General features: G+C 40.0%; 3 protein-coding genes across 7 annotated transcripts; 2 read left to right on the top strand and 1 right to left on the bottom strand.

Annotated features, from left to right (window-relative positions):
• Positions 1-1,017: 1,017 nt before the first annotated feature.
• Positions 1,018-93,674, top strand: myt1la (myelin transcription factor 1-like, a). Of its 5 annotated transcripts, none has more exons than XM_085248061.1 (24): positions 1,018-1,303; positions 23,074-23,171; positions 24,245-24,299; positions 25,055-25,088; positions 33,247-33,309; positions 49,199-49,692; positions 52,453-53,083; positions 54,551-54,972; positions 56,796-56,930; positions 60,741-60,831; positions 67,539-67,649; positions 68,529-68,752; positions 70,247-70,530; positions 72,562-72,786; positions 79,006-79,130; positions 82,123-82,191; positions 82,583-82,645; positions 82,764-82,847; positions 84,653-84,874; positions 85,104-85,195; positions 85,377-85,480; positions 86,421-86,564; positions 88,082-88,144; positions 90,011-93,674. In XM_085248061.1, the coding sequence occupies exons 3-24, from the start codon at positions 24,245-24,247 to the stop codon at positions 90,149-90,151; spliced, it is 3,876 nt and encodes a 1,291-aa protein (XP_085104187.1). In that variant the 5' UTR covers positions 1,018-1,303; positions 23,074-23,171; the 3' UTR covers positions 90,152-93,674. The 5 variants fall into 5 exon arrangements, with proteins under 5 accessions (XP_085104187.1, XP_085104185.1, XP_085104189.1 ...); XM_085248059.1 differs by having other exon boundaries at positions 72,538-72,786; positions 78,979-79,130; XM_085248063.1 differs by having other exon boundaries at positions 1,019-1,303; positions 68,595-68,752; positions 78,979-79,130.
• Positions 93,675-95,937: 2,263 nt separating this feature from the next.
• e2f6 (E2F transcription factor 6) lies at positions 95,938-101,471 on the top strand. Its single transcript, XM_085247756.1, has 9 exons — positions 95,938-96,198; positions 96,619-96,921; positions 97,512-97,546; positions 97,719-97,774; positions 98,041-98,227; positions 98,473-98,628; positions 99,351-99,465; positions 99,686-99,836; positions 100,905-101,471. The coding sequence occupies exons 1-9, from the start codon at positions 96,082-96,084 to the stop codon at positions 100,940-100,942; spliced, it is 1,158 nt and encodes a 385-aa protein (XP_085103882.1). The 5' UTR covers positions 95,938-96,081; the 3' UTR covers positions 100,943-101,471.
• Positions 101,472-102,088: 617 nt separating this feature from the next.
• LOC146558386 (uncharacterized) lies at positions 102,089-107,822 on the bottom strand. Its single transcript, XM_085247791.1, has 2 exons — positions 106,193-107,822; positions 102,089-103,845 (listed from the first exon to the last, which is right to left on the bottom strand). The coding sequence occupies exons 1-2, from the start codon at positions 107,514-107,516 to the stop codon at positions 102,452-102,454; spliced, it is 2,718 nt and encodes a 905-aa protein (XP_085103917.1). The 5' UTR covers positions 107,517-107,822; the 3' UTR covers positions 102,089-102,451.
• Positions 107,823-116,962: the final 9,140 nt, after the last annotated feature.

Raw genomic sequence — 116,962 nt, 5'->3', positions numbered from 1 at the left:
AGTAATAGTAATAAATCACACAGCAATAGTACATTCACGTTGTTGTAAAAAGCACGATAATATATTAAGTAATCCAAAGTATTCAGAATACGTTACTCTCATTGAGTAACGTAACGGAATACGTTACAGAATACATTTTGGGGCATGTATTCTGTATTTTGTAACGGAATACATTTTAAAAGTAACCTTCCCAACACTGGCCGTTAGTAACGCCGTTACTTGTATCGCCATTATTCCCATCACTGGCAACAACCACAGAGTCTTGCAAGGCAAGTAGAGGCAAAACAAAGAGCCTCCACCCCACAGCATCTACTTTAGATGAGTTATAGGTCATTTATTTTAGCAGCCATCCTCTAAAATGACACTTGTCAAGCATGCTTGTCTTTTTGCCTCTTTGATGCACCAGGGAAGCAGTTCCACTGGACAGTCTGAGCGCAAATCCTCTGGAAAAGCTGCAACACATCTGTGCCAAATAAAACCTGGAGAAGGAGAAAAGGACACTTTCACAATCTGACACCCCAAAAGTTGTGTTAATGAACATTTTACTCTCAAAATAAAACTGCAGTGTGAGTAGTGGCCTACTCCAGCTACTACTAATGAAGAGAGTCTAACCTCTTTGTTCACACAGAGCTGAACAAAGGGAATTACACACTGACACATTTCAACGCCTATGGAGAGACTTTTGTCTGTGTGTGTGTGTGTCTGCAGGGTGCAAAAACAACACACAAGCACACACACACGCTCTCAGAGTCTACAGGCTTGAAATTAATTCAGAAAAAAAGCGAGTGAGAAGGAGGGATGAGGAGGTGGCGCGGTGGTGGTGAATGCATCGCTATCCTTGGAGCCTGCACGCGCGCGTGCACACACCATCGGGAGCGTCGCTGGGCTTGCGTGCGCGTCCTCGAGAAATAAAGAAAAGAGGATCAGGAAGAAGGTGAGAGAGAGAGAGAGAGAGAGGGAGAGAGAGAGGTAAAGGCGCCGTCTTCTTCTTCTTCGCTCTCTGCTGCAGTGTCTGATTCTCCCTCCACCATCTTCATCAACATCATCATCCTCTTCTCCCTCCTCTCTGTCTGTCTGGCCCCCCCTTCTCCTCCTCGCCCTCCTCCTCTTCCACCCCCTCCTCCCCCTCCTGTGAAGGCATGGCCAGATATCACAGCGACAAAAGAGAGAGACAGTGGTAGAGAGACCTTTAGAGAGAAAGAGAGAGAGTGAGAGCGAGGGAAGAAGGCTGCAGACTTTCAGACCTGAGAGGAAGAGGAGAGGAGGAAGAAGAGATAGAGGAGTCTCCATCTTCGCCATTTCAGTATGTTTTCCTTCTCTGAGGTTTCTCTCATTCTCGCTCTTTCTGCGGCTCCGGTTACGTTGAGCACACTGCTGTAATTTTCCTATAGTGTCACGCTCGCGTTGTTTCACAGCTCAGTTGTGTTGACAGTCCTCTTATTATTCCCGTAAGAGCGCGAGGCTGTGGAGTGTGTCTGTGCCGCTTTCCGCGCGCCTTCGCGGGAACATTGTCTGACTGTGGCACCTCTGTAATCTCCCTGTAGTGAGTCAGTCATGCTTCTGTTGTTCCCATGATATTTTGCACATGTTTGTCATGTTGTGCGTTGTTTCTATGGTGCCGTGGCGCTTTGCCTCACTGTGCCTTTTGTCACGCGTTGTACTGACTTTAATATTCCTGTCCTGTGATATTCCCATCGCAGCGCCACAGTGAGCTGTTTGAGCTGCTCAGTCTGTGGTGACCTTATGCCACCTCTTTGATTATGTTTATGCTCATTATCGTGCTCGTTTATGATTTCACTTTTATTGCTTAGAGGTGTGAGTGAGCAGACCCGGGGCTCCGTAACATCCCTGTAATATTTATGTAATGTTCCTACTGGGTGCCATGAAGCCTGTATTGTTCTGTATGGTGAGTGTATAGGATACCTCTGTAGGATATGATAATCTGGGCTGAGACCACTGTATGTAATGCTGTTTATTCCTACTGGGTTACCAAGTAATTTTCCTGTAATGATTTATGCAGAGCTGAAGTGAAGTCTGCGTTGACCTTTTGGAACCTTTAACATCTCTATTTTCAATTTGACATGTTTGAACAATCTGCTTTTCCCTGCATGGGAAGAATCTCCATAAAATTAAGGTAAATTGCTTAAATCCTTAAGAGATTATTGACTTCTACAGTAAAAATAAAAAAGTAGTTACATTTTTAACACTTAAAGTAACTTAATGCTGCATTTTCATTGTTAACTTTTAACAGCAGGCAAGAATGCAAAAAACGTCATACAATAACATAAAATACATGCTAAAATTGACTAATTTAGATTATGCGACAGCTTCACATGAAACCTGGATTACTTTTAGACTTCATCATCCAACCCAACCATCAGTGGATTATATAGGAAAATCTGCCCTGGCTTATCTTCAGTCTGCTAGCTGTGCAGGCGCCTATGCTGAGCTTATTGTACATATTTATGTCGAACCCAGTGCGCAAATTAAAGTTGGTTAATTTTAAAAAAGGGTTAGTACAGCCGTGGGAAATTACATCACTGAAACTCTTGAATAAGAACCACCTGATTTCCCTGCAGGGGGAAATTTTGGGGGGATTGGAAGCTCTGAAGCAAAATCAGGGCATCTTTAACATTTATGACTCGTGTCTTTACTCAGATATTAACTCTTTTTTTCTTCACCTAAAGTTTCAGGAACTTTCCCAGAATTAAGGTTCCTTCAGTGCATTTCCACACAAGGGTCAAATCCACAGGAAGATAAAGCAAATTATAGCCTGCTGACACATCAAATCTGGACAGCAAACCCAGTTTTCATTGGTATAAAACCTCCTGTGCTTCCTGATTATCATCTGCTACAAACTACAAATAACAAAGAACCGGTGTGCAGCTGAAAGTTTTCCAAAAAAACTGGGTGAATAAAATTGCTGTTAAAGGCGCTAACACAATCAGTGCATTCCCGACAGGTACAGTACACGTTTATGTTTCCCCAAGGACCAATTACTGGGCCCCAAAGTAACCATGTGTTTCTTCTTAAGGTCCTCAAAATGCACATAGAAGTTCTCAAGCAATAATATTTGTGCAGCTGTTTGGTAAAAATAGAAAAAATAAATATTATGATATAAAATATTAACTTTATTGTTTCATTAAAATCAATATATATTACAAGCTTCCTTCTTTTTCGTCTTGCATATCAGCAGCAGAGGTTTGCACACAAGAAGGTCCTGGACTTTGAATCTTCTGGAGGTCTTTGTGATTCTAAATTGGCCAAAGATGTTTAAAAGATAAAGAGTTGTGAGGTGAGCAAGGCTAGAAAAGTGCCTCACAAATGTCATTTCCACATGTACGAATGAATAATAAAAAATAAACCTGTAAAAGCCCCTGAGCCCAATTTTTCCTTTTTTAAAGGGTCCGTTTCTGTGCCGTCACATTAACGTGCAGAGTTCTTACCAGAGGTTCAACACCGGCCTCTGTAGGGAACCAACCCTGAGGGTGCAAATAAATACCCCCAGTCCAGGGTACAAAGGCAGGTTGTTAATTAGGAAGTTCATAAGAAGGTTTTGTTGCCGTCATGAGCATCCGATCAGAATGCACTTAATTAATAAGCTATTAGATTATTATCCAGTGAACAAAGGTTTATTATCTGACTTAAAGTTAATTTCAGCCACGATGAGAAATGTGAGAAAGATGTACACTGACTGCTAAATTGGAACCGTCGATGGTGTGAAGGTGAAAAAAGTGAGTGCTGCCCTCAAATAAGGTGTGACAGGCGAATTCAATGAGGAAATGAGCAGGTGACAAAGGAACAGGAGAGCAAGTCAGTGATGAGGAAAGGAAGCGAAGTGAAGAAAGTAAAGAAACATTAAAGCCTTTACTCAATTAGATAAATATAATATTCTACAAAAACCATGCGCTAGCAAAATGGAATCTCATTTATTTATTTATGATTATGTTTGTTTGTTCTTCTTCTGTAGTTTTCTTTATTCTTATACAGATCTTATAGTTGGGGGTGAAAAGCTAAAGTAACTAGAAATCTTTCCTGCAGCAGCGCCTTAAAAAGCACTGCTCAGTGTTGTAACTACTGGGGAATCATTTTGGGGGTTAAATCATTCTCACTGGAAATGGATTTAGACCCTGGCTTCAGGTACACTTGACCCTTGAAACTGGAGAGGTGGGCCGCTGTCTGGACGTACAGTATAGTCAGAAATCAGGGACAACATTCAAGCTTTTCCATGAATGAGTTCCGATTTAATGCAGGATTTCTTTAAACTGTCTGAGGTGTTCACCAGTGAATATAAAAGAGAACTTTAGAGGTCAAAGGCAGGCCGTCTTAGCGTAGGATGAGTGTTTGCATAGATATCCTTTATATATAAAATATACTTTATTCCTTGTGTTTGTTTGGTTCCATTTAAAGCAGAAGTTCATAGTTTTGCAGGGATAGCAAAGTGTCGAGACTGTTGTCTCGATCAGGCGTGAGGACTTTTGTCCAGTTTCCAGCGGCTTTATTCCCTAAACGTGTATTAAAAAAGAGAGACTCTCAGATGCTTCTATACATGACGAAAGATTTTATGAATTTCATGTGAATGCGCTCTGCAAAGTAATGAAATATTCTAGCTCAGGTGTTGGTTAAAGTCTATATTGTACTTTTAAGTGAATCATTTGCTGCGTTAGCATCCGTTCCTGTAGAAGGTCCACTGCATCAAGTGGTTTTTCTCCACTAACCGACCTTAAGTTGATTTAGGTTATAAAACCCACCAACAGCAAGTCGGCACACTATTCAAGACAGTTTGTGATGGTACAACTGTTTATGTCTCATGTCAGGGAAACTCCACCTACTTATGAATTATGCGTCATTAGATTTTTGTGAAAAATGTCTTCGTTTTTAGATGATTTTGTAGCCTTTGAATTCTAATTTTTTTGAATTTGTGTTTGAAGCTTTAAGTGTTGTTGCAGATGCTGAAAGTCGATAGTTTTCTAAAACTTGTTGCTGTCCTACCTGCTAATTTAGAGCCTGAGGTTGTGTAGGGTGAAAGGCCCAAAACTTTATTTACTTTTTCATCCTAAGACAGTATGTCTATGTCTGTATTTAGACATTTATAGATGTCTGTATTTTCACCTTTTGTCATCATTACTGGGTGATCACAGTGTTCTTGGCTGAGCGAGCTTTGATCTTTGACCACGTCTCTGTTGTTTGTCGTATCGCTGTTGTCGGAGGGAATGAAGTGGACTTTAGTTCAGTGATGTCAAACTCGTGCTCCAACCCGGACAGATGGGAAATTTTCTGTGAAAAGGTTTAGGATCACGCTTGTCGTTGATCTCAGCATGTGGTTTTGCGTAAACGGTCTTCTTCTCTGCTGCGATGAAGAATGAGAAGAGACCTGACGAAATATAATCTTCCTGTCAGACCGGGTGTTGTGGCTCTGCATGAACCGTAGGAGATTTCTCTCCTGGCTGTTTTGCTGTGTAAACAAAGACACCAGGTGAACTCAGTTGAGAAGTAATGAAAGAAAAACTCCTTTATTTTCTGTCGGCTCTCTGCAGAGTCTGAGTCAGAGACAGGCCAGAGCCCGGCGATCGTTCATAACTGCAGAGGAAAATAAACCTGCCTCATCTCCGCAGCCCAGCACCACCTGTGTGTGACAGAGGATATTAAACACAGGTTCAGCTTACACTTGACCAGTCATAGCAGACTGCTGGTCACAGATAAATTCTCCATTCACACCTGTGGGTCTCTTCACATCACAGATAAAATAATTCCTGCTGCTGCTCTCCGTGCTCAACGAGCTGTTGTGTTTCAATTTGCAGCATTCGGGAAAGTTCAGCTCAGTTTCTTTACAGCCGGGATGAGGATGTCACTTTGAACATCAGGCTAAGCTTCTACTACGCAACTGACTTGCAAATCAGTGGTTGAATGCAGATTTACAGCAGTAAGGTGGGGAAGTTGGAGGAATTTTCGCAAACTACAATTTACAATGTAGTGGTTTACACATTCATCTAACACATGAGAGATCTCGGGTTCAAGTCTTGGAGGAGACAAAAATGCCTGGGAGGGTTGTTTCGGTAAAAATCTGCCAAATCAAATATGTGGGTCCATCTGCTGTGGGATCCCCTCGTGAATAAGGGAGCAGCCAAAAGAAGTTTTAAACGATAGTTTGCAACAACTTTTAAACGATAGTTTGCAACATGAGAAAGTTTGGAACATTTCACCTAACAAACCAAAGCTATACTGGTTACCCAGACACGAAAGAGCCCAGTCATTTAAGAAACAAAGCATAATACTGTCACAAACTAATTTTTGGTAGTTATGACAACCAAGGGGAAACTTCCTGTGTTGAAGTACCAAAAACTGCAATTCCTCTAATGGCCACTTGAGGCTTCCTCTAACAGTTTGTCAGTCTTCCTGACATCTAAATGTCCAACTTTAAAGCAGAAATAGACAAAAACAGCTTGGAGCTCCTCCTAGTTCCCCATTCTTAACAGCTGAAACACCTGAATTCATTCATGTGTGTTTAGGCTTAATTTAGGGGCGTGGATGCTGTAGCTCAGCGGTCCCCAACCCCCGGGCCTCGGACCGGTACCGGTCCGTGAGTCGTTTGGTACCGGGCCACGAGAGTTGAGGCTCAGGTGTGAAATGTATGGTTTTCAGGGTTTTTATCGGTTTTCAGCGTTATTTTGTTATCGTTTTTATCATTTACTCGGTTTCCCTGGGTCTTTTCACGTGTGTTATGAATAAATCTTCTTTTTTCGGTACCGGTACTAGTTTTATTTTGTTGTATTTATCCGCGACACCTTAAAGGCCGGTCCGTGAAAATATTGTCGGGCATAAACCGGTCCGCGGCGCAAAAAAGGTCGGGGACCGCTGCTGTAGCTTATTGGTGTATGGGCCTCACTTCCACTAATTTAAGTAAGTGAACTGCTGTGCAGGTAATTGTAGTTGTAGCTGTTGCAAGTGAAATCCTGGTATTTAATTAGTCTGTCACTTAGTAATAATTAGCAGGGATTGTTGCATCGCTATATCATTGAGCAGTTCTTAAATCCAACCATTATATAATAAAAACTATAACTAATACCAGAACTAAAAAACAAAACAAAAAAGAACTTAAATGAGCTGAAATTTGATTTAAAACTAAAACTGCAGAATTCTCGCAGTGAACGCTGTGGGTCAGCAGTCAGACCGTTCTCATTCTGGGGGTGTAAAATAATGCTGTTGTATAGCAGCTGGTATGCTGTTGGTTATGGTAGTAGTAAGATGGTGCAGTCAACCTGCAGTTTTTCAGTGTGAAGGATTACAGGGTGTGTTATAACCCAAACCATGATCTTTCGGCTTTGGCGCTGGTACAATTCCACCCAGAGACTTAAATTCCTATTGGGGTGGGGTCAGTGAAAGCATCCTAAGAGCTACCAACTGTGGCAACTCCTTTTGGTAAGGAGCAGCCGACAGTAACTTTCTAGTAGCGACTGTGCAGCATTCAGCTGTCGGAGACAGACATGAAGTCACATTGCCTTGTGAAAATGTGATAGATGGCAGCACCATTTGGATCTCTGGGGTTCAAAAAACTCTGCACCCACAGAGCTGATGAAGACTGGAGGAGAAGCTGAAATTAAATCTCAACAGGGCAAATGTTATAGCAAACGGTTCCCTGGTTATAAAGAACATCACATATCAGAATGTCGGTCGTCATGTCTGCAGACAGCTCAACAAATGAGGAAACACATGAGGTGGTCCAGGGGCAGCGCTCGATGTCATTTTAAGTGGGCCAAAATGGCTTTTCCTTCATAATGTAGGACATAGCAGCACAAAACATAACAAAATGAGCTATTTTCTTCAAATTTCACTTCTTGTCTTATAGCCATCATGAAAGACTACGCATTCTTAACACATACACATGCAGTGCCATTTCAGTAATGGTGTATGAACTGTAAACGAGTACAAAAATGACTTTAGCCAGCCTAAAACACCATCAACCCCAAAGATATGTTACAAGGAGCAACCAAATTGCTTTTATTGTTCTATCAGTGGCTCAAATAACAACACTGCCATCGCCATTTTACCTTTGCAGCCTTCATTCATGTGGTGGATCTCTAAGTTGGCATATCAACTTTGAGAAACACTGCCCTAAACACAACCAGCAAGAGAAAGTGGGAATATAAGAATCAGCTAGTGGTAAAAACCAAACATGAATAAATACAAACTAAAGCCTCCTGGCTGGTGAACCTAACACTTCGAGCTATCCAAAAACGGTTGTATCTCTCCATGGCCAATATTCCCAGTTGGTGCACCAACACCAGAAGACGCCTTGTGTCTAACAAAGGCAGAGGAAACATTACGTGATGCTCTGTGATTAGAACACACTGGGTCTGTGCTGGAATTATAACTGACATCGTTTGTGGTTTTCAGAAAATTCCAGCTCAGGAAGACGAGCACCATACGAGACATTGGCATGACACCGACATTTGCAGGTTTACGTAACATCTGAACATCTGACAGTCTTTCTCTGTGATGTCACACTGTCAAGTCAGACCGACACGACCTCATCTGAACTGCCCGCCTGCATGTCTGTCCGTCTGTCTGCCTGTCTGCCTGCGGTTTATTAAATCTAAGCTGCTGCCAAGACTGCCATCAATCTGATTACCTCACTCTGATCAATGGAGGTCACACACACACACTCACACACAGACACGATGCAGAAGGCTTCATCACAGTCTATTGTGGAGCCTCGAATGACTCATAGTGTAAAAATCACACGCACACACACTCTCTGGATAAGGACACACACATTTTCAGTGATTCAGTGTGGGTAGATTCTGTTCTCTATGAAGAGTGTGTGTGTAAAATCATTCATGTTAGCAGACCGACAGCTGGTTTCTGTGGAGTCCGACTTAGAGCGTTGATTACTGGAAAACTTAGTAATATTTTTTCCATCTTTTATGGCCTCTGACCCCTGAAACATCTGTAATCTTATCTCACAGCTGGAGTCTGTCTGGGTGAAAAACTCAAATATCTTAATTGTTAGGCTTCCTTCCTTCCTTTAAAAATGATTCAGAGAGTCACCTCAGATTTGGTTGGATGTTTTCTGTTCCTTCACACACACACACACACACACACACACACACACACACACACACACACACACACACACACACACACACACACACACACACACACACACACACAAATTCAAGCAGGAGTAATGATTGTGGATCTCTGTAGCCACTCACGACCTGCTTTGTCTGCTTGTTACAGATCATTAAAGCTTCACACATTGACCGCATCCACTCATCATCCTGTCAGTCACTCAGCCCCGCCCCGCTGCTCTTTGCCACAGAGGTGAATGATGGGAGGTGGAGGAGTCGTTAGCGGCCAAATCTGTGTCTACATGATGAAAAATGACAATGACGTGAGCTGTGAGCTGGTATCTAACACGTCGGTTTCTTGCTTTTAGAAGCAAAGTGTTGTTTTTGCTCCAGTAAACCTGCTGAAGGTTGGATAAGATTTCCTTACTTTTATTCATTTTTAATTTTTATTTACTTTAAACCTTTTGTCCTCTGTTTAGTTTTTGTGGATGGTTGTTTCATTTGAGTGCTTTCTGTTCCAACAAATGTTTAGTTTCACTTAGGTTTGTAATAGTTTTAGTCTTTATATAATTTGCATAGCGTTTGTCAGACAAGCCAGTTGTCAAATACCAGTCATGTAGACATCACAGCCTCAATAAACAGAAGCACCAAAACCTCCTCATGCTTGTTTCGTTGAAAGGCATCAGCCCAAACAGTTGTTTCTTCTTTATCTTTTTTAATTTATAAGAATACTATATTATTACACCTGAGTTTTATGCCAGTTAACAGAAACTTTTTTTCAAGGATCCACTGCCCCAACTTTGTCCAGCTCCTCCTAAGTAAAACAAACAAACAAACAAAGAAACACTATAATTTGACACTGAGTTACATTGTAATTAACTTTATGGAAATACCCGATCCAATACTTGTGTTTGATCAATAAGCCAAATTCCTCACTCTGTGGAAGAGACTGGGAATCTTTCACTGACGTTTAGGGCAATGTTATTTTACCACAAGTACAACAACCGTTTTCCAAGAACGTGGCACCAGTATGGGTCGCCTATTTAACCCGTTGGTTAAATAGGCGACCCATACCATATGAGGTAAGGCTAATGTGAATGCCTGGGTCCAAGTCTGCTTGGATACCATTTACTGAATGTCTTTCTTCCAGCTTTCCCTGTCTTGTCTCCGCTATCCTACCAAACAAAGACTAAAATGGTTGCAGTCATTGGAGCTCTTTAGTCCTGTTGACTTACTTAATCACAGTTTGTGTTTAAGCACAAAAAATTGCAGACATACAAAGAGAAGCTGTTGGTGTAGCACAGCTGAAACGCCTCCAAACTGCTGCCACTTTGCTGTTAGGCTCCTGGATGATTTCTCTCAGTAGAAATCGCTGCAGTGCTTTAAAGGTGCTGCAATAAAAACACAGAACAGCATGAAACTGAATTTGATACTTAGCTCATCAGTGCATTGCGACCTATAGTGTAGTTTTATTGAACTACAATAACAGTAGATGTCACAAATTCATTTCCACATATAAACAATTACAATAAACAATTTTTATTTTTAGAAGTTTGGTCAGTCAGTCACCGTACTCAGGCAATTAAGATGCAAGCAAGTTTGCATCATTGCTCTCCAGGCTCTTGTGGTCAGTGCCAGTCTTTGATACTTTTTGGATAAAGTAATTACACTACATTGCAGAGTGTAATGTAGTGTCATTATTTTATCCATATAGGGGACATTATTTAAGCTGGTTCAGCCTTCATAGATTTGCTTCTGTCGCTGCAAGCCTCTTTGCAGCCCACCTCAACTCCTCCGTTTCATGCTACATTTGACTTAATCAGTGTCATATCGATGGTCACTGATGACTGCTCTGTCTTATTTTTTGGTCTTGCTCATGCCTTCCTCACTTTTTCGTGTTTTCTTGTCTGAACACGTAAGTACTGGAAGTTTCAGAATAGAGCCAGACTTTCAAATCCACCTTACTGCAGACAGAACTCCCGTCTTGCATCTTTTGGAGAGCAGTTCTTGCCCTAACATCCAAATTTGTGTTCATCAAAATTGACTTGATGCATGCTCAATCATCCGGGTAAGGAAATCCCAAAAAGTTCATTCTGTTCATCTGGACGTAGGTGAAGAAGTCCCTTGGATGAGTGACGACTTGTTTCTCCCGCTGAAAACATTCCAGATGAACAGAATCAACTTTTTTGGGCATCAAAATGAACGTTTAGCTTTGCTTCCTGTTTAATGTTCTGGAGTGTTCATTGTAAGAAGCACAAGTTACTGTACATGTTCTCTACACACACACTTATCTTGTTATTAAGAGACAAAAAAAAGCACACTCAAAGTGTGTACTTTGTTACTGGAAAACACAGCATAGAGTAATGATTCAGACTGACACTGCTGGACTGGGTTTGGAAGTAGTTTTGTTTCAGTAAAGTTGGAAGTTTATTGTCAGGGATCAAAACTTTGTGCTGAGCCTTAGCAGGAAGTAAGAGCCTTCCTTAATTCTTCCATATCCCTAAGTAAGCTTTAGAAGACTAAACCTCAAGATAAAGTTATTTGAAAATGAAGATCCTGAATGTCCATTGAGCCAAATCCTTCACGTTCAGTACATTACCCTGTGGAGTTTTTTTCTGCATCCTTCAAGCCTCCTCCTCAACACGAACCTGAAAGAAATCGAACTCATGTTACTGGAAAAAAAAATCCAGATATCGAGAAGCACGACTTGTTGCTCACAGTCATCCTGTTAAGAATTCATAGCATGTTAAGATGCTGACTTACATAAGAGTGCTGCGAGTTTCTTTGTGAGATGAAAGCAGGATTATAATATAGTGATCTGATGACTCACTGACACCCATGAATTAATGTTGGCCTTTAGCCTTTTGGCATTTTACGACCTTCTGCTGTATCTCTTTTATCAGTTTTTCAGTTGTCTAACAGAAACAGACACATACCTGCATGTCAGTGATTGACAACCACTGCTGTATGGGATCATTTGAGGTCAAATTCAGCTTTTAAAACTGTGTCCGTGTGTGAATCTTCACAGTTATGAAGTGAATAATGTTTGACAGAAGCTGTTCCAAGGGCTGAGGAGGAGTTTTATCTCCTCTGAAGTGCTGACGTGACACCTCAGACCTGGTCATCTAACTGGAAGGAGGAGGAGGCCGGCAGGGTGTTTGTGTCCAGGTCTGAGGATATGAAACATGGCACTTCAGATTCCCACATTTACAGGAGGGCACATGGAGTGCAGCAGGGTTAATTATGGCCAGCACACCCTGCAGGAGAGTCAGGTCTTTGGCAAGCTCATGTGTGAAGTGGGCTCATGTATCCGTACATTTATGGAAAAAATTACGCCGAGGCAGAAAACTGCATTTATTTCCGAGCTGCAGTTACCAAGAGCAAGCGTAACAGGCTTTTGTTCATATTTTGCGAATTATAAAAGTGATTTTACTGAAAAAAAGTAGCTGGGAAATTATGAAAATAATAATGAGCTTCAGTCCTGTAAAAAGTCATTAAAATGACTCCACTGTGAACAGCAGCAGCGGAAAATGACTCTCACAGTATTTTTGCTTCTTTTAAACACAATTCTCCTGATTAGCCTCTCATACTTTTACTTAAATATCTCAACAGCTCAACCTCACCTTGCAGCAGAGTGATTTTACGCTGTGATATTTGCCTGTCACGCGGCACCGAACGCTTCTTGATCGACTCGAGAAGATCGTTTTTTGTTTTGTTGTATTTCGCCGTTCGAGCTTTTGGATTCTGCTGTGACTGAACCTGCAGTTCACAATGAGCTGCTGCTTCTCAGCCTCTCTCTGTGATTGGTCAGAGGTTAATTGACGCGGCTAATCACCCGATCAGTCCAGTCTCCATGGAAACCAGAATGGAATGAGGGAGGTGATGAACGAGGAGTCGAGGCCTTCACACCAGGCTTAAATGCTGCAGCTTTTTTTTTAAATAGTGTCTGTTTACACCACAAACTGTACTGCAGTACTGTTTGTGCACCAGTGTAACAGCGTGAGGATCCGCTCTGTCCTTTGTATCAGCTGTCAGTCCTAATAGCACGAAAATATTTATCTCCAGGCTGTGAGTGCAGAGGTTGAGTAAATGTGGTCATCTTTTGTAGACACACCTTTACTGTGTTAATATGAACTTTCAGAAAATACAATGGTTCAGGTGAATGAGCAGGTGGTTACGATGCAAACGAGAGCAGTGGATCTCCACTTGGCTTCTTGCTATCTTTCCTTTATTCCTCTCCACTGTCTGTGTCAAAATCAAGACAAAATTCCTCAAAATAAATCTTAAAATAATAGAAATAGCATGGAGTGAAATAGCTATACATAATGTAATCTGCTTATGCACAAGATGTTCTTTGACGCTAGCGTCCTAACGCATTACCTGCTGATAACCGTTGCATCAGGGTACAGATGGTAAAGGATAGCTTATGCATCCATGAGCCACAGAGACCAGCTTGGACAAATAGCACTATCTGATGCCACAGGAATAATACGGACTGCAAATATAGCCCATTCCAATGCCTGGACGCCCTTTAGATAAGCAGAAGTTTTGGCATCTGTGCCTTGATGAACTGGAAACTCAATGCCGGGACATGACGGCCTCTTTTAACAAGCTACAAAATCCTCATTAGGAGGTTTGAAGTGTGGCGGTGGAGTCAGTTGCAAGTTCTTCACCTTCAACACCTTGGTTCACGTCTCGTGGTTTTATTTTTCAGTCACTTCTTTTCTTTTGATTTCACTCGCTGATGTTTGAAGAAATTAAAAATAGGGCTGGTCTCACAAGTGAACTCGTTTTGGTGGATTTCCTGATTATCACAGGTTTAGACACAGAAATAAAAAAGATTGTTACAATGAGTTAAGAAACTAATGTGAACACTGGCTTTATGGTACTTTATTATTATTGTTGTTAGACAACTTCTGGGACTGACTCTGAGAGACACTGGCCATTATTTTTTATGCCTATGCATGGTTAATATGCTTTTAATTGCTGAGGACTGTCTTGCTGTGGACTACAACTGTATGGCTGCTCAATCAGGCTTTAAAATGTGAAAAAAATAGAACAGTTAATTAAGACGTTCTGCAGAAATTTCATGCCAATCCATCAAACAGCTCCACTGATATTTTGGCAAGACCTTAAGTGGTCAAGCAGCTGCCATCGGCTCTAGACTCGCACGGCTCACATAAATAATATTTTATAGGTCACCAATAAAAGCAGTTTACATCCAGAATAATAAAAACATTCTGCAATGATATGAAGACAAACACGAGGCAGCACTGCACCTCTCTCTCTCTGTTCATTTGTGCTGTTTGGTTTGTGCACTGCAGCATCACATCACACACCAGGTGTTTCTGTTTGTTGGGTTTGTTAAAGTTCTCTGCTGTAATAAAACACAGAGCTGCTGTCTGGCTCTGGCACAAACACACACCTCACCTGGCTGCCTGATCTGCGCGTGTGTGTGTGAGTGTGTGTAAGCTTGTTTGGACTCACAAACATTTGCCTGTGAGTGTTTGGATGTGTGCAGCAGATTCTCTGCTCCAGCCTGAAACTGGAGCAATTTTAGGGAGCGATGACAAATGATTTACAATCATTTTTAGGTATGAAAGTGGGTCCTCGGGTTGTTGAGTGATTTCCTGTCCGTCTGTCCATTCATCCATTTTCAGCTGCTTATCTGCAGTCGGGTCAAAGTGGCAGCAGACTAAGCAAATTAGTCCACACGTCCATCTTCCTGGCAATATCTTTGAGCTCCTCCTGGGTGATGTGGGCGGCATTTCCAGGCCAGATGAGATAAATCATCTCTCCAGCGTGTTCGGGGTCAGTTCTGGAGTCTCCTACCAGTTGGTTGGGTCTGGAAATTCTCCAATGGAAGCCACCTAGGAGGCATCCTGAAACACGTAAATTGGCTCCTTTCTGTAGCTCCTCGCTGTGTGAGTCCAGCCACCCCGTGGAGGAAAATAATTTCAGCTGCTTGTACTTTCTAATCTTTCTTTCAGTCACTACTCAGAGCTCATGACAGTAGCAAGGACTGAAACATAGATCGAAAAGTTAAGCCCCTCCTTTGACATTGAATTCCTTGTCTTCGGGTTGTTCTGTCGTTTTCTTTAATTGCTGGGAATTACTTTATGCACTCTAGGTTGAAGTAAGTGTCATTACAGCAGGACTTTTCCATTACTTGTATCAAAAATCCCTCAGCTTGGAGTAGAACCCTGGACTTCAAACATTTGGCTTCAAAGGTGGTCCCAACTTCAATTTTAAAGCACTTTTTTGTGGTACTGATTGATTTTCAGTCATACGCCAGGCATGTAAAACTCGTCAGTTTTCAGCCCACTCTTGTGTACTTGAAGGGTCTCTATGGCTTCATTACACATAGTACAGTTATTGTACAAAAACATCAGCTGATTCAGGTCTCATTCTCTCACAGTCTCACCAACAGCTCAATCCAGGCTCTGCACATGATCAGGGGTCTCTGGCTCCTCCCACCAGGGTGCTGAACAAATGCAGTTCATGTTATGGATACAGTAAGCCACATGTTTCCTGCAGTACACGGTTAGCATGCATACAACCCTCATGAATCTCTTTTGTGTGCATGCATGAATGCCACAACGTGACTGGTTCATGTGTTTCAAGGATCGGTTTTTGATTGGCTCGTTGGGGGGGCAGGCCATCTCTAAGTGCCATGCCTCTCCTTTCTAATGTCTATGACATTGCACCCCATGGTGTCTTGATATAGAAAGTAAATGATTTGATGGTGCTTGCTCCGCCTCCTCCATGATGTTCTTACATTGTACTGAACTTTGGCACAGTTTTGCTAAAAAAAACAAGCCCGTCACAGATATAGTTACTAAGTGCTGAGATGGCTTTGACCTACAGGGCAATCTGCAGCCACCATTTCTTTTTAATGTGGCACCTTTAGATTGTTTTCAGGCAAAAAAAATAGTGCAACAAAAATGAGAACACCGTAATGTACATTTCTGCTGTAACCCAAAAGTGCGTGAAACTCGAATGAATTTGTGTGCATTTGGAAGACTGTGTGTGTGTGTGAGGGTACACGCTTTATATTGAAGTGTGTTCCTCAGTATAGGGGAGCTCTGCATCATATTGTACCAGACAGGCAGAGTGCTGGACTGAATACTAAGCAGCAGGAAGCTCCTCTTCACACAGCGCCAATCCAGCCATATAGGACACAGTGACACATACACTCGCTGGCTGAGAGCTTCTATTTCTTTCCATTTTTCACTTTACTAATTCAGGTTGGTCTTTCATAGCAAAATTAATGGACATCTAAGAGGCGCACTGTATTATGACACGGTAATTACTACTCCATAGCTTAATATTTCTTATTATTAGACAACCAAACACATATGTTTGTATGCTCTTCTTGCAGGGGTTTCATAAACATTATGCATTTTATAGCTAATAACATTATTAAAACCACAAAATAGTGAAATTATGAAACTTGATGTTCCAAAACGGCTGCTATTTTAAAATAATATACATTTGCAAACCTACAGTGCATCCTATGAAAACAACACACCTTTCCTTCCAGCTGAGTCCTTTCAAATGCCGTGTGACTTTCAGAAGTTTCTAAGAAAATGCGGGAAGTTCCTCATTTTCTAATGTAATTTTCCAACTTAGTGTCATTTTAAATGTTCCTATTTATGTCATTGCTCTCAAAAAATAAATTTCTAATGGTTTCAAATATGCCCTTCTTTTTGAAAATGTTTTTCCTCACTCGCAAACGTCTATAACAGCCTTTCTTTCTCCATAATTCTACCGTCTTCACCAAAAATGATGCTATATGAAAATATCCTTTTTCATATAGCATAAGATTATTGGATAATATTGATATCAGAATTTCCCCATTTTCCCAGTAAGTCCTTTAATATTATTTCTTCTCTCCAAAAATCTGATAAAATATAATTTAAAAAAATCACAATTCAAATTAATTTTTAAAAATGCTGTTCACCAAAATCTGTCTTCTTTCCAAACACAGTCTGTTCTGACTCTACTCAAAATCCCCCCAATTTGTAGAGATGCTCTCACTTTTCAGAAATAAGAATAAGTTATAATAAGTTAACTTAAAACGTTCTTCTTTCCTCCCTTTTCTGAAATGTTTTTAAAATGATTTTTTCAGAATTAAAAATCGGTTTCCACAAAATCTCAATTCCTTGTTTTCAGAAGTTTTTTTCTTCTCCCTGTTATAAAGAAGTCCTTGTCCTCACTCAACAGAAATCTTCTCTTATTTCAATAAGTCCTCTTTCCAACAACATTTTCATTATCCTTGACTTATAATAATGCCCTTCCCCTTAAGAAACAGAAAAAGAAAACAAAAATAATAAAATGTTAAAATCAGTTTCCCAAAATTTGACATTTTGTCTCATTCTTTTCTTATTTACCAAAACATGTTCTTGATTAAAAATACAAAAATATTACAACTTTACATAGTTGTAATATTCATCATAGTTTAGCATGTCCTTAGTTTCTAAAATAGCTCATACTTTCCACTTAATGTCTTTCATTCATGTCAGTGCCAAAATGTCTTTAATTCCTCTCTTTACAGTATTTCTTTCACTCTTCTTATAACGACTTGCTGTTTAACAATTCCAGATGTCCTCCCTTTTCAATAATGTTTTCCTTTTCCGAAAAAAGTCTCTGACTTCCCCCTCCTCTTATTATTCTATTTCACATTACTGTTATTTTGTCCCAGTTTTCCTCACTTTCCAAAACTACTTGTTATTTCCCCCTTCATTCCGTCTACGAATATACCTCTCCACAAATCTCCTCGCTTTCCAGAAATGTCCTCGCAGTCCTGAAAGTCCCCGTGTCCAAAACCTGAGCGCGGTCCTCAGAAAGACAAAGAGAACCACAAAGAGGATGCAGCCTATAGAAATGCACATTCATAAAGGCGCAGTAGTGAGGTTAGCGCACCCTCTGCACGCGCTCAAACTCACATTACTGCGCGCACATTAAGCGTGCAGCCCACTCAGTCGTATAGTTTCCAGGGGAGGTGGAGGAATTTTTTTTCGGCTCAGCTCTTCACAGCAGAGGGAGGGAAGACTGTTTGATGTAGGGCGCGTTGGAGCGCCCTCAGTGAAGTGGCGGCCTTAGATGCACCCAGCCTCGGTATGCTGTGGAAACATAATGGGAGCTGGTTGAGAGTTCAGGCGAGGCTGTCCAGAATTTACATTTATATTAAGGCTGCAAACCCCCCTGAGCTGCACTGCAGCCGAGGAGAGACGCACTCGGAGCTGCTGTGTTCACGTCTTCATGATCAAACTGTTGTTTCACTCTTGTTTCGCTCCGTCTTATGTTGCTCTTTGCATTGAAATGCTCGCAGCAAGATGCTGTGGAGATTTTTGGGGGGCTCATTTCATCGCAAGATGTGGTTTTTGCGTTGCTTAAAATGTCAAAAAGATGCAGTGCGTTGGTTCGGTTGGGATTTTACTGATCTCAGCGCTGCATTAATGGTTTTTTAACATTGCATCATATTTCACAGAAGAAGCACATTATGAGAATCTTAAACATTGCCCTAAATCACTCCCAGTTTCATTTATCATACTGTGTGCTGTAGTCACACTATACTTTCTCTGGCATCTAAGTGGCCCTCAACAATTCCCACAGTGGACAAGTTAGTGTTGATGGCATGCACTCAGCTTTCTACTACCTATTTAAAAATGCAGTACATCATATAAGAGATTTCTTCCTTCGGCTTCTCCCTTTGAGGATCTCCAGAGCAGACCATCAGCCTTCATCTCACCCTGTCACACCAACCCCTGTATGTCCTCCTTCACTACATCCATGGGTCTTCTCTGTGGTGTTCCTCACAACAAAATAAGATCATTAAAAGGTTTATGGCAAAGAACCTGACCTAAAATGAATCTATTCTGATATTTAACTATATTTAACAATATTCCAGTGCAATCCTTGACCTGCTATGATGCAGGAAGATGAAACTAATGAGGAGAGGTAGTAGTTTTGTTACATAAAGGCTTAAGGGTTCAATTTAATGGATTCTGGCCAGATGAAATCTACTCGATTGGTAATAACAAGCATATTTTTCATAATAATTAATCATTTCAATTCAATTTTATTTATTCAGCACCAAATCACAACAACAGTCACCTCAAGGTGCTTTATAATCTAAGGTAGACCCTACAATAATACATACAGAGAAAAACCCAACAATCATATGACCCCCTATGAGCAAGCACTTTGGCGACAGTGAGGAGGAAAAACTCCCTTTTAAGAGGAAGAAACCTGGTAAAGAGATGTTAGAGATTAATAACAAGTATGATTCAGTGCAGAGAGGTCTATTAACACATGGTGACTGAAGAAGAAATACTAAATGCATCATGGGAATCCCATTATCCCATTATTCCCATTATTTCAATAAGACTATATAAGACTATATATCTATATATATATATATAAGACTATATATCCATATATATATGTATATTAGGGGTGCAACGATACACAAAATTCACGGTTCGGTTCGGTTCGATACTTTGGTGTCACGGTTCGATATTTTTTCGATACAAAAAAAATGTTCATGCCTTTTTAATTTGTCATTTATTAAAATTATAAATATATATTTTAACTCAAAAGTACAGTTTTTAAATTTAACCCTAACCCTTGTGCGCGTCATATTGCAGCCACAGAAATTCTTTTGTCCATGAAACCATAAAGCTGCACTTTCTTTTTGCCTTATAGTCTGATTTGTCATAACTTCTCCGTTTTGTGGTAAGCTTTTCTTTGGCTGTCACTTCTTCACCCTGACCTGTCTTATTTGGCTCAGAAGAAATGAAATATATATCCTCAACCTCTCACATGTTTAAGCTTGCTGCGGGAGATTTCACTTGTCATGTTTGCATAGTAAGCTAACGATTAATAAGACGATGTCAGAGGAATTGGTGCACAAATTTTCATCACTCACAGATCAGTGCTGTCGCTCTCTATACACAGTTAGTTCGCGCGATTGCAAAGTGAAAGCAAAAAAACAAGCGCAAATTCAAACGCGATTTCAATATGTCACATATTGACAGTGGCTCACCGATGCCAATGACATAATTACCCAGCTACATTTCTGAAAGAATGCAAAAGCATTGACATATATTTTTCTTCCTACGATAGCCCGACGGGCAGGGAAGAGATAGATTTTGGTAGCCCGACTGAAAAAAATCTCTAGCCCCGGGACGTCGGGCTAGCGATATTGCAAGCCCTGTATCTGATTGAGGAATCACTCATCTTTGGAAAAGAGAGTTTATTACAGAGAAATGTCTCTTTCCAAAATAAAAGCTATACTATCCGCTATTTAGCGTATATATATATATATATATATATATATATATATATATATATCCATCTATATCTATATATATATATATATATATATATATATATATTTATATATATATTTCAGTTACATTTTACTAAAAATGTTTTTGCTTCAAGAATATTTTTTTCGGTGTGAAACAGGAAGTGGAAACAAGGGAGGCAAGCAAAAGTACCACATGTTCAAAACCGAGGGAGACAAAGTATATAAACATCAGAAACATGAGAAGGAATAACAAATCAAAACAGTGACCAAATTTGGTTTTACTTTCAAACCCTAACAGAATATATTTACTGTGAAAGTGTAAAAATAAAAAAATAAATCTGTGGTTCAGTGTAGGACTGGTGTGATCGATCTAATTATTCTTGCCTCTTGCCTCCGAAACGTCGAGTTTTGAGCCCTGCAAAATCTCAGCTTCGTCTACATGTGCAAAACTCAACAGATGTCGACGCGGCCTGATGAGAAATGTGTTGATGGGAAGGAATTCAAGCCTCGAAAACACATAAATACCACGACTGTTTCAGGAACACAAATGTCTGCCTGCAGACACCGACGCCGACGTGTGCAAAGTCATTAGGAGAAGACCTTTCGTGCGCAGTTTCAAAGTGCTTTTCTTCTGCGTTAAAAACGGGGAGGCTCTGACCCTCTTTTAAAGGTGACCGATGTCGAGGCTAGAGCAGGGCGATATGGCCAAAAATATTTATCACGATATATATTTGAAAATTTGCGATAACGATATAACCGACGATATAATTGATGCGAGACAAAATACAACTCCACAACATTACTAGTGCAAAAAGACAACCTTTCATTTATTTTCACATAAACAAGAAGCTGGTTTTTATGTACATTAAAGCTTTATAAAAATTTAACAGTGCAAATGCAAATTCCTTGCTGAAAGTTTAACCAAAAGGCATTTCCAGTAGAAATGGGCTGACATATCCTGAGCATAACCATGTATAATATCCACTGAAGTTAAAAAGAGGTGCTTTGCAACATTAAACTGCAGTGTGCAGTATGCATTTTTCGGACCATAAGGTGCACGGGATTATAAGGCACATTAAGCGAAACAAAGCAGTCAGATAAATCAAACTTTATTAAACTCATTCTTCTTGCTTCCTCCACTTCTGTACCATTGATTCATTAATGTTGAATTCTCTGGCAGCTGCTCTATTCCCATGTTGTTGCAATATATTAATGACTAACCTCGCATTGTGGATGGATTATCTCAGTTGTTCTCCTGACTGAAGTTTGGTCCGTTTACAGCATCCTGCCATGCGATTGCATTTGTCTCTAACCATGAAGAACCTTCACGTTAACTTTTATAAGTGGAAAAGTGTTAGTGTTCGTCCTCCAGCTTCACTGTTTATGTTATGCTAACATAGCTGTGTCGCTAGCGATCACGTAGCACATCATTATATACCAGCTAGCCCAACTTCAGTAACCCTACAAACATCACTGCTGTTTAGTTTCCTGTCTTCATTTATGTTGGAAGTGATAGCGGAGCTGTACGTTTGATTTTTTTCAGAAATCTCTCAGTCAGAACATGCTATATCATGCTTAGGTAACTAGCGAAACTAGCGAGCTAACTTCCGCTAGCTTCCTGCTAACTTCTAACTCCGTTAAATGTAATAACTTTTGTTTTCATGGATGCCTGGAAGTTAAACTTTATAGTTACACCTGGTAAAGCAGCAATGCTGATCGTTTTATTAAAGATGAAAGAATTTAGACAGTTTTTAACTCTAAGTGATGCTGCAGTGTTGTTTGACCTGAAGAATACGGAGTTTAGGACCCAGATTACTCCCAGATTTAAGAGCATCTTAGTCCGACAAATATGACAATAACAACGGCCGCTTGCATGTTCTGCAAAAAAATGTGCTTTGTTGTGTATCAGACGGACAAACACCAAACCAGTTCCACATCACGGAAGTTGCACCATTTTTACAAACCAATTCTGGTTCATCTGTTTCACTCAACAATCGGCCATGTGCGTATGAAAACAAAGGCACCGCGCATGCGCGTTTTACTCCCATTCTATCGCGATATTTCATTTTCCTATCGTTGCCTAACATTATACCGGTATTACCGTGAACGGTATAATATGGCCCAGCCCTAGTCGAGGCGTGGAGGAGTTTTGGGTTTTTGTTACTTGCTGACTAAAATGCTGCTTGTGCTCAGATGCTCCTTAGGAGTCATAGTTTTTTATGCCTTTACATAGACTTGCACCTTTTTTCATCAAACGTGCAGGGAGATGCTCTTCTTTTATGCTGATAATTCAGACAGGTATGTCTTTGAAGCACGTTATCCTTCCAGGGGTAAGATTTCTGTGTAGATGGCCTTATTATCCATAATTTGCAGGTCATGCTACGGGTTTCTGAAATGTGTTTAGCAGTGACTTTCAAGGACCTCTCTCGAGAAACACCTAATTGACTGGATGAATTAAATCTCACATTTGAAAATATCAGTGAAATGTTTAGACGGTATTTGGTACCAGTCTCTCGAGTCGTGAAATGTCATTAGGCTTCATAATTATACATTTCACAGAGACAATGAAGTTCGCCACCTTTCCACACATAGTGTCTCGCTAAAGGAAACTACTTCAGAGCAAACAGCTGCAGACAACAAATGTCTGGCAGCAGAACTGAGAAAGTGTTTTTTGTTTTTTTGCAGATCATGACTCTGGAAGATGGTGTCTGAGATTTGAATTTGAAGTCTAAAGCTACAGGACCAACAGCAGATACAGAGGTGCCACACTGAGCTACAGCCAGGTATCGTCACAACTGACTGGTGTTTCTATTCTTTTTGGCTCAAAGTATGGCGGTAATTGCTTTTTTATAGTTGATTTGTTCTGATCCTGGGACTAAAACCTCAAAAATTTTAATTCCAGCAGCAATCTGATGATAATCTCTGCAATTAAACTCTTTTTGTGCACAAAATCCGGATAATTTCAAGAGAGTCAGATCGGATGGGCTTTCTCTCACCTAGTATTCAGCAGGAAACAGGGAGCTCCAGAGCTAGCAGGTTAAAGACTGACTGATTAGTGTGTCTACAGGGTGTGTATGGTTGTAATGGCTTCAGTAGTCCATATAAAGAGTTGTTCAGAGTGGTTTCCAAGTGGTGGTTTAAGTGGTTTTATATCAGCCACATGAGAACAAAGAACCTAAACCGAAATCTTAAGATAGAGTAATGCATTAAATACTTGCTGTAGTTGGTGATATCATTATTTGCAAACTTGTGCACTGGTGTGTTTGGGTTCTTCTGCAATCACAAGAAAAACTAAGCTGAACAACAGCTGAAACACAGGAAGGGGAGAAGAAATCAGGGCTGATTGAGTCTAAATGTTCAGCAGATGCTCACTCCGCTGCACTATTACATTTTCTTTCAGGAGGTTTGGTCTTTGTGGTAGTTAATATACCTTAATGTGTTTGCACAGACAGACCTATTAGGATTCTTGGGGTGCAGGCCAGGCTACAGTTTAGGCTGGGGTATAGAGTGAGCCCGTAGCCTTTATGGTGGGTTTAATGCAGAACTATAAATCACGCATTCAGCTGTTTTACTGCAGAACTGTCTATATAAATTAAATGTTACTTTGACATATCCACATTAGCTTTTTGTTTGCACTATTTAGTCTAAACAGTATCTGTCGGAGCTTTTGGAAACTTGGCTTTCCCGCTTGTAATTAATGACTTTGATGCTGATGTGAATGATGCAAATGGGAATTAAAGTCCTCATGTCTCCAAGGACAGCTTAAAGCAGAGGTGGCACAGTGCCTCACGGAAATATGAAAACAACTACTTCTGCCACTGCAGTTTCAGGAAGCTAACTCGTTTTCCCTCTGCAGATGGAGGTGAATGCAGTTGAAAAACGCCATCGAACGCGATCCAAAGGAGTCAGAGGTATGTGTCTGTCCATCTGCCTGTCAGGTTTTACAAATGTTTTTTTTTTTTTTTGCCAGAGTGGCTCAAGACCGCTGAATGAATCACCGTGTATTAGGAAAAAGCCAATTTAGACATCTAATATGTTAGCTGCTCCTGTCCCAAAACTTTTATTCACACAAATTTGAATGTAACAAATCTTTCAACATCTTTTCCTTGTGAAAAGTCTCCATGTCAAAGTGTCCCTGTGCAAGATATTGAACTCCAAATTGCCTGTGATGCATCCATTGCAGTGTGATTGTGTGCATGATAAAGGACATATAATAAAGAGATGTATGAATGAATGTGTGTGTGTGTGTAAGCGGGTCAATGTGGCTTGTACCTTAGAAAGATCTCTAAGGGCTCAGTTAAGGTAGAAAAGCACAATGATGCCTGAAAGCAGGACCCAACCTGTTAACCTGCACGCAGGATTAGGTTTATATATCATTTTTAGCGTGGGCTATTATTTCTCTTATAATCCTCGGTGACCTGTTGTATTATAAAAAGGAAAGTAAGTTTGTCTACAACAGTAAAATTAGAAGATACCTTTCTAGTGATGTCCAGTTAGTAAATGGGGAAATTTTAACATATTTTACAGGTTGTATTTCTGCCTCCACTTCATGCTAACTACAGTGGGATCATCTGAAGCACAATTACAGTGGATGTGTTTATTATTGTTAGCTCGTGACTGTTGAAAGCATTAACATTAATCTTTGTTGTTGTGTCCCTGTCTGCAGCCGCCGTGGAAGCAGTAACACAGGAGTTATTCAGGTAGGTAAACCTCTGCTGATCTCGTGCATCCATCACTGTACTGCTCTTTTTTTTCTTCTTTTTTTATTGCATTTTGGCTTTGTATTGAGGCAGCAGCTAGCATTCATCAAAGAAAATATTACTGAGAGACTTTTCCTGTATAATCAGTTATATGTCATTTCTATCCATCATCTTGCAGTTCTTATTCTCAGGCCCACCACGTCTGCTGCTGGGGTCCAGCCTGTGAAATACAGGAATCGGCCTGATGCAGTACATCAGATTTTTGAGCCTGAGCTGAGCTCGAAGGCGATAAATAAATACCGTCGGTCGCGTGTTAATTTGTCCAACGCTGTGTATTACACGAACAGCTAATTTAAATTAAATGCAGCCAGTAATTCATTAAATTTTGATGACTGACTAGAGAGAATCAGCAGTAGCTCCTGACAGTGACTGCTGAATACCACTGCTACCTGTGTGTGTGTGTGCGTGTGTGTAAATGTGTGTGTGTGCGAGAAGGGCAGGTTTCTGCTTCACTTAATCTCATTTAGTAAAACTGACAAATATTGGTGTGTGCAGCAGATTATGGTCGAACCCAGTTTGATCCAGGTCAGCGCTTTACTGTAAACAACATGTCCTGCCTGTGCCGCGTGAGCCCGGAGCGAAGGAGCAGAAAACTCGGCGTGATTCACCCTGAATTTAAATCTGATGGGTGCTGGTGAGGGCCAGACACGGACAGGACAAAGTCAGCAGTAAATCGTGGAAATGATTCACAGAGTAAATACTGCAAAATATTATAAGAACATCATGACCAATCGCTTAAATGTGTTCGTCAGTTTTATTTTTTCATCACAGTCGTTGACTAATCTGACTAATCTTCGGGGATAAACATGTACAAATAAATTTGTCATTGCGGTGTGATGCGGCAGATTGGGGGGGGGGGGGAGTGAAATGAAAATTCTACCATGACTTAATTTAAATTGCTAAATAAATACATCACATCTGTCAGCTCAGTGGGAATCAGAGCTGCAGCTAATGCTGCACCACAGCGATGAATTTTAACTTTAGCTGCAGTAATTTCTGGGATGACTAATGAGTACAGCTAATGGTGGACATTTACAGTTCCCTGCGGATGGTGTTTTGGTGGCCCCCTTGAACTCTCTTCTGGTGTAACCATTGGGCTGCAATTTCAGCTTGTACCCAGGAAATGTCAACATTTGATGAGCACACTGTGGGGACAAACTCTCGTCTAAATCCCGGTGTGCCTGATATGTTTCTGGCTGCAGAAAACAAAAGGAAGAAAGCAAAAATCATACCTGATTGTAATCTAGCCCTTCAAGGTTGACTCCTTTTGCAGTCCATTTCTGAGCCAAGAACATGTGCTCCCACGATGTGATTTGGATTTCCTTTGGGGAAGAGGACAAAGGGTGCATCAAGTCACATGACCCTGACCTGATGTGTCAGATCAGTTTCTTATGCAAATTTATTAGCTTTGTTAGCTTTTTCTGCATTAACTCAGATCACGCTCCTATTCTAATCTCAGAATGATGAAGCTTAACTGAAGTTTAAATAGGCAATGTCACACCTCTTATTCCGGTGTTTTCAGCTGCATTGCCACACAGGTATAAAATCAAGAACCCAGCCACAGTCTGCCTTAAACAACTGGTGAAAGAATGTGTCGTTGTAGTCGAGCGTGGTGCTTTAACAGGACGCCACCTCGATGTTTCATGATCAACTGATTTTGATGTTATTAGCAAGTGGAAGTGCTGTGGCAACTCAGCTGCAAAGTGGCAGGATTGGGGAGTGCCAACCTGCACAGAATGCTCTGGTGACTGAACAACTGCAGAGCTCTGAACCTCCTCTGCCTTTAACATCAGCTCAAATACTGTGTGCCGGGAGCTCTGTGGACGAGCAGCTCCCTTGAGAAGAGCTGGCCAAACAGAAGAAGAATGAATTGGATTGAGGAGATGAGCTGACTGAACGGACAGGATACGTAAAGTACAACTACAAGATAAAGAAGAATAGTTTTTAAATATTAATCATGCATACTCCAAGAAAAGTATGGCGCTAGTATAATGGGTCCCCTTTATTTGATATTATAATGCATGACTGGATGTTTGGTGGAAAAAAAACAGATTGGGTGAACATTTTTCTGTTTGTGTGTCCACCTATCTGAGACATACTGATAGATGATAGGAGTGGGAATGGGATACTTCTTTCTTTATTAATGCAGCCCTGCTGTTGGTAATCAGTCGTTTTCAATCAACTTCAATCAGTGGATTTGAATAATTGCAAACAATAATCAGAGAAACAGAAGATCAGAGGGTGCAGATTTAAAGAAAGCCATTGTATTGCGTCACATGACTGTGTCTAAACTTTAACTCAGGGAGGGTTAGCACACAGCAAGCCATTCAATCTCACAATGAATCTAAAAATGCTCTTCAGATGAGAGCGACTTGAAACTCATTTCAATAGTACTGTATGTCACTGTGCTGACATCAGTAAGACTGATTATTACACTGTGACCGGGAGAATAATGCTGAAGTCAAAGGTATATTCAGCTGCTGTGGAAACAAGTGGAAATATCTCACCGCACAAGAGAAACAACATTTTGTAATTTCAAACTCGGGCTCGTTAAGGTTAAGGTCGCACTGATGCATTGTAAAAAAAAAAGTTTTACCGTGTATGTTTGGCTCTAACCACACACACACACACACACACACACACACACACACACACACACACACACACACACACACACACACACACAAAGCTGTGGTGGGATCAATAATGCAGTGCTATCAGTCTCAGTTCCCACACCGGTTGATGAGCTGCCTCACCTTGAACAAACCATCTCCTTCTCCTCCTCTCCTCTTTCTCCTGCCATTCCTCCTCCATTTGGCTGTTTTTTCCTTCTTCTTCACCTCTCCGTCACTCTCTTTTTGTCTTCCTACTTCTCATTTTCCCTCTCTTTTACTTCCACTCCTTGTTCCAATTCCTCTCATTTACCTACCTGCAGTCCTACTCTTCTTCCTCCTCTTTAACCTCCTCCCCTCTGTTCTCCACCTCCTCTGCCTCCCTGCGCTCGTGAGCCTCACCTCTATTTTCGAGCAGCTCTCATTTTAGCCCGAGGTTGCAAAGCATATAGATCAGGTGATGTTGGGTGGGTGGAAGGGTGGGTGGAGCTCTGCAGTGCGGGGTCAGAGGTCGTGCTGGGTGTGGAGTCCCTGAAGGCAGGCAGCGTGATTTGGCTGAACGGTCTGCGTGTCTTCACTGCAAAGAGGTTTGAAAGCGTGACTCAGAGCTCGGGAGAAATCTACAGCTGTGATGCAGAAATAAAAAAATTAATTAATAAATACATAAAGAGATAAGAACTGTTAAAGCTGCGGCTGACAGATGAAAATGTTCCACATCTGTCTTAATGAACCAGAACAAATGCTGATAAAAAAAAAAAGAAAGATGCAAAACATAATCCAGGAAATCAAAATTGGATCACAGATGTGATTTTTAAGGTTTTGTCCAACAGCCAGTGCTTCACAGGGTTTTATGATGCTGCAAGGGAAGACTGATAATCATAAAGGGAACAAGTAGAGATGCACGTGCAAAGTAATCTGCAAACAGTGCATGCTTGTGTGTGGGTTTTTTTCATGTAATGAGAAGACAAACAAGCTAAATCCCTGGGACAAAAACATCATCTCCTCTTGCTGCGCTGCTTTGCTTCCAGCATGACTAACAACTTTACATCGCTCTGTCAAAGGCTGCTCTCTGACCCAAACACTCGCGTTTCTGTCATGTCCGCTGGATCCCTTAAATTTGAATTTCATTTTGGCAAAGAGGACAATATTGCACGGAGCCAAGTCTCGCAAAATTTTCTGCACACTGCACATGAGGTCCATACTGAAATCGCAGGTGCACGCGTGCCTGCGGTCTGAACGGGATATCCATGAAGCAATAAAACAAAGACAGCAGCCACACTGGCAGTGGTTACAAGAAGATGAAACTGAAAGTGATACTGTTAATTTAGATAGGGCACTTTCTTTTCTTTCAGTGGGAGGAGTGGTCCAGTGGTTAGCACTGTTGCATCATAGTAACAGGGTCTGAATCCACCATGCTGGCTGCATGGAGTTTGCCTGTTTCTCTGTGCCCGTGGATTCTCACCAGCTACTCTGGTTTTCTACAACACTCCAAAGACGCGTGTGTTAAGTTAACTGGTGATTCAAAATTTTGTTGGTGTGAACCGCGTTAGTTGTTAAGAGGATGGATGGATCCTTCTGGTGGGACCTTCTAAATAAGCTCGTTTTTCGGCAGACAGGTCTGAGTCTGTGAAGTTTTTCTGTATCACAACAGACCATTAGGTGCTGTGGGTCCCTAAGCATGAAATTTCAAAATAGACCTATTATGGTTTTCCTTATTTTCTGCTGTTACAATGGAAAAAATATCGAAACCAAATAACGATCTATTCAGGACAAAAAAATCCACACTGAGAAAACAAAAAGCCCACTCCACATGATTAGATCTATGAGTTACTTTTCCAAAAATATTATCTTTTATCTTTTGGGTTCTTAAACAACTGAGGTAGAAACTCGGTAGAAACAGCTCTGTAGAAACAGCTTTGGTTCTAGTGGAATTTCCTTTGAGATAATTTTCTCATATGCCATGCTGAAATCTTTCCAGAATCTTTCTGTGAAGCATCTCAGTACAACTGTTATTAGGTCATAAATATGTCTTTATGATATTGGGTAGAAGTTACACTTGTTTGCGATAACCAGTTAAAATTTATTAATCCGTGCAAGCAATGAGCATAAACTGATTTTTGATCTGCTAGTGAAATTTCAGTTTCCAAATCTTTTGTTGTAACCTCTCTTGGGAGACAGACACTATCTCTACTTTTAAGATTGGGCTTAAAACTTTACTTTTTGATAAAGCAGTTAGGGCTAGATCAGGTGACCCTGAATTCTCCCTTAGTTCAAGTATGCTGCAATAGGCCTAGGCTGTGGGGGATTCCCATGATGCACTGTTTCTTTTTCAGTCACTATATGTTTATACACCAATCTGCATTTAATTATCAGTTATTATTATCTCTGGCCTCAACCACAACTGGTTGCGGCAGGTGGCTTCTCCTCCCTGAGCCTGGCTCTGCCAGTTTCTTCCTGTTACTGTCCTCTGGTTGTTGGGGTTTTCTCTGTATTATTGTACGGTCCTTATCTTACAGTATAAAACGCCTTGAGGCAACCGTTATTGTGATTTGGTGCTATATAAAAAATTTAACCTCTTTGATGAGCAGGATGTAAGGTGATAATAAAATTTAAACATTTGTTTGTCGTCAGTATTTCAGTCAGTTTTTCGGGGCCTAGTAAGTGAATTATGCTTTTATGTACAATTGCTTGTATTTGATTGGCCAGCACTGCACAGTTTTGCTGGAAAAGGTCATCATATGTGCTGAAGGAAAAAAAAAAACTGTTATCCTTGCAGTTTTTGGCTGAAGCCTTTTGTATTGGTGCCCCTGTGGATTAGAAATGAATGAGGAGGCTGAGTTGAAGCGCTGTTGTCTGTCTGATTGCCGACTGTAAGAATAATCCAATGAAAAGCAGTGGCCTTGAATTTAGAGGAACTACAATGGAGTCCAATGGTGAAAAAAAAAATCACAGATAAGACAGTCCAGATCACAACAAGCTAAATGTGGACAAATGTGGGATGTTACTAATGCTGAGTTTACACCAGCTTCACACGGTTGTGAGTAGTTTTCCATTTTTACCTTTTCTCTGTGCTAATGTCCACGTTATTCACTTTAAATCTGTATAAATTTTGACTTTGTGGTAATTCACATTTCTTCCCAGTTGGGCTGCTTTTTTCAAAGTTACTCTCTCTCCTGCAGCATTTACCTTTTAGAACTAGAGGCCCCAACACGTGAAAAATGGGATATTGCTGTACAATCTCAAATAATTTTAGAAGAAGCCACCTCCTGTGGAGTTCAGAGATGATGGTATAAACAGGATTATGCAGCATTTTTTTTTTTTCCAGAGGATCATCTTGACTTGGACAAAGTAACTGGTGGCAACCAGTGTTGGTCAAGTTACTTGAAAAAAGTAATCAGTAACTAATTACTGATTACTTCCCCCAAAAAGTAATCCCATTACTTTACTGATTACTTATTTTCAAAAGTAATTAATTACTTAGTTACTTTTTAAAAACACGATTTACAACCTGAATAGGTGATAAAGCGATAGATCTTTCAGCCCAATTCTACTTTTTCTGCATAATCCATCATACAAAATGTAATCAAATGGAAAAGTCTCTTTTTTTAACTTGTTTTATCAGTTTTAATCTTTTAACTTTATGCATCAAGCAAAAATTTAATTATATGCAACATTCTCTGACTTCAATAAATTAGTTTAACATTTAAAGCTATTTTCTGCACATTCCAGCACATAAAATAAAATATTTTTTGTGTTTACACTCACTCTTTCAAATAGATGCAAGTAAAACACAGCAGAAAATCAATAAAGTCAAAGACTCAGCGGTGCTGTTGCTCTATTTTCACCTGTAAAGCAGGACTGGCATAGGCGGAGGTTTACCCTGGTGCAGGTGTGCCGCGGTCAGTTGAAGAATCCGCGACTTTCTCTGTGAATTTCCCATTACGTCATGGCGCACTCGGAGCTTGCTTGGAAGTTTAGGGTTTTTTTTCGCTGTAAAAAGAAGTTTTCTTCCCACGCACAATGGACGCTAATGTTTTTGTCACTTTTTATGGAATCAAACTCAAAGTAAGGTCAGTACTTCCACGCTTTAAACGCTGCACGCTCATACTCTCTCCTGCACTCGATATGTGATCCATTGTTGATCTGCACACAGCTGTTGTCACTAACGGCGCACTCGCTTACGTCACTGTCGTGAGACATTCTCGCAAAAAATCAGGTTTTAGTAACGCAGTAACGCAGCGTTCCTACGGGAAAGTAACGGTAATCTAATTACCGTTTTTGCAATAGTAATCCCTTATTTTACTCGTTACTTGAAAAAAGTAATCAGATTACAGTAACGCGTCACAAGTAACGCGTTACTGCCCATCTCTGGTGGCAACACAAAGCTGAATAATTTTAAAGGTGGAGTGTTGGAAATCTCACCACTAGATGTCAGTATATTGCAGATTTCATTCAACTGAATTCTGGTTTCCTATCCCTCGAAATTCAAGTGTAAAATCTCAGCTGTGGTGGTGGCCACTGCAGAGCAAGCATGATAACCGGCAGTGACGTAATTTTGTGGAAAATGTATTTCTTTTTCCTATGGGGCATTTACGAAGTTATGCTGGTGCTTTTAAAATTCATGTTTGAGTTTATGCCTGTGTTTTTTGCAAGTTTGGATTATAATATTTTTGTTTTGTTTTGTTTTTCCCGCAGTACATAAAAATTGGTGTATCTCAAAAATAAAACTATGAAGACACTCAAAATAAATTTCCTGTGAAACTTTTTGGCATTTACAGTTTTGAGGGATATCTCTCTAAAAATTCTCTAAAATAGAAATATGTGTAAAAAAAAAACCCAAAATGATTTTTTTTTTTTTTAGTTTATTGCACTTTTTTGCCATTCATGTAGGTACTATGGACTTGAATGAATTTGGGATATAATGGTTGTATTGATATAGCAACTTGAAGTACTCCCAAAAATGGCACTACAGCATGTAAAAATTTAAAGATGAGCTCTGGGTTCTATGGTAGGTCTTAAAGGGTTAAAATCTTTCTCTCTCTGTATTTAATGTCATTTTTTCCCAGCGCTGGTCGGGTTGTTGCTTTCCTTTATTTTTTCACTTCTTTGTTGTAGAGCAACCATTCTCAAATGATAAAACTTCGCTATGATCCTTCATATCTTGGGTCTGAAGGTGCAGACAAGAATTTAAATTTTGCCTCCACCACAGGAGAACAGAAATACTTGGAGAATGTAAAAAGTCAGAAAAACACATGTAAGCGAAAGTCTTAAGAAGCTATACAAGCTATAAAAAACTGCAGCAGGGCATGAATGATAGATATAAATAGGCTGAACGTGCAGCCCTGGATGAACCTCAGATATCATTATATTTTGCGTGCTGGATTGAGATGGTCTGCGTGCGGTACAGGAAAAATAAAATCCAGACTTGCTGAAGGACAGATGATGTGCTGCTTGTTTCTTTCTGACCATGTGTGTTTCCTTCTCAGCTGTCCCACCCCCGGCTGTGATGGCAGCGGTCATGTCAGCGGGAAGTACGCCAGACACCGCAGGTATGAGATGCTCGACATATTTTCTACAGTGTAAATGACGCTCTTAGATACTCTTAGAATAATGTTAGGTGTTGTAATATATTGTCATGTCAGTGTCTTTGAGCTGGCGCTGGTCTTTATTTTCCTTGTGCCTGAGATATGAAGCTGCTTTAAATGAAGCCAGTGCAGCTGAGGTCTGAGGGAGCTCTAAAATATGTCCTGTATATATGAAAGGTTGGGATATCGTCCTAATCAGCACACGTCATCGGCTCGGTCCTGCCGACACTTGTGGAACTAATCATCTTTATTTAAGCACTGGACAGCAAATAATCTGTTACAAGGTCCTTTAAACTGAGTATTCAAATAAAATTAAACTGATGACATGAACAGTTGTAAGCTAAAAGACAATTTAAAGAAGGATATGACCTGAAATAAAGTGGAAAATTGAATATAGTCAGGGAAATACTTGCATAAATTTTCAACAGTCCATTTTAAATAGGGGTTTAGGAGATGTTAATGACGCCACCAGCTGGTTTCCTCCGTTTCAGAGCCCCGGAGCCTCGACTTCAAAGACCGCTGAGACAGATAAAACACCTCAGCCTGTGAATTGTATACGACATACCGAATTGTATGGTATTACAAGGTCATGTAGCTGAGAGAAGAGGCTTACTAGTGAGCCATCAACAGGAGCTTAAAGTGAAATCGTAAATGCACTAGTTTACTAAGAAACTAAGATCAATTTAGCAGCAGCTGAGAGACCAAGAAGGGAACATCTAATGGTAATTTTTTTGACAACTTTTTGACTGCTTGCTTTTGCCAGTAAAGCTCATCAAGAAGTTGTTTTTGGTCCACATAAAACTCAAGGTAATTTTTTAGATTGACAGAGAGTAAGTTTCTTAAACAAAACTGTGGATTTTTCTCTTTGTGTTGGACAAATTATCAGTATATTCTAATCATCTGAGGTGCAAAAGTAAAGAGGTTCATTACACGTGAATGTTTTCTATTTTGGGTGTTGATTGACTCTTAGGTTGTGTCACATCCGCCATCATTAGCATTCCTGTTCAGGATTCTTTTAAAATGTCACTGGAAATCTTAAGCTAGATCACAATTGAAGATTTCTGCATGGTCTATCACATGACCCAGTTACTAATGGACAGTACTGGCTCATTCTGGAGCTATTTGGGTAAATGTACACATACAGATGTGTGGGCTGTGGCATTGCAGTCTTGTGCGCCGCTATGGCACAATCCTGCCGTAACGATCAGGGTAAAATTGATTGCATTGGAAACAATAGCTCAAATTAACAGACCTTCATTTGGATGGAGTGATCCTGTCTTTCACTGACATGTTTCAGAAATATGGCTTGGCGAAGACAGAGAATTTTTGGACATATCTACCACTGACAGACTGTATTACCAAAGGCCAATTTATCATGGACAAGAACCCAGTGAGGGAATTTTTTGGATTCTCCTGAGATGGTGCATTAGGCAGCTGTGTTTTATAAAATATTCAACCAATTTAAAAATGATGCGTTTAATAATCCGACGATTATTTGGCAAAAGGAACGTAGATACATTGTAACTATGTATTACATTTTATTTTTTCTCCCTCTAAACTTCATAGTAAATAGACTAGTTTTTACATGATGCTGTTCTGCTCTACTTGAGCACTTGGATACAACATGCCTCATTCACACACATGGGGGGAAAATTGGGGTTTAGTATCTTGCCAGGGATTGAACCACCAATTTTCTGATTAGTAGCTGACCTGCTCTAGCTGCCCCCAACCTTATAGCTCCTGGTATTTCCCAATGGTCTCCCATCTGAGATCAGACAAGATTGGGCTTGCTTACACTTGATGTCCAGCGACATATGCTCGAAATGCAAAGCAGGAATATTTATACATTCCAGTCAATCTTGGCCACTTTCTCGATCAGTTGGAATCGTTGACCCTATGACTAAGGAAAGACACTTCCTCCTCAAACATAGAAGCTACGTTAGAAATGATATTATATTAAAAAAAACATGTTGGCAAGAGATCATAATGGTATTGAAAACCTCAGCAGATCTTTGGGATGGATTTTTATTGGCGATGTTTGAAGTTGTAAGACATGGTTGTTGCCTTCTTTGTATCTTTCTGTTTCTATGCCGTTGCCCCTTCTTTCTTTCTGTATTCATGTACTTAAGTAAAATAATGGATACAAATTGTGTATATTGTGAAATATGACAATACAGGATTTGAACAGATAAAATGGAGAGAAAAGTGAAAAAGAATAACAAAAAAGTTGCAGACTTTTCTTGGCGGTGGCTCACAGGCTTCAAACGTCTCACTCAGCAGCTGAGAAAACGAATCCTACCAACATTAAATGGGCTCATGTCACGGTTTCAGACCTCCTCGATCGGCAGGTCACAGCCTTCATCTCAGTAAATTCGTCCCTCTGTCACGAGGCTGCAGATAGAAAAAAAAACCCAATCTGGTGGAGTGTGGCGCTGCGAAGTCCTCAGGTCACATCACTCGGGCTGTAGGACAGATGGTTTGTGCCTCAGATCTCTATCACCTCTGGAAATAGTGAATTACCAACATAATTAGAGGAGCTCTAAAATTTAAAAAAAGCATTAAAAACTTTTTTTCTTGCCAAAAAAAGACAAAAAACAAACCTGAGGAAGTTATGTATGCACAAACATAGAAGTGAAACAACATGAAACCACCAAACTTTTTCTGCACAAATCCTGGTAGAACACGTATGAATTATAAAAACCAGGTGAAATATATATCAAAGCAAGTCTTTGATATATATTTCACAGAGGTTTTCCCTCAAAGAAGATCTATTTGAAATCTGAATATGAGAATATATATATATAGATATAGATATACATATATACATATATGTATGTGTGTGTGTGTGTGTATTCATAATAAATGTATATATAGAGATTATATACATATTATATATATATAGAGAGAGAGAAATTTATTATGAAATCCAAGCACTTGGATTTCATTGGAGTATGTCCAAAATAAGCATAAAATATCTTTTTTAAGTGTAGGTGGTTGGTCTGTGTGTGCGTGGGGGAGGGCGGCATGCAGAGGGTGCACAGCTAAGGACAGCATTTCGATAAAGCCCGTGGTAACAAAGAGATAATGAGGAGGGCATGATGGTGAATCGCTGGCAGGGCAGACGGATGGCGCAGCGAAGGGCACAGAGGAAGCTCGGGAATTTCAGTGTTGGGCGAAGAAAGAGTCAAACGGGGGGGAAAGAGTGTCAATATAGGAAATGCACACCTGTTTATTAACGGTTTCATGTTGGTGAGACGACAAAGATGGGATTTGCTGTAGTATTGCCCTTACATCCTTTTTCATTACTCTGGTTTTACTGTTACTCAAAGTGTTTATTCAGGCTTAAGGAGTTGCGATGTCGATGCATTTAAACTAGATTAACTCTGTTTTGCTGTTGCTTGCTGGTAGTTCAGCACAGTGATTCAGGTAGTTCAGTGAAAGGGAAAATATTTATTTATTTATTTATTTATTTTATTTCACCGTTTTTTTCTCTATGTAATTAAAGACTGTTCAATAACATTGCACTCTTTTTTGTGATGATCCTGAGTGTGTGACATGCGCTGCAAATAAAGGCTGCATGTAGTTTCTGGGTCTGAAAAGTGAAGTCGGGGCAGAAGTGGCAGTCATGTTTTATGCTTTATTGTTAATTTGACTCTAAATGGGATTGCAATGTACAAAACAACCGTCTTTTTAGTTAGAAAATGAGATAATATTCCCATTGTCATCATTTTCTTTTTACTCAAACCTTAAACCATGTGAGCATAAGCTTCATTTACCAAAGGTCTGCCTTTTATTTGGAACCAGAAACCTCACCCCCTATTAGCCACTGGAAAAACTGCAGCTTGTGGTACTGCTATATTGTCTTGACTTTGCAGATCCAGAGGATTTGGCCATCTTTGTATACAGTCTACTATGTTCTGTCAAGAAAATTAGATTGGATTTTTTTGGCAGTAGCAATAAGAAAAGAACCAACATTTTATTATTTAAATCAGTCAATAATATTATATATAATTTTCTTATCTCATGGACAGACTCCAGTACAGTGCTGGACTGCAGTAGGCGATGGCAGTCCTTGTTCTGCTTTGCAGCCTTGCTTAGTTACAAAGCAGTGGCAGCAGCTCTCCAGCTGCTTCAGGTTTTGGTTTGAGTGGACCTCCAGCTCACAGCGCATCTCAAAAGAACAAGGGCTGCTGTTTCCAGCTGCAGTTCAAGATGGTGGGCATAAAATGGGACTTGAGACAGCCGAATTACATTGAATGTGAAAAAGTGAGTGGTGTTCTTGTGCAAGACAGGTTGCTGATTCGTGAGGGACTGAATTTCAAAATAAGAATAATGGTATTGTCCACCAATCCTTCAGTCGTCATAACAGATAAAAATACAAATGAATTGCAAATTTTACTTTGGTGGCTGACAAAAAACAAACAAACCCTAAGCAACCTGTCCAAGTACAGTGTGCATGAGAAACCCTGGAGTGTATATCACTCTAGAGAATACTACATACCACAATGTGTTACATTAGTGTGCTGTTTATGTGCAGTTTGAGTTTCCCATGTGGAAGATTTTGTGTGTTTATATGGGATTTGTTGGCAGTAAGCTTTATCCCTTTGTCTCGTCTTATTCCCCAAACCCAACCTCCTGCTTTGAGGATCCATTCACAATTTCTCCCTATTTCTCCCTATTGTTCTACTGGGATCAATAACTCCTTGAGGCAGAGACGCAGTTAGTGCTTTCAGTGCTGCTGAATGAGTTTGGGGAGGAGACAGTCAGGTTCAGAGTCACTGTCTCTCTCCCTTTCTCCATGCTTCTGATTCTCCCTCCTTCCCCTACCTCTCTTTCTCTCTCTCTTTACCTCTCTCGCTTTCTCTCTGGAGGATGTCACCATGGCGACAGCACTGTGCGGATGCTGCAGTATGAGGACCAGGAGGGATGCAGCCTGTCTCCCATGGCAACTGCTAGTATACGATGTGAACATTGTGTCGCCCACACCACCTCCCCCCCACCAGCTCCTTGTATCACTGTCACCACCCAGTCTCTTATAGATCTCCTCTGTCACCTCTGGCACCAGAGCTGAGGGCACTAATCCCACACATGCTTGGATATAATTATCACACAGCTGCCGGTTTATTAACATAAGTAATAGCAAATGGAAAGCTGATTTTAATAAACAATAATTTATCCTCTTAATGGGGAAAATATATAACTGTTAGTCTCACCTTAGCAATGTTTAATAATAAATGAACCGCAGTCATGTTATAATGATTTCTGATTTTGCTGACAGGTGTTAATATGTACGATTAAACTGAAGCTAACGCTGATGCTTTAAGCTCAGATAGACTGACTGCAGGGTAAACTGAAATAAACGGACTCTCTTTGTTACTTTGGTAAGTCAGCGTGTTCATGTAGAGACAGTAAATCCCTCACAGGTGTCCTCAGTGGAAAAAAAAGTGACTCTTGTACTTGTTTCACACCAACACTTGGTGTCAATGCTGGTTGGAGCCCAGTTCTCCCTTGGTGCCTCGGGAACCAGCAGGTTTAGTTTGAAGAAAATTATGGCAAGCAGAATCTTGTTGGATCCATCTGTTATTTATTGATGAATTGATTTTGACAGATTCAGCGTTTTATTGGCCAGTTTTGCATGAATCCATTTCAAGACTGTGTACCTGCATTACTTTGGTGGATCAGAGGTTTAAGAGCTGAATGAGAATACTCTCTAAATCGAATAATGGAAAATATTTTGAATTTTCAGCCATCTAGTCATTGATCGTGATGTAGATATAAAAATGTGTAAATTCAAGGTGTGCTTAAAGACAACTGCTAGTTGTCACACACAGACAATATAAAGCACTCCAGCTTTTGTTTGAGTCTTCCCATTCTGAGCTTTTTGGCCATTGGCATTTTATTTTACTGCTTCGAAAACAACACTGCATGTTCATTTGCTATAGCAACTCGATGGCATGAGAGTTAAATCCTAAAGCGAACCCTTTAATGTCTATTTGACTTTAAATAGGGCAGAAACTTAGACAGTGAATAACATGAGGAATTTAATAAGACATTAAACTAGAGATTGAGACATAAACTCCTCAGAAAGGTGTTTAATTAAATACATAATCAAGAGCAAACTATCAATTTTTTCTCACAGACTGCTACACAATGTTACCTCTATTTGCAAATCGCCACCTGCTGGCCATTAAAAAGACACTGAGACAAAAAGGAATATCAGGTGTAACTTTAAGAGACCAGAATACACTGTTCCTTTCCATACAGAAAAATAATGCCCTGTAAACAATTGATAATCTACAGAAGTCCTCATAGAAATGATGATAAATATGTGGGTGTCTTTGTTAGGCACCTCCACTTGTCCTCATAGCCACATAAATGGACTGCAGTTTGTGTCACAGAGGCAGTAATGGACTCTGGCTGTCCAAAAAACACACAGAGTGTCCACTTAGACACAGTAATGGATAAGCTGTCATGCAACACTGTGTAGAGTTCGCTGTTGCGTTGCATTCTTTATTTTATAAAAACAATATCTGATGTTGGATATTCTAAACTGCACCAAGATCCAGATCCTCATATAGATAACCAATAAATTATTAAGTGATTCAGCCCACAGTATGTATTCAATCATAATGCTTCAAGACTGCAGCACACCAGTTTAGAATGAAGAAAAAATGTAGTGTGTAAACCCACCCTCTCTTGTTCCCTCTCTCTCTCGCTCTCTTTTCCTCCCCGTAATTACCATGCGTAGTCTCTCGCCCTTGTCTGCAGTGTTCCCTCGTTTCTGATCTGCTTTAATTACCACTGGAATTTTAATTGGCGGGAGACAGCAAGGTGGCCGAGGTCACACTTGCACACATGCACAGGCAGGAAGGAAAGTTGGCAGCCTGACAGCCTATAAGGTAAAAGACGAAGGGATCATTTGAGGAGAAGCGTGTTTGCATGTGTGCGCGTGTCATCTTGAAGGAATATTCACTGCAGTGGTTTGTGGTGAATGAGCAGCTTTTAATCACTGTGCTCGCTCTGTTCTCCTTCTACACTCAAATCTGAGTTTTAAAAAAAATCCAATGTTGTTGAAATATTTATGCAAAGCATTTAGTAAATAAAGAATAAAATAATAGATGCCTTTTATTTCCCAAATCAGTGATTATATATAATGAAATATAATGATGCAATTTTATACATAATTTCTTGCAGACTAGACATAGATTCATCTGTATATTAAGCTATATTAACTTTTAAAATGATGGTAATTAAACCATTACTTGAAAAGCTGTCACATGACTCAGGCATCTTATTTAATTGTAGACCAATCTACAGACATCTATCTAAAAAAAATCAGCAGTCATACAACAGCCAACTGACGGCAGTTGATTCAGAATTCATCACATTTCATGAACAGTCCTAAAAGCCCTGAGTTCAGTGTTTTATGCTGTTGACAATAATATTTTATTACAGTGATTAGAGCATGCTTTATTAGTGGTTTAGTGGTTTGCATCATATCTATCCAATAGACTCCATTTTATTCATGCGAATGGATCCCTTAGCTAATAGCATTATAACATTATACATTTTCATTGCTTTGCAGATGACACCCAACTCTATCTGTCCATGAAGCCAGATAACACAAACCAATTAGTTAAACTGCAGGAATGGCTTAAAGACATAAAGACCTGGATGACCCTTAATTTCCTGCTTCTAAATTCAGATAAAACTGAGGTTATTGTACTCGGTCCTAAAAATCTTAGAAATATGGTGTCTAACAAGATGCTTGCTCTGGATAACATTACCTTCAGTAAAACTGTGAGGAACCTTGGTGTCGTTTCTGACCAGGTATGTCCTTCAATACACATATTAAACAAATATGTAAGACTGTTTTGTTGCATTTCCACAATATCTCTGAAATTAGAAACATCATTTATCTGGGTAACTTTGGATAAGGCCAATACAAAGTCAAGCTCAGGCTTCACTGTTGAACATCAGTTACGGCAGAGGATGCTTTAAAACATGTATTGTTGAAACATTTATTCAAAGTTTCCCTGAATGTAACAAAAGGAAAAAGGGACAGGTCACGTTCTTGTGTACTTTCAGAAAGATTGGATTTGGCATTTTCATGGTGCTTTTAAGGACAGGCTGATGGTACACACCTACCTCTACAGATTTTCCCTCTTTGTCAGCTTTTTGAGAGGAAAAATTGGCTGAAGCTACAGCAGGAGATTCAGATTCAGCTGCCTGTTTTGTTTTTCCACCGTCAGAGTTTGAGTTTCAGACCGTTCTGGCAGCTCATATAAACAGACCGCAGATTGGAGAGCATTGGGTTAAGGTTATGTACACTGGTCTGAGGTCAGTGCATCAGAAACCTGTGCCAGCAGAGACAGACTGCATCTGTTGTGTTAATGCTAATAAGCATACTACTGGTGAGATGTTTCAGAACTAGCATGACTCTGACTCAATTTGGTAGAAAACAGTGTTTGCATGTGGGACTGTTTCAAATGTCTTTATTCATGTTGCCAGATGAAAAGAGACAGAAAAGCAAAGAAGTAAACAAACCCATTTTTTAATAGACTGCTTGTGATAAAATGAGCTCATTATCGCCTAATGAGGCTGATTCCTTCAAAAACTGTCTGACTGACTCTTGGCCTCGTATTTTCATTCAGCTAGGAAGTGTAGCAGACAGACGCACTACAATGTGCTAAGAGTTTTGCAAGCTACAAATGTGTGTCACTACACCATTTATGGATTTTATCTGCTTTAATCAGATGATTGATGTCACTCAGGTCTATTTTCAGCAATTTTGTACACTCATTTGGTCACTTCTGAATGTTTCTTTTAGCATAACAGATTTACTTCTTGTTCTTCAGATTATAAGATAATAGGAAGCTACTTACTCCTGCTTGAGAAACAAAATATATGTAGTCAAGTCAAACAAAGTCACTTTTATTTGTGTAGCTGTTTTGCAAAACAGCAGGAGTTAACCCAAAATGCTTTCCAGCTGATTGTACAAAAGAAGCATACAGAATAGATAGTGACAGCACCGAATAGCTAGTGCTAAAGACTTTGAAAGAAACGACAAGAGAAACATGACAACCACAAAATGTAAAAGCCACAAAAACATGGTGGCAAATAGCGTAAATAAAGGAATACACTATAAAACAAAATCGGTACAAATATGTCCCGGTAAGTTTCTTTCTTTTCTTTTCTGAACAGTAGTTTATGTGCATTTCAAAGCAAAAAGAAAAAAAAAGAATCGTTATATGTAACTAAGTGTAAAGTAAAAGAAATCTTTAAAACTACAGTTCAGTGAACTGTTTTAAGATAAAGAAATTTACAGTATTTCATTTATTTATCTATTCTTCTATACATTTTAACCACACATTTAATTGTACCATTTAGGAAAACCTTTGTTAGAAGAAAATTACAAGTATTTGTTTTTTTTGTTTTTTAACAGTGTAACTTACTAAATGTAAGTTAAATGTAAACAGAGTCCAGTAACTTAACAGAGTAACATGAACTAAGTAAAAATAGATGGCTTTTAAGACCTAATTTAGCATTTTTAACACCTGGACTGGACTTTATGTGGACTGTATGCAGACTATTGCAGAGCCTGGGGGCAAGCACAGAGAAAGCATGGCCACTTTGGAGAGATGAGGACTGAGAAATGTTGGTGGGAGGATGACCTAAGAGACCTGGAAGCAGAACGTATAGTCAGTACATCTGTAATATCATCACTGTGTTACTTATCCATTTAAAGTATGACTTCTCATAAGTACTTTTTTGTACCCTTGTTGTGTACCTGTGGTGACAGATTTTGTACAACCTTAATATTATGGTACAAAAAATGATATTAAAAAAACCCCCAAAACTTCAAAATCTGACATTCTTGGCGGTGGTAGGGGTGTACCCATTATTATTATTATTATTATTATTATTATTATTATTATTATTCACACACTTAAAATTGCCATTTGTGCTGCAATGTTTTAGTCTTACTGTCGCCACTTACCCTAACATGCATGTCATTTGACTGTGGGGGGGAAACAAGAAGAAGAACGGAACGAGCTGAACCTGAAGCCTATTTGCTGAAAAAGATCTCAATTCTGCACCTTGCTGCCAATGTACAAGACTAAAATAGAATTAAACTTATATAACTTATAATTTGTTCATGCATGTCTTTAAATGTATCACTCTAAAATCTAGGATCTATGTACCTTTTACTACATAGAGTACATATTTAGTTACTTGACCCTCAAAAAAGGTTCATATAGTAACTTGAGGGCCAATATTTAGCCCTACAGAGTTTGTGTGTTTGTATCTGTAGGGCCAAAAATGGACTTTTACTATACCTATTTTTTGACAGTACAGTGAAAAGCCTAGCACCTGGGTTTTGAACCATTTCAATCAAGAAAGGTTAAAAATTAAAAACTGTTTTAGATACTTTGCCTGAATATAATAAATGTTACACATATTTAGCGTCATTCTTTGATTCTTTCTTTGTGATTCGCATGTTGCTCAGCTGCCCTTCCCTACCTGACCCTCACCATTTATCCCGGCTTGGGAAGCGGCTTGTTGCCCGCTGTGGCTGGGTTGCCGCTTTCTTTAGGGGTCTGTGGTGAACTCTAAAGGGAACCGCCAAGTAGAGGAGGAAGATATGAAATGTCACATTTATTGTTGTTATTTTTATCATTAGGGAGATAAATATGTTTAAGGAGGGGTAGATTTTTGTTGTTGTAGCAGTTGCTGCTTGTTTGCATCACCCACGCACGATCCCTCATTTCTCAAACTGGGATTTTTTGGCTTCGGTAGCAACAAAACCTAAATTCTAGGCTTCAAATCATCCCTTTGGAAAATGCAGAGGGATCACAGGAACACTACAGATGTGTTCTTTCTAGGTTAAGAAACTCTCTTAATGAGCTGCTTGCACTTTACTGCTTTAGGAAGGTTTCAGAATGATCTCAGAAAATTCCTGGGACGGTTTCTTCATGGGCAATGATTTAGCAGTGAGTTCAGTAATATAGACCAACGCCAATAGGCACTTTCCTACATTGTTGTTGAGCCGGTGAAATTAAAAGAAGAAAGTCTTTTGTGCAGGTTTGTGCAAAAAACACGCAGCGGTTTTTGTCAGAAAGACACAGCCACCTCCTCCATCTCGCCCTCCAAACATAAAATAAACTCTTTCATATGGAAATGGACTAATTGATTTCCTAAAATCCACATTAAAGCCGTGTATAATTGTGCTCACTGTTTTGGAGCAATTAAAGCAGAATTTTCCCAACAGTTAATGACTATTATGGGATTTGCGTAATTGAGGCCCCGCTTGAATAAGCTTTGTTTGGGTTTTTTTTTTCTCGCAGCAGATTCTGGGCCTCAGCGAGAGGAAATCCACTCCAGTGTCTTAACACATGAGCACACAGCAGTGGGAGTCACAGCTCTTTGACCTTTGAACCTGGTGCACACAAAGCCATTCACACTCATGACCCTCACAATGTCTGCACACATCACACTCTTGGTTTCTCTGCTTGTTTGAGCTAAAAAGAAACAGTTTTCAGGGAAAATCTGACTTCACACTGTAATGTGACATGTGGGGAAGATTTGGTAAAATGAGTGAGATGGCAATACGTTTTTAACAGCATATATTTATATATATATTTTAATACTATATCCTTTGAAAAGGTCTTGGAACGAAGTAAATGTTGGTATGTTGCTCAGTGTGTTAAAACATTCACCTGAAGACTCCTCGTGCTGTTCACCTTACTAACAAACACTAAACATTTTATTAAAATTGTTTTCTACTTTTTTTGAATGTTTTTGTTTGCGCTCACTTGTTATCGACAGTATAATAACTTTTTGTGATAATAGCTTTTCCTAAATACTGTGCGGATGTGTTCATGCCTACTGTACACGCATGTATAATTTGTCTGTGGAGAGGTTCACAACAAAAACCAACGCAGTGTATTGTCAGGAAGGGGATGAAGGAGGTGTGTGCTATTGCAGACAGCAACTCTTCAAGGCCAAAACACAAAGAACTCATTCATTCAGTCATATGTTATCTCACGGGAGCAGAAATGTGTGAAAAGCCTCCATCACAGATTTCAGAGAGAGGAGGAAGGATCCAAATGCAAGACGCATAAAGCGGACGAAACTTTACAGTAGACGTATAATTAGAGCAGGGCGATATGACCAAAAATATTTATCACGATATACATTTGAAAATTTGCGATAACTGACGATATAATTGACACTAGACAAAATACTTTACAACTCCACAACTTTATTAGTGCAAAAAAACCCTCATCAATGTATTTTCACTTAAACAAGCAGCTTTTTTTTATGTGCATTAAAGTTATATAAAAACGTAACAGTGCAAATTCCTTGCTGACAGTTTAACCAAAAGGCATTTCCAGTGGAAATTGGCCGACATATCCTCAGCATAACCATGTATAATATCCACAAAACTTAAAAAGAGGTTATACACACACAATACGGTAATATTATGTTGAAGCACAGTACGTATCACTCCGCCAGGCTCCTGCCTACGGTAGCCGTAATGTGCTGACAATCCATCAAGCAGTGCGGCTTCGTAGCTTAGCAAAGTCGTACTGAAACATTTGACAGATTTTCGAGCGCCACGCAATCGTTTCGAGGTCAGTAAACACAACCAGAATTCATACATGAGGCACACGGATTATAAGGGGCACTGTCGATTTTCAGAAGAATCAAAGGATTGATTTTTAAGTGTGCCGTATTTTCCAAACAACACGGTAATAACGACGGCCCGCTAGCATGCTCTACCAAAAATAGTGCTTTGTTGTGTATCTGACGGACGAAAGCCAAACCAGTTCCACACCCCTGAAGTTGCAGCTTTTTTACAAACCAATTCTGGTTCATCCGTTTCAATCAACGATCCGCTTACGCCCTTCTCATTCTGCATCGCCGCCATGTGTGTATGTAAACAAAGGCACTGCACATGCGCGTTTTACCCATATTCTATCGTGATATTTCATTTTCCTATCGTTGCCCAAAATTACACCGGTATTACCGTGAACGGTATGATATAGCCCAGCCCTACGTATAATCAATTTCAATCCAAAAGACAAAACAGCAATCATCAGTAACAACAGCACAAGTAAGCAGTGGTTCCTGTTTTTTTGAGATGCTAGAGGAATGTTTCTGTTTTGTTTAGAAGCACATTATAAAAAGGAATTAATTGAGACATAAATTTATACCTAAAGTTTCTCAGCACAGTGTGAAAGGTAGGAACATTACTCATCACAGGTATCTGAGTTGCACTTGCCCATCTTTGAAGCTTGTGCATCAAGCTATATGCTACACATATATAACAGAACATTCCTGATCATGTGACTTTAATATCTGACTTTAGTTACCACATTTAAAACTTGATATTGAAACAGAATGAGGGAACAATGTGGTCAAAGCGATCAATATTACGGGACGCTTAGATTTGAACTCAGTATCACACGTCGACATCCACAACTTGAGCAGCTGCTGCAGCTGCCACTATAAGGAGACAAATGATCAGCATGCATCATATGATTAATAATGCTCTCTGCATTCATACATTCAGTGTTCTGCTTCTTTAATGTTTTAGAAAGTTCATCATACCAACTGAACAGAACAAGGTCCCACCTTTTCAAACCCTGCTTTTTACTCCTGCCACCCTGGACTTACAGAGTTTGATAAGGATACCAGTAATATTTAACATCCTTTCCAGATATGAGCCCGTGCTCTTGTAACTTAGTCAATAATTTACAATAATTAATATGGTCAAAAGCTTTTGATTTTGAGGAAGCACATAAATATAGTTGGGTTTTGCCTGTTATACTTGTAAACATCTTATGTGCACAGTTAAACTGTCTTTAACCCTTGTATGGTGTTCGGGTCTGTGAGACCCGTGTTCAGTTTTTTTCAAAAGAAAAATTAAACAATTAATTATTTTTTCACGTGTAAATGTGTTGCGTCTTTCCACTCACTCCACTTGATTATAACTGATTTATTTATAACATTTTATATAAAAGAAAAACGAGAAGCACATTAATTCATAAATGTGATCTAACAAAGGTAAAGGGAAAAAATTAACCATGTTTGCTGTTCATATGTCTTGTAATTGGGATGAAGTAAACATCTGTTGAGTAATTTAACATAAAATTGTTTGATAGTGTTAATTTGGAAAGCCAAAACTCTAGCGGGTCCACCAGACCCATGAACACTGGCTGAGTAACAAAAATACGAACACCACACAAGGGTTAAGTCAGACAGAGGTCATACTTGTAAAACAAACGCTTCTGACAAAAAGGCAAGAGGCACAAACAAGAATGTTAAGAATTACTCTTAAATTTCTCTAAGAGGAAATCAGGTGGTATTAATTATAAATAACACACCTGCCTCCTGCACCCCGTCCCCTTCATTTACAGTATGATCGGTATTACTCTTCTGGATTCATATTTCATGGTAAATTTGGAAGTTTACCTGCTTCATTGGTATGAGAGGCCAAATACGAGCGCTCTCTCTGGCCAAACTGAGCTGATTATGGCTAAGTGCCGGTAGGGCTGCTCAATTAATCGAATTTTAATCACGATTACGATCTGGGCTTTCAACGATCATTAAAAATGACTGAGCCGATTATTAGCCCCTCCCTCATTTATCCGCGACACCTTAAAGGCCGGTCCGTGAAAATATTGTCGGGCATAAACCGGTCCGTGGCGCAAAAAAGGTTGGAGACCGCTGATTAAGAGGACCCGAGGGAAGCTCGGAAAGCTAAGCAGAAGTTATTTGGAGAGTGACTGCCGTTGGTTGAAAAGAGAGTTTAAAAAAAAAAAACTTCAGTGGTGTTGCACACCATTTTATATTATTTTTTAAAGTCATTGTTAACCCTTTAAAGCCGGTCAGAGCAGCACGCTCCGTTTTGCGTAACTATTTTTAAATCCCTGTAGAACCTGAACCGCGTAAGCTAGCGCAATAATTTGTTTTGCATATGAAACCGGAGGAGTTGTACTTACATCTTATGCCATCAGCTTGTCCTCGGTCACGGTTTCGTTCCACATATAGCTTTGCAAAAATTGCATAAAAAGCGCTTGCAGGAACAAAAACATAATATTCCAGAAACACGCTTTGCCGTTCCTATCAGCTGTTCGTAACACTTCCCACAGTGAAATGATGCACATGCTGTTTTCTTTGCAAATTTGCATCATAGGATTGTTTTTTGTTTTTCCTGCAGTATATAAAAATTGCTGTATCTCCAAAATAAAACTATGAAGACACTCAAAATAAATTTCCTGTTGTTGTAAACTATTTTTTGCAACTTTATTGTATTTAAAGTTTTGAGGGATAAACCTCTTAAATTTCTCCAAGTAGAAATATATGTAAACAAAACAAAAGCGATTTTCAATTTTTTTTGTAGTTTATTGCACTTTTTTGCAATTTATGTAATTACTATGGACTTAATGCATACATATTATTAAAATATGGGCTATAACAGTTGTATAGCAACTTGAAATGCTCCCACAAATGGCACTACAGCATGTAAAAAAAAAATATAAGCTCTGGTGGACTTGGTTCTATAGTAGGTCTTAAAGGGTTAAATAAATATCGTCAAATAATCGTGATCTCAATTTCAGTGAAAATAATCGTGATTATCATTTTTGCCATAATCGAGCAGCCCTAAGTGCCGGTATGTGTTCTGGCTCAGCAGGATCAAATGTGTTTGTCAGATTTGGCTGTTTTTAAACTTATTTATCCTCTGAATCTGTTGCAGTTTGCAGCAAAAGGGCAAACGATCAAAGAGTAAATAGGAGAGCAAAGATGGTTACTGATCATGTGTGTGCCCTCTGTCCCATCTCAGCATCTACGGCTGCCCGCTGGCCAAGAAGAGGAAGGCTCTGGAAAAACAACCGCTGGAACCGGCTGCCAAGAGGAGGCCCTTCCTCACCTCCTGCCCGGGTGAGTTGGAGGAGGATGCTGGCAGCTATGGCAGCTATGGGAACGAAGCCATGGAGGTGGGGCAGGAGGGGAAGGAGCAAGGGGAGGTAGTTGAAGAGGACGAGGAGGAGGATGAAGGGGAGAGGGAAGGAGATGAAGAAGAAGAAGATGGCGAGGTGGAAGACGAGTTCTCGGAGGACAACGAGGAGCAGGGAGAAGAAGAGGAGGAGGAAGAGGAAGAAGAGGAGATAGAGGTGGAGAGAACAGATACAGCAATGGAGGGTGAGCAGGTGGAGGAAGAGGAAGACGGGATGGATGAGGAAGAGGAGGAAGACGGCTATGACGAGGAGGAGCAAGATGATGAGGGAGAGGAAGACGAGGAAGAAGAGGAAGAGGAAGAGCAGCGTCGTCAACAGGGTGAGTGTGCGGTTTGTTACTTTAGTTGCTTGGATGAGAAAAAGATGAAGGACACGAGCCACGTCATAGGTTTGCTTTGGTTCATGCAGATTAAACGAGTTGCTTTTCAGGATCTGGAGCTCCAATCAGGAAGAAGAGTTTATTGTTTCAGCAGCCACGTAGCCTAATGTATGACTTCAGCTGTTCATCAGTTTGAGGCCTTCATTGTTGTGTTTTTCATTTCACAATCTGCCAAATGTTTCCATTTAGTGACGGGTCGAGACTGCCTAACTGCCAAATGGTCTGAAGGTCGCGGCCATTCAAAAACTACAGCATTGCCACACAGTGATTTTTGATCCTCTGAATCTTTTAAAAGCCTTGAGTACATTATGTGATAAAATTTCCAAAATTCTAGAGAATTTGTTAAAATTTCAGGTAATAGTACAGGACACAATACAGGACACAGTTAAAATAACTAAAAGTGAATTTTTTTAGGTTGAATGCAAAAGTCCACAAAAGTCCACAGGCTTAAATCCATGAATAGCAAATGTGGACAAAGACTAGATCACGGAACAAACAGACAACCAACAGAGTGTAGACATGTCTATATAGACTCTAAGGGTAATCAGAGAAGTGGGAAGACACAGAGGAGGAGAGAAGAATACTCAAGGAGAAAGTCTATAACTAACACAAACACCTAACACACAGAAAACGTACAAAATCCACAAATTATAAATAACACCTAGGAAACTGTCGAGACTAGTAAAAGAGAGAAATCAAACCTTGAGGAATAGTTAAACTCAAATACAAATAAAAATTCAAAAATACATGAAAGTCAAGAACCAAACTGATCATAAAAACACAAAAAGAATTCAAAATCCCAAACTCAAAAATCCTGTGTAATACTAAAATCCTTTTAGTATTACACAGCTTTTCCAGTCCTTTGTTCCAACCTCTATAAAACACATTGCCTGTTTCAAAATGACAAAATGAGTTTATATTTGTAAAAACGCTGTGAACTTTTTCACATTCAACAGCTGATGGGTTGTCCTTGTGCTCTTTTCAATTAAATATAGGACTTAAATGATTTTCAAATCACGACTTTCTCTCTTTATTTTAACACTTCGTCCTTACACCTTTGGAAATAGGGTTGGAGAATAATCAACACTTGAGTCATTTTTAAAAAAGGAATGTACAACAGTGTCATGCTAGCAGTTAAATTCATAAAGTGAACTGAAAATCAAGGTGAAGTGGCAGGTGGTTAAATGAAAAAGTACTGTAGTGAATAACTGAACCACTGCTGATGCATGGTTTATCAGTATAGCACATTTCAACAACAGGGAAATTCAAATTGCTTTACATAGCATACAAAAGGCCTTGGTGTAAAACAAGCAAAACGAGACAATGCAGATAAAAGAAATTAAAAGACAAAAGAATAAAAATTTGCAGTTAGGGGAAGAGCAACTTTTTGTATTAATCAAAAACTGCAAGAACTGATTCAGATGTCGAGTAGACAAAGACTGACAAGCTGCAGACTAAAGACACATACAGGGGAGTGAAAGACAGTAAGACACAGGTGAAGTCAAGATTATAATGATTATAGGAGAAGGAACAAAGGAGAAGGCAAAGAAGGAGAACCTTTAAAATAAAACAGGAAGTTAGTTAAAAAAAAGGTAGAAAAACCCAGAGAGCACATGGAAGGAAAAGACAGGCTCAACATTATAACTAAGCTTAGAACAAAGCAACAGAAAGAACACATGGGCTTGCTAAACAAATGCTGTAAACATTTGTTGTTGTTGCACTTTTCATGAAACCGGTGCTTCTGGCCGGGACATGCCTTCAGTGTTGTGTGCCAGATATTCTGCGAGCACTGCAGCTCGATCCGTGACGGGGCCACCGTGTTTGTGCAGATTCGTGGAACTTTTCCAACCTACAACACGTAAAGATGCCAAAAAGCTGTCGAATTAACAGATGGATAAACGCAGCAATGTCGCAGATATTCAGGTCTTGTTCTGTGTCGCGCTGATGTCCACTTTTGCATGCGGTTTGCAGAAGGAGAGGACTAAGTGATGAGTGCTGCTGAGGAGGGTTTGGTAGACCAGATGCTCTGCGCTCTCCCTCCCACCTCGCTTCCTTCTCTCCCCCCAAACACCCCCGTGTCCTCAATCGCTTCTGACAGTGCCTCACGAATAAATGGGAGAGGAGCTCTGCTGAGTTATTAACTCCCTCCCTCCCCTCCTCGTTTGCCTCCTCGTCTCGGCGGACGTGTCACATGTGCTCTGCCTCGGTTTCTCCTCCTGAGGATATTTATGGCTCCTGAATCGGAGCACCTCACACGCCTCCCTTTTCAATTTCTCTGCTCTCATTCGCCGCCTCTGTCCCCAAAATCAACAGCGAGGCTTATCGGAGAGAGCGACACTGCTGCGCACCGCTCTGGGTTGTATGTTTTTTGTGAGTAAACAGTGGATCATAATTGGGAGGGATGAAGATAATACAGGCGAGAATATAACAGGGGGAAAAAAAGAGTTCATCAGCACTGCTGACATGATTAGAGGATAAGGGTTTCATTTCCACTTCATCTGCAGGATTTTGATTCTATAAATGGACTGATAGTTGTGTTACCTGCAAAACAAATCACTTTCCCTCACATTTTTCACAAATTACCTGCTGTTTATGTTGCGTATAGCGTGGGTTATTGCGGGAAACGTTTCTTGGCTGCATTGTGAGATTCCTGAACAGTATCAAGACAAAGGGATTTGTTTCTTGCTTTCCTGATTGCAGAGAACCACTACAAACCCGGTGGACAATCAAAGCTCATTCCAATTCAGAAGGACGACAACAACAACAACAGCTGTACCATCAGCGCCGGTAACGGGACCGGAGAGGAGTACGAGAACTACGACGAGCTGGTTGCCAAGTCACTTCTCAACCTTGGCAAGATCGCCGAGGATGCTGCCTACCAGGCCATGACCGAGTCCGAGATGAACAGCAACTCCTCCAACAGCGCCGGGGAAGACGACGATGACGAAGAGGACGACGGCAGCGAGCAGGGCGAGAGGAAGGGTGAGCTGAGTGTGGACTTGGACAGCGACGTGGTCAGGGAGACGGTGGACTCCCTGAAGCTTCTGGCGCAGGGTCACGGCGCCATGCTGCCTGAAGACGGCTACCCCGAAGACACCATGGTGAACGACGGCAGCCATACAAACGGGCGGCCCGGCATGGGAGTCAGGGGTCAGACTGAGGAGAGCGAGGAGGAGGTGTGTCTCAGTAGCCTAGAGTGTCTGAGGAATCAGTGCTTTGATCTGGCCCGGAAGCTGAGTGAGACTCAGCCGTCTGATCGTCCTGTCCACCACGTTCTCCACCACCAACTCCAAAATCCAGCAGACCACCAGGGGGTGCACCACCTGAACAGGTAGATAATCTCTTAAGAGTTCACAGATATGATTTTAAGATTAAAATAATATGCGCATTACCTCTGTCTGCCTTTGAAATATGTTGACCTCATTATTGAAACCTTTGGTCATGTTTAACATGAGCATCTACAAGTAAACGAGGAAAAACATAGTAGGTAGCTTTTCAAAACTACATAGATGGTACTGATGGTACTTAATACAGCAGTAACGCAGTAGTTCTTATGCAAGCATGCACGCATGGAAAGGGTAGAGGGCACTCTTCTTTTCTTCCATAGCCAACGGCAAACTAAAACTTGTAGTCCTTCTGATGCGTGTTTCTGTTCATGAATGGCGGGACAGAGATATCACTAGCAAAGAAAGCATAGATAAAAGTGCTTCCATCACTGGGTGAATGAGGCAAGTTGCATAAAGTGCTCTGAGTGCTCACAGTAGAAAAACGCCATAAAAGAACCAGTTTATTAACCATTTACTATCAGTAATGCATGAAGTGTGAGGATTTGCATAAACAGTGCAATGGAAAAAATGTTTTGTTTTCAGTTTGGCCTGTCTCCCCCTTGAAGGCTGTCCTCCTGTGCATTTCTGGATCTCTTCCTGTATTCCTTTAATTCTTTGCCCTTGCAGCTGTCATGCTGCTTGTCCTCCACTGACTCTAAATGCGAACTTTTAAGTTTAATTCCATTATGATGCAAAGGACAAACCACAGGGAGCTTGTGGGTAGCTTGGGTTTTGGGTGTGTAGGATAAAGCAAACTAAAGCACTACTCCTCCAAAATTTCAGACTATGCTATACTGAAAAATGAAAATCGCTGTTTGCATTCTGAGCTATAGCCTCACACCGGCTCTCATTTATAATGATGATCTGCAAAATAAAACTCAAGGTGATACAGAAGTCAGACAGTGAAGTATGAAACGTGCATCTGCAGGTGCTCATTCTGAATATAATGCTCTGCATGGTCCAGAGGTGCACAAAGAGACAGCCTTGAAGGGGAGGTCAGACATCTTAATCAGTTTTTTGTGGGCACGGTCAGAAGACCTTTGATTTATCTTTATATTAGTCCTTTTTAAATGTGAAAATGTACTTTCACAAACCTATTAAGTATTACATTTTTATAATTATTAAACATTCAATTACAGGTTTCATTTGTAAGGTTGCAGGATCTACTTTTAAAACATAACTTTATCATTTTTAATATTTGATAACATTTTTTACTTTGACTGTTGAGCATACATTGTATAGGTAGCCTTGCTTCTTAAACTTCAAGGTAGCTCCAACAACAACAGTTCCTAAATTATTTCAGAAAGTTTTTTTAATAAATCAAAACTGTAATAAACTTTTTTGTAGAATACAGCTGAACTGGCAAAATTGTGACCCTTCATTCAAGTTCATTTAGTTGAATAAGTTAGGAAATATAAAACATCCTTTTGATAACCTTTCCACATATTCGCATCTTGACTTCAAACATTCAGGTATGACAGCTGCCAGCAGGGTGCACAAGACGAGCCCCGGTCTCTGGAGCGCAGCTACTCCGACATGGTGAACTTAATGAAGCTGGAGGAGCAGCTGAGCCCGGCGTCCCGAGGCTACCCGACCAGCTGCAGCCAGGAGGGCGACGAGGACACCACATCTGTGGCCTCCGACCGCTCGGACGAGACCTTCGACATGGCCAAGGGAAACCTGTCGCTGCTGGAGAAGGCCATCGCACTGGAATCGGAGAGGGCAAAGGTCATGAGGGACCGGATGGCCTCGGAGCACGCGATGCCCCGTCGGGATCACCACCACCATCATCATCGCGGCCACGGCGAGCACAGCCCAAGGCTGAGTAGCGCTGCAGAGGAGCGCAGGTCCAGGATGCAGCAGGATGGGTTGAAGAGGGCGTACTACCCTAAAGGTAGGCAAGGAAAAACCCACACACTGACCCTGTCTGTGTTATTATCGATCTACACTCTGCAAACTTGGAAAATTATACTGTAGCATATGTCGATTTTCCATGTTCCATGTGTCAGGTCTGTTAAGTAGTTTGGAGCCAACTTAAGGATCTTTTAGGCGTCATTGCTGTTTCGACTTCCAGTGTAAGATGTTGCGTAACATGTTTAAATTGGAAACGTTCCTTCATGTCCACGAGGAGTCTTTTCTTCATTCACACGGTCCTGCATCTGGTTTTTCATGCCAGGACTATTTTTACCACAAAAGCCTGGACACTGAGAAACGAATTTAGTTCAGTCAGCCCTCTGTAGCTCGACACGATCACGCTGCATCTGATCAAAATAAACTTCCTAAAAGAAATGTGCCTTTAATTCAGCAGTAAAGGTTAAATGTGATGGTAATGAACAGGATTCATTATGTAGTGGTTTTACTTCCATGTTTCCTCTTTTACTTTTGTAAAATTGCTGTTTTGCTCTTTGTCCTACAGTAAGCTTATATGCCGTGTATGTGTGTAAGCACTTTGTAGCTCCTGTCTGAGAAATAGATATTGCTTGCATTCCTGCTTCTTCTAACCTATTACTATATTCACAAAGTTGTCAAATAATCATGCTTCTCTTTAAATTCTGCCAGTTTCCCATCACCTTTTCACATCATATTTAACCATAGCCATATTTAACTCAAAAATGTTGACCCCGGGTCAGCAGAGAGGGAGTTTATCTTGTCTGTCTGACTTATTGAAACCCTCAGTACAGCAGCAGCCAGGGGCTATTAGTGCTGCAGCAGGAAAAAAATAATACATAAAAGTAACTTTAATGTCTTTTCCTCCCTGATTTGAGCATTTTTACGGACACTGCTGGACTGAATGAGTTTTCTGACCTCTGGGCTTGGTTAAAATCCGGCTGTGTTATTTCAGAAATGTTGTACATGGCTGCAGACGAGGTAATGGGCACTCATTTTCTGCATTCAGGGCTATACACAATTTGGGGTTTTTTTTATTTTGCAGATGCATGGTTTTCCACTGACAGCAGCTTATGTTGTTAAAATAGGCCGGTGTGGGAACATCAGACGGCCAGCTTGTCAGGCATGAGTAATGGCAATCTGCACGGCCCGTTAGAAGAGCAAATCTCATCTGTGGGACGCTATCTGCGGCCTATTTCTCCAAATCCACTCATATACAACCCCACTACCACTGGTAGGAAGTCGGCACTGTGCGGTTATCGTCCTCACTACAGACTCAGATGGGCTTCAGACTGTTTCATTAGCACAGAGAGAGTCTTTGTTAACCCATAAGAAGCTGTTATTAGTCCAAAGGAAGGCTTTTATTATGATGTCTGCATCTGTGCAAGGACAGCTTCACCTATTCAGCCTGATATTGTGGTTTCTTGTTGGGAGGGGGCCTATTTTGTTCTGTTTGTCCCGACTTGTCAGTGATTTGCAGCATGCACACCCAAGTGAATCTCATCCGTGCTTGCTAGCTGAGGTAATGAGTTATCTATGTAGGAGGATGATGCTTAATTCGGCATGATAAGCTCTGATTGATCAATTGTTTCTTGAACCAAATGAAGCAGCCATCAGTGGATCCAATATCACACCTACAGTGTTTGCCTTGCTAAACAAATCTGAGTTGTGGGTGGTTTTTAAGAACCAGGCTACTGGCCAAATCCATGAGCCATATACGGTCCGTGTTCAGTCCTTTCATGGCCAAAAACTGCTCCGACACTTGGACGCCGATTACCTGTTGACTCAACTCCACCTCCGTCTAATTTTCGCTGCCCCTTGTCTTCACAGACTCTTCCAGGGGAGAGAAGAAGGAGAGCAAGTGTCCGACTCCAGGCTGTGACGGAACCGGTCATGTGACGGGGCTGTACCCGCATCACCGCAGCCTTTCTGGGTGTCCCCACAAAGATCGTGTCCCACCTGAGAGTAGGTCCCTCTGTTTGCATGTTGTGCTGCATTGACAACACAAACTCAGTAGCACTCTGACAAGTCATTTCACCCAGAGCGGTATTTCAGTCTTTTGGTGGGGGTGGCAGTTTTATATGTGCAGACATTTCTCAAAGCGCTCTGGAGGCAGGAATCACCTTATTGGTTGAGTAAAACATCAGATGACAAGGACACGTTTGCTGAATCTCCAAACCGTGGCCTGAATAATAAAAGGTACTTTTATGCAGTACGTTTTTAATGCTCTGCTCTATAAAAAGAAGGTTTTCCTTAAAATCCTGAAATCTGATCAAAACATTCTTGGCTACATCAGAAGCACTGAAATATCGTCATAACCTCAAATGTCTGTGTAGATGCTCATCATCCAGGCCACAGTGGTCTTAAACCTGGACTTTAAGGCAGTTGGACTTCTTTTCAACTTCACAAAGACATCTCACCGTTTTCCAGAGAGGTGTCTTAACATACAATGGAGTCCCAAGTAATTAATCTGATGATATTAGTCACACTTTGGCTCATAAGAGGATGAACTACACACATGATGACAGGAGAGGTCAGCAACTCCGGTAACCGTAGACAATAAGATTCACTAAACACAAGCTATCTGCAGAAAAGGGTTCTCCAGAATAATAAACACAGTTATTAATGAATAAATATTCTGTAGTATTTCTAAATTAATGTGTATAAATGTATAAATAACCACATGTAAGCACTACATAAATCTGTAATTTGTCATCCTTCTGTGTTAAGATGTAGTTACAATATTTTTCTAGTCTAAAATGAACCACTGAGGCGTCAACAGTGACCAACGGTTATCCCATAATAACTTGCGTCTGCTATTCACTGCCACATATTTGTAATACAACATGGATAATGAGTTCTAGTTTGTTTGATGCTTGAAATGACTACAAAGTTGGCGATAAAGGGAGCTGCACTTCAGTGTCACAAACCTCTTTTTTCTGTTGTGTTACATTAACGAGTGAGCTGAATCGTGTTTATTTAGCTGCGCACTTTGAGGTTTTACTCATGCAGTCAGATCATTTCTGCCTCTGAGAGTTATATAAGACTGAGAGCACAAAAAACATTTCACATCAGACATCTACCCCCAAAATTTGTCTTTGGGACCAAATGGAAATAATTTACTGGTCAGAACTGTTTTTGTTTAGTTGTACTTCCAATTTGAGGAGATTTAAGGAATAAATGCTGACTTCAAATGACTTGTTAGATGGATTGTATCACAGTTAAAGTCGGACAGTGCTGGCAGTGTTGGCTGTTCACCATCATGCATCTGTCCTGCATGAGTCTGCATTTGTGTTCTGTCGTGTTGGACATGCTAGATAATCTGGTTTTAACTTTGTTATGATCACGAGAACTTGTGAACGTCTTGTCTAATCATCATGCGCGAATGAGCTTGTTTAACACATGTTTGATCAACTGAGAAGGTAGACCTTGATTGCTGCCAAACTTTATCAAGGGTTTTGAGTTTCAAAACCAACTGCGCTTTAAATGTTTATATATATATATATATATATATATATATATATATATATATATATATATATATATATATATATTAATGTAATTTCACTTCTGTCTGTTAGGAAGTCTCTACTAAAGTATCTTAATTATCTAAAGCAAACATACTGTAGTGCTGTTGTGGACACAAAGCTGCTTCTGTTCATACTCATGTTTACTGTGGCACCAGAAATAGTATTATTTTTCTTTTTTTGGTTCAATTTTGTGAACTGCTTTACTTTCTTTTCATTCTCCTCATCGCGTCTGCCTGAAGTCTTGTTTTGATTTCTGTGTCGCTGTTGTAACGTGAACAGCATGAAGAATCAGTTTGATCAACCTGCTGACTAAAAAACCTCAAAAAAAAGACCTACATGAAATTACTTCCAACCATCTAAGCCTGCTTGAAGCATGCTCACTGAACTCACAGGTAAAACATTACATTAGTTTAGATGAGGCTTCATTCACCCTGGTGGAACAATTGAACACATAGACTGTACAAAAGATCGATAAGACATCAGCAGTTTGTTAGTCGTCAGTCATGCATGCCCAGAGACCGGTCAGTGACCCTCTAGTACCTAACGGTCACTAGGAGGAAAAAAAAGATATTCCCAAAGCTTTTTGGGAAGTGGATGCTGGAGTTTGCTGGCTGTAGCAAAGTGAAAAGGATGCAAAGAAGGTGCTGCACCAAAAACCTTCTTGCTTTGGCTATTTGCAGAGTACCACATTCACCCACAGTTTGAATGAAAGATGGCAAGTCTGCAAACACTCAAAACTGAAACTGAAACTCAAAAATGTGTGATGCAAACTGGAGACAAAGACCATTTCATGTCTTACTGCTGAAATCAACACATTTCACAATGTGCAACTTTTACTCTGAAGGTGAATTTTCTCTGTTTCCAGTTTTAATCACAGTTTGTTTGGTTTTTTTTTTTTGTTTTGTTTTTTACAATTTCCCAACATTTAGCGATTAGTTGGGGAAGGCTTGCAGATAAATTAGCAATCAGAAGGAGGTTTTCAGTATGGCACTATATACCTCTAAGGAAAGAAAAATGAATAATATATAATAATAATATTCACCCAGCAACATCCAGCTATCTTGACCAGCCACTCGTCATAGGGGAATACACATTTTCGAGGCCTGCATGACTGGGTCTCAGCAGTCAATTTCACAGTGACTAGCAGGAACCACTGACAGCGACTGAGCCAATCAGAATACTCATTTGTCCCTAGCGAACGGTGGTTGCCAGGTGGTTGCCAAGCAGTCTCTTGTCCTCTGTGAACGAGGCCTGTTCAGAAGTCTTGCGCTGAACATTTTGGCTTTTAGCATCGTGTTGTTTTGAGACCAGGCATGGTGGGAGAGGACCGTATTTGATCTGTCAATCACAAGTGAGCCCTTCTGTAAACCATGCCCCGCTTTATCATCCTGCCTATTTTTCGAGTTGTAAGTCAGTCTGGTATATAAAACAAAAAGAAAAATGTATTGGCAGCAAAAACATTCAGCCTTCCAAATGAGACTTCACATCCTTTTTTACATATAGCTTATCTTCTGTATGCAACAAGGTAAAAATGACAAAAAGAAATACCTGCATGGACAATACAGAAAGATATTCAGACATACAGGTAAAAGCTTGCTGGGCTTTTCAATATCTAGAAACTTAAACTGTATATGAAGATTATACATATTTGAAAGAAACGATCTGAAACAGAATTTTAAACCTTCATTTATTACCAGACACATTCCTCTTCCTCCTGCGGAGTCATCAGCCATCCTTAACAGTGCATGACTAACTACTGCATCCAGTACAGTCTCATCTCATGAAATTTCATGACATGACCGCAGTGATCAAAAGGCAAATGAGAGCTGTGTTTCCTCAGTAGGAAGGGAATACTTGGGGCAATCATAACTACAAACGGAGAGCTGTTTAGAGGAAAGTTCGTGGGGAAAAAGGCAAAAAACACAGCACATTTACCTTAATCTTTAATGATTTTTGTGACAAAATAAGCCCCATGAGGAGGCATGTTTCTTAAACCGATGCAAAACATGAAGCACAGCTGAATCTGAGGTGGCTACAAGGGAAACAAAGAGGAGAACTGGCGACTTCCTGCTGTTGACGCACTTTGTCTTAGCGTTCATGCCCGTTTTGTGAAATTCTTGCCCACTGTCACATCAGTCGTGCAGCTGTAATCTGTGCATGCCTAACCGTCGAGCTGAACACCCGTTAACTCTCCTGTCTGCTCCTAACCCTGGCTGTCTTTCTCACCTTTTCCTCTCTGTCAAAGTCCTTGCCATGTATGAAAATGTTTTAAAGTGCCCTACTCCTGGCTGCTCTGGACGGGGTCATGTCAATAGCAACAGGAACTCGCATCGCAGGTGAGTGAGTGGCCTTTCGCCGGGCCGCTATCAGCTGATCCACACCTCCATCGTACAGATATCGTCAGTGTGTGTGTGGTTTCAGGAGCACATCTCCAGTCAAACTACTTGCTGATGCTTAGGTCCTGTACTCCATAAACTCTGATATGTTTGCTTTGGCTGAAAGGATTCTGCAAACTCATAACATGAAGTATTACTCATTTTTATTTTTGTTTATTATTATCATTTGTTAGTGTGCAATATGTAAGAAGCATTTACGAAGAAACAGGGATTTAAGTAGGAACTGGTAACTTATAGTTAATGGTATGATATGAATGGCCTTAATTCTGTGGAAAGTTAAAAACATAAATTTTTACATTACATTTCTGTGCCCCATACACCACACACTTATAGAAACATTGGTTTTATCAGCATTTGACCAGCATTTCTGAACAAGTCCACAGACTGGGCATCATTAATCGCTACAGGGGGTTTGGTCATGGACCCCTGCTGTTAGCTAAACCCTAACAGAAATACTGGAAACTAAGAATCAAAGTCTAACCACAGCATAAGTTAAATAATAGTCACAACACTAAATTGCCTCTGCAGAAGTGTTCGTTGCTTATAAAAAGTAAGTATGTAAATGAATAAAAACACAAGTATGTGCAACTTTACTTCTCAGTATGAAGGAAAAAAGTATAGATAACATAATCTATGTAAGTAAACTTCAGTGTTCCCTCTGTGTGGTTCACATAGTCCAAAAACTTGGAAGTTATGATGACTGGTAACTCTAAATCACCCCTAGGCGTGAATGTGAGTCTGATTGGTTGTCTGTGTGGTTATTAAAAATAGCTCTCTGATTGACTGGGTCACCCCACCCCTCTCCTAGTATAAGCTGAGTTTGGCTCCACCACCCACACAACACACTACAGGGTAAGAAGATGTAGCTAACAGATGGATGGAAGTATCAAAGTCCTAAATGCCTGAGTGCAAGTGAAACTCAAGTTATAAATAAGTATTTCAAGTTTTGAAAAATAAAAATGTGTTAAAAGTCCAGCATTAAAAACTGCTGCTCAATTTCACTTGTAGACTGTATATAAAAGAAGGACAGAGCTCCTGTGACATCACCCACTTGTTTATAAAGTGCTAATCTGGGGCTTTACTGACTCTTTCAAGCTGTTGGATTGCTGTTGTTGACTGTTTGGTGCTATATAAATAAAATTGAACTGAGACTTTGTTATTTGCTAGCTTGGTCCTCAGAGTCCTTATAATTCTTCTTCTAGACTTTAATATTAACAACTTTATTTATAAAGAATGGAAGAAAGTACATAAGTACTTTAGTACAGTACAGTCCAGAATTACACCTCCTAAACGGATTATTAACTCTGTTTGCAACATGTATGCCCAAAATGTAGAAATAAGTAAATGAAACACATAAAAATGAATGAATTACAAATCAAAATAACGAAATGAGCACATTCTTGGTCTTGATGCTACAGTCAGAAAGCAAAGGGCTATAATAAATTGCATTTATAAGTATAACAAATTCCTGGCTTAGGGTTTTTTCGCCCATTTTAGAAACCTGAATATAGAATTTAATATTTTTTTATTTATTTTAATATAATGCAGGAAATTTACAGTGGGGCAAAAAAGTATTTAGTCAGCCACCGATTGTGCAAGTTCCCCCACTTAAAATGATGACAGAGGTCAGTAATTTGCACCAGAGGTACACTTCAACTGTGAGAGACAGAATGTGAAAAAAAAAATCCATGAATCCACATGGTAGGATTTGTAAAGAATTTATTCGTAAATCAGGGTGGAAAATAAGTATTTGGTCAATAACAAAAATACAACTCAATACTTTGTAACATAACCTTTGTTGGCAATAACAGAGGTCAAACGTTTACTATAGGTCTTTACCAGGTTTGCACACACAGTAGCTGGTATTTTGGCCCATTCCTCCATGCAGATCTTCTCGAGAGCAGTGATGTTTTGGGGCTGTCGCCGAGCAACACGGACTTCCAACTCCCGCCACAGATTTTCTATGGGGTTGAGGTCTGGAGACTGGCTAGGCCACTCCAGGACTTTCAAATGCTTCTTACGGAGCCACTCCTTTGTTGCCCGGGCGGTGTGTTTTGGATCATTGTCATGTTGGAAGACCCAGCCTCGTTTCATCTTCAAAGTTCTCACTGATGGAAGGAGGTTTTGGCTCAAAATCTCACGATACATGGCCCCATTCATTCTGTCCTTAACACGGATCAGTCGTCCTTGACAGAAAAACAGCCCCATAGCATGATGTTTCCACCCCCATGCTTCACAGTAGGTATGGTGTTCTTGGGATGCAACTCAGTATTCTTCTTCCTCCAAACACGACGAGTTGAGTTTATACCAAAAAGTTCTACTTTGGTTTCATCTGACCACATGACATTCTCCCAATCCTCTGCTGTATCATCCATGTGCTCTCTGGCAAACTTCAGACGGGCCTGGACATGCACTGGCTTCAGCAGCGGAACACGTCTGGCACTGCGGGATTTGATTCCCTGCCGTTGTAGTGTGTTACTGATGGTGACCTTTGTTACTTTGGTCCCAGCTCTCTGCAGGTCATTCACCAGGTCCCCCCGTGTGGTTCTGGGATCTTTGCTCACCGTTCTCATGATCATTTTGACCCCACGGGATGAGATCTTGCGTGGAGCCCCAGATCGAGGGAGATTATCAGTGGTCTTGTATGTCTTCCATTTTCTGATGATTGCTCCCACAGTTGATTTTTTTCACACCAAGCTGCTTGCCTATTGTAGATTCACTCTTCCCAGTCTGGTGCAGGTCTACAATACTTTTCCTGGTGTCCTTCGAAAGCTCTTTGGTCTTGGCCATGGCGGAGTTTGGAGTCTGACTGTTTGAGGCTGTGGACAGGTGTCTTTTATACAGATGATGAGTTCAAACAGGTGCCATTCATACAGGTAACGAGTGGGGGACAGAAAAGCTTCTTACAGAAGACGTTACAGGTCTGTGAGAGCCAGAGATTTTCCTTGTTTGAGGTGACCAAATACTTATTTTCCACCCTAATTTACGAATAAATTCTTTACAAATCCTACCATGTGGATTCATGGATTTTTTTTTCACATTTTGTCTCTCACAGTTGAAGTGTACCTCTGGTGCAAATTACTGACCTCTGTCTTCATTTTAAGTGGGGGAACTTGCACAATCGGTGGCTGACTAAATACTTTTTTGCCCCACTGTAGTAAAGCAGAATTTACATTTGATTACATTTGGTTACTGTTATGATGATGATGATGATGATGATATTGTTGACCAGGAGTTTTCAGTATTACTCCAGACTTGATCAGGTGCACACAGATATCTTCAGTTGCAGACTATTAAAATTAAAGAAAGTCTCTCACAAACTTTTTGAAGTGTTTCTTATTATTTAATTGTTAGTGGGTTATATTGTTTGTCATGTGTTATAAATGCTTCAGAAAGCACTAATAGCACAACCATCATCATGAGGTCCAGTTGAGCGAGTCCTTACCTGTCGCTCAGAGCAGAAACAACCAGAATAAGACAAAACTTTAAGTGTAAAAAAACATTAAAAGATTCGAACTTTGTAGAGTTGATTTAAAGGGAGAAAACTGCTAGAAAGAACAAACCCAGTATTTGTAGCTGGCTGTAAACATTGACATTTTAACATGGGAGGTTGTGGGGATTGAAATAATTTTGGGGGGCAACCTCAAGTGGCCATTAGGGGAACTGCAGCTTTTTGACGTGGTGGTTTCAGTTCTCATTTCTGGATGCTTCTGGTTGGGTATTGCTTTGTCCTTAAAACTGCAGAAATATAAATAAGTGCTCAAAATCATCGTAGAATGTGAAATCATAAATAGTGTTTCTGTGTTTTACCTGCCACTGTGGGAGTTTTCCTCTAAACAAGAACAGTTTGCAAAATCAGTTTTGGTTTTAACTCAACTCTGGCACAAAAAAAGTCACATTTTCTTTCAACAGCATGCAAAATGTTGTAATGTATTCCCGTTTAGGTGGAATTGTAGAGAAGGGACTGGAGAAGGAGAACCTGCATCACATCAGCAGTTCAGCTGTTTAACAGGCAGAGCAGAGCATGAAGTGCAGGCAGCACATATATGCACACACACACACACGCACACACACACACAGATACATACTTTTGAATTATGTAAAGTGATTTGCTCACACATACGTAGAGCTTTAGATGACACGCTGTTTCATTTGCACACAGCCTGACACACACACACACACACACACACACACACAGTCAGACACTTACAAATGAGCTCACAGACAGCAGCACACGTGTGCTGGCAGACAGAATACACTCACACACACACATACACACTCAGACATGGCTGCAGGGTGTGTTATGTAGCACAGCTCCACTGGGAAAGGAAACAAAGCACTAGCTAGCTAGCTTAGCTACTGTTAGCCACCAGCTTTCATGTCTGGCAGTCACCATGGAAACGCCTTCATAGCAGCAGCAGTAGCAGGCACTGCCGTGCTGATCTGTCACACACTACTCACACAGTAGCCCTGCCATGCTTTAAAACGAGTGTGTGTGTGTGTGTACTAATGATGTTTCATAGCCTCTGTGGGTATGAAGCAATTAGGGAAAGCCCAAAGTGGCAGGAGGGAGAAGCCACATCCCCAACCAATCAGCTTCTCCTTTACCCCTGTTTGCGCCACATGAGGGTCAGCAAGTCACACATTTTAATGACTGGTACATCTCAGAAGTACACAGGATGGAATTTTCCGTCCGACATCAAAAATTTTCTTCTGTTTATTCCAATTTTAATTTGTTTTTAAAGAAATTCACTTATCATTGTTGATGACATTTAACTATTTTCCCCAGAAGACCAAAAGCAGCTGCTTAATGAATGTGATCTAATCTATCACACAATCAGTCAATCACTGCAGCGGCCGATGAGCAGGATTAGATTTGTGTTTCTGCTTCCTGTGAGGTTGCACTTGGTTACGGAAGAAAAACAAATTTAATGATTAAAAACGGAGAAGGTGTTACCTTTTAACACTTATCACTGGGAGTTGGTGGGAAGTGACAGTTTTGTTAAGTGGAAGTGTCTTGTGGGACAGATAACCAAACTCTCCCAAATAACTGGAGAATACTCCGTGTGTGTGTGTGTGTGTTGTTAGTAAAGAGGCATCTGCTAAGAACTATTAATTTAGTCACTTATTCAACCAAGTATTCAGTTGCTGTATAAAGAGTCATGGGAGTAGATCCAGATACAAACACTGTAACAAAACAAATTTCCCACGTGTGGGACTAATAAAGGTTATCTTATCTTATCTTATCTTAAACTTTAAAGAGGATGAGATAGAGTGACCAACGAAATAAAGACAAAGGCCCGTTTTGGAACATGTCATTAAGGCTGTGAGGGAGTCTGAATTGGTTGATAAAAGAAAGATCATCAGTTACGCTCGGTTTGGAGCTTTGCATGCAAATCAATTCATAACTTTTATGAATGTTTTTTCTGTATTTTTGATATTCTGTCTATCTCCATTAAAATGGTTCAAGGTTAGAGGTTTTGCCGGTGATGTGTGAAGGAAAAATATGCCAAATCTGTGCTGCTGTTCTGTCAGCTAATCATCTTTGATGATTAGTTGTTTAGTCAGTTTTGTAAATATGTGAAATGGGAGGACAGTAAAGAGATACAAGAATGCTGTCACCTGGTCATTTACATACCCTCACTTAGTTTCTAGTCTCCACTTTTACTAGCCTCACATTATTGTTTTGGGCATCACTATGTTGATGTTTTTGGAGCGAGGACATCAAAGAATGCATAGACAAAGATACCCGGTCATAGCTAGTGCTAAATAACAGCCCAATAAAACAGGACAATTTATTTTCTTGCCATTTCCAAACTACAGCTTATTTAAAAGGTACCAACAGCACAACCACAGGCAAGAGGCCTGTTCTTATATGAAGCTGTAAACATTCTGCTTTCATGGCTGAAGTTGTACATTGATGTGGGAGTGGACTAGTGACTAACTTTTTGAGCCAGCCTCAGGTGGACATTAGCTGAATGCCAGTTTTGCACTGGCTTCATTTTCAGCCTAGAATTTTGCAGTTTGAGTGATGTACAGCAGCGGTCCCCAACCTTTTTTGCGGCACGGACCGGTTTATGCCCGACAATATTTTCATGGACCGGCCTTTAAGGTGTTGCGGATAAATACAACAAAAATAAAACTAGTACCAGTACCGAAAAAAAGAAAATTTATTCATAACACACGTGAAAAGACCAAGGAAAACCGAGTAAATGATAAAAACGATAACAAAATAACTCTGGAAACCGATAAAAACCCTGAAAACTATACATTTCACACCTGAGCCTCAACTTTCGCGGCCCGGTACCAAACGACTCACGGACCGGTACCGGTCCGAGGCCCGGGGGTTGGGGACCGCTGATGTACAGAAGCAGGAGTCACAAACATGTCTGTCTGTAAATTTAAGCAATACCTGTTTAGAAAAAAGTCACACAGAAAGTCAACTGATAAACCAGTTTGTCTTCTGGAAAGCAAGTCATAAAGTCAACACAAAGTAGGCCATTTTTAAATCCATAATTCATTTTGAACTGCTGGTACTGACAGCTGAACCGCTCTTCATTGAGAGCCAGATGCTGCATGTGTGTGTGCGTGTGTTGGTACAGTGTGTAACCAGGCCGTGTGCTGTCTCCCCCTCCCTAATCCTTCAGTCTGTCCGGCTGTCCCATCGCTGCTGCAGAGAAGATGGCGAAGGTCCACGAGAAGACTCACTCAACTGACAGCGGCAGTAAGACCAATCAGGCGTCAGACCGTGTCCTCAGGTACCGCCCACTTCAGTACAGTAAAGCAGCATATTTTGAATTCTGATAGCTTAGCAAGGGATGCCGAATTGCTCACTGAACTCTGAATATGGTATGTTATGGAAGCATTTTTTTTCTTTGGGGTTTTTTATATCTGGGATGTTGAATGGTGCAATGAAATTCCCACACATACAGCTCCAGATCATATCAAACATAAGGAACTGGGGATGCAGAACAACTAGTAATCCTCATTATATCTAGGTGCAGGTCACTAGTACTGTACATTCAACCACATGTGTAACTAGTTCAGATATGGTGGGAATTCCGGAATCAAAAACTATCCTGTGAATAATTAGCAAACACAAACAAAAAATTTTATTACTAAAAGTTTGCACTTATTTTGATGGAGAGCATCTCGCACCACCTTAAATGATCGGGGCAAGCTTAATAGTGTCTTTAAGCTTGAGACTTGCAAAATATTCCATAACAAAGAAAACCTTCATTGTTTTCTATTTGATGATGCAAAATGGTTTAACAATTTCCTGGTATATTTCTGAGTTGTAAGGCAATCTGGGAATATATGTTGCCTTTTTTAAACAGAATGTACTGAAAGCTGAAAGGATGTCAGCTAGCAACTAAATAAAAAGCTGGGCTTAAATATTCTTCCACAAAACAGAAACTCACCATCTTCTTCCACTAATTACCATTCGAAGTTTTTTAGGGATGCTGAATGGTGCAGCCAATTTTTTGGCGTAAAGGTAAATAACACAGACTGTTATTAGTTCTTTGAAAAAACAAAACAAATATAAAAAAAAATCCACTTTTTAATCCGAAGTAGGGATGCTAAATGGTGCAGTGAAGTTCGATCCCAGCCTTATTTACCCTCTGGCTGCCTTTCAGACCAATGTGTTTTGTGAAGCAGCTGGAGATTCCTGAGTATGGCTACAAAAACAATGTTCCCACCAGCACGCCACGATCCAACTTGGCGAAGGAGCTGGAGAAATACTCCAAGACCAGCTATGACTATGGCGGCTATGATGCCCAACACGGCAGCTACGGAAAGAGAGGTCTGACGACCAAGTCCCACCACCACGGACGAGACACCTCCCCGAAGGGATTCGACGGTGAGAAGAATGAACATACACAATTGCAAATCATCGGTCCCACATTTAGATCATGTGACAACAATTTATCGTATATTTTGATTGGTGATTTGCGTCTTTTGTTTGTACGGAGTCTGACATTCTTCTTACCTTTTGAAGAATATTGGAGATATTTATTTGAGTTAATGATGGATCCATGTGTCTAAAAAATTTATTATAGGTAAATTCAAAATCACCGTAAAAACCATGGTCAGGCTTATTGTGATTCCTTTTTTTGTTTGTTTGAAAGGAAAAAGAATCCTTCCAGATGATCCCACTCTTAGGGATTACTATTCATTTTCCTGTTCTGAGGAGAACATTTTGTATCCGATGTTAAAAGCATTATAACGTGCACAACGACACATGCTCTGTGCTGCTTGTCTTCTCTTTGTTATAGAGCTAAAAACACTGATGTTTTCGGCCTCTCCACATTGCTGGAGCAGAGTTATGGAAATGCCAAGCTAAGAGCCTGCCTCCTCTGAGCAGAGGATGGAGGGATGGAGGGAGGGAGGAGGTACAGATGGAGGGATTGTGAAACAGGAGAGATAATGGAGGCGAGCCCTGTTTCTTTGGCTGGGAGCCATTAGTGAGAAGCAGGCAGGAGGGAGATTTTTAGACGAGGTGTCTGAGCTCCCCTCTGTCACGACTCCCTCCCTGCCTCCCTCCTTTCCACCATTCTTCCCTCCATCAGCATCGTTCCGGCCTGCCGAGGCCGGATTCACCACCACGCAGCGTCTTTCTCTGGCTTTGCCCAAACATCTGTTTCTCTGTCTTATGTTGAATGACTCTATGTCTCCCTACTTAGCGCATAAGGCTGGTGTTCATATATGTTTTCTATCTGGCAGCAAATCCTTTAAACAGACCAAAAATGGCCTCTAAATACTTTGCTTATTGTTCCTGTGGGTCCATTTTTACATACTGAAGATACAAATATTGTAAGTAGTTACTTTTTAAAAAAAAGGTCAGTTATTTTCTGGGACAGCTGGGCATTGTATTCTTTCTTTTTTTTAGCAAATGTTACTCACAAAGAAGGAAATGCTGCAGTTCTTAGAATTTGTTCCAAATAAAAATCAGATGTAGACATCCAGTCCAAAGCATTTTCAATTCAGTGCTGAGGCAGGAACAGTCTTAAGATATGTTATCTTGATTTACGAGCTCTGATTTTGGCAAAGTGACCAAAAAAGTTGAACAACTTCAACAATCTCAGGCACTGAGCTTGTTTGAATTTTAGTTTGGAGTGGATTCTTGTTCTGGTCAATTCATTGTTTCCCCACTTAATCCTAGAAAGCCTTAAATTTCAATCTGTTTCTCTCGCTCTTTCCCCTCACCAGTCTGTCTTTTTTATTGCATATTCTTAAAAGCTAGAGGATCTCTCTGCAATTTTAAACCCCGTGCAAAAAACCCATCTGCTGAACAGCTTGGCCAAAAGCCAGCATCAGCCTAACAAATCAGCCATACTTGTGTGCACCCCTGCAGCTAAGCGCTACTGTAAGACGTCCAGCCCGGCCAGCAGTACGACCAGCAGCTACGCTCCCAGCAGCAGCAGCAGCCTGAGCTGTGGAGGAGGAGGAGGTGGAGGAGGAGGGGGAGGCGGTGGAGGTGGAAGCAGCGCCAGCAGCACCTGCAGTAAGAGTAGCTTTGACTACACCCACGACATGGAGGCGGCCCACATGGCGGCCACGGCCATCCTTAACTTGTCGACACGGTGCCGGGAGCTCCCGCACGCTCTGGGAGGGAAACCCCAGGACCTGCTGACACAGGTAATCTGAGGCGCTGCAAGTAAAAATGGGATGCCTGCCTTATTACATCACATCCCTAAACAATGGCAGGAGTGGGGGAAAAATAAGACAAGGCAGCTTTGTCTAGAGAGCGCAACTCAGAGACGAGCATTAGGAAAACATATCTAAATGTAATTTTGCCTAAAATTCTTCATACTCGTGTCGGACTTTTGGGTTTTAAGATATATTATTGACACATCAAATTTATTCTTTCACCATTTTATAAAAAAGGTGACATAAGGCTATGAGAAGAACATTCAAATCGATGTTCGATATTTTTAACTATTTGTATGATTATATTTGACTGATTTCCCAAAAAATCTCATCTCCAGAATTATTCATACTCTTTCTCTGTAGCCTTTATTTGTAGCTGCAGCCTCCAAGTACTTTATGCAGTTGAATATATTTCTACACGTCTCCACAATGATTTTGGTGAACTTCTCCAGGTCCTCAAAGTTTGAGGGTTTCTTTGCCATGATCTTGGTCTTTAGTTCTCTCCAGAAATTCTAACCGGGCTCAGGCCGGTGCGCTGGCTTGGCCACTCCAAAATATTTAGATTGTTGTCTGCAAATTGTTCCTTTACTAATTAGGCCATATGTTTTTGGACTGTAATCTGGTTAGATGGTCCATGCTGCCCAAGAATGCTGGATGAATGATTTTAATGATTCCTTCAGCTTTTAAAAGGTTTATCTGGGTCCATCCCGCCTTAGTGTTTGACCAGTGAGACTGTGTTTTCTGGGTGAATGCTTCACATTTCTTTCACCAAACAAAAGCCACATCTCTGTGGCTGAAGAGTTCCCATCTGACCATAACACTGGCAACCAAAATTGTAGCTCTGTCAGAGCTACAGAAACTAGATGAGCTTGTGTGTGCCTGTGTTGGAGGAGTGGTCACTGTCCATGAAAAGCCCCCTTGGATAGTGTTTGCTGCTGTATCTTCTTGAAATCTGTGTTCTGGTGTTGCTCAGATTTTGTAGAATTGTCTTAGTTGTGATGTGTGGGTTACTGCTGGCCTCCCATAACACACTTCTTCCCAGATGGCGTGTAACTTTGGGCTTTCTACGATGTCTCTTCAGGTTCTTGACTGTGTGGAATATCTTGTTCTTGTTAATGATGCTCTGTGGGTACAGGGACCTGGAATCATTTGGATATGGCTTTGGAGTCCATGGCATCCTTGACAACAATCAAAATATGTGACCAGAGCTCCTCACTTAGTTCTTACTCATAGCACATTCTAGTGCTGACCATGAACTGGCAGCATTTTTACCAGCTCCCCTCAGCTTCTCGGCTTCTGGACTTTTCTAGAAATTGACATGGATTTCTTGCCTAACATTGCTGAAAATACCTAAAATACCTACACTGTAAAGAAACAATAATCCTAATATTGAGGCAGGTGAAGAGTATGAATCATTTTGGACAGCATGTACAAATTATTATAAGTATTAGTATTTTTATTGTTATGCCCATTGTGTAAAATCAACATGCATCTGGAACATTCTATCACAACTACAATAAACTGAATAAAGTAAAATTTCACCCCTGAGCTTTCATGTAAAAGATTTCACAGGAGTACGAATAATTATGGGCATTACTGTTGATACAAATAGAATAAAATCATTTAGGCTAGCATATAGTAAGATAACAGTTAGATTGCAGTGATAGTAAAAGTAAAGGTGCAAAAAAGAAACAAATCAAAAGTAGTAGAAAAGTAGCATCACATTTAAGCATCACCTGGAAGTCTAGGAAATGTAACTGGATGCCAGCAGAGCAGGAGTTTAGTATGGAGAAGGGTTTATACAGGTCTTCTGGTTTGGCAGCAGCTTTTTGAATGACCTGAAGACTGAAAACATTTAAAACCTCTGTGACTGAGACTGTGTGTATACTAGCCTGTAACCTCCTGAGAACTTGTTAGAAATGATAAAATAAGCTTTTTTGAAAAAAAGCAACAATAATCACATAACAAAAATAAGCCCTCTGAATACCTCACCAGTATTCAGATTCCTTTGCTCTTCAGAGTCCAGTTGGCGATCTGGATGACAGCGGGGCGGTGGATGTGGCTGGTCAGCCAGGTGGCCCTGAGGGCAGCGGGACGGTGTTAACCCCGCTGCAGCCGATGTCTCCCCAGCGGCAGGCTCTGCTCAGCAGCCGCTGCTACCAGCTGAGCGACACCGACTGCTGGGACCTGCCCGTCGACTGCAACAAGATCAAACGTTTGGGAGACGAGCAAGACCACAAAGAGGTAACGGGAAGGTCTACACTGTGCAACACTTACAGAGCTTAGAATGAGCATTATGGGAATGAGGTTAAATACAACATGATGTTATTACAGCTTATATAGTTAATGAATGCATTAATTATACATACAAACAACTCTGACATGATACTTTTACTTCTAGAACTTATCATTTGGATGTTATGAACAAAACCTCAGAAATCACAGTTTGCACATATTATAAAGCTACTATAATATAAAATACAATATTTAATACAACACAATATAATATAAATATAATATAAAAGCACATTAACACCTAAATGTTCATAGTTAGAATACATTTCTGTTATGACGATGTTTCCAGAAATTATTATTATTATTTTTTTTTTGGGATGCGTTCAATTTAAAAAATTTTATTTGCAGTGCTGTTCGAATGTGTGTTTTTGATGCTGTTTGTCTGCCTGCAAGGTTCTTCAAAATCTGCCAAGTGAAATTTCATGAAACTTGGTTGAAAAGAAGAGCACTGACAAAGCACGTCTAAACATATTTCATTAAAATAGATCATGGGCCTTGGTAGAAGGTGTGTTTTTGTGGTTGATCTGATATCCTCGTGTTGGTGTTGTTCCCAGATCATCATACTAAATGTTCCAGGATCAACATTGCAAGTGACCAATCAGAATGTTGTGACGTCATACTTTTGCGACTTCGGGAAAAACCGGCGTAAAACAAGAAACTGTACTAAAGCTGCGTGAAACCGCCTCTGTCCGCCGATCAACGGACCCTGACCCTAACCCTAACCGTAACCCTTTAATAAACAGTAAGCAGAATTGATATTGTCCTTGCAACATTGGAATTTTATAAATGCACGAATGGCTTGGCGCGCAAAGGAATAACGTCACAACAATGTGATTGGTCACTTGCAATGTTGAACCTGGAACAACATTTTCATGATGGTCTGGGAACAACACCAACACGAGGATATCAGATCATCCGTGTTTTTGTAGGTATTTGAAAGTTTCCTATAAATACTGACTTTTTATCATAGGGCGATTAAAAAGTCCTGACACTGTTGAGTTTATTTTCTGTTATTGTTTCCTCACAAGAGGTCTCCCGATTCACTGATATCGTTCAATAGACTATGATGCCCTTTTACAACTTGATGCTGTTTATTATTTTACTTTTTAGAGTAGCTTTGCATAAGTCACAGATCAAAATGAGCCTTACAGCCTTTTTCTAGCTTTTTTTCATAGCCTCTATGAAAAAAGCGCTTTTAGCTCCTTCCTTTAGCCTTCGCTGCGGTGGAATAGTGGAATAAAATCGATGGGTGGATGCAAATTCAGATATTCCTCTACAAATAGTGACGTAGTGTAGTATGGTGATTAAACGATACTGCATCTGTAACATCTGCTTGCAGTTGAAAGTGGTCACCTAGAGGTTGAGTGTGCAACACCCTGAGGCTCTGTAGTAGCTGTGGCAAAGAAATACTTACAATCACAAGGAGGTTTACTAGTGTGCCTTTGTCATTAGATGCCCATATAAGGATAGCCCCTCCCAATGACATCATACAGAGCCAAGAGTAGAAAAAAAATTTGAAACTGGGTGTTTAGAGCAGTAGAAATCCTGAGCTTTCAGCTCAAAGGGACTACTTGCACATACACTGACATCATCATTTCAAACTTTGGCCATGTGTAAAATGGGCGTAGGTTATATATATATATATATAGGTTAACTTTAATAAACTCAAATAAAAAATGCAGCCTTTGTTAAAACTTTGTTAGCTTGTTGTAGATGTTGAGCTGACCTGCTGTGCACTGACTTACAGACCAAATTACTTAAGCAACTCATTATGTGACTTGTAGGAAATAAACAATTATTTATTTGTAGCAACTGATATACGTCGTTCAAAGAGCCTTCATTTGAAATTATAAACCAGTTATGAGGAATTTTCTGGCTTTCAAATCAACTGTTATCTGAAGTTCTGCAAAATACTTTTCAGAATCGCTGATCACATTAGCAGCATCTACACTACATATTTAAAATCTACTGATTTAAATGCAGCAAAGAAGACTAGAGTTTGGTGTATTTAGTGTTGCGGCAGATTATTACACAGCTTGCAGGACTCGTCTTTACAGGAGGTTCTGCACCACTCTAAGTAGTTTATATAGAAACGCAGCAGGGAGCAGATTAATATTTACACTGACACAAACTAATGTAGAGAGTAATTTCTGTACTACAGTATGCTTGATTAAAACTTAAAATATTTAATGATATGGAGGCAGAGACACCTTGAATTTTTCATTTTAGGATTAAGGTGACAAGTGCTTTGAATAAGTAACCTGAAGAGGTGGAAGTTAAATATTTTTAGGCCACGCTAAAGCTCTAAATGTTGCTCTTGCTGCACTCTCTGCCCTTACAGTTATGATTAAGGGTTTTAAGCACTTGATTTAAGATTTATTTAGGCCCCTAATCGTGCAAAGTAAGGATAATTTCAAGCATGAAATTGAGAGATTTAAGGAACCCAGAGTTTATATTATGTGTTCATGCATAGATTAGAAGATGATCATAGTTTATAAGCTGTTAGAAGGGAATCCTTATTCTGCGGTGCAAAGCAGAAAGGGCCATAGAGAAGTTCTGGGCTTATTTTTTGCGAGGGTGTACTTCTGGTTGCCGATTGTTACGCATAATTTTTGCATCACTTTACATACGCAAGAGGAAATTTTGTGAGTTTGGAAGGGTTTATTATGTTTGCATGCACTTCTTCACCAACCCAAGGCATTGAAATGGCACAGAACGATGGTGCTTGCCAAAATTGTACATCGCCGCTCAGTTTCTGCTGTTCACCCCTCACCCTGGAGCCACCAAACAGACACAGTTCAACAAAAGAATAATAAAGAAAGACCGCTGAAGAGAGAGATTGCAAAATCATATAAAAGAAGAAACGCCATCACACATCTCACACAAGAGACTTACAGCCGAGTGTATGAGTGAAAACAAAGAAACAGAGCTTTATTGCTGTTAGTTACCTCAGTGATGTTATTCTGCCAAAGCATAAGTAATTTAAACTTTAAAGTCGAGCTGTGTCTTTTTTTAAGCCTTTAAATAACACTTTATAGTAACCATCACATATAAACTGTAATCGTTAATAAAACATTAATAAGTAATTATTTCGTTTTTTTTAAAGTAGATATTGCACAATGCATCAGTTTTTTTAGACATTATTTTTGGTGATAAAAGTTTCATTTGTATTTCTCGGGGCATCAAATGTTGTTTAGTTTGTGTTGCTGTTCTTATAATCATGTGTCTTATTTTGGTGAATCTTTGACATGCGAAGAGCAGATGAGGAGGACAGAAAGTCAGACACAAGAATGGGATAAAGAATAAGTTAAACTTTCAAAATAAAACTCCTTTTTAAAATGTTATATAGAAACAAAATGGACTTTATTGTTAAACATGGCAGAGAAGTCCAATTTATTGATCTGAGTAATGGCCTGGCAGCTGTGTCAGAGCACCTGTCACTGAAGATGGCGACGCCCCTAACTCCGTTATACAGTTGGATGAATGATTTTTTTTTTTAAAGCACTGATATGGAGGGGGAAAGATACTTATTTCTGCTGTAAAGTTGGAGATATTAACATGAGAGTCTGAGGAATTATACACTTTCAGAGTCAGCCTCAAGTGGCCATTAGAAGAACTGCAGTTTTGGTGCCTCTGCACTGGCTTCGTTTTTCAGCTCTGGAGGTTACTGCTTGGTCTGCAGAAACTGGGTCTTTTATTTTGAAAAGATACTTCTTTTTTTTTTTTATCCAGCCTCCTAAAAAATAAGTAAATAAAAAAACAAGATCTGACTATTTTAAGCAAGTCAGCATCTAATATATAATCTAATATCTATAATATTAGATATATTAAATATTAAAAACCTGTTGAATTAATTATCCACTTTCCATTTATGAAGATTGTTGTTATTGTGTTACCAGTCTTTAATACACTACTGTGAAATTAACTTTATATTACACACATAAAAGGGAAGTCGCTCGTGCTGCGGAGATGCGATAGATCAGAGAAAATCTTACAATGTGGCACGGAACAAAAGGATCAATCGGCTTTAGTCTTTTAGAACAAAAAGTTGTGATGCAATACAAGCATAAATAGGGTTACAGCTCTTCATCACAGCCGTTACAGTCCATCCACGTTGTCAGTGCACTGCAACACTAATCTAAGATCTAAGTGAACAGAGACAAAATAAGTTTGATAAATGGGTTTTAATCTAAAGTTTCTGGGGAGTAAAAGTCAAGAATTTCCATTTTTATCTCATGCAAGTTCAAATTTCTCTGTGCAGTTTGATAAATAACCCTGGCTGATAGGGTGGATGCAGACAGGCTCTCCGGAAGGCTCAGTGCGCTCCCATGTGGCCAGAAGCAGCACTGCATGGTTCAGACTAAATGAACGCTTCAGGAGCTCACACACGGTGCATTAAAATACTGAATTACAGCACTAATACATAAGTAAAACACGATAGATCATCGGCACGCTTTCAGTCCTCACAGATCTGATATCACACAGAGCAACCCATGCAGCAAATTGCTACATTTGCCTCGTTGGATTTAGAGCGCTGGAGTGAAAGGTTTTAATCAGGAGAGTAATTGCGTTTGTTAATGAAGCACGACATTGCAGAGGAGGCCGGAGCCCAGAGCGAGGCGTCTGATGGGATTTTCTCCAGACAGTCCACAACGATTTCTGCTCCCGACTGAGGAGGTGTGATGTGTGGACTGCAGAGCAGACTGCAGTGTTCTTAGAGCCACAAAAGCTTTTTGTTCACAAACTGCTGCAGAAAGAAGCTCGACCTGGTTAACAAGCAGAGAGACACGCCTCTGACACCTGTGCTGGGAACACATTTACCTGGAAATCATCTGGCAACCAGTACAGATCTGCTTATTATGACCAGAACTTCAGGGACACTAAATTGATATGACTCATACAGCTACATTAAAAAAGGGCCTAAATGCTATAAATCAGGCTCTTCTTATTAGTTATTCGTACACACATAAATGCCATAGCACTCGATTTATGTCCACAATAATTCCCTGGTATGTTTATAATTTGTTTCTTAAAATTAAATTTATATAAATATGTTTAAAATGTTCCACCACACAGAGAAAAAAACATAATATACATAAAGCACAGCTATATAACAAACCTGTAGGTACATATAGGCTGTTTATGTGTAAACAGCCTATATGTATGTTTTCAGACCTTATGCTTGGTAGCTCTCTGGGCACTGACACACTACGCTGATCTAAAAAAGGCCAAATGTTTTCTAAAACACTGATTATAATGCACTTTTTTAGATCTATATACCAAATACATTCCTGAGGATTCTAGAATATTTTTTTAAACTTAATGTAAGGAAACACTCCACATTTTATTCAACTCATGTAGAATGAATCAGGTTTTCTTCTGAATTTTTGAGATAAATGTGTTGTGTGTAACTAATGTGAGAATCGTTCCAGTCATTTTTTTCTCTCCTAATCCTGCTTTTAACTGTTTTATATATAACGCACATGTTGTAATCTGCACATTTTTATAAGTTAGCCTTTAAAACTTTCAGATTGTAACATTTTGGATGACACCTAAAAAGTTTTCACTTTGTGACATATTGATTTTTTTTTTTTACATAAATGAGATGAAGCCCTGTTGTGGGTTAAAATCAGCTAAACTACAGTGGAGGGTAATATTCTTACTTACGGCAGGAAACGTACACGTATGAATGACAATAGCACATATTCTGTGAGATGACATAGAAGATTTATACATTCTGACATTAAATTCACAAACTTAATGTCTGACTTTTTAATGTTATTTCTTTACATATTACCCTCTTCGTTTGCATCTGTAGTTATTTTTTATTTCAGTAAATTAAAATGTTCTTTTAATTCTGACTTTTTAATTTATTTTAATTACTTCTAAAGTTGTTATGGAACACAAATTAATTTACTATATCATAGCGATGTGTTCAGACATGAGGAATGTCTAATTAATGTTACAGGGAATCTAACGACTGTTTCACTGAGGATAACATTATCTTTGACTAAGGAAAACCTAACATTACCTGATAATGCTGTTTTCACATAACCTTGTTGTCTCCTGTGTTTGAAATGGGAATGTGTTGTGAAGTTTGTGTAAATTTGCAAACGAAGAGCTTTTAGTGACGCGCTGTAGTCGGCTTATTTCTCGTCCTTACACCAGAGCGACGAGCTGGATCCCTTCCAGGAGCTGCTGGACGAGCAGCACTACCCGGCCGAGGTGACCATGCCCAGCCCCAAACACCACAAATACCTGCCCTGCAAGGAGAGCAAGAAGGAGCTCATCACGTAAGTAATCCGACTGCTGCACGCTGTTACCCAGCAGCCTCTGAGCCAAACACTCTCACGTTCAGGTCGAAGGATGGCGAGAAACCCTCAGTCAAAGGCAGCTGAGGTTCACTATGCGCTATATGTCACTTCACTTTCCTGTCTCATTAAATTGATGGTGCAGCAGTCTTACAAAAGTACATAAATATAGACATAACCCTGAAACATCAGCAGATAGCAAAGACAAACAGCACGAGTTTGAAGCGGGAACGAAACTAATTAGCAACCTTGTAAATTTAGAAACGGAGATCGGCACATCAGTACGTGTTTTAGTCTCCGTGGTGTTTCTGATCTCGTTGAGAGGCTTCATCAGATGTGACACAGGCGTTCGCACCATCTTCTGTCGCCAGCTGCCGAAGAGCCAATAAGACAAAGGCTAACAGCTCAGGATTATTAATGACAGGAATTCACAGGCCAAAAGAAAAAAAAATAGTTTTCATCATTTTTTATTGATATATTGCTTTTCCCCTCACTGTAGCTCAATAAGTGCAGACACTTCACAGCGCACACGTATCAGGAGATGTGTGTGATATAAACAAGTAACTGTGGAGGAGCTTGCTTCGCTTCTTTGCTATGCATAGCATGTGTCCTGATCGAGCCTTTTCTTTGGGGTTTGGGCAACTGGCCAAATTGTTTTTACTTTCATCAGCTTGTGTCACGGGCGCTCGTGTAAGCAAATAAAATCTGAAACTCTTGACTATGAGGCAGGCGTCTGAGTTGGAGGAGGGTCAGACATCAAAATCATCCCAGAGCAGTTTCCCTTAATTGATCTGGTTAATTACTTTGAAGACTGCATAACAACCAACAAACAAAATAAGTAAGACTTCAGGCTGTGAATTTTTTGCATGAGTGAAGCAGGATTCATGTGAGGACAGAGAAAATCTCTGTTATGCGTGTTTAGCCTAATCGTTCCCTACAGAGGCTCATCACTTCTGCGCTGCAAAGTTTACGTTTTACTTCTGCTTAGATGTTATTTGACCTGTTTCAGCAACTTCAAGTTTCTTTCATTTCAAAAATTTTAAAGAAAAAAATTAATTCTCGTGGAGATTTTAGTATTTCCACACTTTGGATTGTGAAATGTGGAAACATGATACACTCAAAAAAAAAAGATTCTTTGTCATCAGAGTCTAAGGAGCTTGGACGGAAGCGACTGGACTTCTTTAAGTTAAGAGTCGCAGGTATGTAAACCATAGTGGGGAGCAGATGAGCCAAGGTGTGAAAAACGGCATGGGTCATTACCACCAGGGTTTAGGGTGAAACTACTTTGAGACCTAACCTCATTCTACCATGTGACCTATAGAGGTCACCTGACACCTGGGAAAGGATCTTAAGACTCCACAGTTGGTGTCGTGAGCCACCTCCTCTGTTCAGTGATGGACAATCACAGTGGACATGGATGGTCTCTTTTACCCTGCTTTCAAACCATCTGGCTTCCCGTCAAAAATGTGAACATTGGCATCTTCAAAAGGCTGAACAGCTTAACCCATAGTATAAAACTACATGTAATCAGATTACTTTCATTCAGAATTTGGGACACAATTTGGCTGTTACTCCTGACTCATCATGTTTGGTGTGAAGAATAGTGTTTTGTCCCAAATCCCGATCTTTTTCCTAAACCAGTTACTTCATCATCAAAAAAAAATCATCAGCCATCAGTTAACATAACACCGTCAAGAAAGAGGACTTCTATCTATGAAGTGTATGTTAGCTCCACTGTTTTGTTCACTGACCATAAGTAAGGCTATTGTTTTCCAAACAAATGATGCACTTTCTTCTTGTTCCTTGCAATCAAATTCAAATTTTATTTGTCTCACACACACACAACCATACACAGTATGACATGGGGGTGAAATGCTTGTAGCTGTGCAATGCCCGACCATTGAATGACAGTGATTTTACAGTATTTACAATTTACAGGTTACTACAAAAATTTACAAATTAACTTAGAAATTTACAGTAAAAAATGTGCAAATAGCAGAAAGAGATTATAAAGATGATAAATTATAGGAAGTGTGCATAAAGAAAAACCAGAGTGCGTGTGGTGATGTGATGTGTGTGAGAGTCCAGTCTTATAGTGATGTAATGTGTGTGGGAGAGTCCAGTCCTACGCCTGGTTCAGGGTCCGAATAGCCTGGGGGAAGAAGCTCCTCCTCATTCTCTCTGTTTTGGCCTTAAGGGAGTGGAAGTGCTTCCCAGACCTCAACAGTGAGAAGAGTCATCAAATCAAATAATCAAGTAATCAAACGTCTTCAGCAGAAGGTGTTTGGTCTTTGGGAAGGAAGGTGTTTGTCAGATCCAAGTCCTTTTTCTTGTGCTTTTGTGTGCTGTTTTTGTAACCAAATAGTTGAACTTAAACCCAACTAATGACTTAGAAATCAAACAAACTGTAAAACTCAAATTTCTAAAGGAAGCACAAATCTTGGTATCCTGGCTAGTAAGCCTTTGGCTTATGGAGTTCATTTTTCCAAGTAAAGGCCTTACAGTATAGTGAGAAGCTCATCAGTCAGGCAATCCCCTGTAAGTGACTGATTGGCAACAGTAGTGAGGAAGAACTGCCCTTTAACAGGAAGAGACCCCAGATTTAGTGGAGCAACCAGAGGAACCCACAAACAATAAGCAGGACAGACACAAAATACAAAAGATGACAAATGTTAACGACACCTGGCGCGAGTAGCACAGTGCTGCCACAATGCTGGTGGTGAGTTTCACCAGCACCACCTAGGTGCTTGCCATAGGTCTGTAAAACAGGATCTTTATGTCACAGTGGCCAATGTTCCTGCAGCCAGTCCAACAAGGCACTGTTGCTAAAAAGAAAAGAAAAATAACTCTTGTGTGTAACAGTGAGACACAGCCATCGTCGGAGAAAACCACATTATGTGTGGCCCTGGGATGAGAGCATGTTTGTAAAACTGTCGGTGGTGTTAAAGTAATAGTGGCTCTTCTCCTCCTGCAGGTTGTCAAGCTGTCAGCTGGCCGACAAGAACATCCGCGGGATGATGACCACTAACTCACAAGAACTCAAGTGAGTCAACAGGATCAGTGTATCACTGGTGTGTTGTTCTCAGCAGAGTGGAAAGTGTGGGAAGGAAAGAATGTTAAAAATATCGACTGCTGTCCATTCAGTGTCCTTTCATTTAAAAGTGTGTAACTTTTTCTATGGTTGGATTTAGAGCCCGCTCTTCTCTGGTTCATCCGTCATCGGTTTTCCTAAAACCATTTCTTCCTGTCTATGATGCTTTGGGTACCACTCTAATGTGTTACTGTAATTGATTTGTGAGAACTGCGAGTGTCTGATGTCAGACATTCATGGAAAAAGAAAACATTTTTCTGGATGTAGTCTTTCTTTTTTTTTTTTTCGACACAGGAACCATTATGTGATAATACAGTTGTTTGATCTTGTATTTACTCCTCAGGTGTCCAACGCCCGGCTGTGATGGATCTGGACACATCACTGGAAACTATGCCTCCCACAGGAGGTACATTCGTAAAGACTATAATATACAACTGCGTGCATGAAATCACAGACAAACAAACAGCAACAGTAAACCATGCTTCACTGAACGCACATGTTTTAAGTAATTTTCTGTTCTGCAGTCTCTCCGGTTGTCCACGAGCCAAGAAAAGTGGCATAAAAATCCTCCACAGCAAAGAGGACAAAGACGATCAGGAGCCAATCAAGTAAGGAGATATTTTGGAGATATGTCACAGCCTTAATATTGAGAATATTGGAAAGTGTCAGATCTAAGCTTAAAAGTAAACCCAAGCAAAATGAGGGGCAAAGACAGTGCCACTCAAAAAACTACCAAAGCTCTGTCATTGAGACATTTAAATATCTGGATAGATTCAAGGTTGTGCATTCATTTAAAGTGAATGCACTTCTTAAATATTTTCCTATGATGTATGAGGCAGTTTTTGCCATATTTTATCAGCTTCTTCCCTGGTGTTGTTAAACTGTCTGAGACAAAGCAAAGAACAAGTAAAAAAAAACAGATTTCAGACCAGTAACTGAGATGTTGCTCATAGATTTTATGTAAGGTCCACAAATACAGGGCTTAGGTGTCCTGTTTTTTAGATCTTACCACTATATTAAAGCTTATAGAACAATAACAGCGCTTTAGAAAAGCAAATTCTAGTTTCTCTTAAAAGTTTTTTTTGCTGCTGTTGGTTTTATTCATGCTCATCAGCATCTTTATGTTCCTCTCTTAAATGTAAAATAATTATTTTAAGGCAGATATTGGATTTTAAGAGAATAAATCTTTGAAACAACACCTTGCCAAAAAATACAATAAGTCAGAGAGAACAAAACATTTAGTGATGTCAAACTCTGAGGGGGGCATTCTTTGGGTTGTGCAGGCTTGTTGGTGAGGTCAGTGGGATTGGAATCTGGGGACTTTGGAGGTGTTGTGGAGGATTGCTGCACATGCTAATGGATATATGAAGAATTAAAATAACAGGTTAAACTGTTGCCGTGTATTTTAAACAGGTAGAACAGGATTCTCATCTTCTGACAACTTTTTTAGAGAAAAGAGAGAAGGTGCATCAGTTAGACTTTTCAAATCATCAGCAAGGAGGAAGGACTGGCTTGTTTCGTTGCCTCTTAAAAGCACATTCCAGGTCCCATTATTATGCATTTTTTTGCATCAAGGTCAAAGCACTTTGTTAATGACAGGTTCATCCATCATCCCTCTCTTAAAATGCTGCCTATGTAGACTGACCTTTCTAACTTTTGCAAAGAATATTGCAAAAGCGGGGAGCGGCGGTCAGTGCTGCACTCCACCTCCGGCTCCCAGCAGACCAAGTCCAATAAAGGTTAGCGCTAGTGAGCCTTTGACATTTGTGTTAAAGCTGAGCCATAATGCTAAGCCAATACGACCTTGTGAATAATCTAAAGTTCAGCTTGTGTCAGTCTGTAGCCAGCTGCCGCCGCCGCCTCTGTTCCATCCACCATCATCATTAACAGTAGAATCATAATTAAGCTTAACCTGAGCTCGGCTGGGGAGCGGCCTGTGGACGCTCGGCTCATTCTAATCAGCCCAAATGTCACAGCGAAGGGCGTTTTGGGATGCAGGAGGCAGAGCTGAGTGTCTGGAAGCTGAGGAGGTGATAGGCGTTTGTCCTGCTCATCGTTACGCTGCTGTGGCCTTGAGGCCTTGGAAGGGTGGGGGAGGATTGTAGATGAGGAAGTGAGTCGTGACTCAATGTCCTCCCCCATTCATCAAGAGTCCTATGGAGTGCTGTGGACAGTTTCTAAAGCAAAGTGTTTCTGTCCAGCTGATCAAAGAGCTGATGATGGTTAGTGTGGCTGGCTGCGTTAGTCTTTTCTTAAACTAAAGCTTTTTGGAGGTGACAAGACTTCACTTCAGGTTAGAACTGTGGAGTGTTTTCAAAGGAGCTTGCAAAGAAAAGCGTCTGGACTTCTTTAAGTGGAGTGTTTTAATTTTTTTTTTGAAAAGCAAACGGAGACCTTTACACTTGTTTCTCAGGTGTCCAGTGCCAGGTTGTGATGGTCAGGGTCATGTGACAGGGAAGTACGCTTCTCATCGCAGCGCATCAGGCTGCCCCCTTGCGGCAAAGAGGCAAAAGGACAGCTACGTCAATGGCTCGCAGTTTGTCTGGAAATCTGGCAAGACAGATGGCATGACCTGCCCGACCCCAGGCTGTGATGGCTCAGGGCACGTCAGTGGGAGCTTCCTGACCCACCGGAGGTAAGATCTTTCTTACTTTAAACAAAGTTTGTCATCAGTTCCAACTTTTTTTATACAATTTTGGGGGTAAATAATGACCAATATTCAGGTCCTCTCCTCCTGCTGTACATGCTGTTGGCTTTTGGTCACCGTTTTTCAAATAAGGCAGCGATTTGTATGACGTTATCTATGCAAAAATAAGATAGATTTTTTAACTTGGAGAAACATTTGGTTTATGTTTTTTTTTCAGTCTCTCCGGTTGTCCCCGCGCCACCTCAGCCATGAAGAAAGCCAGGATGAGTGGCGTGGAAATGTTGACAATCAAACAAAGAGCAAGCAAAGGTCAGAGCTCAAGAAACAGAAGAAGCTTTAAGTGAATTATTATATATATTATTATATATCTGAAAGAGTGAAAAAAACCTAATTTCCTTATATTAGACATTTTACATGTGATAAAATGTGGTAATGCTGCTTTGACTGCTAAGTCAGGGGAGATGGATCTTTTTGGGGTTTTTTGTTTCAGGTATCGAGAACGATGAAGAAATCAAACAGCTGGATGAAGAAATCAAAGATCTGAATGAGTCCAACAGTCAAGTGGAGTCAGACATGATAAAACTGAGGACACAAGTAAGATGGTCTCTGTTTGTTAATGTAACATAAATACAAATACGTAAGACACTAGTTGGGTAAGAAACTAGACTGTCCTGTAATAGACAGAGATAAAGGTGTCCCAGTAAGCTGCTATTTCCAGTAGAAATGTTTTTGTCACATTATTTGACAAAAAAAATTTCTACTCGATATTTTAATTATTTGATTATTTGAAAATGATGCTGTTTTTTAAGTTCATGAAAACCTTCAATGTTTTCTTTTTCTTCTAATAAGAAGAATAAATCTTGCACCTTAACTGCACTCAGACTTTTAATCTGAAAGGGTTAGAGGAACTTTTGGCATTCTTAAAAAATACTTTCATAAGAAAATCCTGCCCTCATCAGCCATCTTGCTTGGTTTCACATGCTTTTTAAGAGGTTGAAGAGAACTTCTTTAAGTTTGTTGAAGATCAATGTTAGTTCTAAAAAATGTTTAGAATTGAAGAAGCCTCTTGGTCCATTTTAAAATCCTAAGATGAAGGAAGATGCAGATGTTATGTGACTTGGATGACTGAGAACCTGCACGGACATAACATCTGCATTTTCCTTCATCTGCAAGACTTTCCTACTTTACCTGACAGATGTGCACGTGTCCAATGCAATGGGTTGGACACAGTGTTTAATCTGCCATCTTTGAGTACAACAATCCGTGTGATCTTTCAGCTAATCAGTGCATTTAGGGTGGGCATCGTGGGTTTTCACGGAGGCTCCCTAAACCAGCTCCAGTAGTGCAAATGCAAGTGCTGTGTGCTACATGGGAGAGAGGACATCTGTGGGCAATATGCTGACTCAGTTCTCCTAAAATTGTCTGAAGTTAATGTTGGTTGATTGTTTGCACTCTTCCCAGCCTTTTTGCTAATGTCACTATTAATACAAAAGCTTTAAAAGGTCTCCTACTAATTTATTTCCTCATCCGGTAGATAACCACTATGGAGACCAACCTGAAGTCCATCGAGGAGGAGAACAAGGTGATCGAGCAGCAGAACGACTCCCTGCTGCACGAGCTGGCTAACCTCAGCCAGTCGCTCATCAACAGCCTAGCTAACATCCAGCTTCCACACATGGTAAGAAAAAAAATCATCTGTGGCATGAAGAAGTAAACCTAGGATGACTAATAATGTGACAAGTATTCTTTTACCACAAATATAAGCTTCTGTAACGTGTAATTTAAATATCTAGAGACTTATAAATGTCAGTTAAATATTTAAAATTTTGAATTTACTGGTTTGAAAATCTTGTATGTTTAACATCAGTATACAACATGCTTTAAATACAAAGACAAATATAAATAATTACATCTCAGAACAAATATACAGCAGTTTTAGAGCAGTGTTGGCTTTCTTAGCAGTTTAAAGTGGATCTTATTTTTATTCTTGGACTTTACTTTGAATGTGTCACAGTTAAAAAAATTCCCCTCATAACAGAAGGTTTTAAGACCAGGTGGGTGGGGCTTCTGTGCCTGAGATGACCATATTTGGGATATCTCCACTATCCGACATCATGCAGACCCAAGACTAGAAAAAACAACTGTCTGAAGCTGAGTTTTTAGAGCAGTGAGAGTGTAGTAAAGCCTAAAACCAGCATGCTTAAACCAGCATGCATTATCCAATCAAAATGGACTGAAATGCAAATCTATGTATTTATTTCTATGTTCTTTGTCTGACATGACCTACTATATCTGTTACAGTTTGTGTAATGCCACTTAGGAAATGTTATGATTGTGTTTTGAGTGTTTGTTGGAGGCTTTTCTGTTTCACGTGTTGTAAATGAAATGTAGATCTGAGGCCAGCTGTTCATGATTTCGACCCAGGGATTTTTAAAAAGCCTTCTCCAGCTTCTTCCCCCCTTAGCAACACTCAGGTTTTTCTTCATCTGCTTCTTTCTGTTCTCCACCTTCTTCTTCTTTTTTTTCCTCCCAGCAGTTCATGCTGTGCTTCTCCTGTGCTTTGAAACGCCTCACAGATTTTCACATAAAGAAACGGCCCGTTGTTTTCTTTCTTTTGTTGTTGCTTTTTTGTTTTTGGTTGACTTTCAGTGAAGTTGCTCATGGCTGTTTTAACGTCATGTTGTCTCAGTGTCGGAAGAAGACTGGGGCTAATTGGATAATCTCTTAAAGCAGTAAAAACAGGAGGTGCTTGATAACTGGACTCTCTGCTTCCTTTCCTTCTTCCTTTAATGGGCGGGAATGCTTCATATCACACTGTAAGAAAAATATTCGCCTTAACAAGGAATTCTCAGAAAGACGCGATCTCATTACCAGAAAAATACTGAACTGAATCCAAAGTTCTGTTCACACTGCAGGACTTAAAATCTTTGATTCTAATTTAGCTCGCAGTGTAACAGTTAGTTCTCTCAGTTGTCTCTTTATTTTTGGCATTTTATACCTCTTTCAGTTCGTTCTGACTTTAAAATTATTCAGAAACTGGAAGCTTGCTGCAGTCTGAACAGAGCTGCAGGGCGAAAAGACTTGTTAAGGTGGACATTATGTTTTTTTCACTCCTCGGTGTAGCTTATGAAGCTTTGTGACCGCCGCTGTGTGTCTAGCGGGCTAATAGACTTCTCTGTACACCCTCTCCTGTAGAGACCGCTGCCACAGAAAGAGGCCCCAGTAAAGCATAACTGCTGTTTACAGATGCCTCCCAGAGTAAGAGATCCATTTATCCTTTATCCAATTATCCTTCTCTTCTGCACTGTCATCCCCCCTTCCTATAATTCCTGTAGCTCACTGTGGCATAGGCACATCCTAGCTATCCATTTATCCTGCAGCTTTCAACTCAGCCATGTTGATAGTGACATCAACTGTAGATAACCGCTTTTCCTCTTTATGACAAAAAATATATTGAGAAGCTAAATCTATCTTTAAATCAAATTTAGCCCCAGCAGAGAGTGTGAGAAATTCTCCTGCTTTGTTTTTTCTGACTGCACTGAAATGCTGAAATCATTAGATAGATAGATCATTAGATAACGTGACATTAACTGCAATTCTGCGCCTTAATGACGTAATGTTTTTTGTTTTTTTCGCTTACCTATAAACTAAACCTATAAACTCATCAGGAAAGTACTTAGAGAGGTAAAATCCCCTTGACTACTTTATGAACTGAAGTATGTCTGTAAACATAGGTATCGCCCCCTGGTGGCCAGTAAAAAGAAAGTTGGTTTACGCTTCTTTCTTTCAGTCCCAGAAGCCAAGTCCTGCTTTTTATGGTGTCTATAGTCGAACGGCATTATCTGCTTTGCTATTGCACCAGCACTGAGAAGCTAAAATGAGCATTATTCGGTGGGCACATACACTGAAACCAGATTCACACACATCTTTTAACTGTTTTCAGTCCATTAAACGACTCCTGTCAGTCCCATAGATTTGCCCGCAGGCAGCCTCTTCCATCAACTAGTAAGCTCAGTAGTCTATTATCACCTCATTTAACGGTGGGCATGTCACTGGGATTTTTTTTTTATCCTACTGATTACAGTGGGTGATAACAGTCTTCTGGCATACTAGTATTAAAGGTAGGTTGTCTAAGATCTAAATTGACTTATTAATTAAAGAGCATACATAACTGAAATCTTTTTATTGTCCATTTAAAGCCCTTTAAATGAACAATAGAAAGACCTCTTAGTGGGCTCAGTTGATCGCTTCATTTAAGGATTACAATGATCAGTGATTAGAATGGATGATAACAACCTTCCTGTCTCCTCTTAGTACAGGAGGGCATCTAATGGGGGGTATTATGACCAATCATGACCATTAAAGAGGCTAATAACAATGAAAGTGTGTGAATCATTTAACTTGAGACGTGGATATTTGACTTTTATGTGCCAATTAAAGATGGATCATTGGCTTTTTGAGGCTCTGGACTCAAATTCTTTGATTGGCTGAGTCAGTGTGAAGTTAGCAGGATGCAATGACAGCAGTGCAGGGCAACTGGCTCAGGCACCGAAATAGTCATTTGTATTAGTGTCCCTTAAAACCTATAAATGCCAAGTATTAAATGGAGGTCAGTGAAGACCTCAAAGACTATAGTGACTCTATAACATAATGTGACATTTAAGGTGGGCAATCATCAAATAACCCACTAAAATTCCTGAAGCCAAAGCTGCACTCTCCCAGAGAAGTACTTGAACCACCAAAACTCCCAGTTGGCAAACATGACTTTCCAGTTATGTCTTTCCCATCTGCTCATTAGCATCCCATTAGTTTTTATCATCACAATTTTGTCTCCATGTGCTAAACATTAACCTTTCATATACCCACCAGCTAACCATCTCTCACCTGGTTTTTGCATGGTTTGGAGTTGCATTTTTGTAGATAATCGGCTGATATTACATCAAATATCGTACATTTACTTTTTAGAAAGGGAGTATTTTAGTGAAGCCATGCTTTCCCAATGGTGTCCCTTCCTCCCCCTGCCGCCCGCCTGTCTTCCAAACCTCCCCCCAGTGTCTGAGTGAAAATAAACCACCACCTTTATCCCACCTGATTGTGTCTACATGGGTTTCTTTCCCCTCACAGGAACCAATGAATGAACAGAACTTTGACACTTATGTGAGTACACTGACAGACATGTACACCCACCAGGACCAGTACCAGAGCCCGGAGAACAAGGCGCTGCTGGAGAACATCAAACAGGCCGTGCAGGGCATCCAGGTTTAACTTTGACTGAGGCCGGAACAACAAATGCAAAGCAAAAGCAACAAATGGGGGGAAAAAAAGTGGAAAAAGCACGGAGTGGGTTGTTTTTTGCTGCTGTAATCTATCATTAGTTCTTTAATTTCTTCTGCGGTAATGCTCTCAACTCCATGGGTATCTCTTTTTTTATTATGTTGATTGTTGTTGCCTTGCTTTGAAAAAAAAGGTTTTAAATGAACATTCACGTTTTGTACATTTTCATATGACCTAATATAATGTGATGTACTGTTTATAGCTGCTAATGTATGCACATTCTAGTGTATATGTATGTATTTATTTATTGTAAGCTTGAATCATTTTTTATTTTAATGCGATTTTTTTCATACATCAGAAAAAAAAAATACAAACTGGGCGTCACGGGTTTAACAGGGAGCAGAGCGGCGACTGGAACATGAAGAGCAACCACTTCTGAAAAGCTTCTCACGAGCTTGGAAGTTGCTCATTAATTCTTTTTGTTTTCCTCTTAATGTCTGGAAGCGGACACTAATGTAAATCTTTAGCAATGATGAGAAGAAGCGATGCTATGAGCAAGAAGATTTCAAACATCACGACACGGAAACTTTTTGGTGCAAAATCCCATCATCCCCTTCGGAGTTGTTCCGTTTCAAAGCTGTCCTGTTCCGCGGCCCGCTTTTTCTTTGTTCGTGGGAGGGAGTGCCAGTGGAAAGACCAATGGCTGCAGAAAATATAGGAGACAATCTGCCATTGTGAATTTATTTGAAATCATCAACCTCGACTAGCTAATAGAACAACGTGTCAGCAATATTGGTATGATAATATTAAAGCGTTTGTTTAGATATGGGATGCAATCTATATGAAAAAAAGTTGTTTGGGTATATGCAATTTCTTATGAATAAAACTAGAAAAGAGCTGATAGATCTTTTTACTAACTATAAATGTATTGCGTTTTGTATAAACCTTTTACTACAATCATGTTTTAGGAATCTGACACGGGTGAGAGGACTTTGGTTCTGTCATGTTCGACTTTGCACAGGGACACCTTTGTTTCCATGTTTTGATGTTTTTATTGCCCGTTAAGAGGCACTTAGCAGGCAAACGGATCTGTAGATATGACTTTTCTTTCTCGAGGCTGACGGCTCCGCTGGACTAACAGGGTCAAAGTTCCCATCCTTCATTGTATATTGCACTCGTTCTGTAGAAAACGTCTTTCCAGTCATGCATCTTGTTGTCTGAGCCACAATGAGACATGATGCCAGACGACGTGATGACCAAGCACCGCTTTTCTTTTTTTCTTTTTTAAGTCTTTGTAATTGAAAAAGATGAATGAAAACTAGAGCCAGCAGTCGTGACGTCTGTGCACTGAATTTACCGACTGAGTATTTGATCTGAATCGGCCTTACTGATGACATTCGGTCTGAAATCACAGTACTGATGGAACATGTTTTCTCAACACCGTCGATCATGCATGCACTTTATTGGAGTATGTTAAAGTATTATCACGTGGTAAATGAAGCAAAAACTGTACAGCGAGTTTGTGGAAACTGACTTTGATAAGACTTTGCGCTGGAGATGCCTGTTGGAAAGCAACTTGAAGCAAATTTCACTGAGTTGATTTATTTAAGGGAAAACTCCCCCTGTGGTCTCTCCCCAGTCTCCTTTATTTCACAGTCCAAGATTTAGCAGAAGAAAACGTCTTCACGGTCAAGCTTTTGTCTGAAACATCACAGTTCAGGATCTCTTCTTTGGTATGCAGACACATTCTAAAACGTGTTTGCACTGGATAATAAGACAATAATCATTTTTTAATATGTCTGCCATCTTTTCCAAAATATGGTGTCAACAGAGTGGAAAACTGTAGTGCCCTTTTATTTTCTGCATAGACATTGTAAGATGACTCCTGGAGGACTTAACCTCCTGAGACCTGGGCTCATGTTTTGGTTACTTGGGATGTAACAGGCCTGTGTTGGTTAGAATGGAAGGAGGGTGTGTGGTTCCAAAATGAGTTGAAAAAATCACATATGTTTTCTGTGTGTACATAAAAACGTGATTATATGTTGTAAGCCGATTACAAGCCCCAATGTTTCCAGAAGATTAATTAAACCAAGTGTAACTTTAGGTTACCCACTAATAACACTAACAACAAGTATAAATCAAACCTAATTCTTTATAGAAACAGATAATATGATGGGAAACTGTGTTTATGCAATGCAAAATGTTTAAACATTTGCACATCTGATGGGCTTCTCTGCATATGCTGACTGATATATTACTGTAAAGCCACTCTGGACCAAATTAAGACATGAATAGTATCACTGTATATGATCCAGGAGCCTCGTGAGAATCTAGGATGGAAATGTTTGAGTATATTTTTAAAATATATTTGTTTGAAATTGTAATACATGGATAAAGACAAATTTTGAAACTTGCACTATACAGCTTAGTTATAGCAGTTAGACAGTTAAAGTGATGAACGGGTGAAATTTTCCTCACTTATACAAGCATAAAAGTTCAATTTAATGTTTTAAAGGAAAGCAATTTATTGGATTGTTTCTAAATAATACATAATTACGCCACCATAATTACCAGCAGAAACACTTGATACAGCTGGTATCCATATGAAAGTTTTTAGACAAGCGGTACTAATGAAAGCTGAAACTTCAAAGTACAGAAATGTTGATAAATCTTTTATGGAAACTAAACTGCATTTCTGTGTAATCAGGTGCAGCAGTATGTGCTGATATATTTAAACCTGCACAAATAACCAGCTCGTCTAGATATGAATATAAATGAGGGGAAAATATTTACTTGTGTAAAAAAACTACAAATTGTCTCATCATACTAAAATACATTTTTTATGTATTTTTTTTTCCACACAAGGGAGAAACAAACTGCAAAGGGGGGAGTTTTCTTTTAAGACTTCTTTGGACATTTACTGCAAAGTCTCATTCCCTGACTTTTACATCTTCGTCCAGAACTTGGCGTCTGCAGCTTCCTGCCAGTAAACTTCTGCGTTAGATAGACTGACAGCTTGTATTTTTTATTTAGTCAGTTATTCTTACTGATAACAAAGGAAATGGGAGTAAAAGCACAATTCTGCCATTTAAAGACAGTCGATAGACTAGATATTGTAATAACAGATGTAAAAGCTAAACTGTAACTATTTACATAGAGAATCTCAACACTAACATGTGACACGCTAGAATGCAAAAGAAAATCCATATGAATATTTGTGAAATCATCAATTTATGAAGATGATCGTTTCTTTTCAGCAGTGCACAGATAAGGGGTTTTTATACAACATTCATTTTCTCTCCTTTTACCCCTTTTTCTCTGTTACTTGCAAAACTTTCGACAGCAGTTTTCTTACCACATGGCATGGGTTTCTGTTGATATTTTTGCTGTATGTTTAAGGTCATGAGTTGCTATGTGATATTTTAATTTGACTTGTGAAGTTTGTACAATTTTTATCATGCTGGTGTTGGCATCTCTTGCTCTGAATAAATCTTGTGTTGCAACACTGATTATAACCTTCACTTTGTTTGTCATTTTTAAAGCTGACAGTTAGTTATGTTAATAGTGTGCAGTCGGCAGACATTTAGGGATTTTTATTATTTATACACCAATGAAAAGAGATCCAGTTGCCCAGTTACCTTTGTGACTGAAAAATAGAATATACACCAATTTGCCAAACCATTAAAACCACTATGATGTAGGAAAAAGGAAAATGTAAGGATCTGTGTGACCTTGACAAATGGTAGTTTGAGTCTGAGACCATCTCCAGTAAAGCAAGCCTTCCCAGGATGCACTGGCTAGTTTCAGTACCTAAAGTAGTTCAGGGATATCTACCTGGGTACTGATGAAACGCATTAGAGTTAAGGCTGGGTTTTTGTTTTAGCCACATTCTAGATAAGCATATTTTAAATTTTATTTGGTTTAGGTGGGCAAGAATTCTGTAAGGAGGGGTGGACATTAAATCGACCCAATCCCTAACTCTGAGTCCTAGGTAGTTTATTGATGGACTTAACAGAAATGGGATAGCATACACAGCTTCTGCAGCTGGTCAGGATCTTACTATCTACTACTGGTGGCACCTACAAGCACGTAAGTGTTTGATCTGAACCAGTGATTTTCTTCAGGTTACCAATACCTTACTAGTACCAGGTTGGATCCCTTTTGTCTTGAGAGCTGCCTTAGTTCTTCATGGCACAGTTTCAACAGGGTGCTGAAAACAATCCTCTGTGATTTTTGTCCATATTGACGTGATAGCATCGCACATTTTTTTGCAGCAAACTCATTGCCATGATCAATCAACCAGTTTGAAACCAACTTTCTGACATGGTGTATTACCCTGCTGGAAGTTGCCATCAGAGATGGGTACACTGTTCATACAGGAATGAACATGGTCAGCAAAGATACTCAGGTAAGCTGTAACATTTAAAGGATACTCAAGCGACACTTAGGGGCCCAAAGTTTGGAAGAAAATGTCCCCCATGCCATCACACCAATAACACTATCCTGAACCACTGATAGAGGGCAGAATAGAGCCAAGCTTTCATGTTGTTGACCCTACCTTCTGAATGTCAGCAGAAATTGACTCGTCAGACCTGCTAATGTTCTTCCAGTCTTGTGATTCTCCAGTTTGGTGAGCCTGTGTGAATTCTAGCCTCAGTTTCTTGTTATTAGCTGAAAGGAGTGGTACTTGGTGTGGTCTTCTCCTGCTGTAGTCCATCTCCTTCAAGGTTGAACATGGTCTTCTGCATACCTTGGTTGTAAGTACTTATTATTTGAGCTTCTGATGCTTTCCTACAAGCTCAAAGCAGTCTGGCTGTTCTCCTCTGGCATCAAGATAAGATAAACCTTTATTACACGTGGGAAATTTGTTAGGTTACAGCAGAAAGTGGACAGTACAAGTTACAAGCAGCAAAAATGAAGAAAAACAAGGAACAGGATAAGATCAAATAGAGGGGATGTTGTCCAACAGGGATGACAGCTTAGCCTCCATTCTCTGGTCACTCACCACCTCCACTGGGTCCAGAGGGCATCCTAGAACAGAGCTGGCCCCATGGATTTGCCTGTTCAGTCACTTTCTGTCCACAGCAGAGATGGTGCTGCCCCAGCAACAAGGCAGAATTGCTGTTTAGTATAAAATAGAATAGAATGCCTTTATTGTCACTATACAGATGTACAATGAGATACAGAGCATCTCCTACTCAGTGCGAACATGTGGGAGAAGAAAGGAGGGTGAGGTGCACAGTTTCTGCAGCACTATACATATGAACACACACTCCCCGTTTATGTATAAGGGGGCTAAGTCTGTGCTGTGCCTCCTGAAGGCGACAGTGACCTCTTTGGTTTTCTTGTTGTTCAGTGCCAGGTTGTTCTCTGAACACCATGCTGCCAGCTTCAGGATTTCCTCTCTGTAGGCTGCCTTGTCTCCCTTTGAGACCCCTCCCTTAGAGATTGTTGTGTGAGCAAACTGAGCAGTTTGAGAAATCTGCATATTGCCTGTCTAGCAACAACAACAATGCCACTTTCAAAGTCACATAAGTCACTTTTTTATGAAGTTTCAAACCAGCCTGCTGAAGTTCAATGTCTGCTTGTCTAAATACAATTGGACATAATTTTTGCTGTACAAACATTGTAAATAACAAACTGTGATATGTGAATAAAGCTTTAAAAAGAAATTAAATCCATAAATAATTCTAAAACCACAAGTTCGGTAGAGGGCGCACATGCGTTATCGCAATCGTTGGCCTGCGTTGTTGTACTTCCGGGTGAAAACATGTCCATTTCCGGCGTGGAAGACGACACAAACAAACCAGTCGTGCTGTGGCGGGTTTTTATTCCCCGTGTGCTAACGGTTACAAACGGGCTGCGGATGTGCGCTTTGCCCGCTCGGTGTGTTGAGGCTGGGCGGTGAAGAGACGATTACCATGGTGAAGTGTGTCGTCTCTGGGTGTCCGAACCGCATGGTTAATGTTAGCCGGGGGCTCTTCAACAGACCCAAGAAGAGGTTCTTCAACTTCCCCCAGGACCCTGCGCGTGTCCAGGTAGGGTCAAAAAACTTTGAGAGTTACAACATATTTACAAGCTACATGTTTGAATAGCGATCGTTAGCATCTCTTATATCTGATTCTACCGGCTAACATGACGCTAACATGATGCCAGTTAAACAGCTGCTGTTTAAATAACCCTGATGACATGTGTTAGCTCATTTACTACACAGCTGGAGTGAACAGGAACCCATTTCCAAAACATGGAATCAGCTGTGCTGTTTACGCTATTTAAAGCTAGTTTAGCCAGTAGACGAGTAAATATTGTTTTCTTTTTATTTCTACCAGATAAATGCAGTTTTAATCACAAATAACTACCAGGTTACCAATTTGGCCTGTATCACAATATCTGTGATGGAGTAAAACCCCAGCCAGTCAAACTAGAGATCAATAAAGACTAACTGTAACTGTGTTCAGGTGTGGCTTGCAGCGCTGAGGGAGACGGAGAAGCAGGACTCTGTGGAGCAGCATCTAATCTGTGAAGACCACTTCCTGCCAGAGGACATCTCGGATGAGGGCGTCAGCAGCGACGCCATTCCCATAATGCCCCCCTGCCTGGACGGAGCCCTGGGTCTGCTCAGTCAATGGGGGGCCGAGTCGTCCGAGGAGGAGGATCAGTGGGCTGCTGGAGGAGGAGGGGGTGAGGAGGAGGAGGAAGAGGAGGAGGACGTTAATGTTCCTGTTATACCTTTTGCACGAAGACCTATTCCACATAAGCAGGTAAGAAAATGTCTATCTCTACATTTCTTTGTGTGATGTAAAGTAAGGTCCAGTTCACAGCTGGTTGCTGTTCCCTGTATAGAGTCATACAGCGTCGGTCTGTAAGTGCCAAGTTTGCCAGTTTTGTTAAATACATAAAGGCCTCGATGACCTGTGATTTGGGAGTGAGAGTACTAGAATGTATTTGGCCTCCGGTACCACTGTGAGGAACTTTGGAGTCATTTTTGACCAGATTATGACCTTAGTTGAGTGGGGGGATAAAGGGATGTCACGTCACGTTGATGCATTTTTTTTAAGTTAAAAACTTTTTTGTTTTGATTTTGTTTACTTGTCAGTTCCAAACTAGTGACTTACTGAATATATATTTTACGTTGAAGACATAACTGAGTGTATAAGTAGTTACAATATTGTTTAATTTATTAACCACAGTGTTTGAAAACATGTATTTAAACAATCAGCTTGTAATTGATCGTTTCTTTTTGGGTTGATTCTTATGTTTTGGTGTGAATAAGTTGGTGTTTTATCACTTTTTGGTGGACATGAAATCATTCTGACTTTGATCTGCTTTGTTTTCACTTTTTGAACTTGAGGAACCAGATGCCAAGACGAATTTAGGAACAAAAAGGTAAAAAACCCCAAAACAACCCAAAATGTTTCTTTTTTTTTTTTTTTTTGCTTTCTTGCTACATTTTACAAATGGCGGTCAAGTTGTAATTCCACTGCCTTTTCTTATCTTTTCAAACATTTTAACGATAAATGATAAGTGAATTTAGTTCATTTTTTATCTTTCTTTCCAGGGAAATCCTCAGTCATTTAAAAGAGATGATACAGACCAGGATATCCACCCGACAAGGTGCATCCTTCTTTGATATTTATTATTTATTCAGATTTTTTATTAGGGTTAGGTTAGATTTGAAATACAGAGAAGTAGTGGACAAGATCGAGTAAATGTTCAGCCAGCCAACTGGAGACTCACGGATTGGGACTTTAACAGCCACGTGGTGTGTAGTCCTAACCTGTGCTGTGTTTGCAACATCTTTTAGTGGATAACATAGAAAGATGTAGACTTAAAATGTTTTTATCCCCTTGTTCCGCCTCTGAGTGTCATGGTGGTTTCAGATGCGTCTCTGGGAGTTTTGACAGTGCGCTTCCTGGAGCTTCTGCTGATGTCGCCCGATGGCACGATCGACCTCCGGGAGGTGACGAAAAGCCTGCAGACCCGCAGGCGACGAGTTTATGACATCACCAACGTCCTGGAGGGCTTCAACGTCATTGAGAAGCAGACGGCCAATAAGGTTAAGTGGATGTGAGTGAGCAAAAGTTAATTTCTTACTGTTGAGTTCTGAATACTTTGTGCGTTTAATGTTAAACGCTGACAAAATAAATTTTTTGGTCTCTTTGTGGGTCTTCACGGACATCTCTTGGGTTTCTATCAGTAGAAAGAGGTTGCTTAAAGATGTTTTGTTTAGTTTTTGTTTTCTTTAATTAAACTTAAGGTCCTGTGCGCTGTCTGTGTAACACAGTGTAACAGTGAACTTGTTGTCTGCCCAGAGGAAGCTGTCCAATCTCCAGCTTTCTGCTAAAGAGCAGGCAGAAGTTCCAGAGAGAGCTGGAGAACCTGAAGCTGGTGGAGGACACACTTGACAGCCTCATCAAAAGCTGCGCCCAGCAGCTGTTTGACATGACTGACGAGTGGCAGAACGCTCTATATCCTTCTGCATTTCTATCAGGGACTCAGGACAGTTTGAACAGAAGTAATGAAAACAATGCTCCTGAATGTAAAACACGATTTAACCACATCAAAGTTTTCCTTTTCAGAATGAGCCTAAAAACAAGTCAATTTGCATGACTAGGTCATTTACAGTAAAGGTAAGAAGTTTGTTTTTGCCAATTTGAATGGAAATTAATGTAAATGTTCTTTATTTAAAAAGAAAAGTATGTTATGCTTGAGTAAACAAAACTCCAAGTGAGCTGAGACTCCTCTGGCTTTCTGTAAAACCTCTGAGCACCAAAACGTCCTCTCTTCATGCATGAAAAAACCTGCAGTTTAATTAAATGCCACTTGATGTCACACCTGCTGATACAGAAACAGCCCCTGGTTTGCAGAGTTTGCTTTCGAGATTTTAAGAATACAATTATAATTGTATTATTTTATTCAATTATAATTGTATTCTTATTATAATTCCATATTTGTGCTTCCACTGCCCCCTTGTGGCCATTACATTAGTTACTGCAGGTTAGATGAGAGAACAGAAAATCTGTCAACGATTTACTCTAGCTGCACATCTGAGAGCATCACTCCTGACACTCTATAAAGATTAAAATGTCACTTTCGTCATTGGCATGAAAAGAAACAGTGAGGTCTAAAACCACCCTGTAATAACTGTTAAGTGAATAGAAGATAGTTTTCTTTAACTGTCCTCCTGCACATTGGCCTACGTGACCCATGAGGACATCAGCCGGCTTGAAGCTTTCCAGGAGCAGACGGTGATCGTCGTCAAAGCTCCAGAGGAAACCAAACTGGAGGTTCCTGCACCGACAGAGGTAAAACAACATAAAAATACTAAAATATCACAGACTAGGATAAAGTTCATTTTCAGGATGATCTGGTCTCTTTTATCTGAGTTCAACTCCAATAAATGTAGCATGATTAAAATAGTGTGTAAAGTAATCATTGTTTTTGTTGTTTTTCAAAACCTGATGATAAATTTTTCTAAACATACGCTGAAACTCGGGGTACATTCATGCATGTGTGTTGGTGCAGGACAGCATCCAGGTCCACTTGAAGGGGGGGAAAGGCCCCATCATGATGATGACTTGTGATATTGGGACGGGTGAAGCTGTGACAGAAGAGATGAGCGGCTGCTTTGTGACACTGGAGGAAAGCCGGATAAAGACCACCACACTGCACAGAGGTAAAAGGAAAAAACAGAGTAACACAGGGTGATAAAACCTGAGGTTTCAGTAACTCAACTGGTTCAGAGAGACTGTTTAGTGTTGAGCTACACACCGTGTATAAATGAGCTCAGTGCAGATGACCATCAGGACCTGTATTTATCATGGCCAGTGGGTTTATTATGTCACTAGTTTTTATACCTACATATTTAGCTGTGGAGTGTACTTTAAAGAGAGATCAGTGGGTTAGTGAGGCATGTTGAGCCTAAAGTCTGAGCTTTTAGGGTCACATTATTGGCTCTTTTACTAGCTAGATCACCATGGTAACTTATGCCGATTACATAAACCTGTCTGGATCAAGTTATGTTCCATTTCCATTTAAAGTCAGCCAGTCACGCCTCTTTTACTTTCAGTATGCCTTAAGTGCCATTTAGACATGCAGCCTGTTGAGCTGTACTTTACTGGCATTACTAAAGTTAAGCCTTTCTGTCCATCATTAAAGTTTCAGAGCTCCAATGTGCAGCTGATCTGTTACAACAATAAATGGGAGCACTCGGTAGTAAATCTATTCAATTATGACATCACAAATGTGTCTGACAGAAACAGGCGGCTCTCAGTTTATCCATTTTCCTCTTAAGAATGAAGTGATGCATCGAAGTTGTCCTAAAGCAGAAAGCCTGAGTCACCGGAATGTCGACAACCACCGTTGTGATGCATGAAATCTTTGACTGAGGTTTTAGGTTTTGTCAAAGCAGCTAACATAAACAAAGCTTGGATATGTTAAACTTGCTTCGTAGTATACCCCTCTGATGGAGGATGCATCAGGAAAGCCCTTTCCTCCTCATGAGCCTCTGCACTAGATTGAATAACATTTCAGTGAATGCAGTGGGCCAGGAGCAATAAACATGATCAGATCTCAGTGCGCTCAGAAAGCTTGATTATGTAATAGAACTCTCTAAATGACTTCGAGTATGTTTTTGCACTTGGGTTCTGCAGTTTCTTTTATGGGTGAGCATAAACACTAAATGTAACTCAGCTGATGTTTGTAGTCTGAATTCATGGTCATGGTGCTGTTGTTGCTGTTGCAGAGACCTCGATTCCACAGAGTCCCACACAGAGCACGTAGCTACCAGCTGATCTCCAGAAGTTATCGTCTGATTTCAGGGTTCAGCACAAGGAATTTGAAAGCATTAACAGAAACTGCAAAACGTTTCTGAAAACGGTTTTGACTGGAAAGATCCAGAAATGAATTGTCAGCTAAATGATATTCAGCTGAACGTCATCAGCTGAGTCCTGGCATGATGGGGACTTTATTTATGGATCATTTGGCACCATGTTTCATGTAACTGATGTGGATGAGGACAGTTTAACCCAGATGTTTGGAGATTCATTTTTGTATGAAAGACTTTGGGGGGAATTGAGCTGCTGAGCCTCCATTCTGCAGATGAGTGCAGAGATTCTGGAGGCCTTGTAATACACATAACAGTTATTTACTGACGAACATTTCCTGTAAAATATTTTACCTCTTTGTATTTTGAGTTTGTATCAGTGTTTATGTCCTGATATATGAATATTTTCATCTTGGTTTGAACTTTCATTTAGAAACACACCTCCAAGATGCTGTAATGAATAAAAATGAACTTGTATAAACCTGAGGAGATGGCTCATTTCTTTCACCAGCAGCTGAAACGATTTAAATATGTGAATGTTGTGACCCCTGACCTTTTCTTCTCTCTGGTTACACTTACTCAATTCTCTTTTCTGAAACACCTCATCAAAGGCCTTATGGTTAATTCTTGTGTTTAAAATAATATTGTTATGAAGGCTAGATGCATTTTCAGGAGTGGGAGCTTTTTTTTTTCTTTGTCAAGGTCTTTAATCTTGAAAACTGCATGGCACACAGACAGGCAGAAAAGACCATTCAATGAAAATATCAATTCTGGGGATCTGGAACACGGAAAGTAGAATATCTAAGCAAATGTAACCAGCTAACTTCAAACACCGGTCATACTTTGAGTGTCTCCGGTGTTTTTTCAGCACCGGTTTATACACACATACAGAAAGACATTACTATGACATCCACTTCAAATTGAACTACAGGGTGATGCTATGATACATGATATTGAGACACACAATTCTAATCTTATATGACATTCTTAGCAAATTTACAGCAAATAAAACAAAGCACAAATTCAAAGTTTTTTTATTTTAAATTTTTTATTTTATTTTGTTTTTCTTGGTTTGGCGCTGTTTCTGAACTCCAAATGTCCTGTTGTAATTGGACATTTTGATGTAAGAAACAGCAGCAAACCCCAACAACACTTCCCTCATGGTGCTTTATATTGTAAGGTCAAGACCCTACAATAATGCAGAAAAGCTCCAACCCCCTAGAGCAAGCACTTTGGCGACAGTGGGAAGGAAAAACTCACTTTTAAAAGAGAGAAACCTCCGGCAGACCAAGGCTCTGGGATGGGGTGGCCATCTGCCTTGGCCAGTTGGTGATGAGGGAAGGAAGTTGGGAGAAGAGTTTCTTTTTAACCACTCTGGTTTGAAAAGTTCATTTAGATGCCCAATCTACATGAATATTTGAAGCCAATTTAAGAGTTCTGTCACATAATTACATGCACGTGTCAGTTCAATTTTGGCGTGCACACGAGAAAACCCTAAAGATGATGTTTGGTCTCCTCAGTTTGGCATGTTTTTTGAAGGTTGCCATGATTAGTTTGTCAACCAATGAGTTGCTTGACCTCAGTATTGAAGGAGGCCACGTTTCTTGGAGTTCAGTGTATATTGTCAGGCTGAGTTGTTCAATGTTCTCCAAGGACATTTTATAGTTTTTGGACACAATTTTGTTCCACATCTTACCGTTAAGCCTCTGTATAGTAAACTCAACTATATCTGGATCTGCTGACTTTTTTCTTTGGTTCATAGTGTGCATTACCACATCTTCAATGACAGTTTTCACCACTTCCTTGTACTCTTGCCTGTTTTTAGAGACACTGAGTACTCTTCTTGGTAATGCAAAGAGGTGTTTTGTGAAGGCTGGGACAGTAAAGTTATCGAGCTGTTCCCTCAAATGAAAAATCAAATACTTGTCCTTGCAGTTGTGTGCTATGCAAAGATCCTTGAGAATGGCCCTGTCAAGATTTTTCAGCCGTTTTGGGGACAGATCCAAATGTTTCATTGTTTCAATTTCAGGCCAGATTTTCTGAATGAGGCGATCGCTGATGCAGTTAGGAGTGAGGCGCTCTGTGAAGAGCTTGTAATTAGAGGAGACTTTTTCTATGGCCTGTGAAACCACCAACTGGATCAGTCTGTTCACACACAACTTATCCTCCATTTTCAGTGCTTTCTCCCATGGTGATATTTCAGCCTTTGTCTCCTGTATTTGGTTGAGCTCATCTGCGCTCAGATACGTCTGGAGGATGTATCTCTCTGGGGTTACCGTTTCTACTGTCTCTGTCTTTGCCTCCGCTAATTCTTTTGTCTGCTCATCCGTTTTTTTCTGCATTTCATTTGTGTCCGTCACCATTTTCTGCTCTTCCAGGACTTTCTTATTTTCTTCCTCCAGGACTTTCTTCTCCTGCTCCAGATTCTCTCTGTGTGTTTTCTCATTAGACAGAGTTTCTTCCAGAGAGGCCTCATATTTCTGAAGTTGTGCGAGCTCAGCAGACAGACTTTCCTTCTCCTGTTTGAGGATCAGGATTTTGCTGTCACTCTGCTGAAGCTGCTGTTTCAGATGGTTCATCTCAAGGTCAAAGGTGATGGTATTTTCCTGACCTGAGATGAAAACGCAACAAGTCTGATCCCCTTTTTCGTTGGTGGTGCTGCTCATTTTCACTTTGCATGACACTGATTCACCAGTGAGTTGTCCAGCTTGGATCTCATACTGGTCCTGAATAAGGTTGTCCAGTGCACCTTTTGGCACAGTGCACACAAATTCTGCTTTTGCTTTTTGGTCGCTCATTTCTGACATTTGAAACAAAGCTAACAAAGCTAAAAACAGATATTGAGATAAGACTGAGGGAAGCAGAACAAAAGTTCATCCAATGAGTCGCTCGTGACTGTAAGTAAGAAACGTGCTTGTCCAGTGTGCGGTTTCACCTGCTTTTAAGGAGTTGAGTTGACTGTGACGTCACAGCCGGATTCTCTTGCCTTTCATCTTTGAAACTAACCCCGCCCACAGAAACGCTCCCTATTGGCTGATTGAAAATAGGTAACGCCCACAAAGAACAGGCTGTCAGAATTTCTGACGTCATGGCCCGATTCTCTTGCCTTTCATGTTTCAAAACGGGCTTTAATTTGCTTAAGCATTTGGGTCACTTCATCGAAAACAAACAAAAAAACAGTGTGATAAATTTTACTTAGGTACTAGAAACTTAGTGTTCCCTTTTGAGAGTATCTTCTTTAGGTCTTTATACATTAGCGCCTTACAAGTTTCTAGTTGATTTAACAGACATCCAGTTCACCTTGTAGTCCTGTTTTGATTATGGATCAGTTCTGGGTCTGGTTGAATTGGGTTTTAGTCCCTGTGTCTTGATACAGCCTGATTTTGTTCTGCCTTGCTGCTTAATAAAAAAAAAAAAAAGTTTACAATGTCCTGCATATGTGATATATATTTTTTCTTATATTAAGTTATTCTTTTTCAAACAAAACTCAAAACACAGGCTAATAAATCTTCAACTTCACAGCATGTTTTTCACTCATTTCTAACGATACTGCTCAAGGGAAGCATGTATAATGTAAACAGTACATAATTAACCTCAGTGTATGAAGAATACTCTCAATTTCCATGAACAAATTGGAGTCTATTAAATAGATAGGATACCAACCACTGCACCGCAGTACCTGTAATACCTACAGCATGTTCTAATCGCTCTAATAGAATATTATGGTCAACAGTTTCGACGCTGCACTGAGGTCAAGCAGGACAAGCACAGAGATGAGTCCAGTGTCAGAGGTCATAATAAGATCATTTGTAACCTTCACTAAAGCTGTTTCTGTGCTGTGATGAGCTCTGAAACCTGACTGAAACTCTTCAAATAAACCATTCCTCTGTTTACGTCCTATGTCTAATACTTAAAGTTATTTATTATAAAATCTTCCATCCAAACCCTGACAAAGACGAGCTGTAAGGGGCCAGCACAGAGCAGCAACCTGAAGATGAGGTGGGATTACATATGTTTGCAGCTGCAGAAAACATGGCAGACCACTGTCCATCTGCCCCATCAGCACACTGCAATAAAAGAATGAGGAAGCTGGCCGAGAACTTCTACTCCTGATGCGCACTTTACATCCAGAGGACGACTAGAAGGAGGCCGAGTCATGTAGAATGTTTTAATCTAGATCACGTGGCTGTGTTTTGTAGCACTCCGAACTTTTGTCTGATTAGCCACAGATATAATGTCTGAAGGCATTACTCATCTTAATGTGGAGATTCATTTGAATATGCACTTTCTGATGTGCATTAAATCATTTCACTGTTTGGCATTTCACTATTCAAAATGAAAATAATTCATTGTTATCTGAAAATAATATTGTTATGAAGGCTAGATGCATTTCCAGGAGTGGGAGCTTTTTTTTTTCTTTGTCAAGGTCTTTAATCTTGAAAACTGCATGGCACACAGACAGGCAGAAAAGACCATTCAATGAAAATATCAATTCTGGGGATCTGGAACACGGAAAGTAGAATATCTAAGCAAATGTAACCAGCTAACTTCAAACACCGGTCATACTTTGAGTGTCTCCGGTGTTTTTTCAGCACCGGTTTATACACACATACAGAAAGACATTACTATGACATCCACTTCAAATTGAACTACAGGGTGATGCTATGATACATGATATTGAGACACACAATTCTAATCTTATATGACATTCTTAGCAAATTTACAGCAAATAAAACAAAGCACAAATTCAAAGTTTTTTTATTTTAAATTTTTTATTTTATTTTGTTTTTCTTGGTTTGGTGCTGTTTCTGAACTCCAAATGTCCTGTTGTAATTGGACATTTTGATGTAAGAAACAGCAGCAAACCCCAACAACACTTCCCTCATGGTGCTTTATATTGTAAGGTCAAGACCCTACAATAATGCAGAAAAGCTCCAACCCCCTAGAGCACGCACTTTGGCGACAGTGGGAAGGAAAAACTCACTTTTAAAAGAGAGAAACCTCCGGCAGACCAAGGCTCTGGGATGGGGTGGCCATCTGCCTTGGCCAGTTGGTGATGAGGGAAGGAAGTTGGGAGAAGAGTTTCTTTTTAACCACTCTGGTTTGAAAAGTTCATTTAGATGCCCAATCTACATGAATATTTGAAGCCAATTTAAGAGTTCTGTCACATAATTACATGCACGTGTCAGTTCAATTTTGGCGTGCACACGAGAAAACCCTAAAGATGATGTTTGGTCTCCTCAGTTTGGCATGTTTTTTGAAGGTTGCCATGATTAGTTTGTCAACCAATGAGTTGCTTGACCTCAGTATTGAAGGAGGCCACGTTTCTTGGAGTTCAGTGTATATTGTCAGGCTGAGTTGTTCAATGTTCTCCAAGGACATTTTATAGTTTTTGGACACAATTTTGTTCCACATCTTACCGTTAAGCCTCTGTATAGTAAACTCAACTATATCTGGATCTGCTGACTTTTTTCTTTGGTTCATAGTGTGCATTACCACATCTTCAATGACAGTTTTCACCACTTCCTTGTACTCTTGCCTGTTTTTAGAGACACTGAGTACTCTTCTTGGTAATGCAAAGAGGTGTTTTGTGAAGGCTGGGACAGTAAAGTTATCGAGCTGTTCCCTCAAATGAAAAATCAAATACTTGTCCTTGCAGTTGTGTGCTATGCAAAGATCCTTGAGAATGGCCCTGTCAAGATTTTTCAGCCGTTTTGGGGACAGATCCAAATGTTTCATTGTTTCAATTTCAGGCCAGATTTTCTGAATGAGGCGATCGCTGATGCAGTTAGGAGTGAGGCGCTCTGTGAAGAGCTTGTAATTAGAGGAGACTTTTTCTATGGCCTGTGAAACCACCAACTGGATCAGTCTGTTCACACACAACTTATCCTCCATTTTCAGTGCTTTCTCCCATGGTGATATTTCAGCCTTTGTCTCCTGTATTTGGTTGAGCTCATCTGCGCTCAGATACGTCTGGAGGATGTATCTCTCTGGGGTTACCGTTTCTACTGTCTCTGTCTTTGCCTCCGCTAATTCTTTTGTCTGCTCATCCGTTTTTTTCTGCATTTCATTTGTGTCCGTCACCATTTTCTGCTCTTCCAGGACTTTCTTATTTTCTTCCTCCAGGACTTTCTTCTCCTGCTCCAGATTCTCTCTGTGTGTTTTCTCATTAGACAGAGTTTCTTCCAGAGAGGCCTCATATTTCTGAAGTTGTGCGAGCTCAGCAGACAGACTTTCCTTCTCCTGTTTGAGGATCAGGATTTTGCTGTCACTCTGCTGAAGCTGCTGTTTCAGATGGTTCATCTCAAGGTCAAAGGTGATGGTATTTTCCTGACCTGAGATGAAAACGCAACAAGTCTGATCCCCTTTTTCGTTGGTGGTGCTGCTCATTTTCACTTTGCATGACACTGATTCATCAGTGAGTTGTCCAGCTTGGATCTCATACTGGTCCTGAATAAGGTTGTCCAGTGCACCTTTTGGCACAGTGCACACAAATTCTGCTTTTGCTTTTTGGTTGCTCATTTCTGACATTTGAAACAAAGCTAACAAAGCTAAAAACAGATATTGAGATAAGACTGAGGGAAGCAGAACAAAAGTTCATCCAATGAGTCGCTCGTGACTGTAAGTAAGAAACGTGCTTGTCCAGTGTGCGGTTTCACCTGCTTTTAAGGAGTTGAGTTGACTGTGACGTCACAGCCGGATTCTCTTGCCTTTCATCTTTGAAACTAACCCCGCCCACAGAAACGCTCCCTATTGGCTGATTGAAAATAGGTAACGCCCACAAAGAACAGGCTGTCAGAATTTCTGACGTCATGGCCCGATTCTCTTGCCTTTCATGTTTCAAAACGGGCTTTAATTTGCTTAAGCATTTGGGTCACTTCATCGAAAACAAACAAAAAAACAGTGTGATAAATTTTACTTAGGTACTAGAAACTTAGTGTTCCCTTTTGAGAGTATCTTCTTTAGGTCTTTATACATTAGCGCCTTACAAGTTTCTAGTTGATTTAACAGACATCCAGTTCACCTTGTAGTCCTGTTTTGATTATGGATCAGTTCTGGGTCTGGTTGAATTGGGTTTTAGTCCCTGTGTCTTGATACAGCCTGATTTTGTTCTGCCTTGCTGCTTAATAAAAAAAAAAAAAGTTTACAATGTCCTGCATATGTGATATATATTTTTTCTTATATTAAGTTATTCTTTTTCAAACAAAACTCAAAACACAGGCTAATAAATCTTCAACTTCACAGCATGTTTTTCACTCATTTCTAACGATACTGCTCAAGGGAAGCATGTATAATGTAAACAGTACATAATTAACCTCAGTGTATGAAGAATACTCTCAATTTCCATGAACAAATTGGAGTCTATTAAATAGATAGGATACCAACCACTGCACCGCAGTACCTGTAATACCTACAGCATGTTCTAATCGCTCTAATAGAATATTATGGTCAACAGTTTCGACGCTGCACTGAGGTCAAGCAGGACAAGCACAGAGATGAGTCCAGTGTCAGAGGTCATAATAAGATCATTTGTAACCTTCACTAAAGCTGTTTCTGTGCTGTGATGAGCTCTGAAACCTGACTGAAACTCTTCAAATAAACCATTCCTCTGTTTACGTCCTATGTCTAATACTTAAAGTTATTTATTATAAAATCTTCCATCCAAACCCTGACAAAGACGAGCTGTAAGGGGCCAGCACAGAGCAGCAACCTGAAGATGAGGTGGGATTACATATGTTTGCAGCTGCAGAAAACATGGCAGACCACTGTCCATCTGCCCCATCAGCACACTGCAATAAAAGAATGAGGAAGCTGGCCGAGAACTTCTACTCCTGATGCGCACTTTACATCCAGAGGACGACTAGAAGGAGGCCGAGTCATGTAGAATGTTTTAATCTAGATCACGTGGCTGTGTTTTGTAGCACTCCGAACTTTTGTCTGATTAGCCACAGATATAATGTCTGAAGGCATTACTCATCTTAATGTGGAGATTCATTTGAATATGCACTTTCTGATGTGCATTAAATCATTTCACTGTTTGGCATTTCACTATTCAAAATGAAAATAATTCATTGTTATCTGAAAATAATATTGTTATGAAGGCTAGATGCATTTCCAGGAGTGGGAGCTTTTTTTTTTTTTTTCTTTGTCAAGGTCTTTAATCTTGAAAACTGCATGGCACACAGACAGGCAGAAAAGACCATTCAATGAAAATATCAATTCTGGGGATCTGGAACACGGAAAGTAGAATATCTAAGCAAATGTAACCAGCTAACTTCAAACACCGGTCATACTTTGAGTGTCTCCGGTGTTTTTTCAGCACCGGTTTATACACACATACAGAAAGACATTACTATGACATCCACTTCAAATTGAACTACAGGGTGATGCTATGATACATGATATTGAGACACACAATTCTAATCTTATATGACATTCTTAGCAAATTTACAGCAAATAAAACAAAGCACAAATTCAAAGTTTTTTTATTTTAAATTTTTTATTTTATTTTGTTTTTCTTGGTTTGGCGCTGTTTCTGAACTCCAAATGTCCTGTTGTAATTGGACATTTTGATGTAAGAAACAGCAGCAAACCCCAACAACACTTCCCTCATGGTGCTTTATATTGTAAGGTCAAGACCCTACAATAATGCAGAAAAGCTCCAACCCCCTAGAGCAAGCACTTTGGCGACAGTGGGAAGGAAAAACTCACTTTTAAAAGAGAGAAACCTCCGGCAGACCAAGGCTCTGGGATGGGGTGGCCATCTGCCTTGGCCAGTTGGTGATGAGGGAAGGAAGTTGGGAGAAGAGTTTCTTTTTAACCACTCTGGTTTGAAAAGTTCATTTAGATGCCCAATCTACATGAATATTTGAAGCCAATTTAAGAGTTCTGTCACATAATTACATGCACGTGTCAGTTCAATTTTGGCGTGCACACGAGAAAACCCTAAAGATGATGTTTGGTCTCCTCAGTTTGGCATGTTTTTTGAAGGTTGCCATGATTAGTTTGTCAACCAATGAGTTGCTTGACCTCAGTATTGAAGGAGGCCACGTTTCTTGGAGTTCAGTGTATATTGTCAGGCTGAGTTGTTCAATGTTCTCCAAGGACATTTTATAGTTTTTGGACACAATTTTGTTCCACATCTTACCGTTAAGCCTCTGTATAGTAAACTCAACTATATCTGGATCTGCTGACTTTTTTCTTTGGTTCATAGTGTGCATTACCACATCTTCAATGACAGTTTTCACCACTTCCTTGTACTCTTGCCTGTTTTTAGAGACACTGAGTACTCTTCTTGGTAATGCAAAGAGGTGTTTTGTGAAGGCTGGGACAGTAAGGTTATCGAGCTGTTCCCTCAAATTAAAAATCAAATACTTGTCCTTGCACTTGTGTGCTATGCAAAGATCCTTGAGAATGGCCCTGTCAAGATTTTTCAGCCGTTTTGGGGACAGATCCAAATGTTTCATTGTTTCAATTTCAGGCCAGATTTTCTGAATGAGGCGATCGCTGATGCAGTTAGGAGTGAGGCGCTCTGTGAAGAGCTTGTAATTAGAGGAGACTTTTTCTATGGCCTGTGAAACCACCAACTGGATCAGTCTGTTCACACACAACTTATCCTCCATTTTCAGTGCTTTCTCCCATGGTGATATTTCAGCCTTTGTCTCCTGTATTTGGTTGAGCTCATCTGCGCTCAGATACGTCTGGAGGATGTATCTCTCTGGGGTTACCGTTTCTACTGTCTCTGTCTTTGCCTCCGCTAATTCTTTTGTCTGCTCATCCGTTTTTTTCTGCATTTCATTTGTGTCCGTCACCATTTTCTGCTCTTCCAGGACTTTCTTATTTTCTTCCTCCAGGACTTTCTTCTCCTGCTCCAGATTCTCTCTGTGTGTTTTCTCATTAGACAGAGTTTCTTCCAGAGAGGCCTCATATTTCTGAAGTTGTGCGAGCTCAGCAGACAGACTTTCCTTCTCCTGTTTGAGGATCAGGATTTTGCTGTCACTCTGCTGAAGCTGCTGTTTCAGATGGTTCATCTCAAGGTCAAAGGTGATGGTATTTTCCTGACCTGAGATGAAAACGCAACAAGTCTGATCCCCTTTTTCGTTGGTGGTGCTGCTCATTTTCACTTTGCATGACACTGATTCATCAGTGAGTTGTCCAGCTTGGATCTCATACTGGTCCTGAATAAGGTTGTCCAGTGCACCTTTTGGCACAGTGCACACAAATTCTGCTTTTGCTTTTTGGTTGCTCATTTCTGACATTTGAAACAAAGCTAACAAAGCTAAAAACAGATATTGAGATAAGACTGAGGGAAGCAGAACAAAAGTTCATCCAATGAGTCGCTCGTGACTGTAAGTAAGAAACGTGCTTGTCCAGTGTGCGGTTTCACCTGCTTTTAAGGAGTTGAGTTGACTGTGACGTCACAGCCGGATTCTCTTGCCTTTCATCTTTGAAACTAACCCCGCCCACAGAAACGCTCCCTATTGGCTGATTGAAAATAGGTAACGCCCACAAAGAACAGGCTGTCAGAATTTCTGACGTCATGGCCCGATTCTCTTGCCTTTCATGTTTCAAAACGGGCTTTAATTTGCTTAAGCATTTGGGTCACTTCATCGAAAACAAACAAAAAAACAGTGTGATAAATTTTACTTAGGTACTAGAAACTTAGTGTTCCCTTTTGAGAGTATCTTCTTTAGGTCTTTATACATTAGCGCCTTACAAGTTTCTAGTTGATTTAACAGACATCCAGTTCACCTTGTAGTCCTGTTTTGATTATGGATCAGTTCTGGGTCTGGTTGAATTGGGTTTTAGTCCCTGTGTCTTGATACAGCCTGATTTTGTTCTGCCTTGCTGCTTAATAAAAAAAAAAAAAGTTTACAATGTCCTGCATATGTGATATATATTTTTTCTTATATTAAGTTATTCTTTTTCAAACAAAACTCAAAACACAGGCTAATAAATCTTCAACTTCACAGCATGTTTTTCACTCATTTCTAACGATACTGCTCAAGGGAAGCATGTATAATGTAAACAGTACATAATTAACCTCAGTGTATGAAGAATACTCTCAATTTCCATGAACAAATTGGAGTCTATTAAATAGATAGGATACCAACCACTGCACCGCAGTACCTGTAATACCTACAGCATGTTCTAATCGCTCTAATAGAATATTATGGTCAACAGTTTCGACGCTGCACTGAGGTCAAGCAGGACAAGCACAGAGATGAGTCCAGTGTCAGAGGTCATAATAAGATCATTTGTAACCTTCACTAAAGCTGTTTCTGTGCTGTGATGAGCTCTGAAACCTGACTGAAACTCTTCAAATAAACCATTCCTCTGTTTACGTCCTATGTCTAATACTTAAAGTTATTTATTATAAAATCTTCCATCCAAACCCTGACAAAGACGAGCTGTAAGGGGCCAGCACAGAGCAGCAACCTGAAGATGAGGTGGGATTACGTATGTTTGCAGCTGCAGAAAACATGGCAGACCACTGTCCATCTGCCCCATCAGCACACTGCAATAAAAGAATGAGGAAGCTGGCCGAGAACTTCTACTCCTGATGCGCACTTTACATCCAGAGGACGACTAGAAGGAGGCCGAGTCATGTAGAATGTTTTAATCTAGATCACGTGGCTGTGTTTTGTAGCACTCCGAACTTTTGTCTGATTAGCCACAGATATAATGTCTGAAGGCATTACTCATCTTAATGTGGAGATTCATTTGAATATGCACTTTCTGATGTGCATTAAATCATTTCACTGTTTGGCATTTCACTATTCAAAATGAAAATAATTCATTGTTATCTGAAAATAATATTGTTATGAAGGCTAGATGCATTTCCAGGAGTGGGAGCTTTTTTTTTTCTTTGTCAAGGTCTTTAATCTTGAAAACTGCATGGCACACAGACAGGCAGAAAAGACCATTCAATGAAAATATCAATTCTGGGGATCTGGAACACGGAAAGTAGAATATCTAAGCAAATGTAACCAGCTAACTTCAAACACCGGTCATACTTTGAGTGTCTCCGGTGTTTTTTCAGCACCGGTTTATACACACATACAGAAAGACATTACTATGACATCCACTTCAAATTGAACTACAGGGTGATGCTATGATACATGATATTGAGACACACTCTCACTGATGAGAAAGTATTCTCATTATCTTCAGGCTAGGTGATTGTAACCTGTCAGAGAAAGGTTGTGAGCTCCCAGTCTTCTTTCCTCAGAGAGCTGGACCTGAATGATAATGATTTATAGGGGTCAGGAGTGCAGTAACAGTTGCAGTGTATGTGGACCTAAAGCTGGCATTAAATCCTTCTATATAGTCTCTCATACTAAATAGGTTTTACTCTTTACCTTCTTCTCATTGGCATCCCTGGAGCCCTCATTCCCTTATCACTTTATATATGTATATAACTCACCTGGTGTTGTAACTAAATTTCTGTTTGATTGCACAGCTCCAAGTCCTGCCTTATACAACGGGACACCCACATTTATTCATCCGATCTTCTTTCGTATGGTAAACCAATCTAGAGGAGAATGCACTGACTACTTATTGCAAAGAAATAAATTACAATACACAAAGTTGATCTGAATCCAAGCTCACATTTCTTTCATCCAGCAAATCTGTTCTTCACATCTGTTTAGATGTGAAATATCAGATATTAAGTGATGAATAAGTGGAAAAAAAGCTATGCATGCATATGATTCCAGTATTATAATATTGTTATTTTAAGCTATTCAAAAGGACTGAAAGAACGTCCACCACCAGGAAAGGAAAACTTGGCTTCCTTCTGGACCTACTGTGTTCAGAGTGTGCCATGTTTATGGAGAATTTGGTCCTAAAATGGAGACTCCAAGGCAGGTTTATATGAACAAAAATTAACCTTTATGTCCAGGTGGCTGAAGAAAACAGGGTTCAAAAGTTATCCAAAACAGAAAACACATGAGCCAAAAACCTGAACACAATGCACACAGGAGCAGAGGCTATCACAATAAGACAGGACACAAACACTGAGACGAAGACACAGACAAAAGGTAAACAACCACCAACTATACATGGGACACCTAACAGAAACGCAGAGTAGACACAGGGAGCATAGGACAGGAAAACCTTGAATGACTAAAAATGATAACTATGAATACAAAATATGAACAAACACATAATCTAAGCAAAACTCAAAACAGGTTCAAATCAAACACAGAATTTTGAAGAGAAATTTAAAGTCAAAAACTGGAAACACGGAAACACTGGCTCCGAAACCCAGAATGTGTTACGATTCTGTACAAGTGGCAGATAACGACACAGACTGATGCCAAAATAAAAGCTTCTGAGAAATGTATGTGCAGCATAAGATAATGCTTACACACAGCCAGTAATAAGGAATTTATTTATAGACTATTACATTTTACAGTAGAATTAGCTTTATTATTTATTATTATTTATACATTTTATGATGGAAAGCACAGACTAAAATCTGCTGTGAGAAAATGTGTTAAAATAAGCAGAGTATGTGGCTTGGCCTGATGGACCAATCTCCTAGCTGGCTTTACTCTGTACATTCAAGTCCATGTTCACCATGTCTCTGTGTAAGCTGTGAGCAAATCTAGTTTTTGATAAAATATGCAGCAGTTGTAAGATGATTGTTTGCCCTGAACACCGTCTGACTCAGTTATGATTTTGAATACCCTGAAAACTCGGCTTCAAATATGGACAGTTGCTCTGGAGTTAATGATACCAGCTCGTTTCTTTTTTTACAACCATCTGATCCCTTTACAACACCACCACCCAGTGGACAGACGTCATCACTGCATCATGATCAACAAAACCGTTCCGAGGTCAAATGTAAGCATGTAATAGCTTTTTATTTCATTTATTTTACCTGTATAAGATAAGATCCAGCATAAACTATTCGTTACGTAGGTATCATGTACATTGTATTATTTGCTTGTAATTATTAATAAACATGTAAATATTAATTAATGAATACCAGAGTTCAGCAAAACTGTTGCAGCTGGAGATGGTTTGAATCACTTATAGACTGTCGGGTAGCTTCATCTATACAAATATAGAAGAAACACGTCTATTTTCTCAGTTTAGAATCACGAATTAACCCCACACGTCTTTGGACTGGACTGTGGGAGGAATGTGGAGGACAGGGAGAACATACAGGCACAGAACACAGGACCTTTTTACTGTAAGGCTGTGTGCTAACCACTGCACCACCATGCCACTGTGCTAACAAAGCCTAGCCTCTGTGACCCTGAATTGTTATGATCAGTGGTCCCCCAAAAAAAAGTTAAGTTAAATTAGGATACAGCATTTTAGGAGCTTAGTGTAGACTAAAGATCCTACAGTTTTACAAGTTGCTGAAAGACCTTATTATATGACTAATGGGCTGAAGCCCTAAAACATCAGAGTATCAAGACTATTTTGTTTTTGGACTTTCAGCACTGACAGACTTTGTTCTGGGATCTTTCCAGTAAATCTTCTTTACTAACCAAACAGAAAGCACTCAGTGAATGGGTTAAAATAACACTATCAAGCATTGGACAATAACCAACAAAAATATTTTTCTCCCAATTATTATTATTTTTAGTCATTAAATATCCCCAGACTATATAAAAATGTACTTGTAGCAGTTACAGTGTCTTCTTTCTGTATTTGTGTTGGTGACACTGGGAGTTCCTGCAGCCATGCTTCCAAGCATCAGAGGACGCACTGAAAACATGTTGAGACACACTTGGCTCTGGGATTTCTGGCACTCAGTTCAGGGAAAATAGCCAATCTGCATGTAACATGGAGACAGGTGGTTTCCTATTGGTTTTGGCATGACCAGTTTAACCTTTATGAGAGTTTGTTCTAGGACAAGGGAGGAGAGATGATATAACCAATGTTTTTTTTACACTAGTAACTTTTAAATGACTTTTTTCCTACTGTGCTGTTTTCCCCCTTTTTGAATGTAGTGTTATTATGTTATGTTGTGAATGTGTGAATAAGACTTTAGACTTGGCACAGAAGTTTGCTTGTTTAGTGCAAAAAAACCCAACAACAGCAAAATTATGACAAGCAAATGATAATAATGATGAGGAATAATGATAAATGAAAAGGGAATTCATTGGTTTCTATTCATTTGAAGTATTCAAATTCTCGTAAAAGATGCAAACAAATAGGAGTTTACATGAATACTGAAAATAATTTTGTGCCACTAAAAACTCTGAAAAGAGGTTATGACAGAAAACAATAAAAGGAATACCAATCAAACTTAAATTGGTTAAAATATAATGTCTATGTATAAGATAGTGCAGCAGTCTCTGAGTATTGGATTCTATATAAAAATAAAAAAATTCTCTTTGGATTATCGTGTGTTAAATTGTAAAATAACTGGGTTTGTAGATAAAATAGGACCTGATGCTGCTGTTATCCCCCGTCAACCAAAACACTTCACTTGTACTTAACCCTTTAAGTATTTTTATTCATCTTTAGGCATTAAAATAATAAAAATACTAAATAAAAATTCTGATTGAGGTTGTCATAATTCATGCATGACAGGGTTAAATAACAATGATTACAATGAAGCACGTCATACAACTATAATAACATTAAATGACCAGTGGGTGGCAGGGTATGGAGTGACACATTAGTGTCCAATGTAGTGGTTTATGTGCAAGTATAGCATCAACACTGACACGTATACAAGAAAACAGCCTTTGAATAGCTGCCCATTGTAGTGACCACTATGTCTGAAAGGGTTAAACAAACAAAAACCATTAAACTCAATTTAACAGTTCAACATCTTAACATATGGTTTGAACAATCCTGGACGAGCCCCCAAACATAGCAAACAGGCTCAAGGTAAATAATATGTTGATATGTAAGAGTCCACACATGAGATCTACTAAGTAAACACAAAAGCAACAATGTTGTGTGCAAGTCAGTATAGAAATCATAAAGAAGGGGAGGTAAAACAG

The sequence above is a fragment of the Mchenga conophoros genome, linkage group LG15, assembly GCF_057382185.1.
Source record: "Mchenga conophoros isolate Kocher_MC1m ecotype Shallow Benthic linkage group LG15, M_conophoros_male_GT1.1, whole genome shotgun sequence".
Classification (NCBI taxonomy): Eukaryota; Metazoa; Chordata; class Actinopteri; order Cichliformes; family Cichlidae; genus Mchenga; species Mchenga conophoros.
The sequence above is the reverse complement of the archived record's forward strand: the minus strand, read 5'-3'. Positions and strand labels throughout refer to the sequence as shown.

Bases quoted from the DNA above. Each gene is read 5' to 3' on its own strand.
- myt1la (XM_085248059.1), top strand. From the start codon at position 24,245: ATGGAGGTGAATGCAGTTGAAAAACGCCATCGAACGCGATCCAAAGGA. The intron at 49,693-52,452 runs GTGAGTGTGCGG...TCCTGATTGCAG, and splicing joins AGAGCAGCGTCGTCAACAGG to AGAACCACTACAAACCCGGT. The intron at 82,848-84,652 runs GTAAGGAGATAT...CTTGTTTCTCAG, and splicing joins GACGATCAGGAGCCAATCAA to GTGTCCAGTGCCAGGTTGTG.
- e2f6 (XM_085247756.1), top strand. From the start codon at position 96,082: ATGGTGAAGTGTGTCGTCTCTGGGTGTCCGAACCGCATGGTTAATGTT. The intron at 98,629-99,350 runs ATATCCTTCTGC...GTCCTCCTGCAC, and splicing joins GACGAGTGGCAGAACGCTCT to ATTGGCCTACGTGACCCATG. The intron at 99,837-100,904 runs GTAAAAGGAAAA...TTGCTGTTGCAG, and splicing joins GACCACCACACTGCACAGAG to AGACCTCGATTCCACAGAGT.
- LOC146558386 (XM_085247791.1), bottom strand. From the start codon at position 107,516: ATGTCAGAAATGAGCAACCAAAAAGCAAAAGCAGAATTTGTGTGCACT. The intron at 103,846-106,192 runs GTGCACGCCAAA...CTTTTGTTCTGC, and splicing joins CATCTTTAGGGTTTTCTCGT to TTCCCTCAGTCTTATCTCAA.